At 40.6% G+C, this 120121-nt stretch overlaps 11 protein-coding genes across 15 annotated transcripts; 5 read left to right on the top strand and 6 right to left on the bottom strand.

Annotated features, from left to right (window-relative positions):
• Positions 1-366: 366 nt before the first annotated feature.
• On the bottom strand, positions 367-32349 carry LOC146660452 (connector enhancer of kinase suppressor of ras 2-like). Of its 4 annotated transcripts, none has more exons than XM_085420322.1 (22): positions 31810-32349; positions 26513-26676; positions 23911-24113; positions 22747-22852; positions 21798-21839; positions 21587-21706; positions 19475-19534; positions 19285-19353; positions 15264-15410; positions 13755-13888; positions 10791-10993; positions 10514-10603; positions 9565-9755; positions 9418-9466; positions 9106-9284; positions 8936-9009; positions 6506-6577; positions 6203-6273; positions 4969-5069; positions 4388-4868; positions 1637-1827; positions 367-1549 (listed from the first exon to the last, which is right to left on the bottom strand). In XM_085420322.1, the coding sequence occupies exons 1-22, from the start codon at positions 31871-31873 to the stop codon at positions 1502-1504; spliced, it is 2859 nt and encodes a 952-aa protein (XP_085276448.1). In that variant the 5' UTR covers positions 31874-32349; the 3' UTR covers positions 367-1501. The 4 variants fall into 4 exon arrangements, with proteins under 4 accessions (XP_085276448.1, XP_085276449.1, XP_085276450.1 ...); XM_085420323.1 differs by having other exon boundaries at positions 13755-13873; XM_085420324.1 differs by having other exon boundaries at positions 22747-22834.
• Positions 32350-36757: 4408 nt separating this feature from the next.
• Positions 36758-43786, top strand: nlrc3l1 (NLR family, CARD domain containing 3-like 1). Its single transcript, XM_085420321.1, has 7 exons — positions 36758-36798; positions 38463-38697; positions 39713-39811; positions 40064-40141; positions 40230-40335; positions 40436-40676; positions 40804-43786. Exons 2-7 carry the CDS (start codon positions 38513-38515, stop codon positions 42402-42404), a joined length of 2310 nt encoding a protein of 769 aa, XP_085276447.1. The 5' UTR covers positions 36758-36798; positions 38463-38512; the 3' UTR covers positions 42405-43786.
• Positions 43787-44404: 618 nt separating this feature from the next.
• On the bottom strand, positions 44405-47373 carry LOC146660450 (interleukin-18 receptor accessory protein-like; the record flags this gene model as incomplete). Its single annotated transcript, XM_085421639.1, has 4 exons — positions 44405-46796; positions 46893-47022; positions 47107-47169; positions 47250-47373. Coding segments are annotated over 4 exons (468 nt in total), but the record flags the coding sequence as incomplete, so codon positions are not given.
• A 213-nt stretch (positions 47374-47586) lies between these two features.
• Positions 47587-55018, bottom strand: rnf121 (ring finger protein 121). Its single transcript, XM_085420319.1, has 9 exons — positions 54869-55018; positions 53385-53422; positions 52571-52712; positions 52101-52255; positions 51872-51979; positions 50466-50586; positions 50255-50388; positions 49418-49519; positions 47587-48866 (listed from the first exon to the last, which is right to left on the bottom strand). The coding sequence occupies exons 1-9, from the start codon at positions 54944-54946 to the stop codon at positions 48746-48748; spliced, it is 999 nt and encodes a 332-aa protein (XP_085276445.1). The 5' UTR covers positions 54947-55018; the 3' UTR covers positions 47587-48745.
• Positions 55019-56673: 1655 nt separating this feature from the next.
• On the top strand, positions 56674-64205 carry LOC146660448 (ribonucleoside-diphosphate reductase large subunit-like). Its single transcript, XM_085420317.1, has 19 exons — positions 56674-56859; positions 57576-57664; positions 57770-57947; positions 58665-58765; positions 58856-58915; positions 60676-60715; positions 60805-60967; positions 61054-61195; positions 61286-61369; positions 61466-61627; positions 61727-61806; positions 61909-62110; positions 62219-62368; positions 62454-62675; positions 62766-62842; positions 62931-63066; positions 63157-63252; positions 63365-63553; positions 63647-64205. The coding sequence occupies exons 1-19, from the start codon at positions 56841-56843 to the stop codon at positions 63836-63838; spliced, it is 2382 nt and encodes a 793-aa protein (XP_085276443.1). The 5' UTR covers positions 56674-56840; the 3' UTR covers positions 63839-64205.
• LOC146660447 (short transient receptor potential channel 2-like) lies at positions 64045-73206 on the bottom strand. Its single transcript, XM_085420320.1, has 13 exons — positions 72966-73206; positions 71756-72448; positions 71468-71668; positions 71211-71375; positions 69902-70076; positions 69620-69820; positions 69335-69497; positions 69152-69244; positions 67164-67356; positions 66917-67044; positions 66745-66817; positions 66503-66620; positions 64045-66026 (listed from the first exon to the last, which is right to left on the bottom strand). Exons 1-13 carry the CDS (start codon positions 72978-72980, stop codon positions 65146-65148), a joined length of 3099 nt encoding a protein of 1032 aa, XP_085276446.1. The 5' UTR covers positions 72981-73206; the 3' UTR covers positions 64045-65145.
• Positions 73207-74197: 991 nt separating this feature from the next.
• On the bottom strand, positions 74198-97587 carry rb1 (retinoblastoma 1). Its single transcript, XM_085420314.1, has 27 exons — positions 97317-97587; positions 96722-96842; positions 95707-95810; positions 93521-93655; positions 93383-93421; positions 93186-93235; positions 92833-92943; positions 92522-92667; positions 92363-92440; positions 91673-91782; positions 91503-91580; positions 91114-91201; positions 90905-91021; positions 90759-90815; positions 90440-90471; positions 90213-90293; positions 89846-90062; positions 81178-81293; positions 80726-80868; positions 80239-80384; positions 80018-80122; positions 79795-79908; positions 79514-79662; positions 79347-79377; positions 78969-79111; positions 76653-76699; positions 74198-76348 (listed from the first exon to the last, which is right to left on the bottom strand). Exons 1-27 carry the CDS (start codon positions 97424-97426, stop codon positions 76278-76280), a joined length of 2739 nt encoding a protein of 912 aa, XP_085276440.1. The 5' UTR covers positions 97427-97587; the 3' UTR covers positions 74198-76277.
• Positions 81331-88327, top strand: lpar6b (lysophosphatidic acid receptor 6b). The gene is made up of 2 exons (XM_085420315.1): positions 81331-85779; positions 88225-88327. Exon 1 carries the CDS (start codon positions 82928-82930, stop codon positions 83999-84001), a length of 1074 nt encoding a protein of 357 aa, XP_085276441.1. The 5' UTR covers positions 81331-82927; the 3' UTR covers positions 84002-85779; positions 88225-88327.
• On the top strand, positions 87624-89839 carry LOC146660445 (lysophosphatidic acid receptor 6). Its single transcript, XM_085420316.1, has one exon. It carries the CDS (start codon positions 88325-88327, stop codon positions 89315-89317), a length of 993 nt encoding a protein of 330 aa, XP_085276442.1. The 5' UTR covers positions 87624-88324; the 3' UTR covers positions 89318-89839.
• A 3844-nt stretch (positions 97588-101431) lies between the features above and the next one.
• Positions 101432-112545, bottom strand: slc6a7 (solute carrier family 6 member 7). The gene is made up of 14 exons (XM_085420313.1): positions 112265-112545; positions 110539-110764; positions 109930-110061; positions 109049-109259; positions 106132-106270; positions 105889-106023; positions 105672-105775; positions 105450-105574; positions 105243-105355; positions 105009-105146; positions 104815-104914; positions 104448-104566; positions 103110-103283; positions 101432-103008 (listed from the first exon to the last, which is right to left on the bottom strand). The coding sequence occupies exons 1-14, from the start codon at positions 112331-112333 to the stop codon at positions 102838-102840; spliced, it is 1956 nt and encodes a 651-aa protein (XP_085276439.1). The 5' UTR covers positions 112334-112545; the 3' UTR covers positions 101432-102837.
• Positions 112546-115748: 3203 nt separating this feature from the next.
• Positions 115749-119252, top strand: LOC146660442 (SLAIN motif-containing protein-like). 2 transcript variants are annotated; one of them, XM_085419566.1, is made up of 7 exons: positions 115749-116143; positions 116399-116535; positions 116637-116756; positions 117869-117958; positions 118045-118287; positions 118693-118821; positions 118945-119252. In XM_085419566.1, the coding sequence occupies exons 1-7, from the start codon at positions 115749-115751 to the stop codon at positions 119211-119213; spliced, it is 1383 nt and encodes a 460-aa protein (XP_085275692.1). In that variant the 3' UTR covers positions 119214-119252. The 2 variants fall into 2 exon arrangements, with proteins under 2 accessions (XP_085275692.1, XP_085275691.1); XM_085419565.1 differs by having other exon boundaries at positions 118687-118821.
• Positions 119253-120121: the final 869 nt, after the last annotated feature.

Below are 120121 nucleotides of genomic sequence, written 5' to 3'. Positions count from 1 at the left end.
AAATTAAAGGCTGTCTTTTTTCTGTGCCTTGTGGAGGTTGACTGATTTTTTGTCAACAAAGTTATGTGTAATGACACTGGATTTTCCTACCAACTGTCATGCAGAGATTCACAATGGGCACACGTACAGTGCCGAGCAGTGCTGCTTCTACAAAGGCTTTTTCTCTTCTTTAGACCAGTAGTAGCATACCTAAATAAACAGTTATACCTGCACTAAACAGAGCACTATTCCCACGTGTTCCATTAATTATATATTATGAGAAAACCTGAAGTTTCATGTAAATTGAGCAGCCTCATCATTACTGAGGGAAGTAGAAAAAGAAAGAAAAACACTCAGCAGAGGTTCTCATGTATGTACTTTATTTAAAAAAAAAAAATGCAGCTACAATATGGCACAGGTGTGATATGTGAGTCACATGGCTGGGTACAATGTTTTAGTCTTACAAAGCATGCTTGCACATTAAACACTTAATAAATACGGTTATTCTGCTTTTTACGGCGCACAATCAGAAAGAAAATGATTCAATTTTCTGGGGCCGTTTGTATAAGAATTTAAAATACACTGTGCACTTGTGTGCATGAGTGTGTGTGGGTGAGTAAGGGACTGCGGGTGAGCCGAGGGGTGGAGAAAATGTCTTACAAACAATCAGGTAGACAGCATGCATACAAAAATAGACGACTATTCTGATCGTTCATCTGTAATTTACAATACGAGTTCATTATTGCCAAGCCTTTTATTTTTGTGCCTCTGGTTTGAGGGATAGCTTGCGTTCTGTGTCTTCTCTGACCTCTCTTGGAAAAGTACAATGTACATTCACTATCACTGAGGCACAGCACTTGATTTACAATTTGTATAAGTAACCCAAAACACCGTGTAGTCACTTTTGCTGTAATGTAATATCATAATATCTGTGTATATATATATATATATATATATATATATATATATATATATATATATATATATATATATATATATATATATATATATATATATATATATAGCATCCTGTACACTCGTACAACAAACATACCCATGAATCAAACACACATGCATAACCAAATGTTGTGCACAATGAGCAGCTGCACACAACTCCAGCATAATGTTCAAACAACTCAACAGAAGCAAAGGGACGTGGCCATGCACTTGAGCAATGATTTAAAAACCTCTCTGACAAATTTCTGACATGGAATCAAAGTGCTTATTTGCCATAAACCCTGGGGGCCTATAACTTATTTCATCAAGCCAGGCATCTTTTTTTGCCTTTTGTTAAAGCCCTCATCCTAAAAAGAAAGCGATGAGGCAAATAGGGATAGCGAGTCTTTGTGCTCCTGCAAGTGGACTGCAGTTGAAGGTGTTGTAAAGGAGAGGAGATGGAGAACCAAGAAGGTAAACAATGGTTTTTGGTGCCTTTCATTTCTGTCACTGGGACACCAGCTGTGTGAAGTGCAGACAGAGGTGTTATAGCTTAGTTGTCACCGCCACACCGATTCTCAACAGGCTACCCTAAAAAACCCAACGATCGATTTGTGTCTTGAAGGGGGACGTTCTGCAAGAAAATAAAAGCACGAATCAGAAATCAGCAAATGCAACTCATTTATAAAACAATAATTCATGCTTAAATGTGTTGTTATACATTGAGTGAACTGTGGAGAATTCGTAAGCGGTGAAGTTTGTCATTCAGCAGGGGGTCGTTAACTCGGCGGACAAACGAGCGCTTGTATTCCAGGCGGTTGGCTGGTCTGTGATCAGACAGGTTTGTCTGCTCCAGGGCACGGTACAAATCTACCAGAGAGTCCGTCTGCATCCTGCAGTCACGTCCATGGCCTGGCAAGACACAAAATGCACCAAAAAACATATATTAGTAAACTAAAGTCGAAACTGAGATTTGTTACCTTTTCACACCCTCTAACAATGCTCCCCCTAGAGTGATTAAAAAAAAACATTTTGCTAATTGGATGAATCAATTCTAGTTTTCATTTTTTACTGATTAGCCTATTGACTAATTATGTAGCCTATGGACGTCTCCCGAGATGAGCAAACATTTCTTTTGTTTTTAAGACATTAGTCAGAGCTACATGTATTATTTGTGCTTTTTTCTTCAGACAGCAATAAAGGAAGAAAAAGGACCTTAAACCTAGGAAACTGGAATCTCATGCATTATTCTAATAAGCTACCCAAACCCCATTTGTCTCCTGTTTTCATGCACTGCCCCCTGTTGCCAACACTCATACACTGCACTCGGGCTCTGATTATGTGAGTTGTCACACACTGTTTTGTATTTTGGAAGCAGGGTGGTACATTCTGAGGCTTTTGGGCTGTGCTTTGAAATGTATCGCGCTTTGTTTGCCGCCTGTTTTGTGTCTGCTTTCTCATCCCTATTGGAAGTGGTGGAGAGACCGAACCCACGGAGCAATAGATAAATGAGGACAAGAAGAGAGGGGCCTTGGGCGAGCTTCTTTATCCCATTCTGAATTCAACATTAACTTGGGCTGAAAGGATTCCTCCTCGCCTCGCCATCCAAACACCGCCGAGAGGCACGACAACATCTCGATCAGGCAAGAGGGAAAAAGGAGAGAGAGAAAGCGAAAGAATGAGCTAGAGAGTGTGCTAGAGAGAAAAAGAGAGTGGGCTGCCAAGATAAATCAGTATCAAATAAGACTAAATTTCGTTTCACTTAGACAACTTCCCCGGAGGACTTCAAGGGATGGCGAATGGGCTGGCTTTAAATCCAATCCAATAAAGCAATAATAGCGAGTATTCAACCTCTGACATTTGCTGGCTCTGACTGCCTGTTAGCAGCTTTAATAAAATAAATGATGACAAATAAGCGCATTTGCACAGCCGTGTGCTGATGAAAAGACTGATCTGCATATAACACTGAGCAGGAGAGGCTCTCACAGCAGGACCATTCAGTGATGCTGTTAAGTGTGCAACGTCTTCATCTCTACCTCAACATTTTTGTACCCCCACAAAACTGTCAGATTAGCTCTAGGAACTCTTCATCGCAGCCACCTGTCAGGCTCCAAATGTGTTAATCTGAACTGATTTTCAGTTCAGAGGTATTTAACGCTTTTGATTAAACGTAAGTGGATATTGTTGTTGACCTCTCTTGAATACAGCAGACACGGTGATTATAGCATTGTTTATTGTAAGAGGTGGTGCCTGACTGTCTAAATCGAAGCAATATGCCTCAAATTTGTGAGAAGAATGTCAACTTGTGCTAATAACGAAAAAAATCTTCCCAAGCATATGTGAATACTTCAACCCATCCATAGATTTCATTCATTTTAACCAATTCAGGGTGGAGTTCAGTGGGGTCACAGCCTATCCCAGCTGTCATAGGATGAGAAGTGACGTAGCACCTGAACAGATCGCCAGTCTGGGCTAACGCACAGATTCAGCCAAGTTTTTTCACAGTCATGAATTACCCAACAAATTGGACAGAGAGGCCAAAGCATGCACAGTGAGAACATGCAAACTAAAAGTAGGAGGGCCCCGTCCGGCCAGTGGACTCAAACCCACAACCTTCTTGCTGTGAGGCAGCGCTGCAAACCACTGCAGTTCCACTGCCCTGCCTTTTGAACCATATTACCTGCAGCAGTGAGGCAGGCAATAGTCTGAAGGCAGCTTGCGTTGCACTTTCCAGTTTCACTACCAATCAGTTTCTAGTATTAAGAGATAAATCAATATCTTCCATGCAGACTGTGGGCAGCAGCGGCAATCTACCAATAAGCAAAGCAATCACAAGGACTTTTTTTGTTGCAGTGCCCTCCTAGCAACTAGAAGCAACCACCTGCCAATCATATCATTCTCTAGCAACCACAGGTTGCTAGAGGGTTACCAGCTGTGTGACTGAGGCCTAAGCTTTATTGGTATATAGCCCAAAAATCCATCATTAAACAGTTTTTAGGAAAATAATTATTTTATTAGTTTTTCTGTTAGCTATAGAGTGCAGCAGGATTTTACAGTTTGCACATCTCATTCCCTCATCCATGGTCACTTTGGAATAGGATGTTGGTTTGATGCTGGAAGTAAGGTCTTGGATGAATACGGGGTTTAGACATTTGGTTCTGTAACATGAAATATATAAATAAAAAGCCCACTTAGAGAAGCGTTTTACTTGTCCCAGAAAAGTTTCCAAAACAGTGATTAAATAAGACTTGTTGGGGACACTGTGATTACAATTGTGATTACATTAGCCATAGCAGCATGTTGCTATTGCTTTATAGCCTAATAGTGTTATTAAATCATAAGGGGCTTTGGTGAATTCAAATCCTGTAAAAATGTTATAAAATAAATACAAAAGAGAAGACTGCAACTGTTTGGCTTCTCATGACAGGCAGCATACTGTAGTAAATCTGAAAATTCATATAAGGAATCTGACCTGCATCCCTGGACCGGTCCAGTGGATAGTGCTGCGGTTCCCCCTGATCAGAAGCAGCAGTGGCAGCCAGGATAGCATGGAGGCCGCTGTCCCTGGGAAGTGTGAAGCTGCGAGGTTTTCCTCCTGCCTCTGAATCAATACTGGCCCTGAGGGGCAAGGGCAGGGCTCTGTACTGTTCCTGCAGCAGACTGCGCTGTGCAGGCAGCGTGGCCTGCCTGCGGTACTCCATCGCCAACTGGTCCCTGTCCTGGGATAACAAGGATTCCTCCATGGGAAACGTCTGGAGGTAGTGCATCCGTGTGTTGCTTTCCATCTGGTCGTGCCACGAGTTTCGATGGCTGCTCGTCTTTGGCCCGGGGGAGATGCCATTGTTGCTGCTGCCTTCCTGAGGCTCCGAGCGGAACTCCTCGTGAGAAGAACGAGACTGAAAGGTGTCAGAGGAGGAGAGATGCCCGCGTTTCGGTTCAAGGTAAGGACTCACCTAATTACAAACAGACGTAAGAAAAATAAGGGACGTGTGCCACTGAGGAAAATTCAGTAAATCAACCATAAATTTCTGAACTACAGGCTGACAGACTCACTGAGGATGCTCTGGGATAGGTGTCATAAGGTGGTGGTGGACTGTCCTGTTTGGACATTGAGGGCATTTCCATGTCCTCATGATCACTCTCACTCCAGTAATCTGTCATGTACAAAAGTACTGTTGAGTTAATACTTCTAGGCTCAAGCAAAATCAACTGTTTCTACATGCAGCAGAAAGGGGTAACTTTTCTCACACGCATACAGTTTGCAATCTGAACACCTGCATAAGGTCGGAAAAATCAAACTCTGACTAACAGCTCTGACAAGGGCACTGTGGCAGGAGTGTGGATGGGTAGGTGTGATGTACAAGTCCGGGTCCACTCTGGAGTGTGAAAAAGGATGAATCTAAGATGTGAGAACTTCCTTATAGGTCTTCTGGAGGTGTTATGGTTCTAATTTAGAAACTCTTCTGTAAAGCAAAAGACCCTGTTTTCATGAAGCTTGTGATAAACCTGCTCTCACCCACCCACCCATGCAAGGTTCCTACGTAGGCTCCTCTAAATAGCGCAAGGGTTAGTTACATTATTTCCGGTCCATCTTTAAGAAGCTGAAGAAGTTATTCAGCCCCTTAAAATTACTATTTATACTCAGCACGACGAAGCGATTCTTGAATCTGATGTAAAGCGGAAGTACAACGCCTCTGCTGCTGATCTAAATCTGTATATTGAATCCTCTGCATCTGGTCTTGTTTTTCCAGGCCATAGCATCAAATTTACTCTGAGCCAAGTTATAATTTTCAAATCCCCAATTCATTTCCTTGTAATTCTTCTAAACTTTGACAGTCAAATAAATAATTAATGAGCTCATCTCCCAGTGGAAAGATTCAGACAAAGAAGTCTTTACTTTAAAGCAAGTGAACCAAACTAAAGAAGCAAGAATTTAAATGGAGTCATCTCTACAGTCACTTTTTTTAAAGAAACGTTAATGTTGGAACAACCAGTTTTGTCCATTTGTGGTGCAAAAGTTGTTGCACCTCCAGTTCTAAACAGTAAAGACAGGAGCTTAATTACTGCTGTGAGCCTCTGACAGCAAATCAAAACCTCTGCCAAATGAAGACTAGGCAAAATAATTATTCACGCATTTGTTTCAACTTTTATGTACGTAATTCCTCAATCGAAAAGCAACAGCGTGACGCCCCACTGCTTAGAAATCATCAGTTTTATATAACTGTTGACCTGTAACAGCTGAAGAAATTCTTGCAGCACCGTGAACACAGACTGTGACTAATCTCACCTTGGTCTTGGCGCATTTTCTCCTGCTGCTCAGAGTAGCCTGCCACTGCCATACTGAGACGACTAAGCCACCTGTGGGGGAGAACAACAGCACTGACGCACAGCAATTCAACATCCAATGAAACATCTCATACCAGTGTGTGTGTGCGTGTGTGTGTTCAACTGGTTGACTAATAAACTTACAAAACTACTTTGTTTCAAACAGAGAGGGCAGTCTATTAGTAGGGGGATTCAGTTTGCAGACAGTATGGGTTTAAATGTTTGGGGAGTGTGCAATACGGCTATAAAAGCCTCATTAACTCACCGGGACATGTCGTCTACATTTTCCGCAGCAAAGTAGAAGGTCTTTATCTTCGGATGGCAAGCCTTGAAAGCACTAAAAGGGACATATTTAATCACACGTAAGCAGAAGGACAGCAACGTATGGCTCGCATTTCCATGTGAATGCTGTCGACTGGAAAAATAAACCGACACATGGCCGTGCATATACTGATTCATGCTGACACCAAAACAGCAAGACTGCGCGTCATGAGATAAAGCGCTTTGATTATTTTGGGGAGTTGCACAAGTTGGAGTCAGCCTCATGAAGTACGATTCCATTTATATACAGTCACAGTCTTCAACCCAAAAGCTGAAGGGCATCATTAAGATAAATAATTAAGATAGAGCCATAATTATTAAACACAACTCCGAACCCTGTAATATTCCTGTTGTTTAACTCAGTACTGAACAGCAACCCATCAAGTCATACATCCTTCTGTTTATCTCATTCGTGGTTGTGGGCGTTAGAGAATATCCCAGCTATCACTCGGTGACAGGCAGGGGGCACCCTGCAGAGGTCGCCTGTCACAGTGCAACTACAGAGAGACAGACAACCGCCTATTCATGCTCAGGTTTACCCCTATGGCCAATTTGGAATTGCCAATTAATCTCACATGTCTAGACTGTGGGAGGAAGCCAGTATACCCAGTGAGAACCCATGCAGGCACCAGGAGAACATGTAGACTCTACACAGAAAGGCACCAGCTATCTAGCAGATTCAAACTCGACCATGAGGCAACCATTGTACCTACTGTACCACTATGACAAAACCCATCTAATCCTTCACTCCTAATGATTTTAACTCTTTAAGCTCACAGTAAACCGCAGCAAAACATCATTTCGACTGTTGTAAACGGTCCGTGAGCCAAATGCAGCCAAATTTGATCTTAAGTGAGCCAAACCACTGAAACATTTAACTACACTTCAATTAGTAAACTTAACTACACATTAATTCCCTGATACATAAATATCCAATTTAATTCAAATGTTGATTTGTCACCAGTTCAAAACAACAGTCACTCCAAGGCCTTTTATATTCAAATATAATATAAAGTAATATAAGAAAAACAAGTGCCAGAAATCTCTCAGGAAGACTGTTTGGGCTTAAATTATAAGAAATAAATATATAAATTTACTATTTGTTTCTGGTAGCACACTGACTAGACAGTCCTCTCATTCAAAAACATTAAAAACAAACATAAAGGATGTATTATTTTTGTTGACTGACTGAAAATGTTTTATTTATTTATTTATTAATTAAGTTAGCTTGTTTTGTTACTGTGGGCCAATTGTAGAAATGTTGGTGTAACATAAATAGTCATGGGCAAGGTATTTATCAGTAGGAAAAGCTGTAAAACCTACGCCCTGCTTAACAGTTTCCAAAGCTGTTCAGTGGGCTGTATTGGAGTCATTTGACATCCCTGGTCTAGACCAGCAAAATTTTGGAGAATTTTCTTTTCTTTCAAGTTAAAATTAGAAAGAATAGCTCTTAAAATAACCAAAAGTTAAATTTATTTTTCTAATTATACAGAAAAACCTAAATAAATTTCTTCCCTAAAACATAGTACAAGCTATAGCTCCATTAAGCCCACTGTAGTAAAGGAAGGTAGTTATGCAATGATACCAAACGCAATTTTTGTGAGGCAGCCATGCTCCAATTAAGATAGAAATCACCTTATTTTCTAATCCTGCACACAGTTTGCAGTGTTTCGTATCTGCCTGTCTTTATCTTAAAACTTACAGTTTTGCCCCAATCATCAACTACGTCACAGCCTTCCCCTCTTACTCAATTACTAAATGCATGTGCACATACTCATCACGCTTCCAGCCCTCCATCTGTAACCAGAAAGCACTCCGGGCCCAAAAAGCCCCACAAGAATTTCTTAGAATTATTTCAAGTTTGACTCATAAAATGTGTCACACCCTTCTTCAGTGACATTTTCAGTCAGCAGACTTTTTAAAGATCTTTGTTACTGTAATATTTCATGTTGTAGTAATATACCAAAAACTATTAGTACAGCTGCTGCTTCAGCAATTTCTCTCTTGTCTTCATAATTTCAGATTTAAATTAACATCTTAAACTAAATAACATCTGCTGTGCTGTCAGAATATTGCCTATTTGTGAGTCAGGCACTCGATCCCACCACTCTGAATGGTCAGTCCATTAAATTTTCAGTATAGAGCTGTATGAAAAGCTTAAACAAATTACATATTTTGCTCATTTCTCAGGTGAAAAGATAAAATCTGGCCCAAAACAGACATTAAGAATGAGCCCATTTTCTTGCCAGGAACCAGTTTGCAGAAGATAACCGCTTAACTGATGTTTATAGGGCTGTGTACAAATATGTGACATGCCTAAATGCAAAAGAAATGCACATTTATATTTGGTGTTCAGGTAAAAACAGGCACTCACAACTTCCTTCTGCATTCAGTGGCACGATCTATCTTAAACTCTGGTAGGCTGACGAAGCCCTCCGCCTTCTCATCCTGAGATAAGCAAACAGAGAGTCAATTCAAAGTTCAGCTTGAAGAATGAAGTCTAAAACGTATCAATTGCTCTTTTATGGGAACGATCATATTCACCTCCTCGTTCATGTACCAGTACAGACACGTGTCTTTCAGGATGAACCAGTACTTCTTCCACTTCTGCGAAAAATAGGTTTTAGCGTCTTTCTTTTTCCACAGCCAGCCCTGACAGTCGCCCTGACCCAAGTCCCTGCAGGAAATCCGCCGTTTGCTGATTGAAGTGAGAGGACTTCCAGCTGCAGGCACCAGCAGGGGAGCAGAACAGAGGAGGGGGCTCAGAAAACTCTACTTATGAAGCACCTGCTTATATAAGGATTTGAGTACAAGTGAGCATGCACGTAAAATTCAATCCCAGAAAAATGATCCTACCTTTACCCTTTTTCTTTGATCTTGAAAGCAATGAGGATCGTTCAAAAACCTGCGAAATTAAAACAAAACACATGACGCCATGAAATAAATCCCGGTGTGGATTCTGACAAAGAATGATTTCACTTTTCGTGGACAGGACAGACTAACGTGATACAAGGATGCAGAGTCAGAGCTAGACGTGGACCGGGAGACTTCCATCTGGAGGGCAGGGACGAGTGTGTAATGGGTCGGGCTGGCTCCTCGCTCGGTCTTCCTCCTGTTCTGACTCAGGCTGCGACCCAGGAGGAAGTCTTCGTGTGAGGTCTTGTCTTCGCTCTCAAAATGCATCAGAGAATTCTCTGCAGGGACACAACAGAGGCAGACTATTATACACATCACAACAACCCAAAACTGATTTATATTTTTTTTCCTTAAATCCTAACGACACGCTCTTACTAACGTCAATAAACACCGAATCTGCTGCCTATCGGCAAGACTTTGGTTCAAGACTTTCCACTTAAAATATGTGAAAAGTGTTAAAACATCTACCAAGGAAGCCGTTGTCAGGCAGGAAGCCCTCAAAACTTCCAAATACTGCCTCTTGTAGATAAATATAGCTCCATCACTTTTTCTGAAAAGCCCAAAGGAGCAACATATCAGCAGCATCCTCAGAGGAAACAAACACATCACTCAAGTCGTTGTTTGAGGCTGAAATAAAGCAATTCAGTCTCCTCCCACTCCATTTACCACCTAGCTCAACAGTCACCAGCAAAATGTGAAAATCTTAGGAAAATATATTTATACAGTTGCCAAAGCAACAGCGTACTTTTTATATCCAAACTTGGAGGCACGGCGAAGCTGAGAGGGAAAAAGAAACAGAGAGAGGGATGAAGAGGGGGGAGAGCTGTGATAGATAATGAACATATGGAGGAGATACAGGCAGGAGCTGATATCCAGCATGTTATCAGTTTTGACAGGCCAGCTTATCCTTCTACTTTTTGGCTGGGAGATCTGAGAGGGTGAGGATATTATGAGATCTCCTCCCACTCACCTCAGCTTCCTCTGTCCCTTTCTTCCTCCCTTTCTTTTTCTCTCTTTCCCACTGCCTCCCACTCACCTCTCCTGCTCTCTCTCTTCAGCTTGGCCAGGTCTTCGTTGTCTCCCACCCAGTTGTATTCCACTGGCATTGATATGGGCCTTAGCCTCCCTAGAGCAAGGAGGCACAGGGAACGGCAATATTACACAGCCTGCCCCCACACACAGACACACACGCACATACACACACACACAAATCAAAAACACCTAGAAACATTAAGACGTCACATCTGCACGGCTTTAAATTCTTGGCTCCCACGATTACAGCGGTGAATCCTCGGATGAGGCAGAGGTCTTACCGTAGGTGGGCGTGCTCCCCCTGCGGACTGATGCACCCTCTTGGTTCTGGTCGTACTCGTAACAGTACAGTATAGTATCCTCCTCCACCAGAGGAAATCGCCTTCGACACTCCTGATCCAAGTAGGAGTTTGGTGACTCAGATCCCTCTGCCACATGGACATCTGATTGAGGATCATCATCCGGCAGACTTCCCTTGTCATCTCTTCGGTAACAGAAAGCAGGAAGTCATTTTATTGTCAGGGTTTGGAATAAGATCAGAGAGAAGACGTTGTTCTGCTCCGAGCCCATCTGTCCCCATTGGAGATATATATTTTTGTATATACTTAGATTTCTTGGGGCTAAATCATTTCCACTGCCAATGTACTTTAGTTTTGAACAAACATTACTCAAACAGGAGTATATTCAGCTGCAGATTCCTACACATTTTGTGCTCTAGTTTTTATGGTATTAGGTAGTGTTTACGCAATTACACGTGTATTAAGTCAAACAAAGCACAGCACAGAGAAAATAATCAGGGAAATAGCAGCAGGGAAAAATAAGGAGCACATCTCCCCATTCAACACCTTTTTTTTCTCAACAGCAGTGGTCAATTTATTATCAGTTTTGATGGTTTTAATGGTACAAGTCCAGGTATTTTAATGGTATTTATTCATGATTTAAAATTCATAACACATATTGTTGTAGCTATATTCCCTTTCTTTAAACCAGTTGCAAATAGTGATCACTAACATGAGATTTCTAACATGCATCCACTGAGGACAAATACAAACTTCATATATTTAGCTCAATAATGCTCACCAGCCTGATTTGGCATTTGGGGATATCCAAAGTAAGTAAGATTCATCCTCTTGGGACAATACATTCAGTAAAACATTACACAGAAACAAATATCTCTGGGTAAACAATACTAATCGTGTAGCTTTATTAGTTATTATCTGTAGTCGCGTGTTGGAGCTGACCCTGGGAAATCAAAGCTTTCAAGCATCAGTCAAAAATTCACGATTTCTCTATGACTCTCAGAGGAGAGCGTTTCTTTATCCACAGAACACGATGCACTGTGTTTGTTGTTTGCATATGAGAGAAGCTGAAATCTGAGGAGGAACTAATTATTACTCGTGTCACCAGTCGAGCCTTTCAATATGTGACATGGCTCCGTTCTTGTGGGAACTTTGTGACAAGAGTGTGGGAGAAGCACCTGCAGCCACCGTGAGGTGCAACAAGCTGTCTGCATGTTCAGAAGTTTCACTGTAAAGCTTATCCAAATGTTGCGCATCATATTTGCTACCAAACAAAAAGGAAAACAAAGATTCTCACTGTCTCATTTTCTCTCTTAGTCCCACTCATTCCTGTAGAGTTAATCCAAACAGCAGAGGGTACAGCTAATGAGCTAGGCTAGATATTGTAGTAGAAAACTCAGACTAATATCATTCAATAGCAATGAATGCAGCAAACTAACCTATTTAAAATGGGTAATCCTGTGAATTTCATTGCATGGCATCATTTACTCTTTTTATGTATTTACAAGTTGTCAAAAAAGTGGCAAAGTGGCAAAAAAAAATGGGTGAAATTAGACTGAAAAGTTTTGACAAATCAAACTGATGGGTAAAATTTAAATCACCAAACAATTTTCTTGGGGAAACCTAACATTTTGTCAGCCAACACATGGCTTTGACTTAATGCATTAAGACACGTAGACATAGTCAAGAGAGCGCGCTGAAGTTCCAACCAAGCATTGGAAATTATTTATGTGACTTTAAACGTGGCAGGGCTGTTTGGTGCCACACAGAATGATCTGAGAATTTCAGAAACTGCTGATCTGCTGGGATTTGGTACAGAAAAAAGAAAATGTCAAGGAGCACCACTTCTCTGTGTGAAAATGCCATATTGATGTAATTCTCCTCTGTCAGGGGCCAGAGGAAAATGACCAGTGCGCATCGAGCCAATAGCAACTTTTTAAAAACCAAGGTATGCGGAAGAGGTCAATCAAACCCTGAAGTAGACAGGCAACAGCAGAAGACAAAACATGCTGCCACTGCCAATCAGCTAAGAACAGGAAACTGAAGCTACGATTCACACAGCCTCACCAAAATTGGATAAGACTTGGAGAAACATTGGATGCTCTGATGAGTCTCAGTTTCTGCTGCAACACTCAGTTAGTAGGGTCAGACCTCACATGAAAGCATGGAACCATGCTATATTAATAGTTCAGGCTACTGCTGGTGGTGTAATGGTGTGGGACATATTTTCTTAGCACACTTAGTGCCAATTGAGCCTCATTTAAACACCATAGACTACCTGAGTATTGTTGCTCACCATGATTCTGATGGGTGCTTTAAGCAGGATACCACCCAATCACAATCCCACCCATCACAAAGCTCAAATCATCTCAAACTGGTTTGCTGAACATGACAACGACTTGACTACTCACAGTTAACAGATCTCAGGCCAACAGAGCATGTTTGGGTTGTGGTGAAACGGGAAGATTCAAATTATGGATGTGCAGCTGATTTGCAGTTTGCAACAACTGTGTGATATAATCCAGTTAATATGCACCAAAATCTCTGAGGAACATTTCCAGCACCTTGTTGAATCCATGCTATGAAGAGTTAACGCAGTTCTGAAGGCACAAATGGGTCCAACCTGGCACCAGCAAGGTGTAATTAATGAGTCAGTGGTTGTTTTACATTAAAGATTTCTCAAAATATGAACTGTGCATTCCTTTTTGTTCTTTTTTTCACATATTTTTCATTGTTTTTCACCTCTATCTTTTAAAACAGACTCCCCTCCTCTCACTGCCATTGTTGATACAACGGTACACCTTCACTCAATAAAATAACATGACTGTGTCGTACATAATGTGCACATAAAAACACTGCCCTGTAGTCACACTTAGAGCAGAAAACTCTGGTAGGAAAGCTTTTGCAAAGCAAGCAAAGTTTTCTGTGTTTTACATCTGCGTTCACCTGGGGGTGTAGGGCTCTGCTGGAGGAGGGGGAATGTAGAGGTCCTGCAGGGCGCAGCTACTCCTCCTGGACGGAGTGCTTAAAGTGCTGGTCGGCGTAGCGACACTGCTGCTGGGGCTCTGAGGGAAGATTGGCTGTGTGTAAGTGAGTGTATGTGTATGTGTGAGCATGTGTGAAAGACAGAGAAAAAGGCAGACAGAGAGAAAGAGCGAGAGAAACAGTTACAGGGACCGACACAATGAAAATTTGGAGCTCACAGCAGTTCAGTCAGTCAGTTCGGGAGTGTTCACTCTGTTCAGACTGTGCAGCTGAGCATCTCAACCATGAAATGAGCTGTGTACTGTACGTTTCTGATGCTTTAGTTCTAACTGGTGCACAGAGGAAGAGAGGCTGGCGTGCGGTCTAGTCATCCCTCTTAGTCAGGTCAAGGAGGATCTGGCCGTAGCCTACTTTGCTTGTTATGTACAGTAGACTGTTTTCTAAAGAAAACATGTCTTTGTGTTTAAGCACCACAATGTAAAACAAATTTGCCGAATGTATTGTAAGAATAAGAATATGCAACATCGTCAGCTTAACTTGAATAGTCGGAGAAATGTAATCCAATCGCAAGAAATCATCGACTTCCAAAAAAAAAAAGGTTTTTCAACAATAGAATACTAATAAGACATTACTCAAACTATGCTGCATAAACTCAGCGCTGACCAATAGCTGAGATGTAACACTGAGTGGTCTGTGTGCTCCATCATAAGACCATTATATGAGTCACCGCGCAATGTTCTTTTCAATAACTTAGCAGAATACCTTGACATTTTAAATTTTAGTCACAGCTCAGATCAGAAAACACCACAGTCTCTGGTTGGCTTTTTTCTTTTTTTTTGCCCCAGAAAAATGCCAGCGACATAGCAGATTCGATTTAGGTGGAGAAGAAGAATGTGAGGACGTGAAGGGGGAGGAGGCTGAGCAGCACTGCGCTTCAGGGCCTCAGGGGGAGAAAACATTTTCTCTGGAATGGGACTCAAAGAAAGGCTGGACTACTTTAATACACGTCCCTCTCATTTCCACCCATTCTGGCGCAGGCACACGGTCCTAATATTGTAATTGGTTTGGCTGAAGTAGGACAACAGATGCCACTTAGGGCTGAAATGTCAAAATCTGTATGGATCATGCTGGGCATCAGTGAGTCAAAAGAAGAGTGTTTGAGATTTGTAAGGTGCATTACAAACATGTAATAATTGATAAAAAAAAAAAAAAAGTGTTAAAGTCGAAAGTTATGATCACAAAGTGGGTGGAGTCAAGTGGATTAGTTTGGACGCTACTCTACAAGCAGATTCATGTTACACTCTCATTTTATATTCTACCTATTTTAGGGTGATCGCATTTTTTGGTGTTTAGCTTTGTACGTTTATATTCACCACAGGCACAGAGATGAACACAAGCGAACAACATCAACAGCCACACAGAGACATGAATGAAAGCTATATCTGTGGAGCATGAAGGCAGTCATCATACCTGCAGAGCTAATGGTTTCCATCTCATGTTTTTCAGCAGAGCAGGGGTTGACGTGAGCGTGCTCTGGGGGCGTTTCTTCAGCGTCAGGGTGACACCTGCAGGATCTCCACGCAACAAGTTCACCAGATTTTTCAGCTGCCAGCCCACCTAGTGTACAAGAATAGCTCAATAAGGGTTTCCTCAACCCACACGGGCATTTTAATGCCTTAGACTGCAGAAATAACTGGAAATATTGCCTAGACTAAATAAACAGGGAGTGTTTTGTTTTTGTTGTTTTTTTGCCATATGTATTAGTGAAGTTTACCTTTGCATATTTGAGAATATGACCGTCATCATGTAATCAGTTTTTTACTATTACACAGAAATTTTCATATAACTAGCTGATGGACTGTTAAGCTATTGCATTTCTAAAAATTCACCTTCATCTGCCAGATGCTCATGCTGCAGTATCTGTCTCTGTAGACTCACATATGTAGCGATCATTATAGAATTTAATAGGTGGGCTCTAAAGTTTGTTATCTGAACAATATTGAAATATGGTTGTAATGTATCCTTAAGTTCCAGAGTTATGCTCCTGAATAATAACCAGAAGAGTTCTTACAGAAAAACTTGACTAAATTTGACATTTGTCCATTACTTTATTACTTTATCATTCAATACTATTAGACATTTATGTGAAAAATGTAACAATTTTTGAGTTTTGGATCCAACCAGAACATCAATGATACTAGTAGCTCACCCAGTTCAAGATTCATGACAATTAACAGGTTAAAATGCCTGTAAAAAGGACAAAGGTGACATTAATCTTGAGAAGAGTGTGGGCAAAGACCCGTTAGGTGATCATTGTGTGTAAGTTTGTTTAAATTCTGACCAATACTTTAGCAGGAGGCGTGAGTCTTATGAGCTGTGGTTGGACAAATGGATGGGTTATCAATGGACCCCTTACCATGGCATAAGCTCATTGGTTCTTGAGCCAGATGAGCTTAAAAAGCATGTTTTGTTTTTTTAAAATGGTATAAATGAACAGCTGGACCAAACCTGAACAAATTTCTTCAAAAAATTCCTGAGACAGTCTGATCATGAAAAGGGGAAGGATGCGGGTTTAAAACATAATGTCTTCAGTGATGCTATCATCAGAGAGGAGGCATAAGAAGCTGATATTTCAGTGTAACAATGCCACATTTAGTCTTCTTATTAACTGTCTGTATTTCAGGTAGTTTCCATTCACGATTTGAAGTCATTTCTTTATGTCTAATCTTTTTTTGAAGTTCAGTTCACCAGAAAATGCGAGCTGTTTTATTTGAGGTGCTGTTACTTTGTTATTTTGGTAATGCACATGGATCCTGATGGTTGACAACTGTAGCACAGCCTGCAGCCCTCTGAGGTTCATGTTGATGATGATGTTTAATGCAAAGCTGGATGCCTCAGGGCATCTTGCACGCCTCCTGCCATGTTGTGGTACAGCCTGATGTTGTGTGTTGCGAACAGCTGCATGCCATGTAAATACTCTTTAACCCAGTTTTAATGATATTTGGCACGAATAGCATCCCGCCCAGAGAAACACTCTCTGCTGCTGAACCAAATATGCCAGGTCCAGTTTGGGGAGGAAAATAAAAAATTCCCCCGCTCGGTCAACCGCACTGAATTTTCAGTATGTCTCGTGTATTTCAAGCACCCTGAAGTACCAGACATTTTTCAGCCTCTGACCTGGCAATCACTTTGTTCCTTGCCAAGTAATTTTTCACCCTTACAGCCAGTACACAGAAATTCTTCACAGAAAGTGCATTAAAGACATAGACTGACTGAACAGGCAGACAGACAGACACTTTGCTTTTATTCTTTATTCTATGGTAGAGAAAAAAATGTTCTTCTGTGCGAAGACAAAAAAGTGTTTATTTAAAACAGTAAATCCCTGATTTTCAGCTTTTTAAGCTGTTTACTTGGTAAAGAAATGCTCTGCTTTAAAGTGTTTCTTATACAACATCAAGTCATTGGTTTCTTCCTTTTGTTTCATCTCACTGGAAATTCAGATAAAACTCGTGAGTGTTAAAATGTACCATAGTGTATGTGATATTTTATGTGTTTGAAGCTTTTCATTTAATGGCCATTCCTGCACCAGACTCCATCACTGTTGTCACGAGTTATTTACTTCTGTGTGCACAACACCACCAAAATAACCTACAAATTAGCAAACCCTTAGGTCTTTCTACATGTTTTCAAGTTAATCACAAGGCAGAGCATTTTTTTTTCTTCATTCGTTTCCTTTGATGTAACTCGTTTGCTTTAGCTGCCATTTCTACATCCACTTCTTATGAAAAAAGATGCTCAGATCCAGTGAACTCTGCTCTGTGTCTTTTTGCTGGAGTACTCCCTACTGCCTTAATTATAAATCCCTCAACTATTTATAACATGCCTTGTTTTTTTTCACTTGGTGGTGTTTTCGTCCTTGAGTATTAAGATATTTAACAACTTTTCTTTATGACTTGTTATCTCATTTTCCTGTAAGAAGAGATGGTGGCAGTAATCTGGGCCATCACAGACAAATCTAGTTCAATGCAGTTTCTCTAAACCCTCAAAGGAACGTTTGTGAACAATCAGCCGTAATTAAGTTGCTCTACACTGTGCCATAATAAATTAAATGCATTAACAATGTTTAAGCTGGTTTAAGCGATGTTTATGAGTAACAGTGGAGTTTTAGCTCAGCATGTAACTCTACTGCAGTAATGTATTGCCTACTTAGGCTGCTGCAAGAGTCCATCCTCTGTTTGAGAACACCTATTACTCAGTCCTACCCCACATACTAATTTCGGGCAACCAATACATCATAATCGTGTTGTTTAGAAAGAGCTGAGAATGTCTTGCAAATCAGTCTGCAAAATCACTCAAATCATTTATACTATACTTCAAGGCCCTATTTCAATTAGCTGTTTCTGTGTTGGGCTTATGTAATGCTAATATTTACATTACTATGACAGGCTAAAATAGCTTCCGTAGAAGTTTTGTTTGAATACATTGCATTTTCCTTTGGTGCCCCATGAGGAGCATGACTCTGACTGACGCATGCTTCGGTAAAATGAAAATCAACTCTGCATTTCCACTTTTTCTCCAAAACATGGCTGCATTCAGTGGGTGACTTGACTGACTGAAATGAATCTGACTTGAGCTGTGTAATTATCATAAATCTCGCTGTTGCACACACAAGTAGCAATTATTTTAAACAATGGGTGCTATATTTAAATTCCACTCTACGGAAAAGTGAAAGTTGAAAGTTTTTTCCCTTTCATTTCTGCTCATCATGCTGTGTACGCTGCAGAAACAGACATTTTGTGCAGTTATGCCTCTCACTGACAGAAACAATGGCAATTACTTTGGCTGATAAGTGCTCATGCTGAATCTGGGGACAGCTGAGAACAATTTGAGGTCAAAAAGCCATGTATTGAAATAAAAAGAATGAACAGCAACATCCCCACTTTGAGCCTGGATTATACACTTTATTATTTCCATTTCCCATCTGCTTTTCAGTTCTTTTCTGCTATCTATTAAAAAAAAAGAAGAAGAAGGCTAAAATTTGGTAGTTGCATTCAGGTGCATCGCAACTAGCAAGAATCGTCTAATTATCAAGAAAAACAATGTGTGTGTACCACTAGTTTCTAGGAACGAAAACAGAACTCTCGCTAGCACAAGTTACCTTTTTGAAGCAGGTACCTCTTGATCTGCTTTTAACAGAAAATCCAACTGACCCCATGATAGCCCTCAAGAACTACTACGAGAGACACTACAGCCAGTATCCTAGACAATAACAGTTGAGCTGCAGTGGCTCATAAAAGCACTGAACTGCAGGAGCGTATAAAACAACAGCATGCATTCATAATTTCTTTATGTATGTAAAAAATATGTCAAAATTAAACAAACATTTGCATAAATAATCTGCAAATGCAATGCAAATAACGTGCAAATTCAAATAACACAAATTTTCTTTTAAAAACAACAATAATAAGGCAGAGAAAGAACACGACCATACCACTGTCTGATGATTGACCTGAATGACTTCATCTCCAGCATGGATTTTCTTGCAGCGGTCAGCCAGTGACTGATGGAAAAACAGAGAGACCGAGTCATTAAAAGCAGCTCTGATTCAAGTAAAGTATAAATAGTGAACGAACAGTGAGGTGAAACTCTGCAAAGGTGAGCAGAAAGACATTTGCACTTACTCCCTCTGTGGTGCCGGTGATCACATGCAAACCATCATATGTTGATTTGATATACATGCCCTGTGGGAATATAGCAGATATGTAAATGACTGCCTTGTAAAGCACAGCATTAGGAGTCAGCATCATCTGCACCTCAGCTCAGCCCCGCAGTCATTTACAGTACAGACTAATCCATATTTGCAAATCTCCATTTGTTTTAATCTGCTTGTGGTGCAAAACTGGTAGAAAATCTGGGTTTTTACTCAGTGAAAGCCTGAGAGGGAAAGTGCTTTTATACACATCTCAATTTGTTTCAGTAGTCTTAAACAACTAGAGGAAAGTCATAAAATATCACACGGGTGCACTTTCTTTAAATGCACAGAACACTCTGCAAACTTGTGTCATGTAACGAGTCCCTCGCAAGCAGATTAAATCAAAGATAAATGATTGTTTATCTGCAAATACTTTTAGTCTGGTGCTGCAAAAAGAAAAAAAAAACCTTCAAGGCTTTCACTAAAAGGGGTCAAAAGTACAAGACAAACAAACACACAACTATTTACACACAGATATGCATGAAAATACATGCATAACTATGTGACACACACACACACACACACACACACACCGAGTCACACGCAGAAACGTAGAAGCAGCATGCCAGTCTTCAAGATGAGTGGAAGAGGTTTATTTTTAGGCTACTTGACCCACTGTTGTGTTCAGGTTTCACTGAACGGATGAAAGAACTTCCATGCCCAATGCTAGCGTTTATGTGTGGGGGGTGGGGCTTTCACTGTGGCCCCAAGCAAGGAGCTTGTGCCCGAGTGTAGGTCAGTGCAAAGATGGAGTCCAACAAAGGGGAGTGTTTATATACAGTGCAAGAAAAGTATTCTCTGCTTCTAAACAGTTATATACAATCCTAAAAGTAAGTGCTAACAGAATTGCCGGTTGCTGTATTCTATTTGCTTGCATTTCACTCATCTGAATATGGCCAATATGTTGTTTTTATGTCACATTTTATCCACTGACTCACATGCCCACCAGCTCAGCAAAACCTAGTTTGGGGTCAGCTAATGTGAGTTACATTAGATATCGTGCTGAAAAGCAGCACGCAAGGTTTAAAATCTACAATCCATATTTCAGATGTTCTGTTTGCTTTGAAATGCAATTTTGGTCATTCCCAGAAAACTTGACATGACATTATTATCCCCAAGTTGAAATTCCAGAGATAGATATGACAAAAAAAAGTAATCAAAAGAAAAATTGTATGCCTACTTCTTGATGCCTCTACAGGTATGTACAGATAACCAAATATATATACAGCTGTAGTCAGGCTTGACCAAGCCTTTAATGAAAATAGCCTCTGTATGCTTCAAAAAGTAAGTGTGTGCTGTTCCATTAGAAAACTGTATTTATAAAAACTTTAACTGGAAAATCAGGCAAAGTTAGTACTGGGCTTGAGCAGAAATATGTTCGCAGTGAGTAAGAGAAACGCTTAAGAGAATTTGCACATGCCATATTTGTATAAAACAAAATACTCTGTCATGCTGTTTAATCGTCATTAGTACGATTCACATTAGTAAGTTTTGTACTTTACTGTTTTGGCTTTTCCCTGTGTTCATCAAACCTGAAAAACAATTTAACATCTTGATATTTTAAGTATATTTCAAGTTTGTGAAAAGTATATTGAAATACTTGTTATGTGTATTTGTTATGTACGCCTTGTTACGTATAGTGAAGTACAAGGTGTGTATGCCTGGGATTACTGTGTGATAGATGAACCACTCCTAAGAAATACCTACAAATTTCTGCCTTTCCTGTAATTATTAGTTAATCAGCTATGTGGCTATGTAGTCTACATAAAATGTGTCATTTATTTGTTGACTTATTATAGTATCTTTTCAAACTAATAAGAATTTATTACGTACTTATTATTATTTTACAATAAAGCAGCATGAATGTTTCTGCTGGGTTTCTGAAGCTACACCAAAAAAATCCTTTAAAAAAGTTCTTTCAAATCTAGATTTCATAAGTCTTGAAAAAGTGAGATACAAAATCTGAGCTGGATAATTAAAACCGAACCCCTTTCCCCAAAACGGGTGTGATTCTGAGAGTCTGAGGGAGGGTCACTCTTACCAAGCCTTCAGTGGATTTTATGTTGGGGAGCTGCACAACCTCCAAATGTGCAGACTGGGACACCATGGGATCCGAGGAGAGCGAGATAATTTGGTCGCACACTTCAGACAGTGTTTTACACTGCGGAGGACACATTAGGGATAAATACAATCTTCAGGCTTGCACATATTAGTTTAATTATTTCTTCGATAGAACAACATTTCAAACTCACCACATTCAGGATCTTGTTTTCTGTTTCATACACAGAGCAGTCCTGAGGAATATTCAGAAAGCACTGTTACCTCAAGAGAATTTGTCAAAATGAAGTTATTATTGGCATTTCTGCTGTAGGTGGATATAAGCAAAAACCGAGCAGCTTGGCACCTATAACCCCCAACACTCCCACACAGGCAGGCACAAACACAAAACAAATGAATCACCAATGCGGAGGCACATCTTTCCCTCTCTCTTTCACTCTGCCAGTCTTCCTCTCTCTCAGCCTTCAATTATTTTCCCTTTTGCCCTCTTTCACTCTCACTTTTAATGTTTTCCCACTTTAATTTTTCTCTTAACTCTATATAAACATTATATTCCACAGAGCCCAACCTAAAACCTGTATAGTTCTCTTAGTTTTAACTGGTCTTTAGAGGCTCTATATGACTGACAGACCCAGATACAATAAAATGAAACTGCAGTTTATGATAAGCATCTATCATTTCTATCACTTTAGAATATATTTTTAGGTCACTCTTTGAGGTGGCTCTAATTAGGATGCTGCTTTACATGAAAGCATATCTGACAGATGAGAAACAAGTTGTGAAGTAGTCAAGTCCAATTTCAGCTTCTCATTATCACTGACAGCTGCAAAATCTAAAACTAATAAAAAAGCAGGATGTACTGAAAGGGGAAAAAATTGTGTAAATGTATATCTGCTTTAGGGTTTAGAAAGATTTTAAATTTATGCAGGGAATGAAGAAACATTTTTGAGATTTCATTTTAAAAATCATAAGCACATTTACCAAAGAACCAGGTATTTTTCCAATTCTGCCGTTATACTTTAATATGGATCAGCTTCCTTTTTTCTGACAGAGGCTTTGTGATGATCCCAAGTTTGCTCTGTACAGTATGAAGTAATACAGTACAACAGGATATGATACAATAAATCATTTCATATTTGTTACCTGTTGTACAATTGTAGTGAGCTCAAGACATAGCTGGATAACATTGTTTCTGGTCACAGAGTAATCTGCCACTGCTGCAAATGGAGATCTGAAAAAGAAAGAGCACCTGGAATGAACCATTAGATCATTCTTCCTTTGAGACTCAGTCACTGGTAAATTTTACATATTTTTTTTACCAGCATTTCTCCCTTTACATTTTAGGATTCCTCACATTTCTGCCTATGTTAGTCTGTTTTGGGGTTTTTATTTTGGAATGTGACGTCTGTAATGCTTTTAACACATTTAATAATATTCACATTTCTCCTAAGGCCGAGAGCAGCTGACGTAGAGCAGAGATTATTAGTTGCTGTTCTGCTTTTTCCAAATAACCTCACAAGTGCGTCCTATCCACTGTCAACAAACGCAGCGTCGACTCCCACGTTTCTATTTGTACAATTTGGTCAACAATTAAGCATTTTCAAACATGAAATGAAACACGGATTAGTGAATTTTAATTGGGATGAATGCTGTAAATCATGTCAGCTATAATGGGGGAAAGGCAAAGCAAATCACTTTGTTATTTTTGCTGAACGTTGTCAGCTTTGAACTTCCAAATTCATCAAACACAAACAGACACAAACACACAGACTGGCACAATCCCACAGGGAAGCAAGGATAAAGAGACATATAAATAGACTTTCTCGGTGTCTTTTTGGCCACCCTGTCAAAATCTACTTATATAAGACTTTTACTCATCTTTTCTTGTCAAATGATTGGTCATGGACATTACACAGAAAAACAAAACCAGTCTGTATCTGTTAAAAAAACAAATCCCAAATCAGACTACATGTACCAATGCATGTAAACAGGACTGTCTCATTCCTGTTTGATGTCAGTTATATATTTATAATTAATTCAAATTATTATTATATCTTTTTGCTTGCAATTAGCACGGTTGTAAGTTTGTATCTAAGACGAATCTAAGGAAATGTATGCAAGAATATACCCAGTATGCATATAAATATGTGTCCATGTGAACCTGTATTTATGTGTTTGTGTATGTAGTTGTAAATGGGACCAGTACCTGAATCTACACAGCTCTGTGGGGCCCTTTTTCACAGTGTGCGTCCACATGTTTATACATGACTTACCAAATGTTTAAATTCATCTTTTTGCAAATCTCACCTGTCAAGCCACGCCAAAAGGCTTTTGGCAGCAGCAATGAGGTCCACCACTGAAGTTAGAAAGTCGTTGGGCAGCTTGCGGGTGGCTCGGCCGTCATAATGGCCACTGCGCCGCCTGCCTGTGATGAAATTCTGCAGGTTCTTGGCAGATGCGTTAAGCTTATGAGAAAGCGTTTTGAGATTCTCAGTCTCCAGCCCATAATTCTAGAGGGGAGAGGAAAGTAAATTCACTGTGTTTGACCAGTTTGTCAGTGTTTGCTTTCACTGTGACACATTCCAAGAATATCCCCAGCCTGGAGATAGAAACCAATTGTTTTCTGATGGCACTTTATAAATAGGAATACTACAGCCGACCAGCCCACCACGCTCCACAACAGAAAGGCTCCACATATGATGAAAATGTGTGAAATCAGCTGTCACTTTGCACGCCTGAGCATCGTTGAGCGCTCATTACACTTTGCGGCTAACTGCACGTGTAGGCCTATGGGCAGCTATCATGTCATGGGTTTCTTGGGAGGGGAGAGCGCAGCAGGAGGGCCACTAATCATATTTAATACAGCAGTGTCTGAGAGACTTAAAACTAAATCCCAGTTACATAAGTAGCTTTAGGGCTGAAGCAGGGCCCCCTGTGCAGCGATGCAGGATGAGTGGACTTTAGATTCAGATTGCATCTGTGACCTTAGGCTGGTAATCTCCACCCAATTTTTCTATAGATCTCAAGAGTTAACACAAACCCAGGTCCAACTTTATTGCACCTTGTCTCTGTTATTTCTGCTTCTCATTTATCATTTACCATATTTTACTTTTATATTACTGCAGTCTAACTTTCTTTGGTTCAAAAACAGAAAATTTGAATTAAATACTGGAATTATATGTGCAAGTGAATATAAAAAAACCCCTCAAAATAAAGGAAATTATTAGGAGAGAAAATTATTTAGCTGGATGCTAAAGACACCTTACAAAAAGACTTTACATTTTCATTTCCTCTTGTGGTAAACTGGACAGCATGGCCAGAGTAAGTATTCTCAATTAGATGCAAAGCATTTATATGATTCACCCTTACACCCCCTACAGTGGGGCAGGGATAGCTCAGTAGGTAGAGTGGTGGCCCCATGATTGGAAGGTCGGGGTTCGATTCCCCTGAACAGCTACCCTGAGGTACCCCTGAGTAAGGTACCGTCCCTACACACTGCTCCCCGGGCGCCCAATGGCTGCCCACTGCTTCACTGAGTGAATGGGTTAAATGCAGAGAGGGATTTTCCCCACGGGGACCAATAAAGTACACTTACTGAGCATCCAATCCAACACCAAATAGTTCTTTCGTGTAGTTCCTGTTATATAAAGTGAAAAGTTTCCAAACCCCAACATAATCAGTACAAACTGCTTAACGGTATTTGTCCCTTATTTCAAACAGTTATTTTATAAATAATCTAAGAGTGAGTAAAAGAGTAAAAAACAATAATAAATTACTTCCTCAATCAAATCGTGTTTTCCAGAGTAAATAAATTGTAACATTTTCACTGCAAATTTTAAGCACCAATATGGACACTTTTAGTAAGTAGGGTCTAAAAATATGTTCACATTGACGGACAAAAGAGAACATTTGGGAACAGCTATCCTGGGAAAACCTCCATTTAAGAAAAAATGTTCCTTAAATGAAGCAAAGCCTCCAAGCTAGTTCAGAAACACAGCTCAAGCTGCTCTGCGTCACTCTCCTTGCATCATATACCAAATATACCTTCCTGATCTGGTGGTCTATTTAAGCTACATAACTTTCCATCTCTCCGTCTGACATGCTAGTGCCGCTGCCGAATCGCCCCTTTACGCTCCAGGGATATATTTGCTCATGAGTCCCCAGTTTTATATGTAACATATTTGCACACAGAGACCAGAATCTGCTTCCAGTGCATTTTTTAATCTGTAGCATGCTTCTGATGATTGCAGTATATATTCGTTCATTTTAATGCCGTTCATTTGGCCATTACATGACTGACCCCTAAATCTTACATTCTCGTGTTAGAAACAAGTCGAGGTCTCTACTCTGTATGCAGTAACATCCAGAATGAATATTATAAGGAGAATAAATATTATGCTCCAGCTACTCCAGCTGCACATTAGCCAAATCAGCAGAACAGCAATCTATCATGCTGACACTAACAAAACTTGTGTTTTGGGAAACTAAGAGCAGAAATCCCTTCGAGATGAAGCAGTAATCCATGTCAACACTAACGACAGTTGTAAGATTTGCCTGTGGAAGATCTTTTGGCCAGATTAGTAACTCTGGTAGATTTGCTGTGATGTTTAAAAATTGGGGCCTAAAGCAATCCTATCTACATCCACTTATTCCTGGAATGACTGATTTCGTTAACTGACAGTCTTTGCAGTGATAATAACAATATAGAAATTGCATCATTACTAAATATATCAACTGCTTACTGGAAAATATCTTTATTCTGTAACTTGTTATCTTCACTGACTTGTTAAATGATTTCACAGAGCTGCAGAGGTGCCAAATGTTCGACAGAAACTTCATCCGACAGCACTGACTTTCCAAAGTGACAGTAGAAAGTAGTGGGAAGATGGTGTGGGAAACTTGGACTCACCAGAGCACAGAGTAAGTCCACAGCCTCCAGTATCAGCTCCTGGTGGCCAATTCTGGATACTCCCAAATCTTCCAGCTCCTGGTGGGTGATACGCAGCAGCTGCTCCCCCCCTACTTTCTCCTTCTCAAAGGTCTTGATGTACTGCTGCAGGCAGTCGTCCAGCCCTTGGGGGAACACAAAGGACAAGAAAACTTTCAGCACAGCTCAAAAGCATGAATTTTTATTTGCAGACTGCATCAGATTTTCAGATTTCTTGTGAAACCACTGTTTGCATTATGCATTCTAACAGGACTTGATATCACTTGCTTTGCCAGAATATGTGCTGTAAATCTGTAAAGTGTGAGCACAGGTTGTATTTTGCTGTGTGCGAGTGTGAAGCAGTCTGTGTCAAGACAAGAAATCTGACACACTCCCCCTCGTCAACAGTTCTGAGCTGCATTTTCAGCTTCAAACCAGAAAACGCTTTCAGCTAGAAAGAAGCTATGTAGGTGTGCTCGAGTTGTTTTACATATTCAGCTACTGCAGCAGGTGTGAAATCTTTTGGAGAAAGAGTTGATGAAGTGCAGCAGACGAAAACAAACTAAGTGATTCTGTAACTTCTGTCTGCGTCAACAGACACCCTGAAATGTATGACTAGAAACTGTTTTCTAAAAAGTATATACACAGGGTAAATCAAAAACTTACAAAAAAAAAGAAAGTCTGTTACCAAAGCATCCCAAGAAAAGCCTTCAAAAAATACCTCAAGCCGTGATGAGGGGGCCGAGCAGTTCAGTAGGTGATAAGGGGACCTAACAGTCCCCATGGCAACTTATTTTGATCATGTTAAAAGCATGGCTGTGAGCTCTGATTGGAAAAATGTGTTTTTGCTTATTGCACATCCCCAGTGGTGATTTTTCTTCACGAACAACCAAAGGAAGGACTGCAAAGTCCATACACCTGTTCTGAAGAAAATACATGTTGCCACTGCCTTACGATCTTACAGTTAGGTTGAAAGGTCTCATAATTAGTTTTAAGGCTAATAATTCAAGAGGTATCTGCTTATTGGAGTCCCAAATAATGGTAAAAGCCACAAATTTGCAAACATGCTCTGGAGTCCACGTACCACGCTTGGTTTTGGTTTTGATTGATCAAAGCATTGAGGAGGTAAGACCTCACTTCCAGTTTATCAGTTTAGCTAATACTTAGGCCAGTACTTTTGAAAAGTTAAACTAAAAAACTAGGCTTGATCTGAAGATCATCTTTGCCAGTTTTTGTATAGACTGTTTTAAGTCTGTCACATTTTTTGTGATAATCTAATATGGCAGCGTGTCCCCGGAGTGCGATTTGAACTTGAAAGGTTGATCTGAGGACTTGATCATATGGTTGAATGGTTAGGAGAGGAGTGCATAAAAGCAACTCTAACTTTAACTCGGTACCTCAGCAGAGCTGGCAATATCATCAAGGACCACTCTCACCCCAGCAACCAACTGTTTGAATTATTACCGTCAGGCCGACGGTACAGGTCACATAAAACCAGGACAAACAGATTCAGGGATAGCTTCTTTCCCAGAGCTATCACCGTAGTAAATAAGCACAAAAACAACTGAACCTATTCCATACCGTCACTGTCATTATATTATGCTGCTATTCATACTGTCATCATATTAATGCTGCTATCCTGTATATATTGTACATACTATTGTTTGAGTACTTACGATTGTTTTTTTTGTACTTTTTATATTTTACATTTATATTTATTATTGAAACTTGCACCAAGGGAGTGGCACTCCAATTTCGTTGTACTCTGTACAATGACAATAAAGGCTATTCTATTCTAACCCACTGGTCCTCGAGGTGTTAGCATTAAACATTGAAAAGAATCAGGAGACTGCCGCAGTTATTGATGGCGTGTCTCTGTAATGCATGAAAGTATTTACTTCAGAAGCTGCACTGTGTCCCGATGATGTAAATTATGTTGCAAATCGAGCATGCAGAATCATGTTGCATAAACTAAACCACAATTTGATTTATTTTCTATATGAAATTTGATTTGATAATTGATGTTTCTGCCTCAGGCTTCCTAGAAACTCATTTACTTATTTATGTTTTATTCACTTTCAGATCAAGCAAACACATTAATAAATGAGCTACAAGGGAGCAGCTTTTGTATTGCTTTTCCTATACATTTAATCTTCTCAGGCCCTATTTCTCCCTTTTCACTCTCTTTCTCTTTAACACACACAGGGTTAGTTCTTTCCTCATCCTGTCTTTTTATTGCAGTGGACCAATCATATACATGTGTCTCAGTGCTAAGCTTCAACCCCATCAAGCATTCAGATCAGGTTTAGCTGGCAGCTAAACGGTCGAGAGGAAACAGGGAGTTTCATGGTTTTGCATAACATTTAAAGGCTTAACTAATGAGCCTCTTTACCAAGTTAATTGAGACTCATCATGTCAATGAAGTATTCCCCATGTTGCCATAGAAACCACAAAGCAGGTTTTTCGGCAGGGGTTCTCGCTGACCGTGGGGTAATATAAAGAAATAAGAAAAGGGAGAACATGATAGTTTGCAAAAAGTGACTACATGCTAGCATGAGATATTGAGCTGGTGAAGTTATCAGCTACTTTAGCATTTTATAACTCCCAGAGCGTTTCACATTTCTAAATGACATTATAAAGCATCTTGTGGATATGTGCTGTATAAATGATTTTTACTATAAATAAAAGGGGAACATGGCACAAAATGGCACTAATAGTCTCTATTCTCTATTTTTCCATTGAAATCTGCCATGTTTTGTTTCATATTTTGCTGAAAGCCTTATGCAAAAGAACAATGTGCAATAGAAATCCCTTTTTGGTGGAATGGAAAGACATCTCAGCCACATCAATTTTCCTGTCTCTTGCATGTCAGTCAGATTATCAGGCACGCTGAGGAGAAATTAAAAGCACAGCGTTGACACATTATGATCTCCATTCTAGATAATCCACTGGCATTGTAAGGAGAGAGAGCTCTTTAGGGCGGTTAAGCATTGTTATTATGGATCTGTGTTGATCTGACTTGTCATTGATCGCTGTCGTCGTCTGTGTTAGACAAGAAGACAGTGAGGGTTTGCACTGAAAGATAAAAACTGATATGCCTTGCAAGACAACAAATATGTTTAAAAACACCCAGACGGTACAAAGTGCAACACTGCATTGAAATGCACATATTTTATGTGTTTGCACTGATACCCTTCACCTAGTAAGAACCAATTTCCAGTCAAGCTGGAATTCTTTTCGCTTTTGTGATGAGGATCTATTCTTTAAAGCAGCTTGGGAATAAAGCGTCTAGCTCACACAAAACACTAACAGGGGGTGGAGAGTGGGACTGTGGGAAGGTCACGGGGTGCCCCTATTTGGCCTCCTGTGACATCACGGAGCGGGTATGGTAATAATGGAACCTGTGAATGCTAACGACAAAACGCTGCCAGTCCTCCGGGTTCGATAATGGATGCGAGACAAGAATGAAACCCCCTCCACCCCATCGTTTCCTCTGTTTCAGTGTCTCTCCGTGCCACTCACTCCCTCACTTTAAATTACCATTACTGGGCTCTAGGCACAAGAACTGTCTCTGCTCCACTTGTCAGATGTGGGACACTGAAGAGTCCTCTCTCGTTTCCAATCTCCACTCCTTGCTCTTTACATACCTCACTTGTGCCACCAGCGTATTTACAGATCATCTTGGATCTCCTTTAAAACTATTGCGGACATTCAATTTCAGCCCATCTCAGCGTCTAATCATCCCTGTGTGTCTCTATAAATAAAGCTGCACATGGATCTTGTTTCCTTTCTGAGCAAGCATCCAGTCCTAAACAGCCTGTTTATAAGGCCACATCAGATTGAGGTACAATCTGTAATACACAACTCATACTAAGAACCGTCTGATCCTTGCAATCATGACATATCTGAGCCAGCAGAAAAGGCCTACAGGCTTAGAATAATAATGCTCGCTTGTGTGTATGTGCATATGTGCGTGTGTGTGTGTTGAGGCGGTAAAGATGCAGGCCTATGGATGTGTATGTTTCATCTGAAACAGGCCATTGCCTGACACGTGAGCACGTGGCTTTGAAAAACAACACACATCGCAGGAGCGCTTATGTGAGTTAAAAGACAAATACACAGGCAGATCGCGTCCTCCCACTGAGTTTAAGGTCTCCTCTTACATTTCTATCACATTTCCCCTCAAAGTACCAACTTTGTAATGCAAAGAGACAATAAAGCAGCATGGCTAATGAGAAATCTGTGCCCTGAAAGTATTCCTGACAGTCTGTGGAAGTAAATCCTCCACAGCTGTTTGGGACATTTATAGATCTTTGGAGCCTGAATAAGCGGACAAATTTCCTCAAAGGAGCCGCTCATCCGACAGCTGTACTGAGACTAGCGGATGATGAATTAATTGCAACAACAACTGTATGTCTATCTAACCCCTTTCCAGTCCTCAATTCAGTCTAAATGTCACAGTCTCTCTCTCTCAAGAAGAAAATCTTAAAAGTGCTTCATCACCAAACTGAACCTCATTATTCTGCTGGAGGAGCCCTGAAAAATGAAAAAAAAAAAAAAAAAAGAGGAATGTTTTGATTCGCATTTAAGTGATTTTTGTGGGGATTTTATGTTTGTTTTGTTTTTTTTGAGTGAATAATCTTTATGATAGGCCTCAGGATTTAGGTACCCTTGGGAGGTTTTGAAACTACTAGAAGCTCATCTAAGTCAGCTGTGACTTCTTAATGACTTGAGCATCTGTGGATAAACATATCACAGATGGCTGTACAAGCTCTGATAGTGTACTGCTCTCCCAGCTCTGTTTTTATTCTGTGCACATGCAAAGCCTGGTCAATAACTCGAACCTCTTTTTCTTTCCTCCTCCACACAGATTCTGCACCCAGATCCAGCGAGAGGGGGAATCATTCGTGTGTAATTACTAGATCTCCGCTACAACCATCTGCGAGGCAGCCTTATGTTAACAATGACCACCGCAGGACACAATAGACGGGTTTTCCGTGTAGAGCTGTTTGAATCTGAGAACATCTTTTTTAAAAGGAGTGGGGGGGGCAAGACGTTTGCAAGCTAGAAGTGCTTGAAAAAAAAAAAGATCGATTAACTGATTTAAGGCTGTGATTAAAAGCTTCCCGAAGCTGCAAGGCGACGAGGCGAAACCCCGAGGCTCAGCAGGTGTTTTGGCATCTCGAGTCAGTCTGTGTTGAAATGCATTTCAGCGCAACACCACACATGCGATTCACTGCAGCGCAGCAGTTTAATGGTCATCGCGTCTGATGCCTTACCTTTCATCCAGTCAACCACCTGACTAGAGCTCCACTTGCTCACGGGCTCCATAACCAGTGCCATGGTAGAAGTTTGTCTTCGCGCTTGACAAAAGAAAAAAAAATCCCACGCACACACACTCCCCACAAACCAAACTCCCCACCCAAAACGTTAAAAAAAAAAACAAATAGAAAGAAAATTAGAAAAGATATTAAAATAGGCTTGATTCAGTGACCATCTAAAGTCTTCTGTGATTGGTTTTGAGTATTTACAAACAAATCGAGGTAGGTCCAAAAGGTCCAAAATGTCGCTGTGAGAAGCCCGAGTGCAGCTCGGCGGACTTGTGCACATTCATGTGCTCTTCACTTGCTTGAAAGAGCTCTTTTACTTGTGATTCATGTCAGGCTCGGATGCTGGTGGGTCGCTGCTGCCCGACCCCTCTTCCAAAATGCATCCCAGTACCATCCAGAGCGGAGAACAACGCGCAGACTGTTACTTCACACTGGCGTCTGGGAAGGATGGGTTCGCTCTGAGCATCCTCCCTCATACACAGACATGGAGTCATAGCTTTCACCGCGCGGAGTGTACCCTCTGTATGTGGTGTGATTAATGCCACAAGAAGCCAGGAGGAGTGCGAGCGGGGTGGGGTGGGGGCTGTTAACGGGAATGAAGGGATCCAGATTATAAGGGATTTTGATAAGAAGAAGTGCTGGATCCATGTAAAGCTTTTGGAGTGGCAGAACTTATTTGCCATGTTTTTAGCAAAGCACTCAACCATCAACCACAGCCCACAGGAAAGCAGTGGTAATAAAAATGTAAATAAAAAAATTAAAAGCGATTTGTATATTAGCTTGTATTCTTTAATTAGAAAAACCCTACAAAATCGTATCTAGAAAATCGTGACTCTAGTCAAGTATATAAGTTTTGATAAACATCTAGAAAGATAAAGATACATAATAGAGGTCGGGACTTAATTCCAAAATCTTTCTGGATCATTTGAAAATTGAATTGTACTTTTTATTTCTTTTGGTTAAATATCAATAAATACTAATTTTACCGTTTATCTTCAGGGGGCTACAGTTCAAGAAGACACCCAGACCCACGAGTCACCAGTGTTTAGGCTAGAAACTAAACCCCGCTGATTAATCAGTTGGCTAATTTTACTGACCAGTGGTAGATATTTGTCAATTATCTATTGACATGGTATTTATAACAGCTGATAAATTAAAAATTGAAAAGTAAAGAAGAGATGGAAGAAGCATTCCATGAGTGTTGAGATTGCATAGTTTGTCCACCAGAGGGTGTGCTGCATCGCCTGTTGGCCATATTTCTTTGTAACACAACAGAATCAGGCAGTGTGTAAACAAGTAAATTAATAACTACAGACAACAAATATTACAGAAATCAGCTCCGTCTTCACCACAACAGATTTGCATTGAGGCGGTCCAACTGTAAATCTACTTCTCCACTTTCTCATCACTCCTGAACAAAATCTTGAGACTCCTCCACTTGGGGCAACGACTCATTCCCAGCTTAGGATGCTGTTTCCACTCATTCCCAGCTGAGAATCAAAGCCTCTTTAAATCTCATCCCAGCCACTTCACACTCAGCTGCAAACCAATCCAGTACGAGCTGAAGGTCTTCGCCCCATGAAGCCAGTAGCGTGTCATCTGTAAACAGTAAATGTGTATCCCGAGGCATCTGCGTTAGACATCGAGCAGTTTTGGCCAATGACAACTAGAAATGAGCCTTAGCATATGTATCATTTTTTATAAAAATATTTTATAAATACTTTAGTTTGTATTATTTTTAGTTTCAATAAAATGCTAGGTCCAAAAAACACATTAGAAAATCTAGTACTCACAGAAAGAGCCCAATGAGACACTGTCAAATGCTACTGAACTGAGGAGTCAATGCCACACTTGACCCTATTCGCTATTATGCAATAAGAACCTGAAACCATGTTTTCAAATGCAGATGTGGTTGTCTGTGTTACTGTGTTCGTGTCCATGTTTCCATAACAGTTTGCCAACCACACCACTGTGGTCACATTTAAAAAAAAAAAAAAAGTGTTCACTAAATTAGTTACACATATAATGTTTAGGAAATGCTGCACTTAAAGGGACCTTTGTCGTTAATATCCTATGCTTTCCCCCACAGGGAATAAGCTTTAGCAGCACTGATAACAGGCATGCTGCTTGGGAAAAGAGAACAGCCTGCTTTTTGTCTTCTGAACACTGCCGCAATCTGACGACGACGCGTCATTACACATGCCACTAACTCCACTAGGCAGAGTGGGTATTCTGGGAACCACTTCTCCTCTTTTCCTTTCAGGCCCTGGGGCACTAATCACCCCTCATACAGCCCACTGTTTCCTCCTACTGTCTTTGTCGCTGCTCACGCCTCCATCACACAAAGCGCAGTGTAGTGGAAACAACGATCACCACCGAGACAAGGATGCTGACATGTGCCTGTGTTTTTTTTTCATGTATGGTAAACAGCTTCGGGGGGAAAGCTTAGTGCCTGGAAATGGTAATTCTGCATTTTAACTAAGTGCAGTAACATATAAATACACATTTTTTTTTAAATTAAAATATAAATTAACTGATGAGCGCATATTTCATTCGGTTGCTGTTGTTTTTTACTTTCTATTACATTAATTCACATTCATTAAAGATATATATATATATATATATATATATATATATATATATATATATATATATATATATATATATAATGAAAAATGGCACAAAAAAATTACAGGAATTAAAAAAAATACTCCTCTTAAGGTTAATGAACAACATAATGTTGCTTTTTTTTTTTTTTTTGATGTCAGAATAAGCACCCAGATAGGCGGAAGTAGATTAAGCTGGGATCCAAGATCATTGCAAATAATAGTGGTACTCCCAGAAGAACTCAGTGCTATCAGGAAACAGTCCTTATCATTACACAATTGCAATAAAGCATTTGCATTGCACTCATGATATAATGTATGAATTATATCAAAGCAAATTATGAATTTACTTTGTTGAGGTGTTTGTCCTCTTTTTGTTGATATCTTTTTAAAAGGAATCATGAACTAGGGAAGACCTTAAATTGGTGTGGGTGGGTGGGTAAGGATGGGGGTGTAACCTGTTAGGTTGCCTGTTTATTTTAAATTTTTAAAAAAAATGGCAGCAGTGCCTCCATAAAGTAATGCAATAGGAAGCAACATATTATGCTGCCATGCCAATATCTTGCCCCATCGCTCAGCATACAGAAAGTGTGAAACTTAATCATTTCACTGGCTACAGCTCCTTTAAGCAATGTTGGATTTTTTTTTTTTCACCTTTATGACTCATATTGTGCAGCAGGGACACAGCCGAGGGAAATGTGTGTATTACTGTGCAATGAGCACGAGCTCTCACAGGTTTGACATTCAGTATTAGACTTATATAACAGCAGCGTCATCATATAGTTCAAGATGACACTGATTTGCAAGAAGTGCAGTGATGGAGGAAGTACTCATTAAATTCATTTGCACACCACTCTGTGCAAATTTCAATACCATATTTATCTAAAGGTATAAGAATAAATCAACAATTTTGTAACAGTGGTAGCCAAAGTTAACGTGTCTATAGCATTTTAAAATGTTAATTATCATTATTGTTAAGGAATTCATCTGAATCCGAATACTTTATTAATCCCTGAGGAAATTATATCACCTACTCCAATAGATCAGATTCTGTGACATTGCTTTATATAATAGTAGTAGTGCTGTCCTGTGAGAACCACATGTAGTTTTTCATGAGCTCAGAGAAACAGGAAATTAAAAGTTTGGTCGGGAAAGGTGTTCAAAATGAAAGCAACGAAGTGGTACTCTACAAACATTTCGCATCTGATTACATGGGATGCACCCAGTTACTGTTACTGGTTTCAGGTTTGTCACTTGTCTCAAGTGATGTTGTTTAAGTCTGCCTGAGTTTAAAGTCCACAAGTTTGAAAATGAAAACAAAAGTAATCATATGGAGCTAAAAGCTTTGCACGTCTTTGCAGTCCAGTCATCATATCAGCTTGGAGTTGGCTGTTTAAAGTTACATTAGCTGCTGGCATAAAAGCCAAAATAGTTAACAGTCGGCATTTAATATAAAGACTGTGGAAAAAATAAAAGACTGTGCTGCAGCAATTTTCTATTTGTCATTCGAATAACTGTGCGTGGAGAGTCCAGCAGTGAAAGGACTGCAGTTGTAAATTGCTGGGTGGCGAGCACATCTCTGCGGTAAGTTTTCCAGTCCTTTGGTCACTTATAATATAACTCTAACAGCCAGGGTCAGAACACCTAAGCAGCTAAATTTAAGCCAGTGTTTTTCCACGAGCCCTGTACATTTTCAGGTTTTCCTGTGTAATATTTTCTGTGGTGAAAGCAAAGGTGAAGAGTCAATTTTACAGACAGCTTAGGTGGAATTTATTACACTACCACATTTATTTAGACATTGATAAGATTTACATACAAAACCGATTGTCAATTGTGTGTGTATAGATAGATAGATAGATAGATAGATAGATAGATAGATAGATAGATAGATAGATAGATAGATAGATAGATAGATAGATAGATAGATAGATAGATAGATAGATAGATAGATAGATAGATAGATAGATAGATAGCGTTTTGTGGGAGAAATGTTTCGTCACTCATCCAAGTGACTTCTTCACTGAAGAAGTCACGAAATGTTTCTCCCACAAAACGTTATCTATCTATCTATCTATCTATCTATCTATCTATCTATCTATCTATGTCCAGATGAACAGAATCAACTTTTTGGAGATTTACTTTCCTGGATGATTGAGAATGCATCAAGACCTCTGTGTACTGTACCACACCTCCACTACTCGTCTTTTTTCTCTTGATTTTCACATTTTATCCTGTAGGTGGTAGTGTAGGCCTAGTGAGGTGTAGTATAGCCATAATAAGAAGAAGAAACTTAAGACGAAGAAGAAGAAGAAACTTCCAGTCACGGAGAAGGGTAAGCTATTCACTGTTCATTGCATGCTTTTAATGTAGTAATAATGTATTTATTTTATAAACAGTGAAATTGCGTGAGATGATTGAGTGTCGTGAAAGCATTTGTCATCGTTCTGTGTAAACGTCGTGTTCCTCGCTGCTTGTTGGAGTCTTCTTATTGCGCTTCATCGAGTTAGCTTATGTAAATCTCTAAGTTCAAAATCAACACGGCTAGCATTAAATCATTCAGAAAGACATTATGAAAAGTCGCGGGCATAATCTTATCATGGTATGTAGAGGCTGCTGTAGGTCAGACAGGTGCCATAACATGAAGAAAAGGAAAACGCAAAGCGGAAGAGTTCCCAAAAATGTCAAATTAAACCAGTTTCTACTCTGCTTTATGAATGTAGACCTCAAACAGTTAGAGTAAGAAAGGCCAACAAATTCCTGTTAGCCAGCACATGGATACAGTAGCGAAACAAGCTTTGCTTTAAGCAGGAAGAAACCTGCGGCATGACCAGGCTCGGCGTGGGCGGTGATCAGCTTGACAGATAGTAGGAATACATGTATAACAATAAACCAGAGTTGCCTGCAGGAGTGCACAGAAGAAGAGAGAGGGAGGGGACAAAGAGCAAAGACACAGCATATTAATAGACACTGGTAACAAAACTGTGCTGATAGCTCCAGGCTCCACCTCCCAGTCTACTTTTCAAAACTCAAGGAAGTGTAATTAAGGCAAAGTGCTAATGTGATATGAGACTTACAAATGCTAGCAATTGGTAATGCTGTGGGAAACGTGATCACTTTGATACTAATAGCACCCTTGCTGCACCTCGAATTGCAGTAATCTAAAAAGTAACAAGTGCACCGTTATTTGTTTCTACATTCCTACTTAGGACTTATGTTACTTATTTTTCATGGGAATGAGGGTGGGTGGCGTCTAGTGAGAGAGTTTAGGTTTACACATAAAAGAAGCCATAATTACAAAATAATTGGGAGCTGTCCATCCATTTTCTTCTCATTATTCGGGGGTCACAGTGTGCCTGGAGTCAGTGTATCTGATATCCCTGTGTTGGTGTTGTTTCTGCATCACCATAATAATGTCGGTCCAGGATCAACATTGCAATTGACCAGCCATGCTGTTGTTGTCATACCTTTGCAATGTGAGGGAGAAGGAAAGAAATGCTAAATGAATGCTCAGACAATGTGATTGGTCAGTTGCAATTCTGATCCTGGACCACAAGTGTTATGACGGTTCGGGAACAACACCAACACAACAATATCAGATCGTGTCCAGGAGCCTATTCCAGCAATCATAGGCACAAAATGGGATGCACTCTAGACAGGTCATCAGTCATCCTAACATGCATGTCTTTAGACTGTGGGAGGGAGCAGTAGCAGGTGTAGGGAGAACATGCACACTCCACCAGCTGGCTAACCAACAACCTTCTTGCTGTGCTAACCCCTGCACCGCTATTCAAACCAATGTAGGAGCCAGTGTCAGAATATTTGAAACCACAGTCTTTTATGCTTATTAGTTACTTTCTCAAGACCTCTAAAGGAAAGTTGTATGATTTTCTTTTGGCAAGGCAATGTCAAAAGATTACTAAAGACATCTTTAACAGCAGAAACGTGTTGAATAAGCACGAGTAGAAAGCTTAATATCCGTCTCCTTTATTTCCCCAGGATTTTTCTTCTTCTTATCAGTGCTGCTCACTGACCCTCTCCATGACATCATGAGCGACGTAGACGAAGCGATGGGCACGCAATCAGAAGGCTCTTCCATTGGGGAAGCAGCTTCTGGAAGACCGGAAAGTGGGCTTGAGGAGGAGGTAGAAGATGAAGATGAGGACCTCTACTACATTCCTCCGAGAAGACCTTCGCTTGACCTGGGACCCAGTCCAATGGACACAACCCACTGGTATGGAGAAATGTTTGACTTGCAACCCCTTCCTGTGCTTCTCTCACTCTAACACTGTGTTTTTGTAGTGAAAATGCTTTTTAAGTATTGTTAAGTGAGTAAAATTTATGCCGACCTACGCTGTGACTGTCTGTAATTTCTTAGGTTACATTACATAAAAATAAGCATCACTCAGTTTGCAGTGGGATTTCCGGTCTTGATGTCTTCAGCTTGGTTTTTTTTTTGGGTTGTTACATGTACAACGTTACATGTTACACATGTACATACGTAATTTATGCATCCATCTTTGTTTTCTTTTCTACGCATATTTAAGTTGAAGATGTCAAACTATGTCTTTGAACTTTTGGTTTACTACCAGTGCATAAATACTCAATTACATTCAGAAATGATTAAAAACCAGACTAGTTACATGAAACTGTTAATCAATTAGTTATCAGCACAGGCTAAAGACAGGAAAATTGAACGCATCATTAATAGTGAGAATTTCACTGGGTTATTGACCGGTCACACTACTAAGTGGTTGTGATTCTGCTGACAGGGGATTTTCCCCTCATAGTTGAAGTCTGCTGAACTAGAATTTCGGGGCCAAATAGAGCACAGTTTATTTCTACTTTATGCATCAGCACCTGCTCAATAAACTACAGTTTTCTGACATATGTTGAAAAATATTTGCAGACAGTGAAGTTAAACTGGAAATATTGGAAACTCCAGTTGTTCTTGATTGCGTCATTGCTTGGCTGTTTTTGTGCGCAGGTGGGATTTTCAGTCTGCAACTTTGGCTGTCTTTTTGCTACATCACATATGCTGAGTCTTAGTAGAGTCACTCCAGTGAAGGAATGCCCTTCCATCATGCATCATAATTGCTCAATATCCTCAGTTTGAATAACTTAGACTTTTCTAGATACGTGAGAAAAATCACAGACTGGGCTATTTTGCATGATGTCTGGAAATTTACTTGCCGTGTGGTCACTAAGTAACTAAAAGAACTGTCATTCTACCATTCCTTCTTTTTTAGGTATTACGTGGACCAGGCCTTGTCTCCAGCTCAGAGCTACAGCACAATGACAAGCGAAGAGTCAGACAAAATGGGAGAAGACGACACATCTTCCACAAGGTGCAAACAAGTCATGTCAGTTTTAATCAGAAAGCAATTTTTTTAAGGGGGAAAAAAACAAAAACACTAAGTTGAACCAAAGTACTTTCCAGTTAAAGAAGATGGATTAATAGTCCAAGCAACCTATCCAAAAAATACACAAGCTTTTCATTAAGAATATTCAGAGGGGACCAAATCTGTCTCTGTTAAATTAATTCCTGGAAAGAGAGTGAAACACTTCATTTAAACACAGCTTTGTCTCCCTGTTTTTAGTGTCCGCCGACAGAGAGCAGATTCGTACTCCAGCTGTTACTCCGTTGACAGTGACGACTGTGAAAAGAAGATTCGCAAGTAAGAAACTTGCACATGTTACTGTGTGTGGCTTTTTCCAGTATTGTCACTAAAATATTTTGCCACATTTTCACTGTGACGTCACTAGGGCCAGGAGCAAAGAGGATGTCCCTGAATCTTCTGACACAAACAAGTTAATCGAAAACATAAGTGAGAAAAGGCATCCATCTCTAACAATTCCTTTCACTTTTAAGGTCAGTCACTGTTCTTTTTTTGCCTTTGTCCATTTTTTGTTAAAGATAAAAACAAGCACTATATAGACATAGTTATATTTGACTGCTGTTTTGGGTTTAGGCTATCTCAAAAACCCTTGGAAAGCTGTCAGAGTTTGAACTTATGGGATTCCAAAGGAAGCTTTGGAAGTATTACCCGCAGTCGTTCAACACTCCTCCACAAAACACGGACCTAGTGGACCTGGTCGACCGCTTACTCGAGTGTTACAGCCTTGAAAATTCATTCCAGATCACCAAAACCGTACTGGCTGAGATGGGGAAAAAGAAGCTGGTTGAATATGTCGATACTTTGTGCCTTAGAAGTAAGTGCCCTTGAGTATGCCTTAATGTCTTGTTTTGGCTGCTAATTTAACCTTAATGAAAGCAATGATGACACATCTGCACAAACTTCTTCATGTATGCACATTTTATTTTCTTTATTTTTTTCAGATGAAGTACGCTACGAATTAGCCGAGTGTCTGAAGCAGAAATACGGTGAATGTGAGGATTATGGTGGTGAGAAGAGGCCCTTTGACGATGTTCATACTACTCTCAAAATTGTTTCCACGTGTGATAATGGCCCCAATATCGAACACGAGGTCATGAAAATAGGAAAGCTGGACAGCAACCAGGAAGCACCCAAGGAGATTTCTACTGCAGATATTTTAACTCCTAACTATCTGGAGACCTCAAGTTCAAGGTTTATATTGCTCACTGGAGTGGCAGGATCAGGGAAGTCTATGGCAGTCAGAAGGTTAGTCCTCGATTGGATTGAAGAACGAGCACACAAGCACGTGACTTTCTTGTTTCCTTTGCCATTCAGAGAACTCAAACAGTTTGAGGGCGAAAAACTTTCCTTGGTAGGCTTAGTTAAAAAACTCTACCCGGCAACAGAAAAACTGAGAGATGGGGATTACAGGTGCGACGAATGCCAAATGATGTTTGTCTTAGACGGACTGGATGAGTACCACTGGAAGATTGACTTTGAAAACACAGAGCTTATGACTGACCCCACAGATACCAGAAATCTGAAGGTCATCGTGGTCAACCTCATGAGAGCGAGGCTGCTTTACCGCGGCCTGTTCTTGGTTACTACTCGGCCATATGTACACGCCTGCGTCCCATGGGATGCGCACTACAATGAGATAGAAGTACTTGGTTTCCGTGACACTCAACGGGACGAGTACTTTCAGAAGAGGTTTAAGGACTCAAACCAAGCAGCTCGAGTTATTGATTATATCAATTCTACCAAAACCCTCCGTATCATGTGCCACCTGCCCTTGTTCTGCTCTATAGTGGCCGATGAGTGCCAGCACGTATTTAAAGAAAAGGGCACACACGCAGAGCTGCCAAACAGCATCACCTACATGTACACAAAGCTGCTGTTTGCACTCCTGCGTCAGAATCGCAAATGGAGAGCTCCAGAAAACAGCGTCGATAAAGAGAGAGACTTTCTTATTAAACTTGGAAAGCTGGCCTTCTCGATGCTGGAACGCGGCCAGTACAAGATAACACAGACTAACTGGAAAGAAAATGGCATCAACGATCCGGAGGCAGTGCCCTACACAGGCCTGTGCACGCAGTATGTCACAAAGCCATACGTGCTGGTCAACGAGAATGTCTTGAGCTTTATCCACCCCACCATGCAGGAGTACCTGGCTGCTCTTTATGCAATGCTCACCTTCGCAAATCTCGGGAAGAACGTTTTCGAGGAGAAACCGAAAAATAAAGTTAAGGGGATGTTCAGGGGGCCCACACCCTCGGAGATGTACAAGAACGCTGTGGACAGGAGTCTGCAGTGCGAGGACGGCAGATTGGACATTTTTCTGCGTTTCCTGTTTGGAATGACACTTAAAACCAACCAGGAACTTCTGCAGCCCTTCTTCACCTCTCCCTTAAAGTGGCCAACTGCCACTGGAGATGCTGCTGCTCTCATCAGGAAGAGAATGAAAGACAGTCAGAATCCTGAGAGGAATAGAAACTTGCACTGCTGCCTGAAGGAGCTCGGGTCACAATCACTGGGCTCAGTGTCCAGTTTAACTGACTGTTAAATGCTGATGACTGCGTAGAATTATTCATGTCCAAGTCTTCAATGAATTCAAAAAGCTGGCTGCACAGTGAGCTACAGTCTCTCTACATTATGACAACGTGATCAGTGTTCAGCCAACGTAAACACTATCGAGTTTAAGGGAGCTAAACTAAGGGTACAAATGCTTATTTTTAGACTTAAAATCGTCAGACATAACAAGGATGTGTAAAGCGAAGATTTTAAAGTGATGTTTGTTTTAGAAAAGGTGTGAGATTAAGGTGCCTTATATTGGAAGTTTGGGGTTTTTGTGTTTTTGTTTTATTTTACATAGTGCATCTAGGATCAAAGATTCTTGATAATGTGTAAATTCTTTTGTCAAGTGTGGGGTTGTGTTGCTGCTGTTGCTGTGCCTGAAATGTGTTAGTCTATAAAAATAATCTACCTTCTAAAATCTGCTTAAAAAATAAGGATCAATATTATAATAAAAGTGTCTGACTAATGCTTTTACTCTGAGTTCATTCTAACTGCTTGTTGACCTCTTGCATTATTTAGTTATTCATGCAGTCGTTACGCTTTTATTGTGATTACATTTTTTTTTGTTTTTAGACAAACGTGAACATATAACCGTAATGTGAAGTATGATCAAGGAGAAAAAAAAGAAAAGTGTTCTGAAAGAAGGAAAGAGGCAAAAAGCAGACAAGAAGGGGAGATGAACAGCCAAAGAGCAAAAGATACACTGCCTGGCTAGAAAAACAAAGATCACAGACTCTAATATTTCACTGGACCACCTTTAGCTTTGATTACAGCACGCATTCACTGTGGCATTGTGTCAATAAGCTTCTGCGGTGGATTTATTTCCATCCAGTGTTGCATTAATTTTTCACCGTGCGTTAACGATGTTAGAGTCTGACCATTCTCCAGCACATCCCAAAGATTCTCAATGGGGTTATGGTCTGGACTCTGGTGGCCAATCCGTGTGTGAAAATGTGTCATCCTCCCAGAACCACTCTTTCACCATTTAAGCCCGATGAATCCTGGCATTGTCATCTTGGAATATGCCCGGGCCATCAGGGAAGGAAAAATCCATTGATGGAATAACCTGGTCATTCAGTATAGTCAGCTCACCTCATTCTTGGAGCACATACTGTTGCTGAACCTAGATCTGACCAACTGCAGCAACCGCAGATCATAGTACTGCCCTCACAGGCTTGTACAGTAGACACTAGGTATTATGGGTGCATCACTTCATCTGCTTTTCTTCTTACCCTGATGCGCTCATCACTCTGGAACAGGCTAAATCTGGACTCGGACCACATGACCTTCTTCCATTGTTCCAGAGTCCAATCTTTATGCTCCCTTGAAAATTGAAGCCTTTTTTTCCAGTTTGCCTTACTGATTAGTGGTTTTCTTATGGCTACAGAGCTGTTCAGACTCAATCTCTTAAGTTCCCTTCGCATTGTGCGTGTGTAAATGCTCTTACTTTCACTATTAAACATAGCCCTGAGTTCTACTGTAGTTTTTCTTTGATGTGATTTCACCAAATGTCTAAGTGAGCGCTGATCACGATCATTCAGGGGGTTTTCTGGCCACATTTCTTCCTCGAAGACGATGGGCCCCCAATATACTTCCACTTTTTAATAACACGTTGGACAGTTCTTAACCCAGTTTTAGCAATTTCTGCAATCTCCTTAGATGTTTGCCAATGACTTGACCCTTCTCAAACACACTAACATCTTTTCCACAACCACGACGTGTGTCTTTCGACATGTCATTAAGGAGTTCTTCTATAGCTTAAACTACATAACTAAAAAGAATATGGACTCCTGTAGCTTTAATCACATTTCTCATGAATCTGCTTCAGATATCAATATAAAGACCCGGTGATATTTGATAACTAGTTTTAACTCAAGAACAAAATCAATGTTAAGTAAAACTCTTTTTTTATTGTTTTTTTTTTCCTTCAAATCAAATTAAATGAGCTGCTATTTATCAATAGAAATTACATCTGCTTTCAAGCATAAATCTAAAAAAGATTAAACACAACTTAGACATTGGCATGTTGACTGCGTCTACAAAACTAAATCTAGTCCCCAACAAAACAAGGTTGAGGAAGAAAGCTGCTTTGCTGACCTCTGCTGCACAGATGGTGGAAATGCTTACTCAGATATTAGGAATAGTGAGCAGTTGGCTTATTTCAAACATCTAAGTGTGAATAACAGTAACTCTCAAGGAAAACATGGTTATTAATTTAAAAGTATCTAAATTTAATTTTCACTATTTTTTTTCAGCAAGTACAGGAACCGTACACAGGCATAGAAAACAGTTTGCTGACACAACATTCAACACATTCACTGTGTGGTACAGTCGTCTAAATGACTGTAAGGTGGGTAAGTGTAGTTACAACTGGACCACAACACTGCTACATCAGATGGCGCCTCTGTATGTTTGTCAGATTGATATAAAGGAGAGCAAAGGAGAGCATTCAGCAGCTACTTGCTTTACCTTTGAGCGTAACTGGAGTTTAGGTTTTGAACCATCCAGGGCCCTGTGCTTCGTACGTCGCTTACTACATCCAAGATCAAATGAAACATCCAAGACCAAATCATCGCGCTAACTCTGAGCTCGCTATTCCGGTTCCCCGAACACACCTGTTGTTGACGATTAGTATAGCTGGATGAAGTAATGTGAGATCACTGGGTGGCCCAACAGGGGCTACGCATCGATAGTAAAAACATTGATCGGCAACCCTTTGATTGGTCGGCGAAAATGTCGAAGGAGCGCGCTCGGTATTTTTCGGCAGCAGAGCAAGAACTCTTGAGTGAGGGATTTCAGGAGTTTCAGAGTTTAATTAAAACGCAAGGGAACACTGCAAAGGCTGCAAAAGCAAGGAGAGAGGGCTGGCAGAAAGTTGCTGACAAATCAAACTCGTAAGTAATTCAATAATAATAATAATAATGGAGTGGATTTATATAGCGCTTTTCAAGGCACCCAAAGCGCTTTACAATGCCACTATTCATTCACTCTCACATTCACACACTGGTGGAGGGAGCTACGGTTGTAGCCACAGCTGCCCTGGGGCAGACTGACAGAAGCCAGGCTGCCATATTGCGCCATCGGCCCCTCTGGCCAACACCAGTAGGCGGTAGGGTAGATTTATCATATCACACCATATTATCCAATATTATATTACATTATATTATATTATAATATGTTATATTATATCCCCTTTCACATTAGAGCCACAACAGGACCCACTAGAACATGGGAACAAGTAAAAGTGAAATATAAGCATATTCTACAGAATGGTAATATTTATCACTTATATTGCTTGTCGTCTCTTGGAAAGAGACCCTGGAATACTCTGTTTGTTTGTTCATAACAGCAACCAAGAAAAGGGCAGAGCAAAAACAAAGACAGGTGGTGGTCCTGCACCCCCTCGTCAACAAGTTGGTTAAGTGAATAATACCCTCACGGGAAAATCGATATCTCTCTATGAGCACACTGTCGCGCTGAGCTAAAGGATCCTGTCTGTCCCGCAATATACGCTGAATTCTGAGGACTCTCCTTATCAATCTTGCACCTTCCGCAATGGGTTGCTCGCGTAAACGGACAGGATATGACTGCGACAGGCTTCCCAAATCCACCTTCGCTTTTATAGCCGTGGTCTCTCATCTTGATTACACGAAGTAATTTACAATTGCTACTCTGAAATATGAATTACATCTGTAATAATCACATACATGTAATAGAATGTTAATAGTACATTTCCCTTTTTTAGGAAATGACCTGTATGTATCTGTGTGAAATCAATAAAAGGATCAAGTGCTGCATTATCTTTAGTTACACTGATGTTATTTATTTATGGTGAAACAGTGGTGGAATATCGCTGTTGCTTTCGTATGAATGACGCGGACATACCTGCGTGGCCGCGATCTAAACCTGTTTACATAAAGTAAACCTGCTCCCCAGCAGGTTTACGCTTACGGCTCTGTTGCTATGACAGCAAGTCCCGGATGGGCTTCGGGGAACCGAACGATCCAGGATCACGCGAAATCGTCAACAATCTAATCCAGCTAACTCACTTAGCGCGGTACGAAGAACAGGCCCCAGCTCTTCAGCAGAGTTCATCCACAAGTTGCCAAACAAAAGTATTACATGAAAATGCTGACATGCAATGTTGACTCTTGACAGACATGACTTATATCACAAGGCAGAGGACAGAAAATCAAGATCTTTTACACAGTTGTCATTTACTATCTTCAGTCATTCACGTGTTGATATTAATTTAATGTGTTTTTGGGCCACTCCCACAGCATTTGTCACAACGCACGTGAAGGTGGATTTGAGGTCCTCGGATGTGATGTTCTTCAACAGCAAACTCCTCTGAAGGATTGCACCCTCCTCTAGAGTGGATCTAATGAAAACACAGCCATTACAGCCCAGCTACAGACTGTTTTAATTGTTTTAATTTAATGTACACTTCCACTGTAATTGTAACAAAGATACTCACTCATTAGATTCTCTTATCCTGTCGCTGCTGGGGGCGTCTTCGGGGAAGGTGTCATTGACAAGCCAGTAGATTAGAGTCATATCGTCCTCACAGTTTACAAACGCATCACAGTGAAGCACCAGCGGTGCACCTAGGAGGCAGAACACATCCATACATCGAAGAAAGGTTTCACAACTACACAGCCTGTCCCATCAAAAGAGGCTTGATGCGTTACCTGGATGAGTTTTTATTTGGACAAACCCTGGTCCAATTATCTCTGGAGATTCATCTTCAGAAACTGCAAAACATTCTAAGGTTAAAAATCTTACTACACAAAAAAAACAAAAAACTTTTTTCTATTACATAACTATTTTGTACCTGGAAATCCATCTACGAGCAGCAGACACAGAGATCCCAGAACTGTTAGAGAGACAAAGCGTTCACCAGCGAATATAATGCAAAGAAAAACAAACTGTTTGGTATCATAATAAGTCCTTACCTTTCACAGCAGATGAGAGCTTCATATCGATTCCTCGAGTCTTTTGCTGCTGACCAGTGTTTCAGATTACTGTATATATATGTATGCGGGCACACACACGCACTTAACTCAACTTCCCTTTTCACCCACACAGTACAAATGAGATGTGCTGACTAATTCTTTGTGACATTATGGAGGGTTGTGAATGCTACCTCGCAGACATATGGACAAAACACACATGATCGAAGTGACATTTATTAATCGGTCTGGATCAAAACAAAATGATCATATTTTGGTCTGGTTACACCCAGTCCTTTTATCATTTAAGCTGGTGGTGAGGTGCACAAATGGGCCCTAAAACAACTGCTTTATGCATTTAGTCTGACAGGTACCCACAAAAAGATTACCAACCATTCTCTTCCAGAAATTTCAGGATGGAAGATAATGCACATACCACGTGAAAATAAGACCGTCCCCATCTGCATGCTCACCGGTTAAAGGATCATTCTGGGATATTTTTCATCTTAAATTTAATTTGAATACTTTTGATGGATTTTAGTTCAGTTACATTATAACTTTGAATTGTTTATTTCTCTCCACACACAGTTTTGACTTAAATTTGCCTCCCTTATCATCATCTCTGCTACACCAAGACAATGCAAGGGAATTTAACTTAGCACTCACATATGCTGAGACACTGGATAAAGGTCAAACCAAAATGACTCTGTTACTACTTGGCTAAAGATTGGTGTTTCCCTAAAAGAGGACATCATGGATTCCAGTAACACTAGAATTTCCATCGTAAATGTAGGAGGTACCGTTCTTACCAATATGAGTAGTACTTTCTGACATATGATTACAACTTGGCTCCACGAGGCATATGACAGGCCCTTATGAAACTGGTGCCACTTGTGGTCAAAATACGTGACCGATATGAAGCAGGAATTGCAACTAAAGCAGATGCGAAACTAATGTCTGTGGATATAGTGTTCATATATTTAGGAGTCCAGAGGAAATACTTATTACTCATGTTTGATAACCATCAGACACAAGGATGACACATTCCAGTATGATCCTTTAACCTTTTAACACTTAAGACATAAATTAGTAAAAAAAAAACCCTCTAATGATTTCAAAAACCGCTTTACTAGGCCATGAGATACAGACCAATCAAATCCTGGGAAAATGAGACACACATCCAATTTTAGGTTACTAAGAAAATTCAAATAAACTGCAAATACAGATATGTGCCTATAAATATGTACAAAAAGTATAGACACTTTTTTTTTTTTTTTAAACTGGTGTTTTAGTTCAATGTTAGGCCCTCAGTCTTTTTGAGCCAGTGCATAATCTTCTCCACATGGTATGCGTGTCCGTTTCTGCCGGTTTTTGCCGGCTACTCCAGACCCAGGACGTAGTTGATACCTTGCACAAATCCAATAATAACAGGTTGCCAGGCCACCAAGTACCGAAGCCAGTCTAAAAGTTGTCCGTACATGACGTGCGGTCTTTCCCAGCTAGAATAGAAATGGTTAAGGAAATAACCCTTGACAACAATCAGAAATGATAAATAAATGGAGAACAAGAGGTCAACATGTAACCACAGTGATAACGCAAGGAAGCAGAAATCTTCATTAGCTCCTGAGAAATCATTAATTATATATAACATGTATTTGTCAGTTATATAAAGTGTTTTTCCAACCCACAAAAAGGAACAGGAACCTCGTATACAATTTATGCTTTGCTTTTGTTTGTTTGAAATAGCCTGTACTTAGCAGTCTGGAAAACACACACACACACACACACACACACACACACACACACACACACGCTGTGACTTGGCATAATTAGGTTTCAGTGCTTTGTCAGATCTCATCTGTCATACTTAGTTTTGGACTTAAAAGTAAATTCAAAATCTTCACAGGGTCTGTTTTTGTCAGCATTTTTATGCAGAAAGTTATTATTTCATTAGAATCTTTGAAATTACAACTAATTCAGGAATCATTCAATATTTAGTTTAAAAAAAAATGTAACTAATGCAGACAAAATCCCAGAATAAAAAGGATACGGGTTACTGAACATCCTCTTCAGATCCACCTTCTCTTTGCAGTACGGACACATCTGCTTCTTCCCGACGATACACCATCCTCTTATGCAGAATTCATGGAACCTGGATTTGGAGTTAAGGCTCAAATACTTAATACTCGGAGATCTTTGAACATTCATCCAACATTAATGCTCTAATACCAGTCAAAAGGACAACATTCATCTGATACTAAATTATTTATACAAAACAATAGTACAATTTAAGGACAAAGGATAATTTCCTGCGCTAGTTTAACTACAGATAGCACTGCACTGTAGGGCGAGACACTTGTACTGCACTATTAATTAATAATTACATTTCACTTTGCAAATATGTGTTGTTTTTTGTTTTTTTATCTAAACCTGGTGTTGCTTTTATGTGTAATAAAAGAATAATCTTCAGGTGTGGATAATGCATTTTTGATCACATCTTTTTGTAAGGAAATAAGATAGAGGTAAATTTTAAACAGCATTTTAAATAGAAAGTTGATTTCCTATAAAGAATACATCAAGGAACGTGTCAAACTTGATCCAAAACAAACAAACAAAACAAAAATCGTGAAATGGCACTGTGTATCATTTACAACACACAACAGATCCTTGGGGAAGTAACAGAGACATCAACAGTCTGGCATAAAGGTCAGGTAAACCCTGGCAATTCCTCTTTAAGCTGTTAATTTGAGTACACAGTGTAGTTCCATGCCAACCCACGACATACCTTTTATACCAACAGAATTCTCCATCACGCACCTGAACTTCTCTTTCAGCGGTAACCATTAAAGGCACGAAAATGTGTCAGTAAATGTCACAGGAAGGATACACATGGTTGCAAGATAATCGATATGTGTTCTCAATGATCCCTTCCTCACTGACATCGACAAGGATGGGCTGACCGCACACAGCACAGATGTTGTCTGAGAGGTGTTTGGTTGGCATGCCAGATGCACTGTAATACTGCGGGAGGGAAAAGCTACATTAAATTTTAGGTTACAGCCAGGAGAAAATATACAGTTTTAAATTTGCGCATTTACCCCAATGGTTGAAGCCATGAAGTCCGCACACATCTCTGCAAAGTCCCTTCCCAGGACCCCGTAGTACAGTCCATAGAAGAGAAGTGAAACACCAAAGTCCATGGCATCCTCTGGACTTATCCTGGACAGAGAACACAGTACTGAAATCATCTGACTGATAATGTTGTTATTCAACCTGAAGTTCAGTTTGCTCCATAAGACGGGCAAATGCTTTACATTTTGCATGAAAGACTAGACTATAAAATTTCAATTTTCTGTTTTACTGTGGCTTTTTTCCCCTCTGTTTAAAAATAAATAAATAAATCACTATATTTCACCAAGCTAAAATTAAAAATTGTTAGAAATCTATCCTTTTATGATGATCCCAGAACATCAAACCATAAACAGTGATAACAGTGAAACAGAGCAGACAAAATATGACGTTTTCAAACTGAAAATTACATTTTATGAAAGCACTGTACTATAAAACGAATCAACTGACAGTTGTAATTCACCTTTTTATACATAAAGTGTCGGGAATAATTATTTGATCCCCGGTTTAAGTTGCTCACAAAGAAATGAACAGTCACTAATTCTTATGGTAGTATTTTTATTTTAATGGAGAGGACAGAGTATAAACCAAAAACAAAAATGCACTACCTTAAAAGTAAACTGGCCTCAGCCACTGAGTCTGTCACTGAGTGAAATGAGTATTTGATCCTCATGCAAAGCATGAAGGTGAAGCCTCCAGATAGTAAGTCAGTGTCTGTAATTGATTGACTAATCTGTGTGGAACATGGGCACAGTGTCAATCTGTGGGAGCCAGAATTCTGCCTGCGTGGTACAGGACCAAATACTTATTGCACTCAAGGACAAATCAATGTATAACTTTTGTAATGTGTGTTTTAATGGTTTTTGGTGCTCATTCAGTCTCAATTACAAAAAAAATGAACAAACTCAGGAAGGGCTCAAATAATTATTTCCCCCACTGCACACGTGAGGCCTGTTAAAAAAGGCAGATTTAATGAAAGAGAGATTTTGAATGGTAAAATCATCATCAAAGTAGTCAGTCAAGTAAACAGATACTTTTCACTAAAGCTTCTCCTTGTAATACTCTCAGCTCTCAGTTACGCTGGAAAAAAAATTTAATCGCAGTGTGTGCAACATCAAGTACTTTACTTCATAAATTAGCAAAAAACCAAATCACATAGATGGACAAGTACGAAGGAGGAAAGAACTCGTAATATGGAAAACAGCGCCATCTAGTGGCAGCCAAGTGCTAGAGGATGCATCCAACCTATCACAGAACCTCAGAATGTGTTTCACTGAAAAAATATTTCTATAGTCTCCCAATTGAAGGGTTTTAATTGCAGTAGATTGACATTCACTGACATTTTTAAAAAATTGAACTAATGTGCAATACATACCTGAATATTAGGTTAATACCAAAAAGTGTAAACATGACGACAGTGTAGCCAACTATTCCCGTGGCATAGCTGATTTTATACAGGAGGAGGAACCACTTGTACACCAACCTACACAAACAAAAAAGTTGAATCAGAATATATCAGGAAATTTTCCTGACAATTCTGTTCCCACACAGAGAGAGGAATGGGTATATTTACAGGAACGTGTGAGTGTAAACAATGGCTTTACCTCGGTGTGGTGCAGGCCAGTGGCTTACGGGTAGCACGGAAGGAAATGTACGCTGTGATTACAGAGAAGATAAACCACGTGGTCAGGAACCTCCACCAGTGAAGTTTGGTAGTAAAGTAGAGAGGAACTACCCACATCTGGAACAAAGTCACCAACTACAAGACAGCAAAGTGTGTGCGTTAGAATATTCATGCAGTCCTGACTACCATCAGACAGTGCAAACACAAAAACATATAACTTCAAATTTTTGATGATGTGGAAGAAAATAAGAAATTACAGGATCTCTCTTTGAGAAAACAGGTTTAACTGGAATTATGTATGACAACTAAGAAACCATAAAAACCACAGCATTTACTGTACACTTTCACTTCCCATTCTCTCTCTCTCTCACACACACACACACACACCTAAAACTGTGTTAATTCAAACTGAACAATTGCCAAATTATCAGTGTTTCTTTTGTGCCTTACATTGTATGACTTTGGATGCCTCTGTTTCCACTGCACGAGGACTAGCTGGGCGACAACCAGGGTAACAATGAGGATCAGCACCATCTCTGCGTGCATGGCCTCATGGCCTTTGTGTTTGGCATGCATTCTTGCATGCTCCATCCTGTGGAAAAACACAAACTTAATTCAGCAACTGGCAAGCCTGATTAGACTGCGATGCCTTAAACAAAACTTGAATTAATGCGTAAAAGCTGTTCCAAGATCAACTCTACATCTTCAAGTACAAAACATTTTGTTATACAGATTAGTCAACCCCTTGATATGGGTCAGCAGATGGATGAGAGTATAATGTCCAATATCTTTTTTTTTTTTTAAAGAGTGCAAAAGATATCCAAAAAAAGAGGGATGAGTAATTTAGAAATGGTGTCCTGATAGTTTGTTCAAAAGATAAATTACACCTCTGACTGCACTGTGTACAACAGTCTCAGCACTGTCTGTAGCAGTGTATGCATCACGGCTAACCAGATAGTCATGCTGAGTCAAGCAGCATTATTACATTATGCTGCTTCTCTTTTCAACACAACTATAAGACATTGTATGGATAAAAGAAGAAGTCACTCGGATGAGTGACAAAACGTTTCTCCCACGAAACGCTACGTCCAGATGAACAGAATCAACTTTTGGAGATATGGGTAAAAATATTTGCAATCAATATCTGATTTTTCAATCCCTTAAAATATAATAATAATAATAATAATAATAATAATAATAATAATGGCCAAAGAATCCAGAATCATATTAGGAAAATGTATACATGCATGGCAAAGACACTAACCTCCACTTCTCTTCTGGTGAAAGCTTGGACAAATCATACTAAAGAAAGAGAGAGAAAAATAAGTAACAAATTATCAAACTAAAAGCTTGCATGAAATTACATCCTTCTTTTTTTAAATTGGGACATATGATAGTGTGCACACTGATCACAGAATCGTTTTAAAACTCCTATAAAACAAGTCAATCCCACCAAACTGCAGCATTTGCTTCACCTTTTACACAGTTGGCTCCAAACCCCAAGATCTTACGCTGCATACTAATTACAGAGCAGCTAAAAATAAAAAATAAAAAAAATAAAAAACTGTAATGGGACTGAAACATTTAGGTTTGGTTGAGCAGCAAGATATAAGGCAATTGCATCCTGAAATATCTATATTTAAACAACAAGAACACTGGCATGATTAACCGGTAGTCCCTCCCATGTTGTTGAGCTTGTTAAGCTACTATCCCTGTATTCAAAACAAAGAACTGTTGATGACTCCTCTATTTATCATCTGCTAAATATGGTATATGAATAACAGACACAAATACACATTTAAGGGCTCACATCCATATAGTACGATGTTCCTTGTAAAAAAAAAATAAAAAAATCAGTTTTTACCTTTTATACCTTGTTACCATGAAAACAACACATTTTAGGTATACCTGCCAATCATTAGCGTCATTGCATTTTACTCACTTAACAGATTAGCTCATCTACGTGTTGTTTTTCACTGCACATACTAAGATGTAATACAAAAATAGGTCAGTGTGCCACATTAAAGTTCCTACTGAAAGATAGATAGATAGAGTGAACTCATCAGTGACGGATATAAAGACCTCTTTGGGATTTATTTCAGGTTGTGATGCCACTTTTGCATCACAGTAAATGTTCTGCCTCCTACCACCTGCTCTTCACATCTCAGACTTTGAGAGCTTTTATCACGGACTCGGTTTACACCGTGACCTTATTTAGTTTAGCATCTAGCTCGATTAGGTTTGACCAGAATGTTGAAATCCCACAGGAAGTGATGTAGTCTTTTCTTCTGTCTGACTTGTCGCGGCTAATGCATTTGGTGACCTTTGACCCCAACAGCCACATCAGCTTTATTTGTAGGGTTATTAATTCAGACGGTCACATATCTCACAGCTCAGATCAAACAATCGCGAGTGCACAAATCTCGTATGAAATACAGTATTTTTTTATAAAAATAAGTAAACTTTGGTGCTACTTTAGTCACATGAAAGTAACTAACAATAATTAGCTTGGCAGTTGGAAAAAGAGTCCTTTTACGCTTGCACTGTCGCTTTGACCAGTGAACAGAACAGAGCATTTTATACACACACCTCTGCTCAGTAAAATATGGCTAACAAGCAGTTAACAAGCAGCTAGCTACTTACCGGAGTCTAAGCCCAGGAGTAGCAGTTGGGTTAGCAGCAAGTAATACACCACATCATAAATCCGTTTTATTGTCACAATACCTCAGAACGGTCCGTTATTCTCACCTGGTTCGGTTCATCGTGATGCTCCAGTCCATGATCGTGCTCAACACCATCAACCTCCACCTCAAACACCCCGGCCATCTTCGGAGTGCTGCTTTATCGTTCCGGGTACATTAGCATTAGCGAAAAACCGGGCACATCCGGTCTTGGATGTTTTTCTTCCTTCAAAATAAAGGGCGGGACATGTTCAGAATTTTTAGCTTAGCCTTTTGTTGTTCCCTCTTGAAGTCATAGTTAATGTTTGAAAGTCTCAGGTCGTCACCGTAAAAATTTTCCCCACATCTACACGGTGTTTTTTGGACGGCGCCCTGTATTTTAACGCTATAATTGTGTAGCAATTTGCTCTGAAGATTAGATAAGATAAGCAAAGATTAAATAAGATAAGAACAGATAATCCCACAAGTTTTTACAGCAGTTAAAAATTCCGTTCAACGCAACATATAACAGACCTGCTTAAATTAGTAGACTAGTATATAGCTTACTGAAATAAAACGGGTACTAAATACTGAAATATGATATGACAAAATAAATGTAATACAATTGTTTAAAAAAAAGATAATTAAAAAATAGAAATCAAAATTAATAGAACAAAGCTACCCAAGTAAATGTATAAAAAATATGCACAGTCCAAAGACATGCAGTTAGTGGTGGATAGGTTAATTGGAAACTATAAATTGCCCATAGTTGTACCCTGCTTCTCGCCCTGAGACAGCTGGCTCCAGCCCCCCTGCATGGATGCATATATACAAATACTCCTCTGTCACACACAATTCTCTGCACGTACTCCTTCACTACATTCATGAATCTTCTATGTGGTCTTTCTCTTCTCTTGAATGGTAGGTCCATCTTCAACATCCGTCCACTGCACATGTGCAAACCACCTCAACCTTGCCTCTCCAAAAAGTTGAACCTGAGCTGTCCCTCTGACAAACTCATTTAAAATCGTGTCAATACTAGTGATGTGCGATACCACTGATTTCCTTTCCGATCCGATACCAAGTAAAATTCAGGATGGTATCGGCGATACTGATCCGATACCCATACTCTGTACAAAAACTTAATCTTTCATTGCATTTCATAATACAATATATAATTGTATTATGTAATTGTAATAAGAACATAACCATATTGCTTCATAATGATTAGAGGACATCAGACAACTTGTTTTTATTGCTTAATAATGCAGAATAATCATATAGAAATAAAAAAAAAACTGACGTTGTGCGCTATTTGAGCATGTTGCCTGCCTGCAGCACTAAAGGACTCTGCGAGAGACGTCTGTGTCGCCCTAGCAGCACCTGTCCCTGTCGTCCTCTTCAGTTCGCCTCAACATAAGCTTATCATATTCTGTGATGTGATTTACTCCGAGGTGTTTGACGACGTCAGTGGTGTTGCCACAACAACTTGTCCACACAGGAGTCTGTTTGCGCTCAGCCATTGTTGTGAGTGTGCACGCCAGGGGCGGCCACACATTTATACAGCCGTATTCCGCATATGACTATGAAAGGCAGATGTAGATTTCCTAGAGCTATGCTTGTGGCACATATAAATATGAAATTCGGTGTTACAACTTGTTTCTGGTTTTCAAGACGTTTATAAACACGTCGCCAAACTGCACGGACGAGCCAGTCCTGTTGTAGAAACATAATTGCATGTTCTACTGTTGCATCCCGCCAGATTTTTGGTCCGGAAAGAGGTCACCGGAAAACGTAAAAGGACGAACGTGATTGGTTTAGAAGCCTATTAGTCTCGTGTGATTGGCTGAGCGACTGACACACTTTGGTGTAACTGACTTCGGGCTCTTTGGCGCGCTCAGTTTGAGATTCTGCTGTGATGCTTGATTGTTCTCACAGGGTTTATAAGCTTGTTGTTAGCTACTTTGCGCCACAGTTTCTTTAGCTCGTTTCCAGCATCCAGCTGAGAAGATACCAACAGCACCTGCTTTCTGAGGAGACCCGCCGCTTCATTTGTCATCATGCATGTTATCAAACGAGGTACTGTAGCTAACTTTAATACTTCCATTATCAAAGAGGCTGATGCAAACCCGGTCACCGGCTTTGGTACAGTCGTGGGAGGGGGAAGCCTTGAAATGTATTTACGTTGCAGTAAATATTAATAGCACAACGAAACATTGCATATTTTGTGTGCATGTGTGTTAAATACACGTTAAAGGTGCTTTTGTTTCTTTGTGTGGTGTTTCCGTCGAAACGCCAAACAAAGACTCCCGAGTTATGAAAGGGCAGAAGAAGCGGACAGAACCGGTTGCTAATTTCCCCCCGGCTTCTTATGTTGTTTTGGTCTTCTTTATTTACATATGTAACATTTGTATTCAAAATAGAAGCAGGACAGCTGAAATTTTAAATTTGTTTTACACCATGTCCACAGGCTTCCCTCTGTGACAGATGTGTGTGTGGGGAGGGCGCTTTTGGCGTGTTTTTATCATCTGTTTTTTTTGGCGCGCAGCAGCAGCGAGGTGTTGCCTTTTGTTGACACTAAATGGTTGGGCAGCTGATCACTGGGAGCCTCATCTGAGCTAATGAGTAAACTGGGGGAATAAATTGAGCAGGAGAGTCAATTAGACGGTGATATGCGGTGTGTTTAAGACTAAGTTATATTAACTAGCTAGGATACTTTACTTCAGATAAACGACCAAAGGAGTTTGAAGACTACTGAATTAAATTTGTGTTATTTTTGTTTGTTTGGTTTTCAGATGGACGCCCTGAGGCAGTTTCCTTTGATAAAATCACTTCTCGGGTCCAGAAGCTTTGTTATGGACTCAATTGTGACTTTGTGGATCCTGTAAGTTGCTAACACCCCCCCCCCAAAAAAAAAGACAGAGAGAGAGAGACAAAGAAAGGTCAGGTGATGAATTAATATAAAAGCTGATATCTTGTGTTTCCGCAGGCCCAGATTACCATGAAGGTGATCCAGGGTTTGTACAGTGGAGTCACCACAGTGGAGCTCGACACTCTGGCAGCAGAGACTGCTGCCACTCTCACAACCAAACACCCAGACTATGCAGTCCTGGCTGCACGCATCGCTGTATCTAACCTGCACAAAGAGACCAAGAAAGTATTCAGTGGTGAGTTTCATTAGTCCTTTATTTATCCAGGTAAAAAATCTCATTGAGATTAGAAATTGGTGGCACGGTGAGGCAGCACTGTTGCCGCACAGCAAGAAGGTCCTGAGTTCAATTCCAACATCAGGCCGGGGTCTTTCTGTGTGGAGTTTGCATGTTCTCCCCGTGTTTGCGTGGGTTCCCATACTCTGACACTTTGATCTTAAGTAGACTGGACCAGTGAAACTACATGATAAATCTAAAAAATGACACGCACAAAAAAGTTCTGGTAGTTCAAAGGACAAAGTCCTATAGTGGAAAGTTTTATGTCATTTAATTATCTTTTTAAAAAATTACTTTGGTGTAGTATGAATAGCAGTAGAGTCTTTATCATTAAGAAACACTGCAAAACTTCTGAAATTATAATTAAAAGTCAAAATCTATGCATTACCATCCAGTGGGCCAGATTAAAATCTTCTCTGGGCCGATTCTGGCCCCTAGGCCTTATGTTTGACACCCCTGCTCTGCACCAACTTCCTGAATTTCTGTGCATTTCATGAAATGTATCTATAGGTATGACTTTACATTGAAATCATAGCACCTGTAGTCTACTATAACACCCCCTGGTGCACATCTTTTGTAGTAACTAATAATGCTGCACACAGGAAGTTGCTTAGCTTTTTAGGAAGACTTAAATAATCAGCACTAATATTGAACTGACATTCCTCTTTGCTTGTGTAGACGTTATGGAAGACCTCTACAACTATATCAACCCTTTAAATAAACGTCACTCTCCTATGATCTCCAAGGAGACGCTGGACATTGTTCTTGAAAACAAGGCTGTAAGTGGGGTTTGATTTTATCCTTTGTTCGTCTCCTCACAGTTAAGGTTTGGTGAAGCTTTTTAACACATTTTCCTCAATTTTTTGCAGCGCCTCAACTCGTCAATCATTTACGACAGAGATTTCTCTTACAACTTCTTCGGGTTTAAGGTAATTTCTCATTTTACCCTACATTTAACATCCTGTCCATTAGACACACATATTACCAGAATACGATACTTTTGCAATGTTTAACATGTTGCATTATGCAGAATATTTTACCAACACTGTGGTTTATCCCGGTTTTTCAGCTGCAAAATATGTCGTCAAAGTTTGTCAGTATCTGTCCACCCCCCCCCCCCCCCCCCCCCCCCCCCACAAAAAAAAAAAAAATATATATATATATATATATATATATATATATATATATATATATATATATATATATATATATATATATATATATATATATATATATATATATATATATATATATATATTATATTTTATTTTATTTTATTTTTTTTTTTTTATTGGGGGAGGGGGGTGTTGCTAAACCAATGGTGTCACTAAAACCTGCCGTACATGTTGCCATAAGACGGCATCAGTCTGGTACTAAATGGGCTGAAGCTGACAATAATAAGCAATCTGTTACTGATAATACAGGAATTAACTTATAGATTGTCAAAAATCACATATCTGTTGCTGTTTACATAGAGGAAAAAATCACATTATTGCATTTACGCTCAAAAACCTGTTCCAAAACTTTTGTGCCAGAATACAACCACCTGGCAGCCAGTTGACTCGAGTCCCCTTGAATTGTGTTCACTGACAAAGATTCATTCAGACTGATTGCAACATGTTGGCAATCTATCTGTATTTACAAATCAGACAGGGATTATTTGCAAGCCTTCCACAATCTCTGAGCGTGATTGAAGGAAAGTTGCCTCTTATCAAGCAGTCATTGGTGTTCAACACCCTCAGAAGCTCTGGGCAACCATTTAGTCACCACAAGTTGCAAAGATGACAGAATTTGGAAAAACTATTTTCATTATCTAATAAAATATCGAAATTATTGGGATACTGTGAAGTATTGACTAGTGGTGTGCGGATCGATACTGAAATATCAATTCTTCCGATACCAGCAATTTATGTTCTAGAATCGATTCTCATATTATAATATCGATATTTTAGTACTCTGGGGTAAATTTGTAGTTTTTCCATTAAAATGAATGCAGTGGAAAGAAACTATACAATTCGGAGTCTAATTTGGAAGGAACTACTTCCTCTTACGCCTTTCATAGTCATGTGCGGAATACGGCTGTATAAATGTGTGGCAGCCCCTGGCGTGCACACTCACAACAATGGCTGAGCGCAAACAGAGTCCTGTGTGGACACGTTGTTGTGGCAACACCACTGACGTCGTCAAGCACCTCGGAGTAAATCACATCACAGAATATGATAAGCTTATGTTGAGGCGAACTGAAGAGGAGGACAGGGACAGGTGCTGCTAGGGCGAGACAGACGTTTCTCGCAGAGTCCTTTAGTGCTGCAGGCAGGCAACATGCTCAAATAGCGCACAACGTCAGTTTTTTTTATTTCTATATGATTATTCTGCATTATTAAGCAATAAAAACAAGTTGTCTGATGTCCTCTAATCATTATGAAGCAATATGGTTATGTTCTTATTACAATTACATAATACAATTATATATTGTATTATGAAATGCAATGAAAGATTAAGTTTTTGTACAGAGTATGGGTATCGGATCAGTATCACCGATACCACCCTGAATTTTACTTGGTATCGGATCGGAAAGGAAATCAGTGGTATCGCACATCACTAGTATTCACCCCTTTTTTTTATTCTCTGACCCCTATTGTGCATACACTATGATTATGAATCTAATTTGTGCTTTTTTCTCTAACAGACTCTTGAGAGATCATATTTGTTGAAGATTAATGGCAAAGGTGAGAGTTAAATTCCCTACAACTTATTGATAAGCATGTTTATGGGTGCAGGCCATCAGGGACTAACTATTTAATGTCTTTCTCTGTAGTTGCCGAGCGACCCCAGCACATGCTAATGAGAGTGTCAGTCGGGATTCATAAAGGTGACATTGATGCAGCCATTGAGACCTACAACTTGCTGTCAGAGAAGTGGTTCACTCACGCTTCTCCTACACTGTTCAACGCTGGCACCAACAGGCCCCAGCTGTCCAGGTAAAGAATTTATAATTGAGGGTGCTGATACGCTCTGATACTGTGGGGATTTTTCCACCTAATATACTTTGTTTGGATTTCTGCAGTTGTTTCTTGCTAGCCATGATAGATGACAGCATTGATGGTATTTATGACACACTGAAGCAGTGCGCGCTCATCTCAAAATCAGCTGGAGGTATTGGAGTGGCAGTTAGCTGCATCAGATCTACAGGCAGCTACATCGCTGGGGTGAGTAAAATTTTGACGAGTTGCTTTCATTTATACAAATGTGTTTTGTTTTTTACTTAAAGTGGTGCGTGTTTGTTTTGTTTCTTAAAGACTAATGGCACTTCCAATGGGCTGGTTCCTATGCTTCGTGTGTACAACAACACAGCACGTTATGTTGACCAGGGTGGCAACAAGGTAAAGATGAGATTTTCCCATAAATTATGGAAGATGTGTAACAACAGTGTAAATAAAATGGTGCTAATCGCATGGCTTGGTTTTTGTGTACTTTAGAGGCCTGGGGCGTTCGCTATGTACCTCGAGCCGTGGCATTCTGATGTGTTCGAGTTTTTGGAGTTGAAGAAGAACACGGGTAAAGAAGAGCAGAGGGCGCGGGACCTGTTTTTCGCCTTGTGGATCCCAGACCTTTTTATGAAGCGAGTGGAAACCAATCAGGTGATTACTGGGGGGAACTCCATGCTGGCCAGAGTTGACTTTAGGGTTTTATTTTTTCCTAAATGGTGAACAAATCTTATCCTTCTGCTGTGATTGTAGGACTGGTCTCTGATGTGTCCCAGTGAATGTCCTGGATTGGACGAATGCTGGGGGGAGGAGTTTGAGGAGCTCTACACTCGGTAAGATCAGCACAACAAACTCTGTTCTCAACAAACAGCTTTTTTTTTTTTTTTTTTTTTCCCCCAGTGCTAACCTGTCCCAATGATGGTCTTGGTTTTCAGATATGAGAAGGAGGGCAGGGCTAAGCGTGTGGTGAAGGCTCAGCAGCTGTGGTACGCCATCATTGAGTCGCAGACAGAAACTGGTACACCATACATGGTTTACAAGGATGCCTGCAACAGAAAGAGTAATCAGCAAAACCTGGGCACTATCAAATCCAGCAATCTGTGCACAGAGATCGTAGAGTACACGAGCAAAGATGAGGTGAGGGGTAAAAGATGTACTGGTCACAACAAATTTAGCTTTTTGGGACAACTATGTGTATTATTCTGTCAGAACTTGTTTTCAGTTTGGTTTGTTCTCCTAACTCAGGTTGCAGTGTGTAACCTGGCTTCCATCGCCGTCAACATGTACGTTACACCAGAAAAGACCTATGACTTCAAGAAACTTGCATCTGTTACCAAAGTCATTGTCAAGAACCTGAACAAGATTATCGATATAAACTACTACCCAGTGCCTGAGGTATGACTTCCTTTCTGGTGTTGCAGCCATGCAGCTGGGTTTCATAAGCTCTATGTAAACATAACTTCTCTGTCCCTCTTTTCAGGCTGAAAGGTCTAACAAGCGTCACAGGCCAATTGGAATTGGTGTGCAGGGTCTGGCTGATGCTTTTATCCTCATGCGCTATCCGTTTGAAAGCCCAGAGGCCCAGTTGCTCAACATTCAGATCTTTGAGACCATGTACTACGCTGCCCTGGAGGCCAGTTGTGAGTTGGCAGCAGAGCTTGGCCCTTATGAAACCTACCCCGGCTCTCCTGTCAGCAAAGGAGTGAGTAGATATCAGAGTGTCTCAAAACCATCCTGGGATACATTTTAGCAGTTTGAGATCAAAACCTAACAAACACGTTTGTTTTTTCAGATCCTTCAGTATGAAATGTGGAATAAGACTCCAACAGATTTATGTGACTGGAAAGCACTAAAGGAGAAGATTGCCAAGTAAGTTTTCCTGAATGCCTGGTTTTCAATTTACTGCTCACGTTAACCATAAATGGTGGCCATAGTTCTTACTCCTGTCCATCCTCAGGCATGGTGTGAGGAATAGCCTGCTTTTGTCCCCAATGCCCACAGCATCCACTGCCCAGATCCTGGGTAATAATGAGTCCATCGAGGCATACACCAGCAACATCTACACCCGCAGGGTGCTTTCAGGAGAGTTTCAGGTGAGTGCTGAATGCATCTGCCGACTGTGTGTTAAGACATGTGCACAGCAAAGGCAAGGCTACTATGTGTGTTTTCAACCTGTCCTATAGATTGTGAATCCTCACCTGCTGAAAGACCTCACAGAAAGAGGACTGTGGAACGAGGATATGAAGAATCAGCTCATAGCTCATAATGGATCCATCCAGGTAAAAGGCTTATTCAGTTGTTCCATTTCACTGCTCCAATTGTTCCTATAATTAAGCCCAACTTCACTTGTGGAGAACAAATAAAATGTGAATTTGTCCCTCTTCTTTTCAGAACATTGATGAGATCCCAGATGATCTGAAGCAGCTGTATAAAACTGTGTGGGAAATCTCCCAGAAGACGGTCCTCAAGATGGCAGCAGATCGTGGTGCATACATTGACCAAAGCCAGTCGCTTAACATTCACATTGCTGAGCCAAACTATGGAAAACTTAGTAGCATGCACTTCTATGGCTGGAAGTTGGTAAGTTAAGACCAACTGATTCATGGTTGAGGTGGAAATGGAGAAATATCCAAACAGTGTTTGAAACCTTCCCTTTTTTTCCTCCCTCCACAGGGCCTGAAAACTGGCATGTACTACCTGCGGACAAAGCCTGCTGCCAACCCTATTCAATTCACCCTGAACAAAGAGAAACTGAAGGAGGGCCAATCGGCTAAGAGCGTGAAGGAGGAGACCAAAGAGCGCAATACCGCAGCCATGGTCTGTTCCTTAGCAAACAAAGACGAATGCCTGATGTGTGGCTCTTAAATGAAGTTTGCTACGCTCAGACAATCGCATTACTAAATCACCTCAGCTTTGCCACTTAAACCTCTGTTTTTGAAACACTTGGTGCTTTTTATCTGTATAAGCTGTAACATGTGGTTTATAAATGCTGATGTCTTCAGATTACAAATATTTACAGTTTTCATAATTTAATTTTTTTTGGATTTTAAAACATTTTTTCTGTTTTCTTGGGGGTTTTTTTACATCATGAAGCATTGCATGCGTGTTTTGTATAGAATTAATAGGTTATAATGAATTAATATTTCTTTTAGCTTCAGGTGGGTCATACTAATGAATTCAGGTTGACCTGCATTTTAAATGAATGGAAAATAAAATATTATCCATGCTCTGAGATTCAGCATAATTATTTTTAAAGATACTGCATACAAGTTTTGGATTTTGCTACAGGACATCAAAACCTGTTGGACAGCAGCGCTGGGCTTAAGTTGGGCTGATGAGAACAAAAACAAAGTTTAAGGAGACATTGTGATAGAAAAGGTTATAAGCCAAGGTGATTTTCCAGTGCAAGAGTTTGGATATGTGCCATGGGACCGATGCTGCTGCAGGTGATGAAGTAATGAGCCAGTGTGTTCCTGCCTGAGACCTCATGGGAGTATTATGTATAAAGCAAGCTGAGACCTGTATTGTCACAATGTAGCAACGGGTATAGGTTAGCTGCCTGATGGAAATAAAAGGAGGCGACACTTTAAGACAGGAGAGTTTTATTTCAATGAATGTAAATTGAAAACTTTAACAGCAGTCTGTCTGATAAATAACTAACAACCTAAATGAAATGGAATCGTCTTGGGAGATGAAAACAAGCTCAGAAGCTTCTGGGTTTTGAGAAACACATTTCCAAGTTTGTGCACAGGTATCCAGAGAGCTACAGCTGCTACACACATCTGCACTCAAACATCCTTAAAGCTCATTTATTAAAACTTTCAACTATACTTTGTTTGATCTGCACAAAAACTGCAAGACATTTAAAGAGGGGTTTTCTAAAGGTATGAAGAAGGTCTAAAGCATTGCTGGCAAGCCTCTGCAGTTTTCATCCTTGGGCTTAGAAATAGACTACATGACAAAATGTTTGGCAATCTAAAGATGAATGGATAAAAGTAAATGTTTTTAGGTAGTGGAAAATATCTTGCATGCAAACTGACAGTTTCTCTGCTGATCCTTTGTTTACTTTTTAAGACATGGGGAAAAAGTGGACATCTCAAAACTCTGATCAATTGCACTTTTGTCAGATATTGCATAAAGTGACCAATGAGGCAGCAAGGTCACCTCAAAGGTTAAGGTCTCACTGGTGTGCCATCGATCGATTCTTCCCCTTCTTGGGAACCAAAGCCCGTGTCCTGGGAGCTGCTGCTTCCTGTAGGTGAAGGAATCATTTTCTTCATTTCAGGTTTTTCATTGCTCTTCTCATTGTGAGGCGTCTCTGCTACATTATGCTCAGGCTTTCTTCCCTTCATCCAGCTCGGTTGTGCTGCTTTTTTTTCTTGCAGCTCAATGTGATTGAACTTGCAGATTATTTTTTGGGTTTCTATCTTTTCGTCACTCACTTCGATGCTCTCGGCATGTGCAGAGGTCATGTGTTCATCCGGCACTCTTCCCTCCTTGTTCATCCCTCCTTCATTTAGGGTTTCTGCCTCTTCATCCGTGGCCTCGTCACTCAACGTTTCTTCTGTGTTAGTAAAACCGTTTCCTCCTTTCTTCTCCTCTTTCACTTTATTTACACTAATTTCACCTTTGGCTGCTTTCTCCTTCTCATCTGAGTTAATTTCCTTCTTTTCCTCTTGTTCAGCCTGAGCTCGGCCTTCCTCCATTTTCACCACAACAGAGTCAGGAAACTGTCCCTCGTCTCTACATTCATCCACCTCATTCTGTTGAATGTCTGATTCCATCTGTGCTTCAAACTTTTCTTTATCCAGCTTTTCCTCAATGCTGTGCACAGTCACCTTAAGATCTGTGCATTTGTCATCTTGTCTGGTGGTAAAACCTCTGAAATTGTTCTTGGCACCAATGATGTATTTCCCCAGTACAGAGGAGCCATTCTTGGTCGGTGCATCGCTTGTATCGTTTCCATCGTCCATTGCGTACTGCTGGGCGACTTTCAGATCGTTGTGCATCCTGGCGACCGCTTTGCTCAGCTCAGTCATTCGATTTCCAATATCTGAGGGAAGAAAACACTTTAGTCACACCAAAAGCTTTTTAATGATTAATAATTTACTTAAAACTGAAATCAGTGCTTAAAAAAGAAGAAGAAAACCTGCTAAAATCATAGAGCTGATTTATAGAATATCAGGAAGTCAAATTACACACTATATGGACTGAAACATTAGATCAACAAAAGGTGCCTGACCATAAAATGAAGCTTTTGTGCTGATGTTAATGTAAGAGAAGGTTTGGAGCTCTGGTGTTACTGAGTCAGCAGATCATTGGCACAATGACTTCTTTAGAATGATCCATTATTTCCTCTTTTGTTTGTAAAGGCAGACTGCATGCCAAGATGCTTGATTCTATACACCTGTGATAATGGAACTGAAAACACCTGAACTTAAGATTAAGCGGTGTGGCCCAATACTTTTTCCATATAGGGTATATCCGCTCTACAAAAACGAATCAAGTGCTTACTGAAAGAGTCTTTACCTTTCCTCTTGGTCTCCTCAAACTCCCTGCGAGCTGACTCAATGTAGCGCTGCACCAGTGCCGTGATCACCTGCTGACGGTACGATAACTGGCCATCTTCAGATCCCTTATCACTGGACTTTTTACAGAATACAGATAGCATAAAACATGTTAAATGCCATATAGAGTATAATTAACATATATTAAGTAAAATGTAAAAGATGATATATTCTTTTACTAAAATCCAATTCATACACACTTACTATAGAGGCTATGGGGGGATATTTTTGCTCAGAGGAACAAGTGCAGCAGCAGCAGATTCGTCTAAAGATGCCCCTTGAATGGAATTTTTAAAAATATATATTTAAAACATTTTTTAAAAATCAGAATAAAAGGCTGTTTTTCTAGTTTAAAATCTGTATTTTTGCAGCTCACCTTAGGATGTAAAAAATGGCTTTGGGGGAGGGGATGATGTTGAAAGGCACAGGCATAGTGAGGCCCTCTCTGAAGTAGCTGAGGTACAGCTTTGACCTGGCAAATTTCCACTCAACGTCCGCGTCATCCTGAATTAAAATAAATGCACATCAGTCAGTGCGCATCCCAGAAGGGGAGGGGGGGGGGGGGGGGGGGGGGGGGGGGGGCGCTTTTGTAGACGTTACACAGGAGGATGGTAATTCTTTACCTCAATTTTCTGAAAGGAGTTTGTTATCATGGCAATAAGCATGTTGAGAAGTACAATGACAATGACAAGAGTGAAGATGCCATACAGGACCCTTCCTACAAATTCTGCCAACACAAACTCTGGCATGTCCACATATTCCTGGTTTACAACTCCAAACATGGTCCAGAATAGGAAGCGGAAGGTCTCATTAAACCTGTGAAAGTGAAGAAAGGCACAGGCATGATGTGAGGGTTGTTTTATTTTATTTAAAAAAAACAAGACAAGTTATAATCAAGCTATAATATCAGGGGGTTGAACAATAAAGCCTTTGTGACAATTACCCAAAACTGCCAAGATGTGCAGAACAAAAGGGTGAATCTTTTTATAACTCATCTGTTTTAAGAGTTAAGTTGTGCATTTTTATGGGACATGAGTATTTTGAATGACAGGTGACTCCCCCGGTGAGCTGTCTATATGTTATATACTGAACAGTGGATGCAGAAAGTGTACACACCAATGGTAAAATGCTGGGGGGGTTTTCATGATGCAATCAATACAATTTTTCCCACCTTTAATGGTATACAGTATGTCCCCTGTACAATTCAATTGGAAAACAAATCTGTTAGGGAAAATATACACTACAAAAGTACAATAGGCTTGTTGCGTACACCGATAATCTAGGACTTTGAAGCATCTTTTGAGACTTCTTGGGTACATAGCTGCCATCAATTGGAGACTCTGGTTAATCCCAAATAAAGTTCAGCTGTCCTAAGAGGATTTCTCTGAGATTTACTCAGTTGCCTGCTTCAGCCAAAGCCATGGGTTGCAAAGGGCAAAGCCTCAAAAGAATCTCACTGTTGAAAGGTATCAGTTGCAAGAAGTGTACAAAAAATGTTTTCACAATATTTGAAATTTCATTGAACAGAGAAGACAGCCATCAAAAGGTAGAGGGAAAAATAGGACACTAATTACACTGGAAAGAACTGGACTTTGTTGCAAAATGAACGAAAAGACGAGATGTAAACCGGTCAGAGAAGTTGCCCAGAGACCTACAGCAACACTAAAAGAGCTGAAGCTCCAGTACTGGCAAGTCCTTGTTGTATACTACATGTGACAACAATATCCAGTGTTCTCCTTATGTCTGGACTATGGTGTAGGGTTGCAAAATGGAAGCCTTTTCTGATAAAGTTTGGTATGTTTGGTACAAAAATAATTCCTATGCATCACCAATAGAACATCATACCCACAGTGAAGCACGGTGGTGGTATCATTTTTAGGTTGCTTTTCTTTAGCTGAAACCGGGGCTTTAGTCAAGGTGGAGGTAATTACAGCTTTGTACACCTGTCGCTTTTGACCCAAATCCTTTTGGAGTCTACCAGACAGCTGAAGAGGAATTTTACCTTTTTAGCATGACAATGACTCTAAGCATGCAAATCAAAAAGATAATGGCTTCACTAGTAGAAATTACCCTGAAGATGGTTGTGCACAAGAAAGGCCCTCAGAAGCTGACAAAAGTGGACAACCAAGTCAAGATGTAGCATGCTGGTAGACTCCCTTCCCTAACAGATGATTCAATTGAACTGTACTGGTTATAGGTCACACGAAAAGTGGGAAACACTTTTAAATGATTTATTTGGATCTTTTTTTTTCAATGACAAAAACTGGTATTTCAACAGAGGTGTGTACACTTTACATTCAGTGTATGTGGCTTGATAAGTATGAGTTCCTTTGAGATTGACAGGAAGTCTGTGTTCAGGTTTTAGTTGGAGAAATTATTGTATTTCATTTATGCGCAACTTAGCACTTTTTCAGAAGATATCACCTGATAACTTAAGCTTCAAAAATAGAGTAAAAAAACCCATTATCCCATATTATTAACAAGCTTTGAGAGCTTAGATATTAACTGTAAGGGCTAGTCTACATTTCTGTAGATCATTTAAATTAGAAATACTTTTTACTGCCTTCAGAAAAGATGATGTAAAAGTCTCTCAAACTCTCTCTAGTCTTACCTGCCAAGATTTGGAGAAATGACATAAGGAACATAGATATTGTTGATGCCACAAAGGAAGGCGGTGCCAATGATCATCAGTATGAACATAAATCTAAAAACAAACAAACAGAAAAGAAACATTGACATAATTCTGGTTCTGTATATTCAGATGTAAAAATATAAGGAATCAGATATAAGTGACCTCATCATATCATCAATCATCTTTCCAATGGAGATCTGTAGTGTTCCCAGAGATTCGTGGGCTGGCAGGATATATGCCAGCCGTGTGAAGCTTAACATGCTGGTCACTGCAAAGAGGACCTCGGCAATCAGCTGAGGATCTTCCTGGTGCCAATTGTCACGTGCTGCAAGACAATTTCACAGAGTCAAAACAAAACAAACAAACAAACAAACAAAAAAAAAAAAACAATTGAGCATTGAGATTTGTGACATTCATTTTGGATGAATGATTTTTTTTTCCCCTTACAAGTCTGGGTGAAGTAGACACACTCCTCTGTGCCATCATGATCATGGCAGAGGAAGAAACCTTTGAGCAAGATAAGCACACGTAACGCAAAAGATGCCAGGTACATGCTGAGCACCATCACGTCCAAGCAGTTCCACCAGTCTAGGAAGTAACTCCGAAGCCCCTCGATCCACACTTCCTTACACTCATACCAGAAGAATCCTTTAAGAAACAGACAATCCAAACCCTGTTCACATCTAATGGCTGTTGTCTAAAAGTTAAAACTAGAGAAAGTGCACCTACCGACCACCCACACCATGTGGAAGGAGCTGTGCAGAAGGTTCTGCTGCCGGGAAGCAAATGTGTCCTGATATAGCTCCATGGTTATCGATTCCCCAAGTAATGTAATGAGAAACCACAGGTAGGATGCAGAGTGAAGAAGAAACTTGATCACAGGAATTCTTACTAGCTTTCCCAGCTGGGGAACAAACAACACAGTCAACTTAAAATTGAAATAATACCTCACATAGGGATGGGTACCGGTATCCATGGCACCGGTTCTGACATAAACGGTAGTAACCAGACCGAAAAGCAGCGCACATTTCGGTGCTTTTTTTTCCTGAGCTGTGATACACTTTAGATTCTAGCCAATCATTTTACGTTTCCGAGGATAGTAGGCGGGGCCAGGTACGTACGTTCTTTTAGAGCAGAGCTACAGATTAAAAATGTCCAAGGCAAAGCAGTCAAAAGTCTGGCTGTACTTCACAGCAAAATATGCAAACTCAGCAGCCTGCAACAAGTGCTTTAAGCCGATACTGTGATACTGTCAAAGGAGGTAACACCTCAAATCTCATGAAACACCTGGCGATGCATAGCGGGTTTTTTTTTTAAAGCCGAGAAATGCGCCGTATTTGATAGCTTGCTGCGAGACCTCACGCCGTGCACATCTACTGCGGGTGTGGTGCCTGTTATCGGACCCGCAGTTAGCAATGTCCCCCAAAAACACGAAGAGGAGAGTCCTGGCCCCTAGCCCTGCCAGTGTAGCAGAAATGATGACGGATGATGATGGCAGCAGCAGCCGCTTTTCTCTGCGTGAGTAGCTAAATGTTGTTCGTGTGTAATTTACGTTGAGTAAGCTAACCACGTTATTACATTAATGCATGCAAGGTGAACTAGCAAACATCATCATAGCTACATGCAGCTGTCTTCTTGTTTGATGGCAGATACTCCCTTCACCCTGGCCAAAAAGGCTAAAATGACCAAAGAAAAAGTGGAAAACAGTTAAACATGAGAGGTTTTTGGACAAAGTTTATGTTTTTTCCATTGTTTAAGCACTGCTTGCAGCCAAGAGTGATACCATATATGCCCCATAGCTGCAGAAAAGGCTAACATTGTTATCTTTTTACAAAAAAAAAAAAACAGCTGAACATGAGAGGTTTTTGGACCAATTTTGTGTTCTCCATTCTTTAAGCACCGGTTTAAGCACCGGCACAGTTTCAAAAGTACCGGTTTGGCACCGGTACCGGATAAAACCTAAACGATACCCATCCCTAACCTCACATGACATATTTATGTACATCCAATATCAACCTGCTACTACAGAGTGTGTGACCTTTGACTTTGGTGCAATCCAGTAGGCAAGGCAAAGAAGGGGCATGGTAAGAAAGATTCCCATAGAGACAAACAGCTTCCAGGCCGTTCTGCTACCTCTCCAGCCTGCCAGTTTCCCACACCAGATAGAGGACAGAACCTGCTGACAGATTGGGTGCGCCACAAACTGCCACAAACAGAGAGAAACAGAGAAGACAGGAATTGATTGTTTCTTATCTTACTTGTCTTTGGTTGGCATCAGTTTCTAATTCTAGCTACCTGCTTCTGGTTGTAATTGACTGCAAGCCGCAGGCGAGACAGGCTGGGGATTCCTTCCTCAAAGGCCTGTTCATCCAAGGAATCCTGAGTTTCATTTCCACAGCTGTTCAAAATAGTGGTTACCTCGCTCTGGTTGCGACACATGCCCAGCAACTCCACGGCAAACTCCTGACAGATCTGCTCCAGGCTCAGGTACTGAGGCTGTAGGAGAAATTAACCATAAGTCAAGAAGCAACAGAGACACCCGTAATGAATAGTGAGCAGGGATAACTATGAATCTCCTCAGACCTTGAACTCTGGCTCTTTCTGTGACAGCTTACGGAGTTCTCTGCTGAGACTGAAGGCGCTGAGCATGGCATCGTCAGAGGTGATGGACAGGTAGGCACGGCTGGCAATGCCACGATAAGTATTGATGCGAGACAGGGAGAACTTCAGCAGGTCATACTGCCGGCCGTTAGAACACTCCAAACAGGCGCAGGAGATCTTATGTGGCCACGGGATGACGTGGCCTTTCTGGGTGAGCATGGTAACAATCTCGTACAGGTCTTTCTGGCAGGCTAAAGTCAGAGGGGTCACACCAGGGGCAAACTGAGAGTTATCAACAGAACGATCAAATATGGCCTGAGAGAAGGATCGTACGTCCATCTTGTTCCCTTTCTCCTGATCCAAGCGGTCCAGGAGACGCTTCACCACTATGGGTTGGTTGGTGTCCACGGCGACTAGCAGAGCCTCATGAATCTGCCGGAAGTCAAACTTGACTCCTTGCAGGAGGGCGTCCATGGCATCCTCGTTGCCCAAGCGGATGGAGAGGTTGAGGGCCTCCCTCCACTGACGATCCTCAGACTCATCCAGCTGACGGGTAATGCCGTCACCTGTCTTCAAGAGTCCACACAGCAGCGCTGTTTCCCCCTCCTGAATGGCACTGATGAGCGCTGGAGAGAACCGCATCTTCTTGCTCATAATCTCTCGCCATTGCTCTGGCTGCAGGACAGACCGGGAAAGTCAGCAGCAGTCTCAGATTCACACACTCGAAGTCTTTGATTTTAAACCATTTTATGCTGTTTGATTATGTTTAGACAACAAAATTACTCAGTTAGATTTGAGGGAAAAAAAATCATGGTTTGCTTAAAATAGACTTTGAAAGCTTTAACCACAAGGCTTACAAAGTGAACAAAGGTCTGAGGGTAAGCTTTTCTGTTCTGTCAAGATTTTTTTGGCACTGAGGCCAAATACACGATTCAACTGATCCTTTGATAAAATAGCAAGATATACTAGGAATAAAAGAACATGCAAATAGGGAAAGATTTGACTTGGAAATGCATGACATATATGAACACAAACATTAGTAAAACAAAGAATTCCAATTTATTTTTTTAAAGCTGTTCCAGTTTATATGAAGCACAGTAGGGTTAGACTTGCTTTTTTGTTTTTGTTTTATTAACCCGCAACTACTTTTTTCATATCAAATAACAATAAAAGCCAATAAAAATCTCCTTACCGTTAGTTTTTCCATTCCCAATCACAAAACAACACGATTTCGAGAGGCGGCTCTAAATCGAAAACAGAAGCAGATTCACTGAAACTTCAGGGATGAAGATATTGGCAGATTGCACAATAATTCCAAAAGAGGAGAACTGAGAACTCCGTAGTCCTCTGATCATGTGCTATCGGCTGACTACTGAAAAATCAACGTACACAAACTCAATAACAAATTTCAAAGGCCCTCGGGGCTAGGCCAATTAAAATGTTACCGGTTCAAAGTACTTTATGCTTGGCTGGGCCCAAACCAAACTGTGACTGCATTCAAACAGAAATTAATTCCGGTCTCTCAATTGGAAACAGCACCATGGCACAATTAAGGCAGCTGTTGCTGAACACACAGCAGCTGTCACCATTTCTCCCGGAGGAGCTGTGAGGAGCAGTGGGAAAAACAAGGAGCTGCAAGTTAAACATTTACAAATTTTCACGGGTCTGATTTAAATCTTTTCCTGGAAGTCAGATTTTGTCCATTCATTAAAAATGCATGTTATAATTATTGTCGTGAAACACATAAAGTTTCCCTTGATTTTACACCGATCATGTTTATAGGGATTTTTCAAAATCACTGCAATTTTGCCAACATTCTCTGTATATTGCTGCTAAACTCATAGCTCCAGCTACACTGTGTGCGCTCATGGCTTTGGTCCAAATTTGTTATTTCGTTTACGTTTACTTTAGAAACAGAAATACATCCCTATACTCCTTTACTACAAAAATGTCTACCAAGCAGCTGATGGTACCGCACTCGTAAAAGAAAGCATGTGCTATGTTTAAATGATGGTCCAACAAGTTTTAATGTGTAGTTATCCATGATGTAAAATGATTGTCAGAATTAATAATCCTGTTAGCAGCACAGAGAAAACACTTTTATATCATTGGCTACAAGAGGATTTCTTTATCACGTAGAAAAGACTGAGACATACTGTTGAGAATGAACTTCTTTTTCTTATATTAGGATATCTCAAGGATTAAATGTGTAGTTAAACTTCTGTACAGTGCTAGAAAGTTAGAGTTTGACTAGTCTGGCACACTGATTAACTGATTAACAGTGAAACCGACTGACTTCAGCTTCTTGCAAACATAATTCTGAACAGCAGAGGGAGTAAAACTACCTCTGTAGACTTTAAGATGAGCTCTAAACTGAGACTGCTGTTCTTCTGGTTGAACAGGAACAAACACAAGGTCGATATGTTTTGGTCAAAGATTTAGTATTTATTGGTTCATAATTACAGCAGAATTTGGTGAAGAAAAGGGACTGTGCTGGTTTGGTCTAAATGCCCTAAACTATAATCTATTTGAGCTTTCATGTTAGCACTGGGGAGATCTAAGACACGACTTTCAAGATGAAGCTGAACAAGAAGTAACAAATATTCTGTGGTTTATTAAAAACGTCTACACATTTCCAAAATGGTACTAAAATCTTATTTTCCCCACATCCAAAGCAAAGCAAAGCAAAACTAAACTGCCCAATAACATGTCCTCTCGCGTACCTTCACAGGGACGTGGGAGTCTATTATGAGTACACACAGTGGTGCTCTTTACTCTATCAGGTGGTCACTGCACACCACCTTTGGCTACTCTATGCTGAATGAAAACACATGGCTGATCTCTGTGGTGACCTGTATGTACTACACTTCAGCACATTAAAAACACATTTCACTTTAAAATTAGTGTCTTCATTTTCCCTCCTTTTCTGAGAATTCTCCTTATCCCCATTTGCAAAAATGACAAGAGCCAATCTAATGAGTGTAAATTATATAGAAAACATAGTTCTTTAACTCATAACAAATAACCCCTTTATTTGCATTTATTAAGCATCCCAAAAAGAAAGCAAAAGTTACCATAAAACTACACATTACACCGAAGGGAAATCATCTGAAACTACAGTGAAAATAAAAACTTGCACCTGAATTAGTGGGATTTTTATCCTTAGATTACTCAAAGCATAGTATGATCTTCAGCCATGTCAAAATTATAGACAAAAGATATTTCACTAAACATACAAAAACAACTGTACTTCTCATGCTTTCACTGACCACACAGAATAGACACCACCGACTTGTGCAAAAACTACTCTGAGGTGTTACTATTGAGGCGATTGAAAGTGTGGGTTGTCCCTTTCTATAAGTCAAACCACACAATGTCTGCTCTTCTTAAGAAAGAGATACTTTGGGACAATGTTCGAAATTAGTGTTCTAAATGTTCAATGTTCTAAATCTTTTGGCAAAATGCACACAACTACATCTGGAGGAAAGAAATGCAAGGAAGATATTTTGTTTAAAAAAATCTAGACTGTGAAGCATGGAGGAGGGATCATCGTGGCTTGTAGCTGCCTTTTTGCAGTGAGGCTGTGTTGGAAGAATTTAGGTAACAATTCAAACTTATACCAGAAATTTTACTAAAGAAGTCAAGACAGCAGCTGACCTTAACTAGGAATGTCTGACTCTTGCAACAAAATAATACAAAGCAATGACAACATCACAGAATCACCGATGAATTAAAACTGGTTTGCTGGGGAGAGTTGTTCAAGTTTTCTCACAGTTGTCTCATAAGCAGCAAGAAACATCTGGTAAAGGTTGTTGGTGTTTCCAGCCGGTGTGTTCAATGAAAACATGAAAATGACTGTTTTTGTTTAGTTTGACTGTGTTCGTCTGATAATTGTAGCTCAGATAAAGAAGTAGTGGTGCAGAAATCTTGTCAGGATGTCAGACATTTTTATGCAACTCAACATGTTTTTAAAACAAATTCAATTTTCCTACTCATTTTATGTCACCAACTTAAGAAGACATTATGTGCGCTGCCAACTGAAATTATTACTTTAACAGTAAAAACACTACATTAAAAGACATTCGGGTGTCTCTCTGAGGCTGATATTTACTCCTCTTTACAGAGTAACCATGATTTAACACTTGAATGTGACATTATGCTTGAGACGTGAAAAGTTCTGGAGGCGGAGAAAACCAGCAGTGTGTGTCAGAAGCTATCCAGACTACTTAAAACATGAGTGAAGAGGAACTAATAGCACTGAAATACTTAAAACCAAACATACTTAATGAAAATCACTGACACAGCCCTAATTCATTAAAAACACTAAGATAAAGCATCAACAAAAAAGGTGAACATCCTCTATATTCACAAAAATCTCCTCAAAGTTAAATAAAAAATAAAATAGCACTTTTAAATGTACAAAAAACAGGTGTGTTTCACTTCAGGTGTGAACAGAAAATAACGTTCACATTGTGACAAACAGTGCAGGTCAGCTGAATAGATTTCAGAGTTCTTCCATCCTCGACTCAGCATCCTCCTTCATCTTTTGCTCCTGCATGCGACTGCGAGTGGAGCCTACGTGAAAACAAAAGCGATGAAAATCAGTCTAAATAGCTAAATTACAGACTATGACATGGATGGAGCCAGCATGATGTCGCACAAAGGGTTTCTGGATTTGGATTTTTCAGGAATCAACAGTCCACATATACTTATATATGTACATGGGACATTTTAACATTGAGTCTATAAGGATTTACTCGTTTTCGAAGAAAGCCTCAAGTAGGGATTGGAGGAACTGTAGTTTTTGACAGACACGTTTAGCTTAATGGGGGGTGGGGGGGTTTAGCCCCTGAAGCCTTTTATTGATACAAATACTTACTCATCTCTGCAAGCTTCTGAATCAGTGTAGAATCTCCTCCAGATTTGCTGTAATTTAGATAAAATAAAGAAAGCGTTAATGAAATCATTCTTCATACTGCAGAATCATACAGTGAAAACAGAAATTTTACATATTAATTGTAGAAGCTGATCTCAAAATGAATAGCTGTTGTTTTTAAGTAGTGCAGTGGCACTTTGGGGACACTGGAATGTGCTGTCGTGCATATCTGTAAATAAGTGTTCATCAAGTGATGCTAATAGCGCTTGTAATTGATTACTTAAATAATAAATATGCAGCTTAGGGCTGTTCGATATAACGATATATATCGGATGACGATATAAAAACGTCTATCGTTTCATTTTACGCCATCGTTTGCTTCGTGGTGTTGCAAAATAAACTGTTTATGGCAATATTTTTTCATCGTTTTGATGGTCACTGTAGTGGCTATATTAATTTCTTAAAGTTCTCTCTTTCTCTTATATTTAATATAACCACACTACAGACGGACAAGCGCCTGTTTTTATGCATTGTCGTTAACAACAACGACGGTAAAACCATCACATGTCCGCTTGTTTATTTTCCACATAAACCTTTCACAATAAAGCTCAAGATCCTGTTGAGACTTTTCAAAATAAACTGAATCACATGAAATAGTATGCAGATATTTACCGATGAGAAGCAAAAATCAGCCGTCAGGTGCTAAAAAATAAACCTTAGACTCAAACGTTAAAACGGGCTTTTCCCTGCAGCACGCCGCAAAGAAAACAGCGACCGTTAAAACCTATGTCTAAAAATGTTTCATGCATTGGTAAAACACTCGACTCCAGATACACGACGCCCAGCTGGAAACACTTCAGCTACTCAAGATTCACAGAATTTACAGAAAATGTTACATTTTTGTGATTTATATCGTTATCGGACGATAAATGTTTTATATCAGGATATGAGATTTTGGTCATATCGTATAGCAGCTTATAAAGAAAAAGAAATATATGTATTAGTCTTTTAGTTTTAGCCATCTGACTATTTGCAGGGATATAAAGGAAGAACACAATAAATGTAACTATATGTCTGTGTTTTAATGCGTGCGTGACGTGAACAAGTCTCGCAGGCCACGCAAAAACCACTTGCACAGCAGGTTTGTGCCAGTAACACAACATGATGAGCAATTATTCCTTCTCCCATGAAAAAGCTGGAGTACTGCAAGAACTCACTCAAGGGAGGAAGAACAAGCAAGCAAACAAACACAGACAGGCCACATCCAGCAAAGGGAATTTGAACACAGGACATTTTCACTATGAGGCAACAGTGTTAACCACTTCACCACTGTGGTCAAACTTATGCTATATCATGCTCCCAAAATTTAGAAGTCTGACGGGGAAACTCCAACAAATGCTGAGCCTACACCTTTCAGTTGTAAAACTGACACCGTGCCTCTGGAGCGAAACCTGACACTCGTTCTTTAAAGTCAAAACAGGGTTTTGCACTGGTGAAGGCAATGTAGACCCCTAATATAGGTCAAAGAGTGTGTTCTTGTGGGACGATGTTGGACAATGTTTGACAATATATTTGACAATTGCCCATTATACTTGCTGCACTGGTCAAACAGTGACGTCACCACAGCTTTGTACCATTTACGAGTACTCGGTGCAGTGCTGTACGTAATAACAGATGTCGCCACTGAGACAAAACCACATCAGCACTGGTATGGGAGAAGTCATCAAAAATGGTGACTAGAGTAAATAATTAATTAAAAATGAATTACACAATCATCTTAAACAAGCGCCATCAGCTGTGGCACCTGTTCAAGGTTACAAAAAGTGAGAGGTGAAAACCAGCAGATATATGATGTCACTTTTGTGATGTAGTGCTTTTGGTATAATGAGCCCACAGAGAGGTAGTCTGAAAAACTAAAATCTACACACAGAGTTTACTGTTTAAAGATTTGACATCTATCAAAGACCAATTATAGGCTGCTGCAACTGAATGCAATTTTATAAACTTTTCACACATATAAGGAAGCTAAAAAATGTTTTTTCTGATTTGTGTACACATGTGCAGTCCCTTTCTTTCACAGTAATTGTAAACTGTTATTTCAGTTGCTGTTCTGTCAGCTAATCATCTTTGGCTTTTAAGACAGACGAAGCCATTGGTTGGCTATTTTTCACTCTTGTGATTTTGGTGAGAGTGATGTTTTGACTTATGAAAACTACAGCCAATTAAAATAGTAAATCATGTCTCATAATGGTGCAAAAATGCTGTGCTGCCCCACATGATATAATATAATCTGGCACACAAGCACCATTTGTGACCAACCTGCCGTCAGCTTCATCTTGCCCATCCACATCAAATCGTAACCTCTTCAGAGGCTTTGGCGTGGAGCCATGATCCAGAGTCCTCTTTAGGGATCGATCACTGCTGTTGACCATCTGGTTGATCTTCTGGAAGCGATTTGATGGCTGCAAATGAAGACAAAACAGAAGTAAGAGTGAGTGAGGAAACAAATAAATGGCACTGCAGCTGCTGAGAGATCAAACCAGCCCTTTGTTACACTACAGAGCAAAATGTTTTGATGCATGCTTGATAATCCAAGTAAGAAAATACGAGAAAGTTGATTTTGTACATCCAGACTAAGCAATCAGATGAACAGAATCAACTCTCTGGGTCTACAGAGCAAACTTAAGATGAACATACCCCAAATGATTCGCCGATCGATACCAGCATTCTGCAAGGGCAAAAAACCCCAATGAGCATTGTACAAAACAAACAGGCCTTCATTTCAAATCATTCTATAATATAATTCTAGTTCAGGAGTAGCGTTGTCAAAAATTATTTGACAATGAATATTATGCAGGACTTACTTGGATCGAGGGGTCATGATACCGGGAGACATGCGTGCGCTTTTCAATGGAGAGATGTAGACATTGTTGCTACCGGGCACACGCAGAGGCGAATTAGGGAACTTGTAGGGGCTGCAGGGTATTTGTGGGATTGGCGAGAGTGTCGGAGGCTAGAAAAGAAAACAGCAGCAGAAACAATGAGAGAAATTTGTAGAAATACTTTTTTTTTTTATATATATATATATATATATATGTGCATTAAAACCCCACCGTCACCAATGACTACTGCAGATGTAGCTCACCCTGGTAGAAGCATACTGCAGGATGTTTGTTTTCAGCTTCTGCATAAACACTTGGTTGTAGAAGACAATGATGGAGTCGTAGTGGCCTTCAGTGATCAACACGTGCTTGAAGGTCTGCAACATTCAAAGTGTTTTGTTACAGTTCTACATGAAACACGATTACATCAGCAAAACTTCAGCCGACTCGGTGAGTTTTTATGGAAACTGTAACAGGCTGTTTTACCTCTTGGCTGGTGTTGGCCATGTTTTTGTATGCTGTGACAATGGTCTTGAAGCGCAGATCAACGCTCTTCACTTTACATATGGCATACATGGCAGACATCATCAACTACAGGAACATACAACGTATTTAGCAGAGAAAAATAAATAAGAAAAGTGGAGGAGGGCAATAACAGGAGACGAGGGACAGAAACAAATAGTGAGAGCGACATATTTCCAGCTTACCTGATCGAGGTGACGGTCTCTCATCAGCTCGTACTCATGCTGCAGAGTGTGCTGGAACAGAGTCCATATTATGGGCTCAAACTCAGGGTGGGAGGACAGCAGGTAGGAGCAGAGCATCTTCAGCCTTGTATAGGCCAAACGGTACACTACAGAGAAACAAAACCAGAGGATTAGAGCGTCTAGTGTGATAGAATAATGAATGGAACCTCTTATCTTAATAAAAATGTAACAATAATAATATAAGAATAAAAAAAATTGCTTAATGAAAATGTGGGGACACCTGACTGTATCTGCAATACTTTAAAGAAAATATCAAACAATGTTATTTTATACAATTGCATTAATATTTTCTCCTATTAACTTGTTATTTTTCCCATTATTTACTCCATCCATCACAACATTACTACTTTAAAAGATTACTTTATTGCTAGGCAGGACCACCACCATCAATTATTTTTGACTAGTGCAAACTCTACCAGTGACTTACATTTTTTATAGAAGAGGCTGAGAGAGTTGGACTTCAGGGGTCGTGGAGGTTGGCTGGTTGGCTGTGAGGCAGGCTGAGAGGAAGTTTGACAGCTGGACTCAGGAGGTAATACACGCAGGCCTGGGCGCATGGGGGACAAATATCTGTGCGGGAAGAGCACAGGAACCAGTTTCATATGTCAATAAACATGAAACTTTCCCCTAACCACGAACCTTAAATGGACGGGTAAAACAAAAGAAAGCTCTTCCTCAAAGCTAAAAAAAAAATCAAAGAAAGAGGGGGGGGCTGTGGAATTTAACAAAATATTATTGATGCTTATCTGCTCATCTATGACGTATTCATCAAGGCTGTGCTGTTTTGATTAGTCAGTAGTTTCACAACTCTTGTAAAAAGGGTTTGGTGTTCTTTCAAAATCAAAAGACAAACTGATCGAAAGCCGCGGGATGACTTACAGGTCGGCTGCGGTGTGGTTGTGCTGCAGCGGTTGACTGAAATTAGCTGGGGTCTCCACCTGCTCTGCTCCTCCGCTCTCATGTTCCTGTTTCAGAAGCTCAAATAGTGGGGAGCCCTGCAGAGACACAAACATTTACTTTATATTTAACCATTTCCATTTATATCCTGTCCATCACAACTTTCATTTTCCTTTCATTCAAGCAGGAATTTTAAAAAGGTGCAAAAAGAAATTATTTCATTTGGCAATCACATAATAATGTAATATAATAATCCTGTTAGGTTGGAGATCATGTCTTGATCAGGCAATTAGTTCCTTTTTGGGTTTTTTCCTGGTATATTAAGTAGAAGACATGTGCAGAAATGATGTTAGAGGTATTTTACATGTGAAATGTCCCTTGCAAAACAGCCAACTGATAAGTCAAATCTATACATGTATTATAAATCTGTTCCTCATTTTATGTTGACCCAAGCACACACCCTACAGTATCCTGTCTGACTCTGAATGCATTTGACTGACTCGTTAAGCTTGTTAAACAAATAATAACTTCAAATTAAAAATACATTTTCTCTAAATACCAAAGAAGAAAAAAAAAAAAAAAAGCTAAATCTATGTTAACATGCACAATTCTAAATCAAGATGAAAAGACAGTGAAAGTGAAGGTTGCACGTGAATCTCAGCACGCAACCGTCACACCAGTAAAAAAGCAAACTGATATGAGCTCATACAGGGAAGTGAGGAGTGGTTTACAACTCAGCAGCTCCCACAGTAACTGCGAGTATGGACTTGTAAGTATGGCTTATGGTACATTCATGCATCATGCCTGCCACACCCCGCTTACGCCACCAACATTTCAAAAGTACATTTGGATAAGAACATTCGCTGACATCTATCAGTGGTTATCTATCCTCACAGCTGATTATCAGGTCGTAACATATTACAACACTACATAATACATTCAACTACAGATGAGTCATGCTCTTATTTTTTATTTTTTATTTTATTTAAAATACTCCAAATGACACTAGTAAGAGCACTGAAAGACAAAAACATGCACTGTGCTATTAAACAAATAAGAAAATCTCCTGATAAATGCTTTGATGTTTCGGGAAGATGATGAAAAGACCCCTATGGCAGGCAGCAAGGACAATCTAACACACACAACAAAAAACTTACTAAAACTTATCTTACTGAAATGTGAAAATTACAGAACACATTTTATTGTTCCATTATTCAAATGCTTTTTATTTGCAAAAGCAAATGAAAGACATTTGAATGGGAGGACTTTGGCCCCAGCGGTGGCTCCTCCCAGTGGTTCGACAGCCTGCTCTGTTCCCTGTGTCAGAGGCTCTGCCATCCAGGCTGCTGTGAGGTTTCTGATTTACAATCCAGCAGGAGCAGAGTGACGATCAGCACGTGCCTTTGGGACTTCAACAACACAGAGAAGAACGAGACAAGTGGAGACCCACTAAAGTGTTCACAGAGCTAAAGGGGGAAAAAAAGCACGACTCTTCTCTTTTAATACATTTGTTTTGTGAGGACGACTGAAAACAATGAAAGCTCCACTTAAATGACCATCGCTGCACATACAGGACAGCTGCCACAGCAGGACAAGTAGATTAAAAGGACTTTGGATGGTATATCAAGGAGCTGCTGTATACCTTCTTTTTTTCATGGCATAACGAACACCAACTGTGAGTAAGGAGAACCTTTTCACTCTTTCCACTGTAAGTGTACACTCTGGTTTAAAGATGGATAACAGCACGGACTGCAACAAGAGTGACAACTTCAAGTATAATCTCTACGCCTCGGTTTTCTCCATGGTGTTTGTAGTCGGACTTACCTTCAACGCGGTGGCTGTGTACATTTTTGGCTGTACGCTGAAGATACGGAATGAGACCACGACGTATATGATGAACCTCGTGGTTTCGGACTCTCTCTTTGTCCTCAGCCTGCCTTTTCGGATTGTGTACTTCATCAAACGTGACTGGCTCTTTGGAAGTGCGCTCTGTAAGATCTCCGTGGCCCTATTCTACACCAACATGTACGGCAGCATCCTCTTCCTCACCTGCATCAGTGTCGATCGTTTCCTAGCAATTGAGTATCCATTTCGGTCCCAAACAATTCGTACGAGGAAAAATGCCAAGCTGGCCTGCCTTACAGTTTGGGTGATCATTCTCTCTGGAGGTATAACCACTGGGGTCTTTTTGGACACCACTTCACCGAACAATACTAACTCGGGTTCGGTAAACTCAACGCCACAGTTTTGCTTTGAAAACTACTCAAAAAAACAATGGAAGGCTGAGCTTTCGTGGGTGGTGATGTTTATTGAGACTGCAGGCTTCCTTATCCCACTGATGTTGAATGTGTTCTGCTCTGTCATGGTGCTAAGGATACTGAGGAACCCCAAAACCATCAGCCGCGGAGGAAACCTCAACAAAGCAAAAATCCTGAGGATGGTCTTTGTGCATTTGCTCATCTTCTGCTTCTGTTTCATTCCCTACAATGTGAATCTCATCTTCTACACCTTGGTCCGCTCCAAAATCCTAAAGGGATGCTTTGCAGAACATGTTGTAAGAACCATCTACCCCATCGCTCTGTGCATAGCGGTGACCAACTGCTGCTTTGATCCGGTTGTCTACTACTTCACTTCAGAGGCCATTCAAAGCTCCATTAAACGAAAGTCTTCAGCATGGCAAAATGGTGCCAGGCTATTCGAAAGACTACAGATGGACAGCTTGCAAAGCAGCCCAAGTTCAACGCCCAAGAGTTTGACGCTGAAAAGTCTGAGACCCAAAATATTTGACAATGAGTCCACGGTCTAAAGACAGCCTGGTAATGTGAGCTACAAATTTGACTTAAGCGAGTATGGCTGACAAAACTTGATTCAAATCAGAGGACATGGGTGAAAGCAGAGTGCCTTAGAAAAACAACATAAACAAAATGGTTACTAGGGAGTCCGGCTCACCTATCGGACACAACAGAGACTTTAGACCGGAAGATAATGATTCAGTCAACAATAGGTACTAACACAAAGAAAGAACTTCTTTTACAGAGAAGACTCACCTTTAAGAAAAACCCTAATTTGACAGTGCTGAACCAGTATTACAACTCTTTACATCTACTGCCCTGTACGGTTTTCAAGTATTTGTTTTATGTGTATTGAGGTTTTTAAGAAGTTTTTAGAGAATCATGTTCTATAAAAGCTTTGATTCCCATTCTGAAAGTGAATTAAATATTTTTGTAACATTTTGAAGTGTTGTGTATTGAATTCAATACTTGTTTGATCAAGCGGTAGGTTGTGAAATACTTGGCCCTATCTTGGAAGAATTTTTTTCCCCATGTGGCTTTCACTGTTCCCAGCTAAATAAGTCATCTAGACTGGTTAGTCATATGTGTGTGGTTGGCCCCTCAGTGCACAATACATTTATAAAGTTTTAAATTGTTTCATTACATGTGTTGGTAATAAATGAAAAGTGTTCCAACAAAACTGATGGTCTTTAGAAAAAGAAAAGTGGGTCAAAATGTCATCATTTCTGCATATACAACAACACTGGAACCGTAAAAAACTCAACCTACACACAATATAGATTTTCCAAGTTCCTAAAATTTGTTGGAAATCCTGAAAAACTAATTTAGACCGGATCCAGGCTCACACTGTGTGAAAACATAAGTTTCATAGCAACGATGTGTATATTTCTTCCATGCTTGTGACAAGCTGTGTGATGCAAGACTGAACACTGCACATACCTGCCGACAGCCTCAGGGTCTGTACTGACATGGTTAGACTCATCACCTCACCAGCAATGATGAGAAAGGGCTGTAAAACTAAAGCAGGCAAGAAACAACTTGCCTCTTGAGGGAAAGGGTAATAAAACAGTCTAGAGGGGGTTTTTGTAGAGCAGTATTTGGTCAGATCATTGTATGCTGATCAACTTCCCAAAAAGATAAACAAATTTTATACAAACCATAAGAAAAGTTCTGCACATTACAGCACAAGAACATATTACAAATACAAATAATAAAACTTTGTATGCACTCACAGGAATTTTTAATTTTTATGTGTTCATGGACTGACACGCAAGTGGCACTACTGCTTACAGCCCCTTGTTTCAGTGAATTATTGCTTTTACTTTATGAGCTACAGTTTATGATTAACTCTAGTCACTCACATAAGTTCATAACAAGGTGTTGTAAACAAGGTGTTGTAAAACGCTTTGAGTGTCTAGAAAAGCGCTATATAAATGCAATCCTACCAGAACGCCTACAAAAAACCCGAAAGTTAATCTGACAATTTTCAGGTCAATGAAAAAAAATTTAAATTGACATCTGACAACCTGTAGGCTAAACTAGAGATTAGAACTCTTGTATCCCTCTAAAAAACGTCATTAAAAGTAATCAGTCAGCTATAAATTAGAGGAACAGGGCGAGAGAGAGGGCGAGAGAGAGAGAGAGACCCTGACCTGTTGGTGTCTAGGTGTGAACTGCTTCAGTCAGCGGCAGATTCCCAACTGCAGCATCCTGACAAGCTAGCCACAGTTAAACACCAGCTGACTGGAAAAATACCTTTAATCACACTGACAATGCTCCCATCCTGCTACTGGTGAGTGACTAAATTCTACCTTTAAATATTCTCTTTGGTTGTGGCAACTGTAAAATTAAGTATAATCTTTTTCTCTAAATTAAGCATATTAATTGCTCAAACTTTTGCAGAAAAATTTGTAATATCCATACAGATTTAAAGATGGGGTCCTCTATTTTAAATCTGACAGGTCATCGAATTAAAAACATCTGTCTTAATAATAACGCTATGAGAAAGAGAATTTGTCACCTATTTTAATTTTGAAAAGTTATTTCCAAATTTGAATTAAAGTTAGTTTTTAGATATTAGAAATATATATATTTTTTATTCTTCTATTGATGCTCATTTTGTGACTGAATCGGTTCTTTAATGACCTACATTATAGATGAGCTGGCAAGAAAAAAAAAGATAAACTTTAATCATGATCACACACAACAAACAATTGTAAAAAGCTATAATCAGACTCTGCCTTTACAACCGGAAAAATGCTCACCTGATTGCCTATGCAGTGCAAACTTAGTTCAATTATAAAATCTCAATTAAAAAAAAAAAAGATTGATTTTATGGGCTCTGGTAAATGTGTATTTAATCTGTCAATGTAATGAAATACATCAGTTACAGTGGGGCAAAAAAGTATTTAGTCAGCCACCGATTGTGCAAGTTCCACCACCTAAAATGATGACAGAGGTCAGTAATTTGCACCAGAGGTACACTTCAACTGTGAGAGTCAGAATGTGAAAAAAAAAATCCATGAATCCACATGGTAGGATTTGTAAAGAATTTATTCGTAAATCAGGGTGGAAAATAAGTATTTGGTCAATAACAGAAATACAACTCAATACTTTGTAACATAACCTTTGTTGGCAATAACAGAGGTCAAACGTTTACTATAGGTCTTTACCAGGTTTGCACACACAGAAGCTGGTATTTTGGCCCATTCCTCCATGCAGATCTTCTCGAGAGCAGTGATGTTTTGGGGCTGTCGCCGAGCAACACGGACTTTCAACTCCCGCCACAGATTTTCTATGGGGTTGAGGTCTGGAGACTGGCTAGGCCACTCCAGGACTTTCAAATGCTTCTTACGGAGCCACTCCTTTGTTGCCCGGGCGGTGTGTTTTGGATCATTGTCATGTTGGAAGACCCAGCCTCGTTTCATCTTCAAAGTTCTCACTGATGGAAGGAGGTTTTGGCTCAAAATCTCACGATACATGGCCCCATTCATTCTGTCCTTAACACGGATCAGTCGTCCTGTCCCCTTGGCAGAAAAACAGCCCCATAGCATGATGTTTCCACCCCCATGCTTCACAGTAGGTATGGTGTTCTTGGGATGCAACTCAGTATTCTTCTTCCTCCAAACACGACGAGTTGAGTTTATACCAAAAAGTTCTACTTTGGTTTCATCTGACCACATGACATTCTCCCAATCCTCTGCTGTATCATCCATGTGCTCTCTGGCAAACTTCAGACGGGCCTGGACATGCACTGGCTTCAGCAGCGGAACACGTCTGGCACTGCGGGATTTGATTCCCTGCCGTTGTAGTGTGTTACTGATGGTGACCTTTGTTACTTTGGTCCCAGCTCTCTGCAGGTCATTCACCAGGTCCCCCCGTGTGGTTCTGGGATCTTTGCTCACCGTTCTCATGATCATTTTGACCCCACGGGATGAGATCTTGCGTGGAGCCCCAGATCGAGGGAGATTATCAGTGGTCTTGTATGTCTTCCATTTTCTGATGATTGCTCCCACAGTTGATTTTTTCACACCAAGCTGCTTGCCTATTGTAGATTCACTCTTCCCAGTCTGGTGCAGGTCTACAATACTTTTCCTGGTGTCCTTCGACAGCTCTTTGGTCTTGGCCATGGCGGGGTTTGGAGTCTGACTGTTTGAGGCTGTGGACAGGTGTCTTTTATACAGATGATGAGTTCAAACAGGTGCCATTCATACAGGTAACGAGTGGGGGACAGAAAAGCTTCTTACAGAAGACGTTACAGGTCTGTGAGAGCCAGAGATTTTCCTTGTTTGAGGTGACCAAATACTTATTTTCCACCCTGATTTACGAATAAATTCTTTACAAATCCTACCATGTGAATTCATGGATTTTTTTTTCACATTCTGTCTCTCACAGTTGAAGTGTACCTCTGGTGCAAATTACTGACCTCTGTCATCATTTTAAGTGGGGGAACTTGGACAATCGGTGGCTGACTAAATACTTTTTTGCCCCACTGTAAGTGCTTTTTCGGTTGGCTTTATGCATGTAATGACACCAAATGTTTGCTTTGTTTCTTTACAAGCAGGAAGCTGCTGGTAAAAATTTATTGGCAAAATCAATTTGTTTTCTATATAACATACAGCGGAATATATACGGATGTGTATTCGTGTCATCTCAGCAAATTTGCATTTCAATTAAAAAAAAAAATTGTTTTGTTTGATTAAGTTTTAACTTACTACACGTTTAACTGCTCCAGCAGATCTTTCGTCACATATGCCCTCTTCAACTGATCAAACCCTCCTCCAGATATAAGACCATAACAATTTGACGTCCTGGAAGTGGTCAAATCATTTTGAGACATGGAGCAGTGGAATATGACTGATTTGACAGCCAAGCCGGTCTCACTTTTGTCTAACTGTACTGTCGATATAAGCTACCGCTTCACCTTCTACAAAGTATCCTACAGTGTCATCTTCCTGCTGGGGGTGGCCACCAACAGCCTGGTTCTGCGCAGACTGTGTCTGTCTCCCTGTACCATGAACAGCACAGCCATTTACATGGCCAGTCTATCGACGACTGACTTGTTTTTTGTCATCTCTCTACCTCTGAGAATCTACTACTACCACCAAAAGGCTCAAGCCTTGTCCTCCAAGACAGAGGACAGCCCCAGTTGGACTCTTGGGCCAGCTTACTGCCAGATCACATTCACTCTCAAATACATCAGCCTGTATGGGGGCATCTTCTTCCTGGTGTGCATTGCTGTGGACCGTTACTTTGCTGTAGTGCACCCCCTGGCATCGACACTGCGCAGGTTGCGTGCCGCACGGGTGGTGAGCGGAGGGATCTGGTGCCTGGTTCTGGGGCTCAGTGTGTGTCTGCCTGCGCTGCGGTTAGCGGCTTCTCACCAGAACAAGGCCTGTCTGCTGGATCCGTCCTCACGACACCATCGCACCCTTATCCTGTTATTCCTGGGCATAGCCCTGGGGTCATTTCTGCTGCCCACTCTTGTACTCCTCTACAGCTACTGCCGGGTGCTGAGTGTCCTTAGCAAGATGAGACACCGCTGCCGCAGCAACCGCCACGGCCATCTGCACACTCTAAGGGTTATTTACTCAGTGCTGGGTGTGTTTCTCCTGTGCTTTCTCCCCTATCACATCAACCTGCTCGGATATACTCTCACACACATGAAGCTGTTGCCACATTGTGGCCTGGCCAAGGCAACCAAGGCTATGCATCCTGTGGTCCTTTCCTTAGCCAGTTTCAACTGCTGCCTCAACCCACTCATCTACTATTTCTCCAGCAGCCCGGTGCACAGGGAGGTGCCCAGTAGTGGAGGCAGTGGTAGCCGGTGACACAAGTACTGTAAGACCTCTTTATTAACAAAAGCATTAGATTGCTTTACTGTACTTTTGTCAATTTGCAAAAAGTATCCTGTTACCTATATTTTTTTTTCCGTTATAGTGAAACCATAACCACCTTTGTGTATGTTAAAAGTGTAATCTGTTGTTGTTTTCAGTTTCCGTGTGTGTGTGCCCCACGTGTGGAGCAGTCAGAGTAAAGAAGCACTGTGAAATCATTTTATTTTTGGCAAAGCAGCTTCGTATGTTTGGGAAATGCTGACATGGAATGAGATCAGTAGTGAAAGCAGGATTTATGTAGAATCTCCTTTTATTATTCTTATTGTTGTTGTTGTTATTATTATTATTATTATTATTATTTAAGTGACTCTTAAACAGTGACAACAATCTGCTTCTTTTGGGCCAATAAATCCTAAATGATTGATATCCAAAGCGTCTCTATGTCATGTATACATCAATCTCTGTGAAATGCTGTGATATTATTGGCATCCTAGTCTAATAGCAATGAAAGATCAAACTGACCGTCCTCCATGCAAGTCTCTCCATGATGAGGTTCTCGCAGGTCTCCAGATGTTTGACGATCTCTTTGCTTAGCGTGGGGTCGGCCTTGATAAAGCTCTCGATAACTTTATAGAAATCAAAGGCGGTCAGGTTGAACACATTTAGTATCCAGGGGAAACACACATCTGTTTCGGCTGAGTCGGCTCCTCCATGGCTGTACCCTCCATTTTTGAAACTGCTCTCTAATCATGTGGAGCAAAGAACAACATTAGAATTGGTCACACGTAAAAGATGTGTAAAACTTTAATTACTGATAACAGATGACCAAAAATACAGAATACTTCATAAAGAGCTATATTATTATTCATTTATAAGAAAGTTATAGGACATGCCTCCATATGTTGCCATGACTACCTCCAAAGCACAAGCCAAAAGCGATGTGTGGAATGTGGAGTCATTCAGGAGTTTACTGGAAAGGAAATCAAATGACTCAGCTCCATGGAAGAAAGTGTGTGTCAAAACAATAGAAAGCATGCATGCAATTCCAATGCACCAACATGGATTAGAGTCATAATTCCCACTATTCTGATAAAAGTGGAGAAAAAAAAAACATACCTGAAATTTTGCACAGACAGGCGCTTCTCTTCCTACGGAAAAAAAACAAAAACAAAAAAACACCCAAAAAAAATAAGACCTCAACGTTAAGATTTACCAAAAATATTTTCTTCCTAGAGTGGGATTTATCTTTTAATTGATAAAAGTTTAAATAGGATAAAAGAAAGAAAAAAGAAAACTCTTGTATAATAATTTGGTGACTGATGTCTATAAATCTTATCAGATAGATTTGAAATTAAAGGTAAACATCCAAAACAAAACAGTAAAATTCTCTTAACCCACCAGTTTAAAAAAAAGAAGGGAAAAAAAAAAACTGTACCGATTTCAGCATTTCCTCCATTACTCTGTAATACAGTCTGACACCGAGGGTGAATCTCTGAAAGAGAAAAGCAACTCAATTCAGATAAAAACAAAAGAATATGAGGGACAACATGTTGCCATTGTTCCTCCTTTTCGTCTCCATACCTGCCTGCCGTACACTACGCAGCGTGGGCCGACCGCCTGACCGAATCTTTGACTGAACACCTGTCCAAGCGTCTCCAAGCGCTTCTGCACATCCTGCGTCGGATCCACTGTGCAGTGCTGATGAAGGGATAGCGAGAGGGAGAGAGAAAGGTATGTTTGAAAATCTGCAGTTTTATCTTTTAATTAGAGGCAAATTTCTAAAGACCCACTTTGAAATATGTAACCAAATTAGCAGATGGCTGGTCCCCACTGGAAGTGAGATCACCCCTCAGCAGTTGAATGGAGGTCATGGCAGCTCTGATGGGAGATTAGAAAAGAAAAAGAAAAAGAAAAAAATCAGACAAGGACTATAAGGTCCTTTTCAATCAAGTAAGGTTATAATCTGCATCTTAGAGATGTCATTTAAATTGCTGGCAACTTAAAGGGAAATAAACAATCATCACAGAAATGCACAAATGTACATATTGAGAGGTGAGTATCTAAACAGTGCTTAAACCCCCCCCCCCACAATACTGCAGAAGCAAACATGAGACCTCTGTCCTTTCCCGCTAGACAAAGAATGATAGATACAGTCAGTGAGGAACTGCTAAGTGCCCACCTGATGGGTGTCTGAGGAGGGACGAGTACTCCATCTTCATCTGACAGGTTCTTCTTTGGTGTTCTCTCCACTTGTGATCTGAATGCAGGAAAAGATTATTGAACATCTTCTTTAAGTTATTTTAAGAACTCAACATCTAAACACTGTACGCTGAAGAAAAAAGGGATTACATCTTGACTTTAGGTGCAAGAACAGTCTCGTCTCCATTGAAAAACATTCGTCCGTCAATGTCTCTGCTCTTGAGGTAGTGTTCTTCATATTGTTGGTCGACATCATTCACCTGGGTTGAAAGTCACAGCAAAAAGTAACGCGCGGTGAGGCAGAAGCCAACAGACACAGCTCTCAAAGGTTTCCGATTCAGATTACAGCTGATTGGAAGAAGGCAAAGCTTTGCTTATTCTACACCTGAACCAGACAACAGGCAAAGCAATAACCAGCGCCAAAAACTCATCGAAATCTTTGTTTTTTCCCCGAGTAACCCAGGCCTTTTGATGACATGGTGACATTTGTACATTATTTATTTAAGACACCTAAGCAAAAATGCACACCATCTGCCCGTCACCGTGTTCACTATAGTCGTTTAGAGGAGTGTACCACTGTCAGCAAACAGTAGCATCCTGTCTCTGCATTATAGTGACACACTACAAAGGACCTCCTGCTTGAGTGCACATTTACCCAACACGATATACGTGAAAACAAACACATATAGGTAGCAAATAGCGCAACCAACACCTGCCAGACGTTCAAACGCTCTACAGCGGCAGAAGCGGGCAGGAAGAGATAATGAATGGAAACTCCAAATGCAGTTAGTGAGAATAAAACCAAACAGTGGAGCAGGTGTTCTGACAATGACGTCCTACCTGAGGAAAATCTGGGCTTCTTGAAAGATCCATCGACTCTAAGAAAGCCATGAAACTGGTTTGGTATACATTCTTCACCTGCAAATAAATTCACATAAATACATTTTGAGTTGTGTTTGTCCAGTAAGACTATGAGATTTTTTTTTAAAGTCTTCACACCTCTTCTGCACTGCATTCATTCTCTTTGCATAAGGTTTCGAGAAGCTGTACATCAACCTCTGGCTCCACAGCTCGGGATTTAGTTTTGCTCTGGTTGCGACGAGATGTTCGTGTTGGGGGGCTCTGAATTTTGCTGATGGCTGATTCTGAGAATAAATAAATAAATAAATAAAACCTCAAGGAGCTTTAAACCAAACTTTCATGACAAAAAAATGGTAATTATTAGACTTTACATTTACTTATTGTACAATCTGAAGTCATAAAAACATTAAAAGCAAAGAACGTGTAAATTAAATGCTACTGAAGCTTACTGTAAAGAGGCTGCAGAAGGTCTGGAGAGCAGCGCTTGATGATTAACTCCAGCGTACAAAGAAGCAGCTGAAATGATATGACCAGGTCATCCTCCATCTGTAAGGCCCTTCCTGCACGCAGCACAGATGCAACACATGAGACGCATCGTCACAACAATTCCGATGCCTTCTTAAAACAACAAAACTTAAACCATGATTTTCCAATTCAACTATTATCTGCAGCTGAACACGAAGGAGGAAGGAAGGGTGAAAAGAAGATGACAGAGAGGCATGAAAACAATTCCATAACGTGTGTTAACAGCTTGATTCTACTTGTTCTTGTTGTTGTTAATGTATTCATAAGCTTAACCGACCTTTGGCCAACAGAAACATCGTCCAGCAAGTCCGCACGGTTTCCCTCTCCCTTGAAAATGATACACCAAATAATTAATCACGCAGCAGCATCAACCTTTCATAACAAGTGCAAAACCGCTAACACACAAGACAATAAATATCATAACATAATCAATGTCACCAACATATTTCCCACATTTAGAAGTTTGCAACTTACTTCCCATCAGACGTCAGATTGAAAATTTTCTTGCAAGTTCTGAAACAGAACAAATTTGCATTTTTTTTTTCCCATTTACACTTAAACTACAAATATTTTTACATTAATCCAATGCAATCTATTTGTATGATCACTTACTTCTCAAACCTCTGGTAAAGAGCCAGCATCACATCATACTTCTTGTCCAGCCGTGACAGTGCAGAGTTCACCTTGGTGCTTATCGTATCCAAGTTCACATCCAACTTCCTCACCAGATCTATAAATTGTTTGACGCTACAAAAGAAAAGATGGAATTAGCATCGAAGTAACTTTCATCCATTCGTCCATCAATCTGTTTCACAAACTATCCAACTGAGAGATGAACAGTGGACCTGGAGCCTATACAGTGGGGCAAAAAAGTATTTAGTCAGCCACCGATTGTGCAAGTTCCCCCACTTAAAATGATGACAGAGGTCAGTAATTTGCACCAGAGGTACACTTCAACTGTGAGAGACAGAATGTGAAAAAAAAAAAAAATCCATGAATTCACATGGTAGGATTTGTAAAGAATTTATTCGTAAATTAGGTTGGAAAATAAGTATTTGGTCACCTCAAACAAGGAAAATCTCTGGCTCTCACAGACCTGTAACGTCTTCTGTAAGAAGCTTTTCTGTCCCCCACTCGTTACCTGTATGAATGGCACCTGTTTGAACTCATCATCTGTATAAAAGACACCTGTCCACAGCCTCAAACAGTCAGACTCCAAACTCCGCCATGGCCAAGACCAAAGAGCTTTCGAAGGACACCAGGAAAAGTATTGTAGACCTGCACCAGACTGGGAAGAGTGAATCTACAATAGGCAAGCAGCTTGGTGTGAAAAAATCTACTGTGGGAGCAATCATCAGAAAATGGAAGACATACAAGACCACTGATAATCTCCCTCGATCTGGGGCTCCACGCAAGATCTCATCCCGTGGGGTCAAAATGATCATGAGATCGGTGAGCAAAGATCCCAGAACCACACGGGGGGACCTGGTGAATGACCTGCAGAGAGCTGGGACCAAAGTAACAAAGGTCACCATCAGTAACACACTACAACGGCAGGGAATCAAATCCCGCAGTGCCAGACGTGTTCCGCTGCTGAAGCCAGTGCATGTCCAGGCCCATCTGAAGTTTGCCAGAGAGCACATGGATGATACAGCAGAGGATTGGGAGAATGTCATGTGGTCAGATGAAACCAAAGTAGAACTTTTTGGTATAAACTCAACTCGTCGTGTTTGGAGGAAGACGAATACTGAGTTGCATCCCAAGAACACCATACCTACTGTGAAGCATGGGGGTGGAAACATCATGCTATGGGGCTGTTTTTCTGCCAAGGGGACAGGACGACTGATCCGTGTTGAGGACAGAATGAATGGGGCCATGTATCGTGAGATTTTGAGCCAAAACCTCCTTCCATCAGTGAGAACTTTGAAGATGAAACGAGGCTGGGTCTTCCAACATGACAATGATCCAAAACACACCGCCCGGGCAACAAAGGAGTGGCTCCGTAAGAAGCATTTGAAAGTCCTGGAGTGGCCTAGCCAGTCTCCAGACCTCAACCCCATAGAAAATCTGTGGCGGGAGTTGAAAGTCTGTGTTGCTCGGCGACAGCCCCAAAACATCACTGCTCTCGAGAAGATCTGCATGGAGGAATGGGCCAAAATACCAGCTACTGTGTGTGCAAACCTGGTAAAGACCTATAGTAAACGTTTGACCTCTGTTATTGCCAACAAAGGTTATGTTACAAAGTATTGAGTTGTATTTCTGTTATTGACCAAATACTTATTTTCCACCCTGATTTACGAATAAATTCTTTACAAATCCTACCATGTGGATTCATGGATTTTTTTTTTTTCACATTCTGTCTCTCACAGTTGAAGTGTACCTCTGGTGCAAATTACTGACCTCTGTCATCATTTTAGGTGGGGGAACTTGCACAATCGGTGGCTGACTAAATACTTTTTTGCCCCACTGTACCTGGACTGCTTTTCCATCCATCAAAGGGAGAACACACAAAGATCTATCTACAGCTGGAGTACGTAGCAGGAGGATACATGTTTAATGTTCTTACACAGCCTGTAGTTTTTCTACTTTATTTCAAAGAGCAATCCCAAATAAAGTTCTGTCTGCTACCCTGAAAAAAAAAAGTTTCCTATTTCCAAAGAATGAAAATCCCAGCAGCTAATACTCAAGCAAGGCTGAAGTCATCAGCTACCCAACAAAATTTCACATTCACCAATATCTCATGCCAACAGTTGGACTGTGTGGTTATGTTTTGTCAAGAAAACATAGCAAGCGCTTACTTCAGACAGACTGCTTTCAGAACCTGGGTCAAGGTGAAACAGGTGGCATCCATGTCTGTCACAGTCACAAACAGACAAGCACCCCAAAGCTTCTTCTGACTGTCCTGAAACCAAATGACAAAGAACAATGTTAGATGATGCTCATGTCACACCTTTTCGCCTTTTTTTAGGAATGGAAGAGCAACTGTTTTTAAGGGGATTATAAAGCTATTCCACTTTATTTCTTACAGTACTTTTTAAATGATTATTTTTGGACTGTACCTGGCTACTGATTAAAAGGCAAAAATACTTAGCCCTCCTAATATCCTATTTCACCAATAAGGCACAGTGGATACTGTGTGTAAGCTTTGATTTAAAATTGGACTCAGTACTGCAAAAAGAAAACTTACATAAAGGGTTCACGGCCCAAACAGTACAAATTGTACTTTCTTTCGCTCCCCATGCATTTACATGCCTATCACTAACTTTGTGTTGTCTTCTTCCCACAGCTTGTGATTTGCCATGTTTGTGGACTTTTCTTCTTCTTTGTCTTCTTTTTGGATGTCTTTCAACAATGTTGTAGAAGCTCTGATTTGCAGGAGAGATTGGATACACCCTGGTTTCTCTATACTTGAGAAAGGTCATATGGACTAAACTGTTATTAATGAATAAAAATAATGCTGAACTGAACAGTGTGCGAGGGTTATATTATATTTAAACACCCTTGACAGGCCACAGGGCTAACGCATAAAGTCAATCAGTTTAGAATCACCAAACTGACTGTCTCTGTTCTGACCCCAGTGAGAACCCAACCAGAAACAGGAGAACATACAGCCTGGATTTATTTTGCTGTGAGGTGACAGTGATAACCACTGCACCACCATTCCATCCTGCAATATGTATTGCTTTAGGCCAAATACTGTTCTAATTTTAAATGATCGATTTCCACTCATGCTTTTTCCAGGACAGGCGACAGGATTGCAGTATTATAAATGTAGAGTGGAACTACTGAACTACAGTAGGTGCAAATACGTACAGCAGCTTCATCCACGGACTCCTGAACGGTTTTCCACAGCGTCCAGGCTCGATCACATACAGGGTCAGTCACATGAAGGCTCTTGCACAGAGTCACAAACTCAGCATCCTTGTCTCCGTGCCTAAAAGATGGAAACCAGAGGTTAGCAACCACGAAAAACACGAATAAGGTTTCAGGAAATCAAAACAACTGCACTCAAGACAAAGGTCTTGTCTTGTGAAGTACTCTGACTGCCAGTCAGTCTGAGCAGGGTACAGGGTATAGTAGGTAGGGTATAGCGCTCAAACACAGGCTGTGTTTGAGAGCTATACCCAGGCTACATTTCAAGTTTCATTCATTACTTAATAGTTACACTCTTTGACCAGTTGTATGGGGCTAAAGATGCTTTTAAACTCGCTGTTATTAGGCCGGTGGACACAGCTAACAGATCATCCTGACGTTTAGTCGCACAAGCTAGCGAGCAAGATAAACGTAGCTGGGGGAAAGACCAAAATATCTGTCTACAATGTCAACTTTTTTTGTTTTTTGTAATTTTCCAAAGCCACAAACTGAAGCTACTGTGGCTTGACGGAGAGGCGATCATTACTTCTCTTACTTTTTAAGAGATAACTCAGGACTCTCCTTCTTCTCTGGAGAGGCATTTTCAGCAGTGGGTTTCATCTCTTTGCTCTGTGTCGCCCCAGAATTGCGTTTTTTAGGAGGCATCTTAGTATCCGGTAACGTAACGGCCAATAATTAACAGATAAAACTCGAATATGTTTTAAAGCCGACTGATATTGTTTACTAAGTGTAAATCCCACTTCAAGAGTTCCGTGACAACAAAACCTCAGTGACTTCCTGCAACTGTAGATTTGTGGATGCTCGTTTTGTATCAACGTACTGCGCGGTGAAGCGCCGTTGGCGACGCTGCAATGGTGTTACGAGTACTCGGCGGTTAGTGCTCAAAAACCTGTGCACACGACTTTGTTCATCTGTGTTTTTGCGATCGTCTGTCTCTGTTTAAACTCTGTGTTGTCAGAACCTCTGTCAAACAACCGATTTATAACTTCTCACACATAGACAAGAGGTCTGTCATTGCAAACAGACCGATGTAGCATTACGCCGGGATCACGTGACAAACTGCAAACGAACTAACCCAACCCGAGGACTGGAAAACGCGGGAAAAAAAAGTCTACGCAACATCCTGTTCGACCTCGAACGCGCCTGGAACAGAAATAGTAATATAGCCCCTGTATATACACCTGCAACCCACAACATGTAAACCTTCTGCTTATTATCGGAAGGATTTATTTACTCATGTCGTGTTCCTCAATTAGTTTATGTGGCACTTACAGGCTGCACTATTTCGGGAGTGGAGGCTGTGCCTCTGCAATAATACATGTTAGATTAAAGTAATATGTAAAAACAAAAAAACAACGATGTTAAGGCTTCCCGGTAGAGGTTATTAAATGCAGTTAGATGACCATTATTATCCCGTTCACCTGCTTTTTATCTCGCGGGTGATAAGTTTAAATTATCGCACACCTGTACATGTTTATTTGGCAGCTCTGTTAGTGTGTAAAACTTCACCTCTAAGCGTGCAATCGTTGCCCTCTGGTGGCAAAAATTCACAAGTAACTTGTGCTGCAAGCTTTTGGTACATATCACCTAGTTATAGGATCCTCGTTCACCTCTATTGTCTATTAGTAGCATCCTACTTTCATGTGGAAATACATTTCACCAGCCACGTTATTAGGTTCACTTTGCCACTAAAGGGTTGGACCCCCTTTTGCCTTCAGAACTGCCTTAAGTCTCTGTATCGATCCAAATATTGGTAGCATTGATACCAATGCTGGTATTTGTACTGGATCATACTAGTGGAATAGGAATGATACTTTCTTTGTTAAGTTTAGTATTTTTATATATATATATATATATATATATATATATATATATATATATATATATATATATATATATATACATACAGTGGGGCAATAAAGTATTTAGTCAGCCACCGATTGTGCAAGTTCCCCCACTAAAATGATGACAGAGGTCAGTAATTTGCACCAGAGGTACACTTCAACTGTGAGAAACAGAATGTGAAAAAAAAATCCATGAATCCACATGGTAGGATTTGTAAAGAATTTATTCGTAAATCAGGGTGGAAAATAAGTATTTGGTCACCTCAAACAAGGAAAATCTCTGGCTCTCACAGACCTTTAACGTCTCCTGTAAGAAGCTTTTCTGTCCCCCACTCGTTACCTGTATGAATGGCACCTGTTTGAACTCATCATCTGTATAAAAGACACCTGTCCACAGCCTCAAACAGTCAGACTCCAAACTCCGCCATGGCCAAGACCAAAGAGCTTTCGAAGGACACCAGGAAAAGTATTGTAGACCTGCACCAGACTGGGAAGAGTGAATCTACAATAGGCAAGCAGCTTGGTGTGAAAAAATCAACTGTGGGAGCAATCATCAGAAAATGGAAGACATACAAGACCACTGATAATCTCCCTCGATCTGGGGCTCCACGCAAGATCTCATCCCGTGGGGTCAAAATGATCATGAGAACGGTGAGCAAAGATCCCAGAACCACACGGGGGGACCTGGTGAATGACCTGCAGAGAGCTGGGACCAAAGTAACAAAGGTCACCATCAGTAACACACTACAACGGCAGGGAATCAAATCCCGCAGTGCCAGACGTGTTCCGCTGCTGAAGCCAGTGCATGTCCAGGCCCGTCTGAAGTTTGCCAGAGAGCACATGGATGATACAGCAGAGGATTGGGAGAATGTCATGTGGTCAGATGAAACCAAAGTAGAACTTTTTGGTATAAACTCAACTCGTCGTGATTGGAGGAAGAAGAATACTGAGTTGCATCCCAAGAACACCATACCTACTGTGAAGCATGGGGGTGGAAACATCATGCTATGGGGCTGTTTTTCTGCCAAGGGGACAGGACGACTGATCCGTGTTAAGGACAGAATGAATGGGGCCATGTATCGTGAGATTTTGAGCCAAAACCTCCTTCCATCAGTGAGAACTTTGAAGATGAAACGAGGCTGGGTCTTCCAACATGACAATGATCCAAAACACACCGCCCGGGCAACAAAGGAGTGGCTCCGTAAGAAGCATTTGAAAGTCCTGGAGTGGCCTAGCCAGTCTCCAGACCTCAACCCCATAGAAAATCTGTGGCGGGAGTTGAAAGTCCGTGTTGCTCGACGACAGCCCCAAAACATCACTGCTCTCGAGAAGATCTGCATGGAGGAATGGGCCAAAATACCAGCTACTGTGTGTGCAAACCTGGTAAAGACCTATAGTAAACGTTTGACCTCTGTTATTGCCAACAAAGGTTATGTTACAAAGTATTGAGTTGTATTTTTGTTATTGACCAAATACTTATTTTCCACCCTGATTTACGAATAAATTCTTTACAAATCCTACCATGTGGATTCATGGATTTTTTTTTTCACATTCTGTCTCTCACAGTTGAAGTGTACCTCTGGTGCAAATTACTGACCTCTGTCATCATTTTAGGTGGTGGAACTTGCACAATCGGTGGCTGACTAAATACTTTTTTGCCCCACTGTATATATGTGTGTGTGTGTGTGTCAAACATACACTGTGAAAAATGTCTAAACCTTTTTGCGTGGACAGTCACATCTACTTTATTTATAGCCTGTCTTTATAGGTTAAAAGTATTGGTATTGCTATCTATTGCAATACTGGCCCTGTATATACTCGTTATTGGATTGATACCAAAATTTGCAGTATTGCACACTACTACTACTACTACTTTGTGTGACACAGATGCAGCAAGGTGCTGGAAACATTTCTCAGAGATTTTTAACCATACTTATATGACCACATCCCACAAATGCAGCATATTTTTCTGTTACAGAGCCACGATGCAAATCTTCCACCCACAACATGGTGACTGTGGAGGCCATTTGACTACACTGAACTTGCAGTCATGTTCAAGAAACTAATTTGAAATTATCTGAGTTTTGTGATATGGCACATCATCCTGTTGGAAGAACCTATCCTAAGGTAGTCATAAAGGGTTGGTCATGGTCAGCAGCAATACACTGTGGTACAATTTGAATGCTGCTTAATTGGTACTAAGGGGCTCAAAGTGTGCCAAGAAAATTTCCCTCACACCATTAGATCACCACTGCATGCTGAACCATTAAAACAAGACAGGATGGATCCATGCTTTCGTTCTCTGTAAACCCTAGAGATGTTTGGGTCTAAAAATCGCAGTAGATCAGCTGTTTCTGAAGTACAGAGACCAGTCTGCCTGGCAACAACAACCACACTCAGTTCTCTTAAATCATCTTTACTTTCCATTCTGATGTGTGGTTTAAAATTATCAGGTCATCTTGACCATGATTACATGCCTGAACACATCAAGTGGCTGCCATATACCGGTAACTAATAAGTAGTTGAACAGCTGTACCTAACAAAGTGGCCAATGAATGTGTGTTGTTAAGAGGCAGACTACCACATGACTGGCCTCTGTGATCACACTAATTCTTCTCATTAAGTTAAGTTAAACTGTTATGGGCTATATATACTCATCCCATAGCTTCAAATAGTTTTTAATTGGACACTATAAAAAATATACTATAAGCAAAAGGAACCTACGAAAAATGTTCTTAAATGTTTATGTAAAGGTTTATGAAGAGATTCTGCAAGAAAAGAATAAATAATAATAAAAACCCTCTTGTGATGATATTTATTTTGTAATTCTGAAATTCAGAAAGGGATTAAAAACGCATAATTTACGTACTAGGCAAATTGCACAATACATTTTTAAGCAATAGCTTGCAAAAAAGCTCGATACAAATTAAAACTAAAACCTGCAAATTTATACTTGTTTTTGTTTTCAACTTCAGAAACTTAAATAAGCAATTGCACATTTTCCAAAAAAAAAAAAAAAAAAAAAAAAAAGTAATTTCTTGGCAATTATTTCATGGTTCAGGCTTTAAATGCTTAATCTGAGAAGACCAGTTCTGTGAGCCCTCTTAAACAGATGAACACTAAAGGGTCTACATGTAATTTCTACCCTGTATGTTCTGATGTTACTGTCATCAACTTTACAACACAGAAGGTTGTTGCAAATGGGGGCAAATTTAAAACTCCAACAATAAGCATGTCCAGAGTACATTTAACTCAAATGACTTAATTAGCTTTCCACTTAAAAAACAAACAAAAAACACAACTAAAAATAAAAGTGAGAGTAAACGACTGTAAAATTCAGCGAAATTAAGAGAAAAAAAAAAACAAGCATCAACTTTAACAATGCCATTTGATTTTTCCCAAAAGATAACCAACTTTGATATATGTGAAATCTATCTACAGTACTATTTTAGTATTTAGTTGTTACTCGGTTGTACTTCGATGTGCAAAGACAAGTTTTCACTAGACATGACGCAAACACTACATCTTCTGCGTAACTGCGGGAACCTGGTTATTTGAAATGCAAATGGTCAGAGTCAGGAGTCTTCTTGCATTGAAATACAGACAATACCATGAGAAATAGTTCATTTGGCAACATATTGTATAAATAATGTATTTATTCTACCAATCATTTTCGCAATCATTCATTTTAAAATGGAATTTAAAATATTCTTGCTTCAGTGCAGCTATGTTTCAACGCCATTTAGTCTGAAAGCATGATGATTCGTGGTCACTTCTCTGGTTCCATCAGTGGCATGAAGGGTAACAGTCACAAAGTTATTTTCCTCCTTGGACAGCAGCTGCTGGCAACTGTCAGTAGAAGTTCATTGCACTGTGCTACTATAATAATAATAAATAAGTTCAGCATATACATTGCAACATCATCTTCATTGACGCATTCTCATGAAATCCTGCATATATATGAAAATCCAAGCTTCCTCTAAAACCTCGTAACCTTACATTCTAAGCAGTGAAAAAGAATTTCAAAAATCTATATTTATGTACATAATAGTATAAATATAGCAGGCATTCGATACTGCCCTGACACAGGACACAGTGTGAGCGAGCATAGCCTCCAGAGCTGAACCTCAGCCAGTAACAAAATAGTAAATTCCTCCATCTGTTTAGAGCAAAGTCTGCTCATCATGGTGTAATCACAAATGCTCTGTTCACTTATGCCTGGCTTCCCATGTCCCACGTCATCGCAGTAATGTCCATGTCGGTGAGCGTGACTGTGTACGGGGCATCCACTTGCTCAGGCTCTACGTGCTCCTCTGCTGTCACGGTGCTGTTCAGGGTATTTTGCCTCCAGGAATTTAGTGGTCGGATTGATTTCTGGAAACGCTGTCAAAACAAAGAGAGAGAGAGAAAGCCAGAGATAATCACAAACCCACTTAAGACTGCTACTGTGACAGTAGTGTACGTTAATGAGTGGTGATACTGACTTCTTTCAGTGTTCCAGTTTCTTTGGTGATGGCGACGATAGCCCAGATGAGGATCTGTAAACAGCAGGTGGCCCCCATGCACACACCTAAGGCTTTACCCCACAGTGGATACACATAGTCGCCGTAGTGGAGTGACGTTCTGTACATCTCAATGAAGATGTATGTCAGGATGAACTATGCAACGGGAAAAGTACAGAGTGAGCAGAGGATCATTTCATCTCAACACAAAAAGAAGCAGAGAGGAGGGCCGGCACAGAAAAACTGCAGATCGAATTCCAGTTTCTCCTCTTCAATTATTTACCTGCCCCAAAGATGTCAGCACAGTGGGCAGCTGACGCTTTCAAATGAGTGACGTCATTTTAGTTCCTTTGTTAGTTTCTGAGTCAAACCCTTCAGTCATTTAATAGGACACTATGAACTCTCTTTCGCGCTTTTACTAAAGGTTCACTGGTACACTTGAATGCAGATGCTAATAGATTTACCCGCTGGATGCCAAGTTCATGCTTTAGAAGCAGCAGCATTTGGTTTTAAAATGATACAAATCAACAAGCATATAATGTGTGCTATAGTTAGCAGTATCACCACAGCTACCAGAAGTGGGTTTTTTTTACTTATTCATCCCATAATAGCTGTGCCAGATAAACAATAATGGAAACAGAATAAGATAATTTAGGTCACAGAATGTAAAACATTTAAGATAAAGCAGCTTTATAGCTTCTGGACTTGAAGTCAGCCACCTTAAAAAAAAAAAAATTAAAAAAATGTAATTAAAAAGAATATCAAAACTTGTACGTTGTCTATTAGGTTGTGCACAACAAGGGTTATTTACTGTGGCTACAATTTACAGACTTTCTCTAAATGCCTCATGACGGACACATTCACCTTATGCACAGAGATTCCCACTTAAAGACCAAGAGGAGTCACAAACCACACCTCATGGGCTCAAAAGCTAGTGTACTCCAAGTGTTGGTCCCTAGACTGGGTAAATGGAAAGGTGGGGTGAGGAAGGGCATGTGCCATAAAATCTGTGCCAAATCAAACATATGGATCCTGTGGTGAACGGGAGACAGAAAGTTGTGCTAGAGCTGTGAAAGCTAGCAGAAAACAACAACCTCAACACTGCATTTGATCAGACATCTCACAATAGTCCTGCTAAGTCTGAACTTTTGGGTGAAGGGATGCAAAGAAAAGCAAGAAACAGCCAGGCACACTGAGACCTGCATGCAAAGATTCTTCGATTTATTAGAGAGATATTTTCACAAACATTTGTTAGCCGTCACCAGTGCTGTTGTTATCTACTAACAACCAATATCGATATCAGTTCAAGTGTAAACTCACCAGTAGAAGAAACGGAGTGCAGAAAACCCAGCATGCTTTGAAGTAAATCAGCACTTTGCCACACCAGGGAGGGCAGTGGCGAATCATATCCAAAATGTCTTGACAAAACTGGTTGACGCCTAATAAAAAACAAATTAGAAAAAACAAACAAACATTCAAATACAAGGAAGATCATTAAAAAAAAATACTCATCATTCAACCAAGAAAACAGAATGTAAAAAAATATGATCAATGTTCTATTCAAAAAATAAAATGCAGGAAAACAAACAAACTTGCCATACAGCAAGTCAGTCACTGAAATGATCAAAAAAGGAGTGACATGGTTAAAGGAGTTTATTGTGAATATGAGGGCTGTGAGATGAGATACCATAGAAGAAGGAGATGCCAATGCACATGAAGAGGGTGATGATGATGAGGCCGAAACTAGTGCTGAAGGAGTCAATGAGAGTGAACCAGTAAATTCCTCCCTGTATAGACAGACAGCATGGGAAATATGACTCTTTCTGATCATATGAAGCATGCAGACACGTCAGACTCCTCGTTGAAAACAAACATACTCACATCAGTGACTAACAGGAGGCCCATCAGGTAAAAGAAAAAACACAAAGCACCCAAGAATAAGGACTTTTGCAGTGGGTTTCCACGGAGGTGAGGAAACTCATCCAACACGGCCGTAGTGATGCCCTCCATGTTTCCAAACTGTGAAGCATTAAGAAGGTGTAAAACATTAATAGGTGGTATCCGTATGTTAGACCTATATTTATGCTGCCATCTTTGTATAGAGTGCAGCCTTACCAGGGTATCAACTCCCAGCATAAAGAGCATGAGGAAGAACATAATTGACCAGAACACCGAGCCTGGCAGCAGTGCAAGGGCTTCTGGGTAAGCAACAAAGGCTAACCCAGGACCTGAAGGTAAACAGAAAAAATTGCATTTCAAAAAGCCTGATATAAATAATTAATTGTTGCTGTCTGTGTTATAGAAGCCAAATAGGTAAACTACCAGTATCTGCCACTTCTCCCACAGGAACGCCCTTCCTGTATGCCATGTGACCCAGGACTGAGAATATAGCAAATCCAGCAAAGAAGCTGGTGCAACAGTTTCCTGTGGTGATAACTATAGTGTCCCTGAAAACAAACAAACACAAAAATCAAACCATGATTACCAGAGCCATGAAAAACAAGTAAACAAATGACAAAACAAAAGAACAGAGCCCAAACTCACCGGATGACATTGTTGTCAAACTTATTGTATGAGGCCATAGAGAGCAGCCCCCCGACACCAATACCTAATGAGTAGAAGATCTGTGAGGCTGCGTCATTCCAAACCTGCAACACAACACACACACACACACACACACACACACACACACACACACACTTATTTTAAAGCAGCATCAATACACTGTGTTCACCAACTACCACTGTCCCATCAAATCTACCTGTGCGTTAGCCAAGCGGCTCCAGTCTGGTGTGAGGTAGAAGGCGACGCCCTGGAGAGAGCCCTCCAGTGTGGCCCCTCTGATGATCAAAACAATGAGCACAAAGTACGGGAAGGTAGCCGTCACATAAACCACCTGAAAGCAAAGACAGCAAGGACACACATGAGGCCAGCAAGATATTCGAGCAGAGGCCACGCAAGAGTTTGTATCTGTGCTGACAATAAGAACATTGTGTTGCGTCACCTTGCCAGAACTGCGGATGCCCTTGAGCATGCACAGGAAGATGATGATCCACGCTGCGAGTAGACACAGGGCCAGGGGCCACCGCACAGGGCCTGGATCGTGAAGGCCCTTACTGTGTACTACACCCAGGACTTGCTCACTACAAGATGAAATAGCACAAATATGACCACACATATTACGCATCTGTTTTCTCCCACTTATCCAATTCAGAGTTGTGTGGGGGGTGGAGCCTATCCCAGCTATCAGAAAGAGGCAGGATACACAGGGCTGTCACAGGGCTAACAGAGAGAGACAGGCGTTTGCACTTATGGGTAATTTAGAATCACTAATTAGCCTAACTGTAGGAGGAAGTTGAGGAGAACATGTCGACTCTACACAGAAAAGCTCCATGCTGGATTTAAACATTTTTGCTGTGAGGCAACTATGCAAACAAGCACCTATTAGACATTAACTATATAAACAAGGCACAGCTGTTGGTCTGGATTTCTATGATGACATCGTCCTGGACGCTAAAACATTCCATATGTCCTACAAGGGAGTAAGAGAAGTGAAATTCAGTTTCTGTGGCACTCTTTGTCTACTACAATGCCTGTAATATTCAGATTTCTTTTATTTTTTGAATTCACTTAAATAAAATTGAACCAAATTGAATTTGACTAAAGGCATAGTACGATGGCTAGGGCCTTTCTGTGTGGAGTTTGAATGGTCTCTCCATGTTGGCGTGGGCTCTCTCAAGGTACTCCAGCTTTCTGCCATAGTCTATAGACATGCAGTTAGTGGGGGTAGGTTAATTGGGGATTGAATTGCCCACAGGAGAGTATGAATGATTGTCTGTCCGTCTGTGTTGGCCCTGTGACAGACTAGCAACCTGTCCAGGCTGCACCTCATCTCCTCACTCTTTGACAGCTCAGAAAAGCTCTGGCCCCCCTGCATGCAGTAAAGTGTAATAAAATACTGACTGCATTACCACCCATAAGGCTATACACCTTAAAATGAAAGAAAGCTCTTGTGATATTATGCATTTTGACTAAAAGGATAAATCATGAGCACAGTGCTTTTTGTAATGATGATGTGCAAAGCCTCTGGGATTCATTCACCGTGTCCCACGGACTGCTGTGGTTATCTGTACAGACAACTGCTCTGTACTGAAACTCTTATGTATTCTGTAATAACACTGTGTTGCTGTGAAGTACTAAAAAACAGTTGACAGGGATCAAGTGTCAAGTCATTTTGAGCAAGTACTTCAGCAAGGTTTATAATTACCTAAATAATTGTATGAGAAATTTAAAATGAGTAGACTTGAATGAGAACAATTCTTGTCACTTTGTTTTGATGCAATTTGATTAGTTAAAGCTCCTGCTGCCATTTCAGATTTGTTCAAAGCCTCTTGTATGTTTTTTCTCACCCAATTGTTAAGACACAGTTGGCTAAAACCATCAAATGTGTCACTTGGGTGTGGCTTAGAGACATACCAGTGCCTTTGCATTGCTGTCATTTTGATGCAGCCATAGTATATAAGTTTAAAAAAATACTTTGCAAATTAAACCCTTGCTATGCATTACTTTTTTCCATCCATCCATCCATCTTCATCCGCTTTGTCCGGGGCCGGGTCGCGGGGGCAGCAGCCTAAGCAAAGAGGCCCAGACCTCCCTCTCCCCAGCCACCTCCTCCAGCTTATCCGGGGGAATACCAAGGCATTCCCAGGCCAGCCGAGAGATATAATCTCTCCAGCGTGTCCTGGGTCTGCCCCGGGGCCTCCTCCCGGTGGGACATGCCTGGAACACCTCACCCAGGAGGCGCCCAGCGGGCATCCTTGTCAGATGCCCGAACCACCTCAGCTGGCTCCTTTCGATGTGGAGCAGCAGCTGCTCTACTCTGAGCCCCTCCCGGATGGCCGAACTTCTCACCCTATCTCTAAGGGAGAGGCCAGCCACCCTTCGGAGGAAGATCATTTCTGCCGCTTGTATCCGCGATCTCGTTCTTTCGGTCACTACCCACAGCTCGTGGCCATAGGTGAGGGTAGGGACGTAGATCGACCGGTAAATTGAGAGCTTCGCTTTTACACTCAGCTCCCTCTTCACCACGACGGACCGGTGCAGCGTCCGCATTACTGCAGCTGCAGCCCCAATCCGTCTGTCGATCTCCGGCTCCCTTCTCCCATCACTCGCGAACAAGACCCCGAGATACTTGAACTCCTCCACTTGGGGCAGGAACTCATCCCCGACCCGGAGTGGGCATGCCCGCTCCTTGAATCGCTACCTTATCGTGGTGGAGGGGTTTGTGTGTCACAGGGATCCCACGGGCTATGTTGTCTGGGGGCTTTTGCCCCCTGGTAGGGTCTCCCATGGCAAATTGGCCCTGGGTGAGGGACCAGACAAAGAGCGATTCATAAGACCCTTATGAAAAGGACACCGAGGGAACAGTTTACCCTGCCCGGGATAGGGTTACCGGGGCCCCGCCCTGGAGCCAGGCCCGAGGGCGAGCGTCTGGTGGCCGGGCCTTAGTCCATGGGGCCCGGCCGGGCACAGCCCGAAGAGGAGACATGGGCCCATCCTCCCGCAGGCCCACCACCCGCAGGAGGCGCCATAGGGGTCGGGTGCATTGTGTGCCGGGTGGCGGCCAGGAGCGGAGGCCCTGGCGGACTGACCCCCGGCTGCCAAGACTTGCAATAGGGACATGGAATGTCACCTCTCTGGTGGGGAAGGAGCCTGAGTTAGTGCGTGAGGTTGAGAGGTACCGGCTAGATATAGTCGGGCTCACCTCTACACATGGCTTGGGCTCTGGAACCAGTCTCCTGGAGAGGGGCTGGATGGCATTACTTTTTTCTTTTAGTAAAACATTTCATATAATGTACAACCTTAAAAACAACACTGATTTATTCATTTATGTAAAATGACCATCCAAATAAAGCACTTACTTCCAGAAGATTTCTGTCGGGGTGAGGACTTTACCAGTGGAGTTATTGGCAGTGATGTTACCACTACAGATAGCTGCATTGGCGAGGGCCTCACAGGACCAGGGCAGAGGGCTCTGGAATGAGCTGCCCAGGTAGTAAAATGTCCACGCTATAATAACGTTATAGTAGAGACACACCAGTGTGGACACACACAGCATCCCAATCCCAATCCCTGTGTAAAAACACAGAGAGGGACATGAGTACCTCAGACAAAAGCAAATGTTCTACTGTATAAGGCAAACTGTATGTAATACATTAGTTTCAGAAAATGGTGCTTAAACTGGCAAAAAGAAATAATAGTGACATTAAACAATCACTGCAGAGTTTATCACCCTTGATCGCACCATTGCTGACAGCCAGTGTTATTCTTGCTAACATAAAAACGTTCACTTCCTTTTTCCTTTTATGAGGAACTCCGTCTCACCTTTCTCTTAAATAAGCCTGCTGGCATGACCACTCCCTAGCACAGGTAAGACATTTCTTACAGGGTTAAAATTAGTTTCTGAGAAGCCAGGCATTTTAAGGTAAGCTATAAGAAGTAAGGCAGCAATTTGTTTTGAGTCACTCAGCAGCTATTTGCATGAACTATAATGTCTGGTCTGACTGGTGACGCTGGCATTTTGACGTCAATCGGAGATTCTGCCCACACAAATCCTTCAAATTCAAACAGAAATGCTGCATAACTGTGGTCAAATATTTTGTTCTAACTAACTGGAATAAAGTACCCCCAGTATGAAATCACCATGCAGACACCATGCTAAAGTTTCCAAAGTCTTTCCACCGATTTGCTTCTGCTTTCTGTAATTACTTACAAAAAAAATCCTGCAATAGGAGGTCATTACCTTTGAGCAGAGGGCAGCATTTCCACACAGTGATCGGGCCGGCTGCTCCATACTGGCCTAAACTCAGCTCCATGAGGAAGAGCGGAACACCCGTAACAATAAGCATGATGAAATAGGGGATGAGAAAGACACCTGTGAAGATTAGAAACAGGCCTCTTTAATGAAGGGAGGGAGACGACTCAATAAAAACGACTTGGTTTGTGGATGCAGGCAGCCTGTAGCAGCAGGCTAACTTATAAAAATGCAATATAGACATAATCTATCTGACTTTACTGTCAAAGAAGCTGCAACATGTACGCTTTTCAAAAGGAGATGTGTATTACTTAAGGCTGGGATCAAAAAGTAAACCCCATTTCTGGCGTGTAATCGAGGAAAAACATTGTCCCTACTTAGAGGATTAGTGAATGCTTTGTGTTGTAGTTCCCACTCTCCTCAGTCTTTCCAGAGGGTGTCATGGTGTGCTCTGGAAAAAGTGTGCCAAATAAATCAGCATGATGAGAAGCACACACCCAAGGGCAGGGCAAAGAGTGCCTCATGCACAAATGAGTGTTACAAACAATGACACACACACACACACACACGACAAGCATTTGACTATGGACCACTCACCTCCCCCATTGCGGTAACAAAGGTAGGGGAACCTCCACACGTTTCCCAGTCCCACGCAGTATCCAATGCAGGAGAGCAGGAACTCATACTTTCCACCCCACTGCTCCCTCTGGACAATCGGTGTTGGAGTAGGTAGTTGGCATTCAGACTGTGGCTGTGGTGTAGGTATACTTGGCGGGTTGAAACCATTTTGTGTGACTGTATTTCCATTCATATGTACTTTATTCTAAAAACAACAACAACAACAACAACAAATTACATTGTTAGGATGTTGAAATGAGACGGGAAATACATGGTAACTCTGATGTAAATACATATGAGGAACTGACTGTGACTGACTGTTCTGTTTGCTTTTGTCTGACAAGGTTTGTTTGCAGTTTGTGGATTACACAGTCGAGTACAAAAACCAAGAACAGGTACACACACTTAGCGTGTGGTTTAACTTTTCTATCTCCTTAAAACCGTCCACTGATCTATTGCTTCCTGTTCCTCTTCCTTCCTGCGCACCATCTACCTCTAAACAAAGGAGGAACTGGTTTTGATGTCTGCACACACAGGGAGGAAGTCTGATGAAGATAACAACAGGGCTTCTGCTTTAAGCATTGTTATATAGTTCACGTTCCCCCCCCCCCCCATTTTTAAACACATTGAACGCCAATGTATTATTACGTAAAAACAAACAAACAAACTGCATGAACATGAGGATGACTTGCTTCTGTAAAAGAAGTTGCTCAGTTGAGTTCTCACGCTGTTATCTGGATATTACCATTGTCATTTAACATCATTATGTGCACGTTTCTATAGCTACTGAGGATTAAAGTTTAGCTAGTATTATAAAAAAAAAAAAATGTTCTTTTTACATAAGGGAAGTAGGTCTTGATAAGTGTTAAACTTCCATCTACTCCTTTTTGTACTTAAAAACATTTATTGACACCATCAAGCAGTTTTTTGTATTTTTTTTATTTTGTATTTGTATTTTTTCGTTTGAATTAAACAACATTACAACTTTTGAGCCCATAATGTAGCATGTCTGAGATATTTTGTATGACTGGCTTTTACACACTTCATCAAACAGATATGATGTGGACAATCTGATGCACATGGTAAAATCTGTTGGTCAAAAAACAAAACAAAACTTCTTTAAGGTTACAGTTACTCTTGTTTCTTGTGGTGATTACTATTCTTCGACGATTAAAATCCAGATATATTTTATAAGTTGTCCCATTGAGATTTAAAGAGTGGGGGCTTAGAACAACAAGTAGCAGCAATCATTTTCAATTATAACCCCCAAAAACCCACACAGTCACTTAATATACCACAGCCACACCTCAGAGGGAAACGAATCGTTTTATTTCCCGTTTCTACACATTTGCTCCACTATTGAACCAGTCTTTCTAGCTGAGTACTCATTGTGCATGTGGGATGTACACAGCGGGGAAAAGTTAAGGTAAACACAACTGCTGAACAACTGAACCGAGGCAAGGGCTTTATCTGCTGCAGACGAAGAGGAAAAGCCTGAGAGCAATGCAGGCGGACAGGTTGGACCGCCTCATCTGAACACGGTATCTTTCAGACAACTGAAAGCGCCCGTTGGTGACATTGAACTGCTCGTAAAGTCGTAATGGGCTTCTGGAGTTACATCAGGACGCTGGCGTGTGTCTTACACCTGCACAGAGTCCTGTATGATGCGGTGAAAGCCAGAATAACAAAGTTGCATTGCTCCTACCTGCTCTGCGGTTGCGCCGCTGTCTCCAGCCGGGTTCCCGGAGGCTGCTTTGCCGGTTGTGTCCTGCATTTTCCCCCACTCTCCCTCCCGACAGAGTTGGCCCTTCGCTGTCCGGTTTGTCACTCGTCACTCCGCATTTCACAGGGGAAAGCGTTTTTTTAGGACTCCATGATGTGGTGGCTGAAGTTGAAAAATAAGCGCTGTAGCTCAGACACAACAACTGAGTGACGAGCAGGAAACAAACCGGTGGGCGGTGAGGTGACGAGGAGACAGGAGGCAGGGCGCAGGTGCAGCTTTATCCAGGAGGAAGACACCTCCTTCTCCTGTACCTTTGGGCGGCAACTGGAGGAGTATCGATAGCTATGCTAGTGTTTCGGTGCTTTGTTTTACATTTCCTTTACATTAATTTGAGTTTTCTGCAGTGTACGCCCTGAGCCTGTCTGACAGATACCATCAAAGGCTGACCTCACCTCTGTGTGCACCTGCAGCCCACCAACAGAGACCAAGTTAAAGATGTATACTTAAAAAAAAACCTACTTTGAAATCAATGAATCAACATAAGGCTCGCTTACATAGTATTAGCTGCACACAAACATGATTCTGGTCCTTAAATACATCAGTTAAAACATTTATTTTTCTTTAGTGTGGCACAAAAAAAAAGTTTATTTTGTCCAATTTTCATAAATGTCTCTTTCTTGCTAAGAGTAGCAGCACATGAAAGCCTCCTGCCACACACAGTTAAGTGAGAGATGCTAACACAAGGTTACGTTATATCTGCTAAGTTTTTATTTATCTGTATGTAAGTTTCTGCAATATACAGGGTTTTGGGTTTTTTTTACGAGCTACCAGGTTCTTTTGCTCAGTTAATCCAACAAGCAGGGCACATATTTATACCCCTAACCCTTATTTAAATTACTGATTAGAAACCATATGTGTGTTGTGTTTTTAATCTAATAGATTTTCAGAGTTGACATGTCTGTGATATTGAGCTGCCATCAGGAGTAGGGCTGTTTTTATTACCAGTGCAGGCTAATGAACCCAAAGAACCAGACCAACAGCAGGAGTTGGTTTCAAGAGGTTGATATGATACTTATTGTGTGGTGTGGGGGTCTATGTGACTATGGTTTAGTCTTGCTCAACTGGTCTGATTTAACATGTAATTAATGCTAAACTCCATAAGTAATCTTCACCTATGTGCCACACATGGGTTGTGATATTGTCGAGAATAAATAACTGTACCCAAATGGGTAATTTAGGAGAATAGACTGGACTGGGACACTTATCAACAAAAATGCTTTGTAAAATTGATTGAATTGAATTTTAGAAACTATAAGGACAATAGATTTAACCTGATAATTACTGTGCTTCTCAGTTCACCCTCAAAAACACAGCTGTACGTCGCTTTTGGGGCTATTCAATAGGGTGGTTCACTGAAATTAGTAAAAAAAAGACAATGTTACTACATGTATGGTGTGTGTATGCCCTATGTCCTCCTTAAAAGATGTGCCAAACTGAATGAAACTTTGCAGACACAACAACTTATAATGTTAATTTTGTCATGTTATGTTCTTCATTTGCATTTGTTTCACACCTTCAAAGTACATCATCAACGTGTAACTTAAAAGGCACCAAAATACTGACTTAATTCTGAGTGAAGAATATAAGAAAGCAACTCAGGCCTGGTAGTACGTTTAAAATTCTTTGGTTCTTTTCCACTCACACCCATTTTACTTTGTTGTACAGATATACACCTAAATTATTTAGCTACCTAAATAAAAGTTAAAAAAATAAAAATAAAGTTGTATTAATACAAAATCCACTGTATTTAATTAAAATTATCATCAATAATGGATTGCATGTATATAGCGCTTTTCTAGACACTCAAAGCCCTTTACAATTCCACTATTGATTCACTCTCACATTTACACACTGGTGGAGGCAAACCACTGTTGTAGCCTGCCCTGGGGCAGACTGACAGAAGCAAGGCTACCATATCGCACCATCGGCCCCTCTGGCCAACACCAGTAGGCGGTAGGGTGAAGTGTCCTGCCCAAGGACACAACAACCAGGACAGATAGAGCTGGGGATCGAACCGGCAACCGGTTACAAGATGAGCTTCCCAACCCCCTGAACCACGGTCGCCCATCAAGATAAATAATGACATCTGGACTATTTCTCTAGATACAAGTGATAAACTGCAATTTAAAGTAGGGTGAAGGCCAACTTAATCCAGTTAGCCTTGACCCTGCTTAATCTCACATCTTGCCTTTGGTTGAATCTTGGGTGGATTTTGGTTGGATCTTGCCCTTAACCCAACCATAGCACAAAAAAATCAGTGTTAAATGTAGCAGATTTGCCGAAGTAAACCTGCCAGTTCTTGCCAGCTATCAGCGACGTCATAGTTTGGCAGGAGGAAACTTCTTTACTGGCTTGCTCCCCAAAGTTGAGTGTAAAACTGTAAAAGTTGAATCAACAAGTTGTAATCACAGGGGCGTAACATGCTGGAACTATTTCTCAACAAACGAGCTTATGTGCCCCACCTGTACTGTTCACATAGCCTACTTATGTCACACCTAATCACACCGAACAATGATAAGAGAATTTGAACCTTTCTGTATGTGATTGACTGTATACTGAAGATACTCTAAAAAAAATAATTTGGAATGGACTCAATATGATTTTCCACTTTAATCAGGTTTATAATTCTTTTGTTTTCTTGTCTTTTTTTATTTAAATACTAGGATCATTAGTTAAATTTATTATAGGGCAGATGTTGTGGAGCTACTAAATTTGCATTATTGCTTCTTTTTTAAAAAAAAGTTAGATGTTGGTTTATGTTCCTAAAAGGCTTAGCCTTCTGCAAACATACTGCATAAAAATGCACAAGTGTAAGTGAGAGTTATTGATCTTCACATGGTTGTAAGGGAAACCCCAAACCTTCTTATTAATCTGTCTGCACAAAAGAGAGCATCTGACCACCCTTTTCAACACAACTTTCTCTACCGTGCCTCAGGTACATTTGATCAGCTGTTAACTGCAAACATTCAGCAGTAGCAACAGCACAGTATATACAGCTGTAATGACCACACAGAGAGGACATCTTTCCTGTGAAGTAGTGTTGCGCTCATCTGAGAAATCACAGAAATAGTTGCAGCATCTTTTTGCCCGCACATGTAAGTCTTGATGGTGTGATCCTGAATGCCAACTCGTGGATTCTAATCCACATAAGCTCGTGATGCTTTCCTAAATCCATCCAATCTGTTGCGTGTCTATACTTAACAGCTCCACTCAATAAATCTGGGTCAGCAGAAGGTAAAGTCAAGCTACAGTTGCTGTATGTGTAGAACAATTTTTAAAAAGAGTTGTGTTTAAACCAACCTTTAGCCTGGTGTTGTGAGAGCCCGGTTTGGAAGCTACCCTCATTAAGGAGGAGTAAGAGTGGACGAGAGCTCAAAGACGCAGATTTGAAGATTTCACACAGAAAATGGAACTCCAGGACCATACGATGAGCGATTGGAGCCAATACTATTTACCACCTACAAGTGTGAACCACCACTTTCTCTTTAGTGATTTGAAAAGCAGCTGTATGTGGCCGCAGGGTAAATCAGATGCATACTGCAACATCTGGGCCGATATTGAACCGGCAAGAGTGAAAAGCTGTAGCAGTGGGTCTTTTGCTATGGATGCTAGAATAAGACTGGACAGTTTGAAATCTGGGTGCAATCCACCCTTGCCTTACTGTGCCACCAGCAGGATGTTGCACAATTATAGCTGTGAAAAACACTCTTGGGACAGTGAAGAGTTGCAGGAAGAAGAGACTGCTTTGGACCTGGTGGAAATCCTTGACATAGCGGATGAAGAGCAGGATGAGGAGAGCTGGTAAATGCCATCAGATGTACAGTGATATTCTCTGACAGTGCAGCTTGTGATGTAGAAGTATTTCATTTTATTTAGCTTGTTTCTAGTCTGAGTTATGACAGAGACATGAACCTGAATTTGTGCACTTCTAAAGAGACGTTAAAGACTTTGAGGTGGCTGCTTCTCAGGACAGTTCAATCTGAGCACTCTTCAGTATTAAAAGCTCTTCTGAACAGATCTCTTCTTTACATAGTCGTAACGTCTTATTCCTCACAGGCTATACGAGTCTCCAAGGAAGCATTCGTCTGTGGAGAAAAAGGAATCTGCTTTTAAATGGTGTCGACATGTTCTTGATAATCCCAGCCCTGAGATGGAAGCTGCATGCCGTGCACTGATAAAAATGCTGGATCAAGGCAAGCAAGCGCTACAGACTCACTCACACACTCATTATCTTACAAATATCCTTGATATAAAAGAGGATTCCTTTAATGGCATTCACTTTTTGTATTGTCAGGATCAAGACGTGAGCTCCACAAACGTCCTGCAGTTTCCTATCATGCTGCCAGGGTCCCTGTGGGCTCCTCTGTGAATAAAACCTCTGCCAGTGCAGCAGCAAATACATCTGACAGTTCAGGTAATATCTTTTTTAAAAAGTTATACTCTGAACTTCAACCATGAAACCTGAGTCATTATCTTACATTCTTTTCTACACACACAGATGACCTTTACACTCCAGCACAGCTACACATGATGTAGTTTTTTTATAAGCTTTGGATAAAGTTAGCTTTAATTTATGTCAGTTGTTTTAGTTCGTTAACTAACTGTCTGTTTCATGTGCAGCCTTGTGTTGTGTCAGTGTCAGGTCATGCACAAAAAAGCACAAACACAACCTAGTAACCCATCAGCTAGTCTGCCGACTTACCTTCTTGGGACAACTGTGGATTTTTTTCTTCTGTCCTGGTCATCAGTGAAGATAGATTTTTTTTTTTAAATAAAGCTAATAAACAAAATGCTTGTCATCAGATGATAAATGTGCAGTTAGTTGCAGATTGTTCAAAAGATTGCATTTTGTTGAAATGTGATCCCTCTTTTGGTCTCCACGGGGACTGTTGACTTGCCTGTAGCCTTACCTACTCAACTGTGATTGGTCAGTAGCACTCGGACTACGAATGAACTACAAACAGAAAGTGGGAAGCTTCCAGTTGACAAAATATTGTCCCCTTCCCTGCTGCAGATTCTGGATATTCACATGCAGATGTGTGTTTATGTCAGCTCAGAGTTAACTGACTTAAAGCGATGAATATGCTGGTGGAAAAAAAAATGATGAAGCTTAAAAATCTGTCAGAGGATTAAGACACAAAGACATAAAGCAAATAGACAGCATGCATATATAATTTGTGGTTTGTTTGTATTGCATATTGGGTCTATGCTTTGATATTGCTCTGTAAGACTTTATGGTCATTTTCTATCTATTCCTCATCGCAGTTTGGTTGTTTGGGTATCTTTTGGGGGTGTGGTTGTTATAATTGAGATAAGACAAGGCACAACTTCCTCAAGTGTGACTCGGGTATATTTGACAAGCTGCAAAAATTCAGCAGTATATGCAATATATGACGTACAGTAATTACAGCCACACTTCCTGATTTCCTGAGGATATTGTGCACATAGAAAAGTAGAAACAAAAAAAAGGTATTCCTCTGAGAGACTGAAGTGCATGTCTTCAATTTATGAATTTATTAATCACAGGTCACAGTGAGCCAAGCATCTCCCTCGATGTCGTAACAAAGAGCTACAGGCTACAAGATGTCCGCATCATGGCTCAACTGCAGGAAGCCAGTGAGTATAGAAAAAAATATTTGTAGTGATATAGCATGCTACTTAAAGGTTTGATTGAGAGTCAATAACATGTACATATTTTTCAGGTTTGAGGCAGGACTTTGTCTCGATGCCTTCCACTGCTTCACAGAGGAGAAACCCTGAGGCTCCATTGATGCTTCCACCCTCGTTTAACACCACTGGTGAAAACACTGCTTACTCAACTCCAGGAAATAAATCCGAAACTTCTTCCATATCAGCAGTTAAGGAGTGCTGCCACAGTCCCAGACCATCCAGACTTCATCAACAAGTCATCCAATTCAAGCTGCTTAAACGCGCCCAGAACCAAGGTACACAAAGTCAGGCATGTTTATACTGTCAGTGTAAGTGATTGATTTTCTTGTGCTATGAAAGGATTACAGTGAGATTTACTCACTGTAGACGACTGATAGGATCTTCTTTCTTTTTATTTCTTTGTGACATGGTCTCAACAGTTTTTGAAGCTGAGAGCTTTCTGTTCATCAGACAGCTTTATATAGGTTGACAGTGAGGTACAAACAAGATATAAAATAAATAACAAGAAGGAGTAAAACACAAGGCAGAACTCCTATTTTTGATTTTCTCTTATGGTACATGTCGTGCATTTTCCACATTTCATTTGAGAAACTTTTTTTGTAAAATAGCTCCAAAACATCAGCAGATGCTAGAGGTTATACTACCTCGGTGTGAGCTCAGTGTGTTTTTTGCAGCAGCAGCAGCATCACCAGGCAGGACGAGGTCGCCCCTGCGTACCAGCCTCCGCTCCCTCCAGGCTGTTAGGAACAGCCGAAGTTTAGACATCGACGACTGCCAACCTGCTGACCAAACCGCTTACCTTCCATCAGGTTTAGATCAGTTATTTGTTTTTATTTCTTAACCAGAAAATATGTGCAAAATATGAAACTCTGCATCTTAATGACTACATGTGAGCCATTTTCTTATTTTTTAATTCATTCATTCTTTCCCAGATCTGTCATCTGCCAAGGGGGAGGGCTTAAGTTGCTGGTTGCCATCATTTTCCCCAGCTTCATTGAACTCTGGCAGCTTGTTGCAGTCGATGAAAAGCTCATCAGTCCGGACAGCGGCCGTGAAGAAGATGAACAGGTCTCACTCGCTCAGCCCCTGCCGGATTCCTCAGTCTGCTAAAGGATGCTTGTCTGTCCACAGACGTGTTTTTACCTCACCTGAGAGGCTAACCACTGTAGCTTGGGGCAGAAATTTGCCTGTTCAGAGATAAAAGATTTACCCTGTGGATTTACCTGGGATAAAATAATAATTATGTGATGCAATGTAATTATTTACTTCTGTGGCTGATAAGCCTCTGCAATCTCATGAATACATTTAGATTGTGAAAGAATTTGGGCCTATATTAGAATCCTTTGTGGTATGCTGCTCCGGGCAAACATATGCTTTTTCAGTTACATGTGCAAAGATCTAGTTCATCTTTCTCAGTAAGAGATTCTTGGTAAATGGCAGGCAGACACAACCACAGTGCTCTAAATCATGTGGTTTTTAAGTTTTGTGTTAAAGTCACAGGAATGTAGAAAAGTAAGGAGCACTGATATCCTATAAATTCACCCATATGAGACATCTTAGAAATACTGACAGTAGAGCCAGTAGGTTGTATTATCAGTGGCTTTGCAAGCATGCTACAGCTCATGTACACAAACTACCATGCATAGATTACAAGTATGAATATAGACATCAGTGTGGTCGATGAGCTGAATGAGCAGCTCTCTGCAGAGCTGTTGCAACAGGAAGTGTGCCGTCTGTCATCGTCAAGTACGAAACACTAAACGGGTATCCTTTACGTAGTAGTTGGAGTTGTTAAACAATCTGACATCACAAACAAAGCGTTTCCAGGAAACAGAGATGTGGGTTGGTGCAGCTTCACTACTTCAGAGGCCACCTTTGTTTGCGAATGTTTTTGTATCGCTGAGCATGATTTATTTTAACCCAATTGACATATTTCTCCTAGATTTTTCAGAGTAACCCGAATCCTTACCCAAACACCAGCTTGTGCACTTGCCATGGAGTTATCTTTGAGTTTGTAGGGGATGGTGTATTTCTCCATTTTATGTTCCTATATGTCAGCTCGGGCCCAGTGGACTTTACATTGACCTTTCTTTTTATTAATGATGTCTC

Source organism: Rhamphochromis longiceps, linkage group LG10 (assembly GCF_057381845.1).
Source record: "Rhamphochromis longiceps isolate RC_006_pf linkage group LG10, R_longiceps_female_GT1.1, whole genome shotgun sequence".
In the NCBI taxonomy this organism is placed as follows: Eukaryota; Metazoa; Chordata; class Actinopteri; order Cichliformes; family Cichlidae; genus Rhamphochromis; species Rhamphochromis longiceps.
The sequence above is the reverse complement of the archived record's forward strand: the minus strand, read 5'-3'. Positions and strand labels throughout refer to the sequence as shown.

What these genes read in the sequence shown, in the direction of transcription:
- LOC146660448 (XM_085420317.1), top strand. An exon ending in AACAGGCCCCAGCTGTCCAG is followed by an intron (nt 60,968 to 61,053) that starts GTAAAGAATTTA and finishes GGATTTCTGCAG; the next exon opens with TTGTTTCTTGCTAGCCATGA. An exon ending in CTCATAATGGATCCATCCAG is followed by an intron (nt 63,253 to 63,364) that starts GTAAAAGGCTTA and finishes TCTTCTTTTCAG; the next exon opens with AACATTGATGAGATCCCAGA.
- rnf121 (XM_085420319.1), bottom strand. Translation starts at nt 54,946, where the DNA reads ATGGCCGGGGTGTTTGAGGTGGAGGTTGATGGTGTTGAGCACGATCAT. An exon ending in GGCATCCAAAGTCATACAAT is followed by an intron (nt 52,256 to 52,570) that starts GTAAGGCACAAA and finishes GCTGTCTTGTAG; the next exon opens with TTGGTGACTTTGTTCCAGAT. An exon ending in AAGAGGATGTTCAGTAACCC is followed by an intron (nt 48,867 to 49,417) that starts GTATCCTTTTTA and finishes TTTCTATTCTAG; the next exon opens with CTGGGAAAGACCGCACGTCA.
- rb1 (XM_085420314.1), bottom strand. Translation starts at nt 97,426, where the DNA reads ATGCCTCCTAAAAAACGCAATTCTGGGGCGACACAGAGCAAAGAGATG. An exon ending in AATCTGACGTCTGATGGGAA is followed by an intron (nt 93,236 to 93,382) that starts GTAAGTTGCAAA and finishes ATCATTTTCAAG; the next exon opens with GGAGAGGGAAACCGTGCGGA. An exon ending in AGAGACTTGCATGGAGGACG is followed by an intron (nt 81,294 to 89,845) that starts GTCAGTTTGATC and finishes GTGTCTCTGCAG; the next exon opens with GGCTCCCCACTATTTGAGCT.
- lpar6b (XM_085420315.1), top strand. Translation starts at nt 82,928, where the DNA reads ATGGATAACAGCACGGACTGCAACAAGAGTGACAACTTCAAGTATAAT.
- LOC146660447 (XM_085420320.1), bottom strand. An exon ending in CCACATGGTGTGGGTGGTCG is followed by an intron (nt 69,821 to 69,901) that starts GTAGGTGCACTT and finishes TGTTTCTTAAAG; the next exon opens with GATTCTTCTGGTATGAGTGT. An exon ending in ACTCCTTTCAGAAAATTGAG is followed by an intron (nt 67,045 to 67,163) that starts GTAAAGAATTAC and finishes ATTTTAATTCAG; the next exon opens with GATGACGCGGACGTTGAGTG.
- slc6a7 (XM_085420313.1), bottom strand. Translation starts at nt 112,333, where the DNA reads ATGCAGGACACAACCGGCAAAGCAGCCTCCGGGAACCCGGCTGGAGAC. An exon ending in TTTGACAACAATGTCATCCG is followed by an intron (nt 105,575 to 105,671) that starts GTGAGTTTGGGC and finishes GTTTGTTTTCAG; the next exon opens with GGACACTATAGTTATCACCA. An exon ending in TGCTGGGAGTTGATACCCTG is followed by an intron (nt 105,147 to 105,242) that starts GTAAGGCTGCAC and finishes AATGCTTCACAG; the next exon opens with TTTGGAAACATGGAGGGCAT.
- LOC146660445 (XM_085420316.1), top strand. Translation starts at nt 88,325, where the DNA reads ATGGAGCAGTGGAATATGACTGATTTGACAGCCAAGCCGGTCTCACTT.
- nlrc3l1 (XM_085420321.1), top strand. Translation starts at nt 38,513, where the DNA reads ATGAGCGACGTAGACGAAGCGATGGGCACGCAATCAGAAGGCTCTTCC. An exon ending in CAATTCCTTTCACTTTTAAG is followed by an intron (nt 40,336 to 40,435) that starts GTCAGTCACTGT and finishes TTTTGGGTTTAG; the next exon opens with GCTATCTCAAAAACCCTTGG. An exon ending in CGATACTTTGTGCCTTAGAA is followed by an intron (nt 40,677 to 40,803) that starts GTAAGTGCCCTT and finishes TATTTTTTTCAG; the next exon opens with ATGAAGTACGCTACGAATTA.
- LOC146660442 (XM_085419565.1), top strand. Translation starts at nt 115,749, where the DNA reads ATGGAACTCCAGGACCATACGATGAGCGATTGGAGCCAATACTATTTA. An exon ending in GATAAAAATGCTGGATCAAG is followed by an intron (nt 116,536 to 116,636) that starts GCAAGCAAGCGC and finishes TTGTATTGTCAG; the next exon opens with GATCAAGACGTGAGCTCCAC. An exon ending in AAATACATCTGACAGTTCAG is followed by an intron (nt 116,757 to 117,868) that starts GTAATATCTTTT and finishes TATTAATCACAG; the next exon opens with GTCACAGTGAGCCAAGCATC.
- LOC146660452 (XM_085420322.1), bottom strand. Translation starts at nt 31,873, where the DNA reads ATGGCACTGGTTATGGAGCCCGTGAGCAAGTGGAGCTCTAGTCAGGTG. An exon ending in GGACCGGTCCAGGGATGCAG is followed by an intron (nt 1,828 to 4,387) that starts GTCAGATTCCTT and finishes GTGTCTTGCCAG; the next exon opens with GCCATGGACGTGACTGCAGG. An exon ending in TTCTCCACAGTTCACTCAAT is followed by an intron (nt 1,550 to 1,636) that starts GTATAACAACAC and finishes ATTTTCTTGCAG; the next exon opens with AACGTCCCCCTTCAAGACAC.